The sequence below is a fragment of the Gymnogyps californianus genome, chromosome 3 (genome assembly GCF_018139145.2).
Source record: "Gymnogyps californianus isolate 813 chromosome 3, ASM1813914v2, whole genome shotgun sequence".
Lineage (NCBI taxonomy): Eukaryota > Metazoa > Chordata > Aves > Accipitriformes > Cathartidae > Gymnogyps > Gymnogyps californianus.
Window position 1 is genome coordinate 1,025,037 of NC_059473.1, and position 143,282 is coordinate 1,168,318.

The following is a 143,282-nucleotide window of genomic DNA, read 5'->3' on the forward strand; positions in this document are numbered from 1 at the left end:
CCGTAAGAGCTGTGCCTGCCCGCTCTTTCCCCCCCCCCCGCCGCCCCCGTACAGCCAAGGCAGGGCTACGTGGCTGCCTGCTATTGCCAAGCGCAGCACGCTGCGGCCGAGCCCTGCCTGCCTGCCTGCCTGCCTCCTTGGCGACGCTAATTTGGGTCAGCCTCAGCCACCCGGCAGCCACTTTTCGGGAGAGACGGAAAAAAGGAGACCTCTCTGAGACCGCTTGCTCGGGCCAGGAGGTATTTGCACGAAGAAGGGGAGGTGGGAGGGATTGATGGGCAGGGCTGGTTTTGTAAGCCTTGGGAAGTGGCCTTAAAATAGTCCCTGCTTATTTCTTAGGAGCTGTAATTGCCTCCGCTCTGACCCAGCGCTCTTTCTGTGCCCCTTCCCGCAGGGAAGACCTCCCTTTGCCAAAAAGGAGGTCTGGCCAGCTGATCCCAGCTGCGGTGGCCTCGGCTGGACCTGCCAAACCTCATGCATTTCCATCAAACCCCGGGGGCTGCTTCTGGGACGTGCAACCCCCAAGGGCCGGCCACGGCCCAGCGGGGCTGCGGGGCCACGCACGGGGTCCGATTGCATCCGTGCCCGGCGGGGTGGTACCTGCCCGGAGAGGACCACGGTTTGCCGTAGCCTTTTCCTGATCCCACTCGAGCCCCGGGGGGAAGACAGGAGGCTTGCGGAGATGCGCAGGGTTCGGATCCGCAGCTCCCTTGTGCAGCAAGCAGCAAGCCCAGCTCCTCACATTTCTTGGGCTGCAGTTCCTGCTGGCCCGCGGGAGAAAATAACTGGGCTCACAACAACCAGCGGGAATAAAACGGGGTGGGATCCAGGCAACGTTGGACAACCTCGGTCCCAGTAGTGTTGTGCCGTGAACCCTTTTCTGCAGAAACGCTCCGAAGGCGGCGGGGTTGTTTGTCCTTTTTTCTTCTTCGGGTTGCCAAAGAGTTGTATTTTAAAGTCAGAAATACTTGTCAGCATCCTAGCACGGCCACCAGAGCCGATGACGCAAATATGACTCGAAGCGAGGTCAGATTACAAATGAGGCCACTTCAAAACCTCTTCTGCAAAACCGGAGGTTTGAAGAAAGAGACGAAATGTGCTGAGGAAAAAAAAAAAAACCAAAACCAACAACCCCACACCCAACAAACTGCTTCATAATCTGCTTGAAAGTGAGACTAAAAGACCCTCTGTCAGGAACTCGATCTTCTCCTCGCTTTTGGCAGGGGAGCGGCACGTATCCCGCCTGCCTGCATCCTCACGCGCGCCTATCGCTTTCCGCGGTCACCAGCGGAGTCAACCAGCGACCTCCAAAGCCACAGAGCACAAGCCCCGTCTCTCAAAGCCAAGCTCTGCAGCCGGGACTCTGCAGCAAAGAGTCCGGCGGCGGCGGGGGCTTGCGAAGGCACTTCGGTTTTAGCAATACGTACCCGAGGGCTTCCCAACCTGGCTCCTGGGTGGATCTTACAGGATGGCCTAGAGCTGACCGGCAAGTCTGAACGTGAAGGTAGGACACGGCTGGGCTAACAGTAGCCGCCTGCGTGTCCCTGTAAGCGTGGGGTTACCGTAGGTTCGTTGAATCTCCTCTGCCATTTTGCCGCTGGCTTGTTCCCACGACCCTTCTGCGGCGCTTTGCCCAGGCATCCCTTTTTTTGCACCGCCAGCAACTTTCCCCCCTCATTAACGTCCCCTTCTCTGCTCCGAGCGGGAACGTGCCGCTGCAAGGAAGGAATGAGCCACCTTCGCCGGCCAAAGCCCGACCACCCGGCTCTACCGAGGGCTACCCACGGCGACTAGCCGAGCTGGAGGTTGCCCGCGGGATAAACGCAGTAGATGGAGGGGGTGAGGGTGGCCATTAGTCACTGCGTGTTCGCAGACCTTCGGTTCCTGCTGCTGAAGCTCCTCCGAGGGGACCGGCAGGCGCCCTCACCTGATGGCTTCACCCAGAGGCTGCACAACTGGCTGGAGCTCCTAGGATTCCTGTTTTCACCGTTGAAAGCGTGGCGTAGGTGCTGTGATCAATACTTAATGAGCCAACCGGCTGCTGCTGCTGCTCCCCGGCGAGGAAAGGGGCACCGCTCGCCTTTCCGCAGTGCCCGAGGCGTGCCTCCATCCCTGGGGAGAGCCACCGGCGCAAGTGAGGTAGCCCGCTCAGCCATCCCTTCCCCGCAGCAATAACAAAACCCCAAAGGTCCCCAAAATTGTCACATTTCGTCTGAGACACAGCCTGAATTTCACCTCGTCTCCAAAGCAATAACAAAACATCATCTTTATGAAAAGTTGTCAAGAATCTAATTGTTTTGCAAACACTACAGATACCTCTTCCATTTCAAGGAACAAGTGGGGTTGCTTTTGGTTTTGGAAGAATTGAGTAAGCATGAAGATTTCCAAACTTGCTCAGATACAAAACACTATTGTTATATAGTACAGTGAAACAGCTGTGGTTTATAAGTACCATTAATGTGAAACTTTAACTTAAAAAAAAACCCCAACCCTAAAAAAAGTTAAAGGAACAGAAAACATTTCATCCATACTAATGTGAGGTTTTAAACATATAGGCTTTTAAGTGAATTGGCCATAACCACAACAATATTCTGGGTCTGACCAGAGCATATATTGTACGCAGATGTTAATTTGGCATTTGCATGCATACGCAAAGGAAAAAAAAAGAAATATCTTTTCTACATGTTTTTTTCTTGAGTGCATTGTGATCTGGAGTCACTTTAGCTTTACAAACTGATTATAAACACTAATTACCTGAAAACATGCTGGTTGGCTTAATACGTGGCCTGCAGACTTAGGTTCTGCTTTATAAAAACGCAAAATTCAGCCAGCGTGTTCACCCCTCTCTCTCTCTCTCTCTAGATACGTACATTTATAAAAGCAGAATGTGCTGATTTGTACAAACCCCAAATTCCTCTGTTAACCCCCTCGCTCCCGTCGTTTGCAAGCACCATGCGTCACGTGAGTCTGTAATATTTTTTGGGGGGAGCGGGGGGCTGTTTACGTGACTCTCTGTGCTTCCTCTGGCTGCAGAGGTGCCTGCTGTATCGGGGAAGGGGGGGGGACACCCCGCTGGACCCCAACTGGGCTGGGCCATGGGGCCAGGCAGGAGCTGTGCCCCACACATTCTCCTACCCATCCCAGGTCCGTGGGATGAGAGCGTCGGTGCTCTGCCCGCACGCCGGGCACCCCTGCTTTAAAGGCTCCTCCGGTAACCACACGGAGAAAACGCTGATCTCTATAAATACAGCCTTCCGTAGAGGCGGCGGTTTCTGAACGGAGCTACCAAAGTCAGGTGAAAATAGGGTTTCCCACCTGATTTTCCAGTAGCTGGTTTCAGAGGCGTTTTTAAGGTCAATTATTCCGAAAAGACAGATTACGCACGGGAGCAAACTCTGCGTGGGAAAAGGCAGAGCCCACAGATGGGACTCGGCTGTCCCGCTCTTCCGACCCTCAGGAGGCTGTGGAGAGGGTGTCCAGCACCGAGCACCTGCAGCTCTGGGGTGCTGCTTCAGCCGTATCGGTATCCCCTTGGCCCAAAACGAGGAGTACTGGGGCCAGACCTTCCCCAAAACGCTGTCACCCCCTCTTTCTCATTCTCTCTGCACCACGCACTGAGGTGGGATGGGGCTCGTGACGGCCGCCTTCTCCGGCAGCTCTCTGCTGTCCCACCGACATCGCTTCCGACCATCCCGAGGATGCGAGGGCAGCGGATGGGATAAAACGCTTATTGTTCTGCGCTCTGAAAGGAATAACATTTGTGGAGCACGCTGCTGCTCGGGATGGCGGTCTATCGACCTTGGGAAATGTGGAATGAATTAAACAGTGGTAGCCGGTTTCAGGGTGAAACGAAGAAAAATTAAAAGAAGCAACGTTAGGGAAAAAAAAGCCTTATTCTTCTAACCGAATCTTATCTTTGCACTGGCTTTAATACCGAATTAAGGCAAGCTTTACGTTCAGCTGGCCGTTTCAGGACTTGCCTCTGTTGTCTCTTTCCCAAAGGTGAGTCCTCATCCTAGCTTTAGCGTTCGCCCTCCAAAAATATCCGCCCTTCCCGGCAGCTGATAGCCGGTGAGCGAGCAAGCCTATTTGCAGCGCCTCTCAGTTTAAAAGACGGGTATTCCTACATTAAAAAAAACAAACAAACAAACAAAAAATCATAAAATTGCGTTGGCTTCGGAGGACAACTCGGGGAGCTCTGTCCCCACAGAGCGGGAAGTTTGCTCGGCCGCTGCCTGGGACCGACACGCGGAGACGGGAGCCGGCCGAAGGTTTTGTGGCCCTGCAGCCGCCGGTGCCGCTTTATTAATAAAGAGTTACGCTTTGGAGTTAGGGCTGCGGTCTCGATAGGGGAGGGCAAATAGCAGACGGGAGCAGGAGAGACCCGCCGCGCTGCTCCTGGCACCTACCATCGGGGCTCAGCCCCCACATACTCATGGCAGCCCCGACCCCAGCCCTCCCGAGCGGGCAGGTCCCCAGGTGAGCTCAGAGGGCCGCGGAACAAGCACCGCTTAACTCTTCATTTCATCTTCTCCCCATTTATTTTCGGCGGTTGAATTGAGGGGGGGGGGCTCAGGCTATTTACGCTTGCAAGCAAAGGCGAGCTGAGGTGCTCTCTTGCTGCGGAGAGGGAGGGTTTGGAGGTACCACGAGCGCCCGTCGGGCTCGCTTCCCGTCACCTTGAAAGCATGAAAGGCATTTTCGGTTGTTTCGAATTTTCATCTTCCGAGTCTTTTTCTTGTTAGTTCATGCTCGGCTTTCATTCATCTGCAGGGAATAGCGCCGCAGTAACATGATACACAGCAAATATCACCATTTAAACAGAACCAATCCATTGTGAATGAAGACTTCTGCGAAGAATGGGAAAATAGAGCTAAAGGGCTGCTAAGTAAACTCTTTTATGTGTGACATTATGCAGGCAATGGTTTTGGAGTGTAAAAGATATTTTTCATTATATCAGTGTTATTAATTCCATCAGCTCGAACCGGATTGGTACATGAAATGGCTGTGTGTTTCCCAGGTTAATAAATCTGCATAGGTTTATTGTTCGGAATAAAACCTATTTTCCTCAGCAAATAACCATGATCATTTGGGGTTACAACCATTCCTCAGGAAATGCTTTATAACTAACATTTTTATTGGTATCATAGGAAATTCATATGCCAAATAACATGGGACTATAACTTTTATCTGACTTTAAAACAAAATCTGTTATCTTTTATGGCCAGTTTCATATAGTCCCACTATCAGTTTCCATAAAATTCAACAAGCATTCCTTATTCAGCCTGGAAAATCAATAACAGAGTTGGTTGAAAAGTGAAAATGTCTTTTTTTTTGCAAAGATTTTTGAAATTTCTGAGTTGTTTCCATTTGAAAGCGTTTGCAACCGGCTGGTTCCTGGCAGAGGAAAAAAAAACCCCCTAATGCTCTCGATAACGTTTTCTGTTCTACTTCTTGAAAACGTAAAGGGCGTACACGCCTGAGGACGGGATGAACGTTTTTCACACTATCATCAACTTCAACGGGCGATTCTGGTTTTGTGAAAGGTTTATTTTCCACGTTAAAACCTCGAATTAAAACCGTTTTCGCCAGTGGTCACGTTCCAGACTGAATCCATAAAACCCCACTTCGTTATCACATCGGTTCGTTAAATGGATCCCTATCGATTCGACGCTGATGGATCAATAACACTGCTGCCCATAAAAAGGAGCTGCAATCACCAAGTAGAGGGGTTTTGGGGGGGGGGCTTCAGCCTTTGCTCTCTTCTGGCGCAGGTTTCCTGCGTGACTCTCGTTGCTTTTTGGGGCTATTTTTGCAAAGTTATAATTCCCTTTTGCCTGCCGGTGCCGTGGGCTCGAGCCGGAGGAGCGGCACCGCAAAATGGCAAAATTTACCGCCCGGCTTCGAATTCACAGGCGAGTTGTTGTATTTTCTCCCTAGCTTTTCTCCTAACCCCCCCCCCCCCCCCCCCCGCCCCCGGTCTTTGGGACAGAGACAGCCTAATATCACATTTCCACGCAGCACCAACCACCGCAGGGATCTCGGTCTCGTTTGGAGTCATTTTCGCATCTGCATTAGACAATCATTCATTAAACCACGCCATAAATCAAGTCGTAACAGACATGGGGAGAGCGCGTGAGCTCATTAAGCCCGTGGAAGTTTCTGCCGTTGACCTCCACGAAGCCAGGATTTTACCCAGCGGTCTGGTCTTTTAAAGTCTTCGGGAGGTGGTCGGGATCGGATACAATGGACGATTAAAAGAGAAGAATTACAAAATTTTAATTTTAATTTGGCAGTGCCGTTGCAAGGCCTATTGCAATTATATCGCCGTGCCTTTGCACAGCCGGAGCCTGGGCCAGCGCCCGCCGGAGTGAATGGAGATGTCCCCTCGGGATGCGGGCGAGGGATTCAAGCTTCATGTTTGTTTTTTCAGGCAGCGTTTCAGTAAGCGCTTTACAAAATAAGGCTCTGGGGGGAGACACCCACAAACCTCCCATCGTCAATGAAAAGCCATCTCGGGCGTTTGAATGGGAGGGCAGCGCCTCTCAAACCATCCGAGGTGCCAGCGATGCTACGGGGAGAGGCTTGCGCCAAAAGGGGTGGCATGCTGAGCAGGGGGGGAAAAAAAAAAGAACAGAACCACCTATCGATGGAAATCAGGTTTATTTGTAGGAAAGATTAATACTTAATACAGTTTATCCTCAAAAGGTCACTATAACCTCGCGAACATCCTGCAAATCTTCTGACTCATCGCCGAATGGCGTCTCTTGTAAATGATGTTTTAAATATTTCGCAGAAAGTATTATGCCTCTTATATGGAGAGACGAGTTGGGATTTTTTTTTTTCAACTGTAAAAAAGAAAAACCCCATTTCTTCAGCCAGGAATATGATTTACAGAGTGAAAAAGTTAAACCCATGATGTATGTGAAATAGGTAATTGATAAATCATAAAACGGGTTGAGTAGAAGATGGAAAAATACTTAAGCTGGATGAATTCTACCGAATTAAACCAGGCTATTAAATTGCCTAGCATCCTGCTTAATAAAACTGATATGCTGGTTTACGCTGGAAATTTGCAATGTAGATGGCTTCCCAGAGCAGAATGCGTTTCATCTGCTGGAGAAGCTGACGGGAGGCGAAATTAAAATCTTGATCGAAGGTCTGCAGCCATTCGTGAAGACAGATACCGAAACGCTGAATCCTCTGCCTGCAGACAAATGAAGTATCGCAAAGCTCAGTGCCTGCTACCAGGTGTCTCGGCCGGGCACGGAGCCCGGGATACAGGGGATGCTGCTCTTTAGGATAAGGGGCCCTATAGAGCAGTCACAGCCCGCGCTTTTCACCCCACCAGTCGCAACCCGGACTCTATTGGACACGCGCGAACATGACCCAGCGATGAAGGCAGGGAAGGAGAGGCTGATATCATACAGCAGTCTGAGACCCAACGCCCACTGCTACTGGTGAACCCATCCATCCCATCTATCCATGACTGGTTCTTCTCCGCTCTGGAGCGGCGGCAATCAAGGCGGATCGGGTGGGTGCAGCAATAAATGAGCAGAGAGCGAGGATGTGATGCTGATGACCACATTTTGTGTGAGGAGCAAATAACTTTGCAGCGAAGTTAACCAGCCAAGGAGTTCCAGCTCACCTCTGACCATCAGCTGGGAAATTCGCTGGCATATAACAGGCAGGCCGGATTAACGTGCCCAGCTGCTTGTGGAAGAAGTCCACCCATAAATGTTGGCAAACAACCCATTTCCAGTTGAAATAACTGGTATAACCTTAGGCTGATAGGTTTTTCATAATTTTTGGTATCGATTGGTACAAGCATTATCGGTATTACTCTGAACCGGTACAATTATTACCTATTTACCTCCCACTTCGAAGGAAAAATGTTGGCGCGTAACCTGAAAAGTGGCGAAATGCTTCCTAAAGCTCCCTGAAGCGCAGGGATTGTCCAAGGAGGAAAAATTCCTCCAGCGGGATGGACCGCGCGCGCGCTGGAGCGCAAGACGTGGTACCCACCACCCGCCAGCCCCCGCTTCAAATTCCTGCCGGGCGCGTAACGAGCGCTGGAGGTAATTAAAGCTTTTCTGCCTGTTCTTAGTTGACGCCCAGAGAGAAGGCGAGTCACGGAGACGCTCGGCACCTGGAAGGAGCCAGATATCCTGATAATTTGTTAAAAGGCCCTTTAAACCAACACCCGGCAGCTTCATGGGAAACGCTAATACCAAGTGTTGGTACAGACGCGGCGGTTCGTTATCTCCTCGGGGTTGAATTACCCCATTCATTCACGCTTCGGAGGACAATGAGCGCGGCGGGCAGCCCCCGAGTAATCCCCTGACCCAGGCGTACCTGCAGTGACACCGGCGCGAAGGAGGGACTTTTAGGAGGGTATCAGTTTCCACAGTAAACTTTCCCAGCGGCCGGGAGCTGAGGAATTGCACTTCTGCCCCGGGTGGAGGGCAAAGCGGCCTCACGCATGGCTTCAGCAAGCGGCGGAAAGAGCTGCCGAGCCCCCCCTCCCGCAGCGCCCGGGCTAACCCGGGGCCAGGGTTGGGACAGGGGGGGTGAGACGGAGCACCGGCACCCGCCTTTCGTGGTGCCAGAGTTAACTCGCAACGGTTTCGCCGCTCTTTCCTTCCAAATCCCAGCCGGGGCCATCGAATCAAAGCTCGCTGCGTTGCGCCGGGTGAGGAGACGTGCGGTCCCACGGGACTAGGGAGGCCGACGGCCACCCGTGCCAGCCCGGCTGGACTTTTCTTGTGCGTTTGTAGAGCAAAAGGGACCGGCCTGACCCTAAGAGGGGGGTTTTCTCACCCGCTCTCAGCCTGATCTGCCGTGGCAATGCCCGGAGAAAAGGTTAGTCGGGCCAGGCGCGGGAGATGTGGAAAACGCAAGCTCAGAGCCGTGTGGGACGGCTGCTGGCAGCGTTGTGTTTGCTTTCCTCAAAGCAGGCATGACTTTTACTCTTTTTTATCTCGGCTATTGTCTCTCCCCATTGTCCAAACACATTTCTTACCAGCTGGTAATTTATTAAGTGTGTGCTGTAACACCCAGCTGTATCCCATGCCACTGGAAACCGACTTTAAAATAAACTCTGCTCGCTCAGGATGGAGCAACCGGCCAACTTGTAATAAGCGCGGGCATTGAAGAGGAGAAAACAGCCGAGAGAGGACCACATTCAGAAACGCATTTCAGCAGCAACCACCACCAAAATCAGCACCGACCTTAGGAGACCTTGCCCGTTCCCCGGACCAAACCACCGGCCATCTGAGGAGAGCAGGGTTTAACAGGGGCACACGGGAGGAGGAAGAAGGGAGTTAAAGCGATTTGCAAATGATGTATTGGCCAAGGTCCTGACTCGCAAAAGAAGAGCCATCTCCCACGTGGTTATTAACAAATGTATTTTTATTATGTCCGAATAGCTGTTGGTTGGAAAAGGAAGATCCTTAAGCACCCCGGTTTTGCGGGAAGCATGAGGCTGGCTCAGGTACCCGAGCAGGAGAGCACAGGGTTTCTGGAGGCTTCCCTTGCAACAGGAGAAAAGAACTACATTTGGGCATAGGTTTGGGTTTTTTTTTTGCCACTGAAAGTAATTTCATTTTAAAATGGAGTTTTAGAAGAAAAGAGAAACTCTTCAGACTTTCAGGTCAAATTCAGCTATTGATTTCAGCTAGAAAAAAGCACGGATTTTTCTTTTTCTCTTTTTGGAAAATGTCAAAACATTTCACTTTAGACTCGCTAAAACATTTGACATTTCCCAAGCAAAACCTTTAAGCCCTTTGTTTCCAAACAGCATTTGTTTATTTCTAAATTGACCTAAATTAAAAGACAAAAGTCAGAACAAAAGAGTTAAATAACTCAGCAAAGCAAAACAAAGTACTTCGGATTTGAATCAAAGATGATGTTTCAGGTTGACCCAACATGACACGTTTTGGGTTTTATATTTTTTCCCCCAAAAGCTGAGATTCAACATATGCTGGGCTGGTTTGGGTTTGGTTTGGGGTTTGTTTTTTTTTTTTTTCTGGTTTGGCCAGGGAGCCAAAAAATCCATTATCGGCCCAGCTTGACGAGGAGCTCTTCCGCAGACTCCCTGGCGGGGAGAGATCCCTGCCGCTCCTTCCCTCGGGACGGGCACGCCGAAGGGCGAGAGGAGCCCTCTTGGCCGGCGGGACGACGCGGTTGTCCTCATGCAGGGTGGAGACCAAGACGTGTGGCCACCGGACCCAGCCGCTGGGAACATCTGCCAGCACCTCTGGGCTGATTTCTGCAGCTTCGACCGGTTTACAGAGCTTCAAGCGAGGCTCGTGGCCCTGCGCCATCCCAGCACGGCTACTTTTGAAGGCGAGTTCAAGTATAACGTCACGTCCGCTCGCAGCCCCTGACGCGGCAGGCACGCGTGTGCATCCACCAGCGGCATTACACCCTCATTAGCAGAGATTTGGGTAAATAAGCTACCCACCTATTTGATTACCGGCTCGCTTTCACGCTTCGCTTTCGGTCGTTATAATGTCAAACTTCAAATACTTGCTTTTTTTTTTTTTCCCCTGCCTGGGCAGGCAGCTCATTTAATGCCATAAAACAAAAAAGGCCACATTGATGACATCTTTCAATTTTTTTTTCCCGCTGCTGATTTTGTTTTTTCCTTTAGCTGCGCTTGACAAATGAACAGAAATATGGGGATGAAAGAGAAGAACAGAGTGAGGGAGAGATAGAAGAGAAAACAATAATAGTTTTAAGTACAACAAATTGAATAAATATCATAAGGAAATAATCAAAACTAACGTCCCTTGTTCCAGATGCTGAAATGTTTTGTAAATCTCATTCGAAGAGAAAGGTATCCTGGCTTTATTTTCCTTCTTTTTGATGCTGTGACTTCCTCAGCTGGGGTTATCGTTTGCAGAGATGGGTTTCGGGGATGGAAAAATCCCGTCGGTTCAGAAAGGCAGGATGCAGGTCCTGGTGCTGTAGTTCTGCTTCGGGAGGTTATCGCGTGTCCTGACCCCGGTTTGCCGGGCACGGCCACGCCAGGTGAGCTTCCTGGCTTCACCCCGTAAAAGCCCCCGGAGAGAGGGGGACGCGGCAGCTGCCGATGGGTGGTTTTACTCAAGAAAAAGGGAAGATTTAGCAGTCCTCAGTGAAAGGCCCCCTTGGAAACACAGGTCTGCTCAGGTGGTTTCTCACCCGTTTGCCCCCCCGCCCCGACCCACCAGGAAACCTTGGGTAGAGCATCCTAGGCTGGCGGTCTCGAAGAGCATTTTTCGGGGGGGTGGGCATCATGAACGGAGCCGTGAGCGATAACCTGCAGGCTGCCGGGAGCTGCTTGGGCACCCTCCGGAGGAAAGGCATCCGTCCCCGCTGCGGCGGGGGACATCCCTGCTTCCCCGCGGCCGGTTGCCCCCAGCAAACCTGCCGCAAGCCTGCTAGAGAGCAACCGAGAGTGCTAATTGGATTGTATCAAAACTGCATATTTCATAAACATTACATCATTTCCTTGCCGCTTTCAGCAGACTGATTCAACAAATGTTTTCTATTTTACTCCAGGATTCAAACATGAGATGGGCTCAGAACTTGGCAGTAATTTACTTGCAGCTTAAATTTATGACATATACGAACATTTATATTCATTTAAAATGAAAGGCAGAGCTGCACAAACATTTTTCATCCATTTTTTACTATATGTGCTGGTTTTACCTTCTGTAGAAATTATTATATGTCTAGTTATATAGCCAAGGGAAAAAGAGAAAAAAATAAGTTCTTATACTTCAGGGGAAAATGTGTACAATTAATATCAGTTTACACATCTGTAATAACATAAAATATATACACCCGAGGTTATGTGTCATGACATAAATCATAAAAGGGTCATAAAGAGTTATTTAAGAACCTTGTAACAGATTTTATTAAATAACATTATCAAATATTAAAGCTTTGTGTGAATAAGTGCTGTAGAAGGGCTGCACAAGCTTCCTTTGCCCAGTATACAGCTGTAAACAAATTTTCCCAATAAAGACTAGAAAGCCGGACCAGATTCCTTGCCCAGTTGCAATCAAGAGCGATCATCTGGCTCTAGCAGGGCTACCCTGGTTTATCCAAGCTGCGGATTAGCCTTTTTTGTGCAAAAAAACCCCGCAGTCTGGTAGAGGGACGGTTTGTCCTAAGCAGTGTTAAAAGCTCTGGGATTAAAAAGCAGGAGGAAAACGCCTCTGCTTCTTGCACGGGTACTTGGGAAAGTCCCGTCACCTTCCAAGGGGTGCCACCCTTCCCAGCGTGGTCTTCCCAGCCCCTCCAAGCCGGGGCAGATGCCGGGGCTGCTCTCCTCTAAATCCCTCTCAGTTCCTAAGGCACCAGACCTTAAAATCAGGGTATTACTTTCACAGTAAAAATTATTAGAAGTGCTCTCAGAGATCCCCACGTTTGCCTAAAGGTTTATTTCCCTCTTTCCTCCCTTTCAGGACTGTACGCTTGGTGTACAATACTTGAGAAAGTTGGCTTTCTGAAGTAGAGGGGTAGGAAATATAGCGCCAATAAAGTTTTATATCCTTTCTCTAATATATATTTTTCAAAAAATAATTTCTCTGCATAATGTATTTTTCTTTGCAAACGTGGAGTACCTGAGACTGTGGTAGGGTATAAAGATTTTATTGGCACCCATTTGGGATGGTGCAAGAAACCCCTCTCTCCCTCCTTGTAAAAGTTTTAATAAAATAAAATTATAGAGCATTTAGGAGAAAATTAATATCTAATTTTGCTGAAATACCAGAATACTGCCAAGCCTGCTCAACCCCTCAATAAATAAAGGAGCAAGCAGAGGAGTAAATGAATTTAGCCAGGCCAGCTTCCCAGCCTCCTCGCTGCCTGGCAGGGACCGAAACGCCAGCCCCGTCTCAACCCTCTCATCAGCTCCCGGGAAAAACCGGGATGGAGACCAGGACAAGCCGGTGCTGCAAAGCATGCCTGCCCCTCTCCTCCTTCCCAGGCATCGCGTCGATGGGACCATCCGTGTGCCAGCTAGCCGGGGACCGGCACGCTCCCAGGTGCTGTGGTCCACGGTTGTCCACCCAGCTGCAGGTTATCTCTTGCTGCCTGCTCCCTCTCGCAGTCCTGGAGGAAGACCAGCATCTCCCAAGGGTGACCCAAGCTACGGCAAGATCAGAGGACCTGCCGGTGGAGGCACCTTTCTTTCCCGTGCTAGGTCAGACCAAATATTTCACTTTGGGACGGCTGCCGAAGCGAGGCGAGATCAGTGTGACTGTGGGATCTAACAGCTGGAATTTCAGCCATAGGCAGGAAAAGGCAGACAGCTGAGGGGACATATCATGTGGTGTAAATCTACCCAGGACGGGAAAACTTTATTGCCGCTTTATAAGACTCTGTTGAGACCTTCTTTAATAGAGAAGTCAGGAATTTGGTCATCCACGTGCAAGGAAGCTCAGCTGGAGCTAGAGCCAGCACAGAGAAGAGCCCCAAGATACCCCGGAGAAAGGAGAGCCTGCCTTTTAGCCAAGAGAAGTGAAAGCCGAGAGTGGATCCACGTCTCGCGGACGGAGAAGATCCAGTGAGGCCAGTGCCGGCTCCAGGCAGGTGGACCTCCACTGGCCTGCAGTTGGAAGAAGGTTCCCAACCATCCATGGAGACGGTCCTCAAGAAGGTTTCCCATACAAGCTGCGGCCATAAAACCCCCCACATTTGTAGGTTTTTTTGGAGGTTACGGAAGGTGTAATACCACGTGGGAGTCTCCAACGCAAAGACGCTGACCTGCGCTCTTGTGTGCTACTTGAGACAGGAGAAGTCCAGCGGGTGGGAATGCTCTCCCCTGAGCCCTGCCCTTTGGTCCTCCACCCTTCCACCCCGTGCGAGGCCAAGGAAAAAGCTAGTCCTCGCCGGGTATCCCTCCTGTTTTCAATAAAAATATGTTTTGGTTTGGTGAATATCAGCAATATAGCCATTCGTTATATATATACACTGAAAATAACTTGCTTGTGTTATTATATCAGTCATTAGGCATCGCATTCAATACGCGTACTATATTAATTCCATATAAACCAGGGGGTTAGTAAAAGTGGTCTGACTTAAACAAAATAAAATGGGCTGACTTCGAAGATATTGGTTGCAGATAATACAAGATTTTTTTGATTAAAATGTATAAGAATTTGAATAAGAATGCATTGTTTGGAATACATTTCCATTGGTCTCCAAAAGAATTCCTACTTGCAGATATATGTGGTTTGAGTTAACAGGCGAAGGATTAAAAAAATACGTTGGTTTGGGCTAATTCTTGTAATTATATATTTTTGGTAAATGTAAATTGATTTGGTATAATAGGTCTGATTGGAAAATTACCTGTTTGAGATGGGAAAATAAAAGAGACTGTTGGACAAGAGTTTGAAAAAATGTTGGGTTTCAGTAGGACGCTTTGCTCTGAATGAAAGTCTGTTTCAATAAAAATGTTGATTCGAAAATTGTGGTTTTTAGTAGGATGGTATTTGATCCATTAAAACTGTATTGGTTTCATTCTTTATGTTTGCCTTTCGTTGAAATATATCGGTATGAAGCATGAAATAAGCATGTGTCAGGCATTACTCAGAATAAATAAGGGGGCGGGGGGGGAAATAGCAAAGCAGCAGCAGCTATAATTGTGAAAGCAAGCCTAAATAACCCAAAGTGATTTCACGTCATGCGGCCCTCGCGCTGGAAAAAGGCAGAGCTGCATGCAGAAGGCAAAGCCCCGGCGTGACGGGCAGAGGGAACCCAGCCTCTCCCCCGGAGAGCCGGGAGAGCGTGGCCACTGGTGTCACTGGGAGGAGGATCAGGCCCCAGGAATGCAAAGATGGAAAATATCTGCTTTATTAGATCAGCCCATCCAAGGGATTGTTCCGCAGAGGACGGGCAGAATTGCTTTGTCTGGCCCAAATTTGCATTATACCAGTGACAGGGATCCTACCGCTTCCCTTGGAGGACTTTTCCACATTCTAATTGATCTGATTGTTAGGAAATTGTTCATAAAATTAAGAATCTTGGAAGTAAATGAGGGAACCCAGGCAGAACTGCTCCACGCAAAGAGCAATAGCCATATGGAACGAGTTAGGCTGGGGAAGGCAACCGAGCAGTATAAATGAGTTCAAGAGACATTCAGATTTATTTCTGGAGAAGGAAAGGGACTGGGAGTATGATGAAGAAAAGCAGGGAGGTGGGTTTAGCAGGCATTTAAAAAAGGAAGGCATGCTTGACGGGAGGACATCTACAGAGAGAGAACTCGGAGGATGTTTTTCCTAGGACTTCTCGTTTTTATTGATGTTTGGCATGTGAGAAAATCACGCTCCCTGTTGCACAGAAGGTGAGAGAGGTTCCGTTTTTTCTTGAAGAAGGTTTTATTTCAGGGAAAATACAGCTGGAGAAATGGGCTGTGCACTCGAGGCATTGCTTCTGTCGTGCTCCTCTCTCAGCCTTAACCCAGGCTCTGCTGGGGGCGCGCACTTAAATCCCTGTAACTTCAAGTTAAAGACGAGAACCGTGCGCTGAGCCTTTACACTTGAGGAGCGTGACACCTCTGGCCATTCCTGGTGGCCAGGAGAGCCAGTTTGGTAGACCACACCAAAGCCAATGCCTGCAGAAGTCCTCCACGTCTGCTCAGCAAACCCAACCCACCGGGCCCGCCAGCAAAGACCGTGCTGGTAGAAGAAGTAAGGCTTATAGCCAGGGTTTTAGATGTTTGCAGACCCCGGATTCGATGCAGGGGTTCCCGGGAGAGGCAAGCCCAGCGGACAGGACTGATGGCACGCAGGGTGACACAGCCGGCGGACGCCGGGGCTTGTGGTAGCCGCAGCTTTTGCAGGACGCAGGCTGCAGGACTGCAGGAGTTGCAGTCTGAACTAACCAGCCTGCTCCGTTTCAGGGAGCAGGGAAGAAAGAAGAGTGCGGTCCCAGTTGCTCTTGCTGCAGGACGTTGTTGCAGCGAAGTCTGTCCACCTTGCAGGCTTCTGCACAGGCAGAGAGCACGGGTACTTAGTGCAACAGGATACACACACACACACACAGAGAATGGGAGTTATGCAATTCAAATAACAAGAGAAAGAGCAACAACATTGCACTTACACTGTTAAAATTTCAGCCAAATTAAAAAAAAAAAAAAATCCAACAACTGTTGCTGCAACCTTTTCCAAGCCTAATGACATAGGTAGGCTATATACAGCTAGGGGCTAACTTAAGGTTATAAACTCAGGTTATAAATAGACCTGCCTGGTGGAAGTAGAGGCATGTCCATAAGGAGTTACCAAACAAATCACTGCCATTTTCACCCTCGCTGGCAGGCCTGGAAGAAAGGTGTCACCAAAAAAGAGTGGCAGCTCCATGCTGACAAAGGCTTCCTTTCTCTGCTGTCCATCACCAAAGAAAAGCATTTCTGTCACTTGACCCTGCCAGTCACGTTAAAAAATGAAAACCTGCCCAGGGGACACACCAAAAATGAGTCGTCCCCCTCCCCGCCTCTGCCTAGAAAATAAATCAGTGTTTGGAAAGAATGGCTTCAGATGGACGAGGCCGGGGCAGAGCTGGCAGGAGCCGCTGGCCTCGCTGGAGCTCTGCCCTTTCGCACGGGGCTGCACTCGGCCTGTCAGGCGTGATTAATTCTGCGACTAATGCAAGGCCACAAATGCACTTTGTCAGACGCTGGGGAAAAGCCCAGGCGGACCAAGCCCGGCTTTCCCGTGCTCCAGCCACCGCCGAAGAAACCCTTTTTCTGAAATTCCGAGTTAGTCCTCGGCAAGCAGGCAGTGAGCCTGGGCAGAAGGAACAAAGGTCTAAGGGGCGCAGAGAACTAACTCCTTGGCTGGAGCGACAGCCGCGCGCTCATGATGATTTTGCTATTTTTACAGCGCGCCTTCTTTCCACGCGGACAGGCGGACCCTCCGCGGAAGCCGGCGTTTTACAGGGTGTTTATATCACGCAGGATCACCAAGCGTCCTCTAAGCGGGACAAGAAGGAGCTGCGGGAGCGAAGAAGCGCACCGCTCGAGCTCCGGCTTTGTGCCGGTGTTGACCAGGGCAGGGGCATCTACCGGCGAAACGCCAGAAGGCGGCAGCCACCGAGCGAGGGGTGGCTGGGCTTCCAGAAACCGGGGGCGGGGGGATTCATCCCCTCAGCTGCAAACCAGGGCTGGCCTCTACCCTCCGGCATTCCCGACGGGGCTTAATAACCCTTAAGGACTAAGCAAATGTTTAGGTGGAAATGTCACTGCTTCCTTTACGTACTCCCCTCCGCTGCTGTTGGCAAGCTGTTACCCGTTTCCAGTAGGAACGGTTCTTGCTGTAATTTAAGATGGTTTCTCCTCTTTCTGTCCACCGTGGAAAAACTATTCCCGTACCTGCCGGGCAGCCCCGTCCCCGCAGGCAGGATGGGTGCCGTCAGGCTTCTCAGCCGTACATCGGCACCTCCTGCCTGCTACCGCCCAGCTGCCGGGCAAGCTGCAGCCCCAGCCCGACTTCATTTGGAAGCAGCAAGAAAGAGCGCTGGACCTCGCTCCATCGTATGGACTTTTCCGTATGTTGAGGATACCGCTGGCCCCATAGCCCACCAGGCACAAACCAGCCCGCGCCCCTTCTCCTTGCCTGCAACGTCACCTCTCGCTCGTGGTTGTCGCTAGCCACCCGTTTACACTCACCGAAAAACCATCTCTGCAGACGAGAGGCACGGTTTTTTGCCTTGCACGTTAATTATGCTACCGCAAAAAGAGGGTAAGCGTGACAGAAACCTGCATATCCGTGCCCCAGGCAGATAAGAAATGCGCCTGCCTGCTTTGCCTGCAGTGTTCATTGCGATGCTGGGAAAGCCGTGCCTAGAAAGAACCCCTGTGTTTGGAGCGATGGCATTAAAGCCCAACTCCAAGACAAAAGCGGGCCTGCTTTCTGCAGTGATTCCCACGGAGGGGACCTTGTCCCATCCTGAGCCACATGAACTCGCTTAGGGATGGGCACAGGACGAGTTTCATGATCTCATCATTTTTTTGCTGTGAGGCTGGGAAGGATAAATACTCAGGACCATGGTTTGTAATGGGGAGAAAGAAAAAATCAGCCAAAAATAGCATGCTGAACGCTCTTTCAGGAGCCTGTGTTTTGGGACTGTTAGGTTGTTCCAGGGTGTTTTACTTTCCTACATAAAAACGAGGATGCTCTTCAATGTGAACTTATCATCTAAAACGTTTCATGTTCATTCAGACCATCACCAAATTTTAAAGTCTTATGAAGACTCGTGTTTCTTTTCTTCTGATAAAGGGAGCTGAGACCAGAATCCCCGCTTGCTCTGTCGCTGGCACCGTCTGGAGGCAGCGCCTTTTGCTTTACAGGAGAGGTGGTGAGGAAAGGCACTTGTTTCACAGGGCAGGATCGTGTCTTAAAAAAGCATCAGCAGTCCCTCTTAAAAAAATCTGGACGGGTTCCACAATACCACACACCCTGTAATTGCTCTTATTTGATTCCAAAACCAAAATGAAACCTGGCACACGCTGCTAACTGTGCTTGCTTACATGTGAATATTCCATATTTGCACATTTTAAAAGTGCGTTGCTGCTCTGCTCTGCTCTGGTTTTAGGCCCAGATAAGGGCGTGAATAACGGCTTCACTCCTTGCCTTGTAAGAAATCCCTTACCAACACCAGTGTGACTTTGGGGTCTGCATTTAAAAAAAATACAAGGAGGATCATTTCAGCCTCTCTGAGGAGGCTGCAAAACTTCGTAAATAATATGCTGATGCTGCAGATTGGTTTAATAGGGTTGAGCTCTAGTTAAGCATTTTAATGCGCATGTTGTAAATAAATAATGGAGGACACTGCTTCTTTAACATAGCAATAATTATTTTAAATTAAGCCCTCGTTACAAAGAAATTAGTTTTCACCTTGCTGACTCCATCACTTATTCTGGAAGAGCTAGATCATGCTTCAGCAGGGGAATTCTTCACAGTCGGAAAGTGAGGACTGCACTCGTTGGAGATGGGCATGAATTATTGAAATTTCCATCAAAAAGGAAAGCTGAAATTGAGGGCTTTTTGCAACATGCTACCATCAAAACCTCACAAGTTTGCTCCACGTACCGTTTGAATTTCCCAGGTTTGTATGGTGAAAAATCTTCCCTGTTACATTCCAGCCAGATTTTTCAGATGTTGCTCCATTGGTCACCTAATCCTGTTGTTTCTACTTAATGAAATGAAAATTTCGCGCTTAAAAATACCGTGCTTCCTTGCCTTGTTTGTAAAAGCTGAGAGAGAGTTACGTAGGGGGAAGCTGGAGCAGGTACACGGGTGAAGTATCCGCAGAGCTGCTGGATCTGGCACACCTCTGCTCTACCTGCTCAGCCCAAATTACCTCCTCAGCCCAGACCAGGGGGAAAGCATTTCAAAAGGCTTTTATAATTTCAGCGCTATTGATAGCAATATCTTGACTCTCACACTTGCGGAACTCATTTCAAGCTTTGTCAGAGTTTGATTCATTTTTTATGTTGGGCGTTGCTACCTCTGGTTGGCCACTTTCGGGGTGGGAATAGATAAAACTGTCCGACCCCCTACCAAGAACTTACCGCCATTCCTCAGGGTTTCCCATTTCTGCGTGGTGCTGACTCTCGTTTCAAGTGTCCTGTAACCACAACAGGAATCAAATAATGAAAGCCACAGGATTACCGCATCCAAGGGTCACGGGAAAGTAAACACCCTGCGAGCCATCCTTAGGTGGGACTTATAGATCTAGAAATGCGGGCATCGAGAAGAAAGTCACGCGTACCTGAACGGAGGGAAGTCCACCTGATGGTCCCATCCTCTGCCGCGGTTACCCCTTGGTGGTGCTCGACGGCCTCTCTCTGCAGCGGAGGGAGAAGAAAAGTCTGTTCAGAGCAGAAATCGAACGGCATTTCACACTCCTAATAAAACAAAGCTGGTACTTCCCATGCCTATAAAAACTCGATCAAACAAACCAAAACATTCTTTATTGAATGTTTTATTCGGTATGTTTCCTGGTGCCCTCCCATGCCTGTCTTACCTCCCCTGGAGAAAAAAGGAAAGGAACTCACTTTTTTAAGGATGGAGATCAAATTGGGTTTGATTCCTTCTGCTTTCCAGAAAAGAATCTGTGAATTTTACCCCAGAAAAACACAGGTATTCATCCATTACAAAAGCCTGAAAACCAACACACAGGGTGAGTCCCTCTGACTTAACAGTGAACAACACATCTGCGTAACTGCGGATACCCTCCTCCTGAGGGCTCTTGGAGGAAGACTGCCCTTCGGATTTGCCGAGAGGAGCAAGCTGGGAGATTTCTGATATATCTGGGATGTGTGGGCACCGGCACTCCCTGTTCATTTTTATAACCACCAATTTTTTGACCTAAAGGAGGTGGGGGAAAAAACCCCCCGTGATTTCCTCTTTAAAGCTCTTTGAGATCTGTTGTGGGACAAGGCACTTCTGTGAAGCAAGGAGAGCAGGGAGCTACCCGAGAGACAGGAGAGCACTGCTTGCCCGTCAAGGACTACAAATTGAGGGATAAATTCAGAGGTGACGTAAAGGGACATGACTGCTTCCGCTGAAGGTACGTCCATGAGATGATAGCATGGCTGCTTCTGCTGAGATCCCGTTAAAAACTTGGCTCTGCCGAGGCTCCTGGCAGTTTTGCTGTTGACTTCAACAGGGTTAAGAAGCGTGGGGATGTCTGAACTGCATGAGAAAAGGGTCAGGAACAAAAGGTTGGGGAACCTCAGTGGACAGGCCCTCATCCACAACTGCCGTGTCTCCCACGGTGAGCAGGGTTAAAGGGAATTGCTCAGATGCAATACTTTAGATTAGTGTACGCGACACTGGTCAATACAGGAGACAACTCATGTTACGCTAGCCTCTAAACTCTTTGTCATGGGTAGTTTAATCATGATCCTTGCCACTTGGTGCTACACCGCTTTCTTGTGGGAGATGGTGACGTTCCCACTGCTGATGTTTCACGTTACCGAGGTGGTGTTTTGGAGGAGAGGAGCGGGGTTTATGTTTTTAGTCCCGCAGAGCTACTAAGCCTTCTCACTGCAAAACTTCAGACACCATCCTGGGTAGTGAAAAGCCCCTTCATATGCAGAGGGTGGCCTTTACCACCCAGCCCAAGCCCTGCTGCCTCAGGGAGAACATCCCTTAAGCCTGAAAGGATCATTTCTGGAGGACCTTCCAGTAGAAGTTAAAATTCCCTTTGGTGGGGACGGAAAGGAGAAAGCACCAAGCTGGACTTTGAGAACCTGAGCCGGGCTCGGCGAGGATTCGGTCTTGCAGAGGTGGTGGCCTTGCACGCCCTTGGCCGTAGGCACATGAGCGGACCCACCGAAGTCAAACGCTGAGCTCGTGCTCAAGCACTCCAGCAGCTCGAGGGCAGGAGGTGCCAGCACATCCGAGCCCCGTCTGAGTGCTGGGGGTAAATTGCTGGAGCTGGCCACTTATTCCCTCTGCCTCCTTGAAGGAGGCTGGGCAGCAAAGCTGCTCCGTTAAGCCCAGGTCCTTCGCACCCAGCCAGCGCTGCAGCTCTGTTTGACCCCATCCCGCTCCCCTGCCAAGCTGCTGGGCGGTCAGTGTCCACCTTTGCTTTGAAAAATAGATTTTACCCAGTTTTCACCAGGGTAAGCAGATTTACAGTAAAAGGCAGTCGATTTGCTCTGTCCTCAGGAGGAGGTGTCGCGTGGAAATCGATGCACAGCGCGAGGAAGGGCTGTCTGGCAGGACGGATGGCTTTAATCAGAAGTATATTTAAATAAAGACTCGAAAGAAAACCAAGCGTTCAAGCGCTAAGCCCTTTCAAAAGTATCGCTAATGTTTGCTGCAGAACGTACTAACGACTAAAGTGCAGGAGTAAAAATGGAACATAGCATCGTAATCATGCCGTCTCCTGAAAATTAGGCTGTGTTGGAGCCACCCATAAAGCTTAATTAAACGGCTGGAACCGTGCACGCGTTTGCAGAACGGAAAACCCACCCGACGCGGGGCCACACACTTTACAGCCTCCGCTACAGTCATTCCGAAATAGGCAGAAAACTGGCCCATCTCGTATTTAGGTTTACTGCGACGAGGTCAAATAATGGAGCATTTTAAACACTTTCAGGCTAATTTTAACGAATACAGCTTCCTCTGAAGGTTGCCTGCGATCTCCTTTGAAGGGAAAAAAAAAAAAAAAGCTGATAACCTTAATCTTTAAAGTAGTTTGAATTATTTCCTCCCAAGCCTTTCTCTAAACAGATTAAACTCCTATTTGAAATGGAAGTAGATGTTTACTCTTGTAAATAAGCATTTTCTCTTGTATCTAACGGTAAACAGACTAAAGGATTACGCTAAAGACCTTTCAAAATTTTAGTATTGGGGTCCTGAAATCTTAGCGTTTGATATCCAACCCTCGCTGTAGCTACATGCAGGGCGGAAGGTTATTTTCTCCCACCAAGTACATCCTAAATAAGGAGATTTAAAGTCTTCAGCTTTGAAAGACTTCGTTCTTATCTGCCCTGTTGCCACTTCACACGAGCCGGGGAGTATACAGAGCTTGGAGCATAAATGAGAATCAGACACGAAGACTTTATTTTAAAAAGTCACAGTATGGGAAGAATTTACTTGATTTCTAATAATATATATAACATACAATAAAGCAGGCCAACATATTTCATCCCCTGTCAAGAAAGTTTTGTCACTTGGTAATTTGTTTTAATATATTAGTTTCTAAATATAAGAGCAGTCAATCGATGCATTATTAATGTGATGTGTACGTGTATAAATATTCTTTTAACTTCCAGGATGGTGGATATTAATGTTGTGGCATTTGAAAGCACGAGGCATTTGAAGTGCTCCGTCCCAAGGCAGGAGCCGTACCGATTGCACCGAGCCCCATTTATAACTCCTCCGGCCGGGGAATGAAAGGGCTTTGATGTAAAGTGTTGTTTAAATGCTCTTGTGAATGGAAAGCCAGAATTTTTTTCCCCAATATTTCTGGCAGCAAAACGCCTCCATCGAGTGCAAGGGTTGTTTAGTTGTTGGAATAGCAATGTTTACAGAGGGAAATACTGGTTTCTGAAATGGTCAGAAGTTGCACTGAAGAGGGGGTCGGGGCTTCAGCTGGTCGTTTTACCCCATGATTTTAAGATTTTCATTATTCCCGCTAACTTCTGCCTCCTTCCGAGTAAAGGGAGACTCCAAACAGCCTGATTTGGCTCTTGGTTTATGGATGTGCTGCGGCCACAAATATTTCAAAAGGCCTGGGGACACGCCGCTGTGAAGGGAGGGAGGTGTCACCGTAACCCGGTCCTGCTCCTGCCCCGACCGATGGCTGCTCTGAGAGGCTTAGATTGGCATAGCCCAATATTTTTGTGTTAACAACACTGGGGATGTTAAGATGCCTTCAGATTTCTCAGCTGAATGTATGATGCTCACTGGTATTACAGATCCGATACTATATTTTCCATATAAACCACACTGGGATCACATATTTGGTGGAAGTCAAATGCAGCTTGGTGCATTGCACTGTTGCTGTCCCTCATTACGTTCTGATTTTAGCTGCTACAAAAAAAAAAAAGGAGAAGCAATATATGTCAGCAAGGTACATCAGCAATCTCGGAACCATACAAAATCAATCCGGAAAGCAGACGGACACAAGGAAAATTCCCTGTCCGGCGAGGCTAAAAGGCCATTATAAAAAGCCTTTTTTTAAGTAGGTGGGGAATGAATCTCATTCCAGCAGTTGGGCTGGTCTGTTCAGTAGAAAATTGTCGATAATAATGCAGAACCGGGAGAGGCTGAGAAGAGACATTTCTTTTTGCCTTTTGGCAATAGCCAGAATATACGGTCAGAGCAGGGGATGGCGATGGAAGGCCTTCCATTCCAGCACGGGATGCTGAACAGGAGCTGCTCCAATGAAGCGCTGCACAACCAGTAGGCTAAAACTGGGGTGCAATGGTTTGAAAGGAGCCGGCTGAAGAGCCACTCCAACTCCTAATGATGATTTCCACCTAGTGCCAGAGCACCGCTTCTAGCCGAGGGGAAGAAAGGACAAGGTCAAAAGTGGTAAGTGGATCCATCGGAGACGCCGGCCGGGGTGCGTGCGTGCGTGGGTTTTGCTGGCACGGAGAGCTGGATTAATTTTCTCCCCCATCCAGCAGCATTAAGGTCTTTTTACCCCACCAAATTCCCACCCTGGCAGGCTCAAGCGCAGCGCTCCCGAGGGATGCTGCTCCCTCCCTCCCTCCCTCCTCGTCTCTGCTCCCTCCTGCCCGCGCTGGGCAAAGCCACAGGAATAATCGCATTTTCAGTTGCGTGGGCAAACCAGGAGAACAATAACAAATGAAACCTCAGGCATATCTCAAATTATTTTGGCTCAACCAGAAGTGAAAAAAAGCAGTGGTTTTTTTTTTTTTTGGGGGGGGAGGAGAAAAGCACTGTTCAAATTTGGATTGAATTAAATGCCTTGTTTCACCCCAAATGAAACAAGGTCATTTTGTCTTGGGGGTTGTTTTTCCCCATTTTGCGTGCTAAAAGCAAACAAGCAAGCAAGCAAAAACATTCGCTTTAACTACATTTTCACTCAAAACATCATTTCGGGATTACAATTCAAGATACCAAGATGCATTTCAAAATGTATTCCAAAAAAAAAAGGCAAAAAAACCCCACCCCAAACTGACAATTCGAATCTGCCTTCCTCATGCTACCTGCCTTGCCAGCAGGCTCTGCTGAATCCAGACCAAATTAATGAATAGCTGTGGTCACCTGAAACTTTCAGTTTGTTCGACAAATAGTCTACTCAGTCAGCAAGCTGTGCCCATCAGCTTTGCCAGGATCTGCAGTGAATTCCCCTAAAACCTTCAGAATTTTCCCTTTATTGGAGAACGTGTGTGCTTTGCTTCGGCTCTGGAGACTTTTCCAGCCGGTGAAATCAACAACTCAGCATCAGCCCTGGGGACGCTTCTACCTGAGGATGAAGTCAAGCTGCCTCGACCCTTTCCATACTTTATTAATTTTAGAAGATTTGAAAAAAAAGAAAAAAGATATTTTTCTCAGCTAATACATTAAAATATGGTATATTTGTAATACCGTACAAAGGAAGGTAAGTAAATGTGCAATGGATTTGATTTGCCATTAAAATTCTCTCCTCTATCAGTTAAAACTCGATGTCGCTTCATTTTAAACACGAAGCTTTTCCTGGGTGAAATTGTGAGAGGCGAGAATATTTAACAAAGTTTTTTTTTCATAGTAAGAGCAAACCTTAAATTAATGGCTTAAAATATAAAAAAAAAGAATACAAAAAGTTTTGCAGTGCACACTACCTGACCTGAAAATAATAAGCTTTTAAGTGTAGTTGGAAGCAGTCACTAAAACCATGGGAGACATGATTTTTATTAGAATTTAGATAAAAAGATTTAATGTTTTTTAATCTGCGAGACCATTGGAGGTTAAACTCGCCATCTGAAGTTAGTTTGTGTTTTTCATATACTTTTTTTTTTCCTTAAACAGATCTGCTCATTTAAAAAAAAAAAAAAAAAAGCGAAGGTCATCAGAGCCCACTCAATAAAGTATTTGGTTCGCCTTCATTTGGCTTCGAGAAGAGGCCTGTGAAGGAACAGGAGCTGCACTATGTTATAAACATCTTCTGGAGGTTTAAAGGTGGTTTTCCCCCCGTGGATGCAGGCTGGACGGGCTCCGACGACCCTTTTTCAGGGTTTTTTTGGCAAGCTGGCAGTATTTTACAGGGCTGTCAGCCGCAGCCCGCCTTATTACAGCGGAGATGAAATGATGGTAACTGGAATTCCTTCATCCATAAATTCCACTTGCCATGGATATTTCCACATTCATTAGGAGGAGAATAAGTAGCAGCCAGGCGGTATCCGCAGAGGCTTTTACTGGCTTTTTGATGAACTGAGGCTGAAGGGGTAAAATACCGGCGAGGCCGTATTTTGATGGTTTGATTTCAGATATTCTACCTCTTCAACTGGGAAACCTTTGCCGTGCTATCAAAGAGCGCCCGGTAATTTATTGGCTATATACTTCACTTGCTTCAGACCTGATTAAAACCCTCGGGCAGGTCAGCGCGCCGGGCAATAACGGGGTAAATCAGCAGGGCTCCGTGAGCTTCGGCAACACAGCTCTGATTTACGCTGCCTGGGGCTAATATTTCAGTACTGTAGGCTAATATATCAGTACCATAGGATTTAGTATAAAACTTTAGCATCGCACAGATGCTCTTTGGGCCACGGTCTCAGAGAAAATGATGGTGTTTTATCCTACCTCATTTAACTTCTGGGTTTGACTGTGCGGTTCGGCTCCAAGTTACATTTTTTTTTTAGCCAGGGCAGGCAAAGGTTTTGAGGTTTGCACAGTGGATGGTGCCGGTCCTGCCGAGCTCTGAGGCTGCCGGTGGCACCGGGGACTTTGGGGCAGGCCAGTAGGTTTCCTCCATGGAGCATCACGCCGCTCGTGTGTTTGATAAACACGTTCCTTCAAACGAGGTCTGGTGGAGCAACCCCAGGGGTGAAGGAGCCCCAGATCAGCAGGTTGGATGATCTGCAGGTGACAGGGCAGATGGAAGGCCCACGCACGTGTGTGTATACGAAGTAACTAGAGAGGAGTGATTTATTGGCGGTAAAACGCCAAAAGAAAACACACAGCTTGCAGAGACAGAGGAGGTGACGGCTTACGTAGGGGGGCATCTCTGCATCCTACAGCCGTGGCTGAGGTCCCAGTTACAGTCCACACGGCGGGGGGAAACTGTTGGGCTAACTTCACCCTATTTTTCCATTCACAATGACTGCACACATCTGGTCATCTTAACTTCTTCCAAGAGGAGAGAGAGAATTATTGAGTTCCCCCATGAATTACGATTTTTCACTGGAGTCCGGGCTTTGCAAGAACCCGTAAGTACAGAAACGCTGGAGAGGGGATTAAAAAATAAAAAGTGACTATTCTCCTGGGTTTTAACCCAATTCCTAACCCAAAGAGTCTCAGATATGTTTGGATGAGTTTCAGAAAAGCATCCCAACTTTTGGAAACAGATCCGAACCACGCTTCAAAAAGGTTTTGAGGTTTGCCCGTCGGTCTGCAATGCAGCTCTTTGCTGCCCTTGTGCTGCTTCCCCGGGTGCGATAGAGGAGGGCTCTGTCCTTAGCGGAATCCCAAATCAAAAAACGGTAAAGCAAACAAACAGACCCCCCGACGGATACGGAGTGCAACCGTAAAAGAAACAGGTACTCCGTTCCAAAACCAGATGGCAAATTTGAAGCATGTCTGAACATGCCAAGATACAGCATGCTACAAAGAGTTCAAACGGAGCATTGCAGATAAAACAAGTACCGATTAAATCACATACTGTCCGTATTTCAATCAAAAGTTTGAAATGCATCCATGACTAGGCAACCAGACAGGCTGAAATGAAATTGAAGAAGTGGAATGCAGAAAATCTGGGTATTTCTTTTCACTCTCGCAGAATCAAGCTACTTGTCGTTAATGAAACAACCGCGTCTCCACCACTCGCTTTAAAAGCTCAGCTCAATGCATGCTGCAACACGTATATAGAAAAACCACACTTCCTTTGCAGTTATTTGCCCTCTGCATCGCAAAGATGCTGATTCATGGAGGCTTGGGAGGCTACAGAAAAATAAGCTGCGGTATTCATGGCGAACGGCTATGCTAAAAAACCTCTACTCCTTTACAGCTGCCTCTGAGCTGAGGAGTTTGAGCTAAATTAGCTCCTTCTGCAGAGGTAAGGGCCTTCCCAGTAACAGGGACCGACAGCAATAAAGGTCAGAAAGCACGAATAGAAGAGGCGAGTGCTTCCCACTGAACTGAATGTGTTTGGTTTAAGTCTGGAAGGAGTCCGGGCAAGGACTGGGTAAGCATTTCAAATGCTCGCAGCTGGTACTGCTGCCAGAAGGGGCAGATGTGATGGAAATTCCTTGCGTAGAGTGACATTTAGGACATTTGGGGAGTACTTGCTGGAGATGGGGTGTCCCTACAAGGGCAAAGTTAGGTCGACTTACATCACGGGGGTTGCGGTGGTTTTGTCAAAACTAATCCACGGCTAACCTAGCTGCTGCCTCCTGAGATCCACCACCACAGCTCCTTCTGGTTATTCCAAGCAGATCTCGTTGGCCAAGGCGTAACTCATGGAGGTCTTACGGCAACCTGCGGCTGTTGAGCTAATCCAGCCTCCGAATAGTCAGAAAAAGCAGTTGTGGTGCCGAGCGGAGCAGCAGACATCCTCCCTGGCCAGTGGCGGGGGCCATGGCACTGGTGACCTCTTCCCATGGTGGTTGCCACCACAGCCGGGCGTGCAAACGCTGCCTCTTCAGTGGATTTATCGCTAGACAGCATACCTTGCCATTTCTCAGCCTCTGCGGTCTTGTCTGATGCATGGTTTGAGCTTTTAGCAAACATAACTACTCTGTAATTAAATATTAGATACATTGACACGGGTATAAACTATTTCTGTGTGGTATTTAACCTTTTGGACTCAGCAGACCAAATTCCCAGCTCGAAAGCCGCACTGTAAGTGAAATGAGAATCTACACAGCTAGGTCTTTGTTTCCTTTTTTCCCCCTCTCCTTAAATAACATAAAAAGCAATAAAGGAGCATCTGAGAGCAGCTCTAATTGCATTTTTAAAAGGTACAGGCTAAGTCTTCTGCAGGTATCGTGGTGTGTTTTAAGGAGGGTCTCAAAAGGTCATAGCCGGATAGCTTGGTACACTTTTCTAGGGACCAACCCCTCCAAGGGTGAGGAGAAAGCGCAAAAGGTAATTGGGAAGCGATGGTGCATGCATCGGCCTGACACGGAACGGGAGATGTGGGAGCGGGTGGGGAAAGGGCAGGAAGAGAGTCTCACTGCTCCCGAGACCTTGGATGCGAGGGAGAAGGGAGCCGCAGGAACACAGAGCGATGGGGCTGGGAAAGGGATGCAGGCAGGGAAGCCTGTACTCATCAGAGATGGAAAGATGCTGCAATCGCCGGGGTGCACGGTGGGGATAGGCGGGATGGGAGGGTTAATTCCCTGGATGAGCAAGAAGGGCTGGCTTCAGCGCAGGCAGGGCAGGCAGGGCTTGCAAGGTTCCGCCACAGATGAGGAGACCTAGACAGAAGTGGGCATTGCCTGAAGCTGCTGGAGCTCTGGCAGATGTGGTGGCTGACACCCCTGAGCCTTCTATGTCAGAAGAGCAGGGAAGGACGATGACTTCGACACCCCCCCTGCAAGGCAGGGAAAGTCCTGGGCTGTGGCTCTCGCCCCTTCACGGCCGGTGATGCTGCGGGCTACGCGCTGCAGCTGCCTCGGCCCCCGGCTCTGCTGCTCTCCAGGCAGGGATGCGAAGCGGGGCAACCGGCTGTTGTGCTCGCAGCATTGCCTGCGTTACCCGCTGCAGCCCGGCAGCGGGGTGAGCTCTCTCTCCTCGGGGTCTGGCTACTGGGGAAGGAACTCTACCCCATGGAAAAGGTGGCTGAGGGGAAGAGGTATCCCGCCTTCTGCTGGGGGCACTGCTCGCGCGGGCTGGTTCCCGCACCGAATCGCATTTTTGAGATACGATCTAAACGGTCGTACGCGTACATGTATGCACGCTGTATCACATGCATATAATTAGTGTGCAATAATTTGTATTATGAATTGATAAGGTGTTAACGCGGTTGCATTTGTTTCCTTCTGGAAATTAAACTAAAATTGATTTTAAGAGCTGGGATAAGGTACAAATTTTAAAGACTATATAGACCGTATACGATGCATGGGTGTAAATTTAAAAATATGTACAGAATTGGTAGTTCAGAATTCCTCTTCAAGTTAATAGAAAAGTTAAAGAAAAGCTAAACTCCACACATTCAAAAAAAGCTAATTATTAAAGAAGCTAATTATTTTTATCAGCACAAAATTGTTCCAAATAACTAACGTACAGCAAAACTAAGTAAGCTAGCATTCGGATTATACCAGAATCGGCGAGACTGTGGCAAACGAAAAGGCCGGGAAGTTGTACAGATTTTTTTTTTTTTTTAAAAATTCCCTGTACAGCAAGCGGCTGCAGGGTTTGTGTCGCTGCAGCACCCTGGCGCAGGCGGGGAGCCTCGGGGTCCCGCAATGTGCTTCCACTTAGCGGCTGCACAGAACATGATGGATGAAACTGGACTCCACATGCTGCTGGGAGAACCGCTCGGCTCCATCCTGCCCCATCTCTCTTCCTGCCGCAGACGTGCGGGATAGCGAAGGGGCCGCGGAATCAGTGCTATTAACAACACAGGATTAATTAATACGTCTCTTCGCCCAGCCCAGGATGGGTGGAGGCAGAGAAGATCTCAGGTAAGGGGAACTGTACCTTTAATCGGCACATTCATTCTTCAGGCGCATTTTCTGTTAAATGCAAGTAGTTATACACTGCTAATTAAAGTTTTTTCCTGAATACCATTCAATGTGAAAGAGGCAAGACAAATGACGCATTCACAATAAACTCTTCGACTATCAACAACAGGTTACTACTCCTCATTCTAGGCTGCAAAAGGCACCCATCGGTTTTGATATTCCTTTAGATATTCTGCTAGTACTTGTCAGTAACCAAGACAGTACTCAGCTGACGGCAGCAGGAAATCTTCAAGGATCATTTAAATTAAAAAAAAGGGGGGGGGGGGGAGAAGTTCAACCAACAAAATCCCAAAACTAAGCAAAACACCAGCAAAATCTAGACCGGCTCTGAAAGAATTGGATCCCACAAAGCCTTTACTAGACGCGGACTGCCAAGTCTAAACACGTTCAAAATGGTGAGTCAGGACCCAAACATTCATGGAATCAGCTGCAGAGTGAAGGCACTTGAAAGGCTCCTCTTTTCACTCTCCAATGCTTTTTGAGCCTCACCAACCCACAGAGATCATATTGTCGAGTTTTTCTCAGCAGTCACATGGGCTAGAAACACGGTGTTTTTAAAAATGAAAACCAAAAGTCTCATAAGGTCCCATGCTTCCAGGAAATTGAGCTTTCATAAACACGCCGTGACCTGGCGGGCCCTTTCACTCCTGTTGCTCTTGCCTTGAAAATAGAGAGAGGCTATCTCGACTCACGCGAAATAAGCATTTTTAACCTGTCCTTCGGCAGTCGCAACAACATTTTCTCGTCTCACCTTCACGACTGCGCCCCACCAGCTGTCACGATGAATCCCCACCTACAGCAATACGGTGCAAAACTGCCAGAGCCGGCAGGCAGAGCTCATCACATCAGTGACATCCAAGTGAGCAAATGAATTCTCGAGCTAAGCAGATTGTGCTAGATTTGCCTGTAAGAGTACATGTCATCGTGGAATCATAGAATGGTTTGGGTTGGAAGGGACCTTAAAGATCGTCTAGTTCCAACTCCCCTGCCGTGGGCAGGGACACCTTCCACTAGACCAGGTTGCTTCGGTGCCCTTGCGTTACGTACATATTTGAGTCTTCCAGATTCACAGCCCTGTTTCAGGTATTACTGCTGCGCTGGACGTGCATAAACTCATAATCACATCCATAAAGCCTCCAACCTAATTCCCAGGCCAAAAAATTGGATAAAGCTGGGGATATTTCGACCTGCAGTGGTTCTACTGGTCACGCGGTGCCATCTTGGTCACGCCTCAACTCTGCAAACACAGTCCAGCCCCAGGGACCGACCCCGGAGCTACGCTTCAGGGGAGCAAAAGCGGTAGAGCTAAGCTCACATGAAATTTTCCAAGACCTTAACTAGCCCACGTCAGACAAGACCTCCCGTCTTCTGGCTCAAGCTCGGCATTAAGGGCAAGAGGATGCTCCAGGCAAGGTGACCAAAGGAGAAAGGTGAATGCTGGGGCTGCGCTGCGTGCAGCCCTTCCATACGGACCCAGTCTTCTCCTCTTCCCGATGCGATGATCAAACCCCGGGCAAGCCCACCATCCTACTGCTGGGCTTCACAGCACAACTAGGGCAGCCAGAACGGGGGAAATTAAAAATATCCCTTAAGATGCTCTTTCTCCTCCAATCGAAGCAGCTTTTAAAGAAACCAATGCTTTTTTTTTCTTTTTTTTGAGAGAGGCGTTAAGTCTTTTTCCTTCCCCTTAAAAATGCACAAAATCTTTCATTTTCCTTCTTTCCTTTCTTTTTCCTATTCTTTCAATGGGAATAAAGGAAAAAAAGGCAGAGGGAAACCCCATGAACCAAAAAATCCAAGCAAAACATGTGGTGTATAATGAAATACAAAACCCCATAAAAATGAAACTAAGAAAATGCTTCTACTTCAGCTGCTTTAAAAAAATCAAGGACAAATTCCAAACGTGTTGAAAAATATTTTGCTTATTTTAATTTTTCAAGGAAATTGAATTACTTTCCATGTGCATCCAGTTACCCATGTCTGAAACTGGCACATACATGCAATATTATCTTGTCTGCAGGCAGGCAGATACCTTCCTTTTTCTCAGGGAAGTGCCCTTTTCGTTTAATATTATTCCTCATGGCACGTTTTGAAAGGAAATCATACCCGGGGCTTCAGATCACGCTTGAATGGCGTCGTTCAGGGGACAGCCAGAAGAACTATTCAAGGGCTTGAGTTAAAAGCAGAGAGGGATTCATGGAACACAAGCTGTTTCACTTATCAAAAAGAAGATCAAGAGGAGATTTGATTATGGTGCATAAATACCTTTGTGAAATAAAAAATACCACGTACTTAAAGGGGTTTGTTGTTTGGTTTTTTTTTTTTATCATGAAGAAAAAGGGATAAAAAGAAGGAATGGCCGAAGGCTAAAGCCAGGCAAACCCAAACGTGAAATGAAGCACATGGGGACTGACCATCTGAACGACTGGCTGGAGTGGGGGACCTTCCAGCTTTTGAAGTTGTGATACCAAGTCTGACTAAAGCAGGTCTGACAAAATGTCATCCAAATGCAAGATATTGGGGTTTTTCTTTCCCTTCCTCCCCCCCCCATCTATTTTTATTCAGGAGTAGCTGAGGGGGACATTCAATGGGCTAGGTTATACTGGAGAAAAGCCTAGAAAATTTAATGATCCCTTCTGGCCTGAAAAATCTATGAATCTATTTAAAATGTGATTCCCCATTTGATTTAAACAAATCCCATTTACAGTACAGTTCGAAAATATGCTGGCCTTTGGTAACTCGTCATGCTGCCAACTCCTAAACTCACCTGCCCTAACGTGTCTTTACTATTTGGCAAAATGTTTTTCTTCGCTGGGCTTGCCTATATATTTGTTTCCAAAAAAGCTTGACAAAGCTTTCTCATTGTATTTCAAAAAGAAAAATGTTCTCCCTACATCTGGAAATACTAAAAAAGTGCTTTCTTACAGTATTTTTTTTTACTACGTATGGACAAGGTCCTGACCTTTATTATTGGAGCTCGAATCCAGATGGGAGGCTGTACGGTTCTAATCATTGGAGGGGATTCCCTTTTGAAGCCACGTACATCTTTGGAGATGTTTGGGCTTTCAAGAAGTTATCATTTGTGGGAGGTCTGTTGGGAAGCTTTTAAATAGTTTGGGAGCTTCCTTCTTCCCAAGGGAGACCGAGCGCACATACGTGTGTGCCTGGAGCATTAAGGATTCCCCAAGTGACATATCCACATGCCTGTATTTTAACCCCTTTTTTTTTTTTAAAGCAAATAATTAATCTTATTTTAATATGCTCTTCTCCCAAACAGATATTTTCTTCCACTAGCTATTCAGAAACACAGCACCCTATTAAATAAATACCAGTTATGATACCAGCGGTAATCTAAAACCAGAAGCAGCAATTGGGGAGAATATAGCTGAAGTTTGTCAAGATGATTTTGATGGAGTGTTTTCCATTAGTGACTGCCGTTTCGTTAAAAAATGAAACTTGCTAGAACGGCCTGCCTTTGAAAAGTTTGTTATAAAACACCGAAACAAAGAGGACGTATCGGAGCAGGATGCCTTGATGGTCTCTTTGGAAACCATTTTGAAATATCTAAATAAAAATAAAGCTAACATCAAAAAGTAAAAGATTCACTTTTGGTCTAAACAACACTCTGGCTGATCCAAGATAATTTTTATAATGTTGTTTGGTGGGGGGAAAAAAAACTCAAACACCCCCCGCCCCCCCCAAAATCTGCTGGTTTATGGTTGAGCATGAAAACAACATGTGAAAGGCAAGAATTTCTTCTGGAGCGGAAATCCAAGTTCCGGCTGCTCCAGAGCGCAGCGGTGCTGTTAGGACGGAGATGCAGTTAGAAATACTCTTGCCATGTGCATCGCACATGGATCCGTTTTGCAGCTGATTATAGCCCATGCAGCGTTTAAGGCTCCGACAGTAAAAAGAATGAAAAAGGAAACTTTCAAATCCACATAATTATACTTAAAATACAGCACTGTCCACTTTTCACATGGACTGAAGACAAAGGAGTCTAAAATTTTAAGAGCTCACAAATAAAATACGATATAGCTGGGAGAACTATTAGAATGAAACGGACTATTTTAATTGCCCCTGCCAAAAATAAAATCGCTGAGACTCCTCTGCGCTGGCTGTGCTCCAGCTTGGCCAAACTCCTGCCGCTGGCCGGGCTCGCACGCTGCACCGTTACCCAGCAGCTGGGCCTGAAGGACCCAACTAAATGCCGGTTTTTTTCAGGCTAGTAGTCCAGTTTTTCGAGCTCATTTGCAGAAATTTGGGAGGGGGAGCACCTGGCAGAGCGGCAGGTCTGCAGAAGAACCAAAAGCAAGAGCTGGCGGAGCCTAGGTGGAATATAGCTTGCTATTGCTTAAAACCAAAGCAAAACAAACAACCAAAAAGTTGCTCCAGGACATTGGCTGATTTAATCTGAAGTCCTGAATCCAGGAATCGCTCATCCTGCGTGAGCATCCCAACCATCCCGGTTTGCAGGGGTGCTTTGATGACTCTCCCACAGCCTGGTTTTTAGCCAAAATTAAATTTCCAAAAGCTAAGACCAGGTCAGAGGTTGATACCACAACCTCTTACAGGTTACTTACTTACCAAGTGCTCTTATAGGGCACAAGCAACTAAAATTCAGTCCTTTGTCCCAAGGAATATGTAATCAGCCAGTAGTAACAAATAAAATGCCTTTGATCCATTAAGGAGAACTGTACAGCCTTGCCTGAATAAAGACAAAATAATACACCGAGATGCTTCAGCAACTGTACGGGCAGCAGGAGGATTTACTTTATGCCAAAGTCGCAGTGCAGAGAGATGGTGTGGATGCACCTTACCAGGCTCTTTTCTCAGGCTGAACCAGGGAATATTCAATGTTTCAATGGCTGAGAGCAAAATAAAAACAAACAAACAAACCAAAAGGGGTCTATGTGCAAGAGATTTCAAACATTTCAATACCCACATACATCCCCTCCACCAATTTCCTGAATTAAAACCAGCTGAACTTAATTTTTTTTCCCTTTCAAATTTGGTGGAAAAACGTTCTTAGCCGGCCAAGACCATATGTGCCAATTTTCAGCTCAGAAGGAATTTTTGGATGCTGGAGAAAGAGGACAGGAGTTGAAGATTTATAGTAGAAGTGCCATCTCAGAAGTATCTGAGCTGGTCTGGCAGGGCGCTGCAACTCAAGTGGGCTTCTTGCTGCGACCACAATTGAAACCGGCTTTGGGAGGTCTGCCACACGTCCGAGAAAAAGAAAGGGGGGCTCTCAGGGTTTTGGGACGGCCCCGTTCAGGGAGGTACGTAGGCTGGCGCAGAGCTGGAGGCACGTGTGCCATCCCACGGCCTTCAGCACGCCCTCTCAGCCCCCCCCTTCCCCGGGAACAACGTTAACATCGTGGTTCAGCTCTTGGCTGATGCGAGACCCTAGATGAATTAATCCCTTAGGGCTGGGGTTTTTTTTTTTTTTTTGAGCTGTGATACATACAGCCACTTGTTGCTAATTCCTTACATCGGTGATGGAGGTAATTTCCTCATTCGCCGTTTTCCTTGGAATTTGAAATATACAGCTGACTTCTCATTTTGGGATGGGTTTATCAGCTGTTTCCCTGAAGGGTTCTGGATATTCTCCAACAGTTCCCACCTGCGCCAGTGGGCAATGCTATTCAAGATGCCGACGGGAATACTCGACAAGTTTCCTATTGTCTGTCCCCAGTTAATGAGTCGCTGTCTGTCCCATGATCTTCGGCAGCAAGAAAGGAGTACAGTCTGCTAGGCTGAGCACTGACGTCCTCCGGCCAGGGACTCCGCTGTCGTCCATCTATCCAACACATCCGAGATGTGGGTGTCTAGTGTTGGACATGGATGCTTTGGAGGTAGAGAACTGTGAACCCGCTGAATCCGCACAGGAAGGAGTTTCTGGAGATAACGTGTTGTTTTCATACTTCACTAAAAATCCTAACGCTTCATTTTGCATTTGTATTTGTGGTGGTTTCGTCCTTACCCTTTGACTCAGTTTTCAAACCAACAAAGCGAGGCTAGTACTGCATGCTTCGCAAAGGTCCTGTGCTCCGAGAAAGATACCCATTGGAGAGAGCTGGTGAAGAGCACCAGGGATGATCAGAAGTCTCCAAAACACAACCCCCAAGGAAGGAAGGAGCAAATGGTATTGTTCAGCTTGGAGAAAACCGAGATAAACAGAATAACCGAGATAAACAGAATAAATCGAGAAAAACAGAATAAACCGAGAAAAACAGAATAACAGTTAAGCATTAAAGGCTACTGCAAAACAGAAAGGAAGAAGCTTTTGCATGTCACTGGACAAGAAAAGAAGTCATGGTTTTAAGTTGCAGCAAGGAAGACACGTATTTGATACTCAGTTACCTTCTGCAATGGTTAGAGAAACTCAGCAAGAGCTTGCCTAGGTAGGCAGCGTGATCTCCATCACTTGTGGCAGGAGAAGACGCTGGGTGCAACCGCCAGGCACAGGCTCGGTGTGGCCGAGCCCGCTCTGCGGTGGGGCTGGATGAGAAGACCTCTCCACACCGCGTCCAGTCCGATTTGTCAGGGATACCACGCCATGCGTCTCCCCGCGCGGGAAGCTAACCTTCTGGAATGTTTGGATAACTGCACACCGAAAAAACCACATTTCTCCGCCTTGGCAGCCATTCCCAGACCTGAACACAAACAGCTGGATCCCATTTCTCTGGCCTCAGAAGATGAGAGCGGCAAGGTAGAAAGATTGATTGACATTAAAGTTTAGATTAAATGAGTCATTTAAATCGATAAGGAATCAGCCTGAGTTGAATTAAGTCACTTAAAGCTGATTTAAGTGTGCCCCAGGAATATCCAGCTACCCTGATTTAAGAACTTGCCTTCAGACCAGCGAGCATCACTGTGTCTGGATGAGAAATTAGATTCATCAAAGCACGGCTGAGACCTTCAAGCCACAAAACTCTCAGATTTACAAAGCTAGAGCTCTGCACACAGACAGACAAATTTGTAACCACCCACCCCAAACCAGGTAATTTCAATGATCTTTAAGGTCACAAGGGACCATTAGAGCATTACAGTAGGACCTCCTGTCTAACGCAGCTGAGAAGGTACATATACACTAGCATATTAACTAGAGGCTGGAAAAACATGAGAGAAAAAAATCCTGTTTACTTGCTCCGTTTTCACACTCTTCCCTAAGCCTTCACACTGTTGGACCTTGCTCCTGTGGGTCCTTCCACTCCCACCTAAGCCAAGCAGCCGGCCTGGACGGGCTATCCCGGGAAGGCAGTAGGAAGCAACGGAGACTGGTTCACGCTCCAGACCAACTCCTCGGCTCTGCTTTGTTTCCCTGCAGCATCCGATCACCCAAACACCACTTGCTCCAGATGGAGAGAGAGGACTTTGCATTATAGCTCCACAAACCCTGGGAAAAGCCATCTCTTTTAATACAATGGATCCCCAAACCGCCAGGATTTTCCCCAAACCGCTGGCAAACGATGCGTATGCAGAAGGTGTAATGCACGGTGTCGGTACTGGGACTGCGATGTTTTGGTGACACCCAGAGGCAAGGCACTGGGATACCTTTGGACCTCTTGCATGTCCCAGCAAGCTGTCACTCGATCACTTTGCTCCAAAGGGAACTGACCCAGGGCTGAAGCATCAGGAGAGAAGGAGAAAATTCATCCTTTGCAAGGGGTTTAGTTTTTTGGGGAGGGGGTTTTGGTTTGGTTTTGTTTTTTGGGGGGGAAATACTCAAGCTTGCCACCGAATCCTCAAATTGCTGAACCATGATCTTAGCAGCAAGGTTCCCCCCGCCTCTCCGCCATCCAATATCCAGAGCCCCCCACGTGCCTCAGACTCCGGGAATCCATTTACATGTACCACTCATTCCCAAACACCTTCTCCCCGTTTCCAGGCATTGTCTATGTAGGGATTAGCTCTGGGACCATATGTCTGAAACATTTCATCGCACCGGCACAGCTGAAAGTAGTTGGTGTTTCGTATGATCTACCTCGGGCCGTGGAGTTGTATCATGCCAGGGAACATATGTCTGCTGTTTGCTGGAGCGCAGCGATAAAATGAAACATGCTGCCTGTTATTTACCCTTCAGCTCCGTTTCGGATTGCCTCCTGCCACTGTTTTTCACGCTAATTCATCACCACCGCGTGCGATTAGACGTAGATGAGGAGTATATTAGCCTGCGCGAGGGCTGGCTGGGGATGCAAGCATCCTCCCAGCATCGGATGCCTGATATTGCCGGCACTGTAATTTCAGCCCTGGGAACGTCGTCTTCCCGAGCTCGTAACCCGGGGAACGAGCTCAGAGCAAGGTTGGGATGCAGCAAAAAGACAATGAACTCGGATGTTGGTAGGAAGCAATTAATGTAGCAGTTCATGAATCAATCAGCGGAATGGTATGCATGCGCGGATTCTTTAATTATGATCTGATTTTGGGGGGCGGAAGCCTGTTAAAAAGGAAAAGCAGTGCCCTCCTGTTAAAAAGGGCTTAAGCAGAGAGGTCCACACAACTGCGGGATGCACGTTTAAGAGACGTTAATAATATTTCTTTAGGCTATCAGAGTAGTAACAGGGAAACCTACTGTGCCTGAAAATTAAGAGGGAAAAAAGCTCAGGTGAACCTGACGCCAGCCATGGCATGCAGCGGTTAGGATTTCCAGCAGGTTCCCTCAAAATGAGATAAAAGCCCAAGCTGGCTCCCAGAGCATGGCTTTGAGCGCAGAAGGAAGGGAATAAGGAAAACTAATGGCTAATGACTTCTTCTCTAAGTGTCCTCCTTAACTGAATTTGCCATGGGAATGGAGACATCAGTAGGTATCTGCCTTTCTTTTATTGCTTTGCCCCAGTCTCCCCTAGGAAACGTATCCGCTTACCCCAGCGTGGGATAATCTCCCCCCACTCAGCCTCATTTCCTTCTGCCGATGTCTCTGGCCTCCAGAAACAAAGTTCTCATCCTTCTCCAGCAGCAGATGTGCTGAACAACACCCAAGTTCAGATTATCACAGCTCACCCTTGGCCATCAACAGCTCGTTATTTCCAGAGAAGCCTGGAGTAATGAGTATTTGCAAACCAGAAGAACTACAGACACTTGCTCTTCGGTTTCTATTTTCCTAGGGAGATCCCGGGTAACACTAACAAGGAAAAAAAGGCAGCTGGCTGCCTTTTTCCCAAAAGCTGAGTCAGAGACACCAACCTGCAAAGCAGCAGGATGGTTATGAATTTGATTGAGGTGTCAGAGGTGTCACCTTGCAGAAGACCACGCAGAAACACCATCTCCATGCTGTGTCATCTTCCAACAGAGTCATCAAAAGCAAGTACTAGGGTTTGAGAGCCATCATGATTAGTGTGGCACTCTGGAAACGCTCGAGGCTTGTTTCAGGACAAGGTCCCAGGAACGCCAGGATCATATAAAAGACTTTGCAATGCCATCAGCAGGAAGGAGACGTAAGGAGAGGTCAAGGGGATGAAGACACTGACGTCTGGTGCAGCCTCCAGGACAGCTCCAGCCCGCAAGACCTTGCCCTCAGATGATCTTCTGACATCGTGAGAGGTACTCCAGCTTACTTGCTCGTTTTTGCTCTATTTTGACTCGTTGTCCAGCTACCAAGTAAACTGTCACTTTAATGTCAACTTGTCAAAAATATTGCCAGCTCTAGTCTTACTCCAGAAGCGAGAACCCCGTCCATCGTGATGCTCTTTTCCCGCCTCGAGATGCTCAGCACCCTGCAAATCACCCTCCTGGCCAGGCTGCAAGCGGAGGGTGAGCACAAAGGGAATTAACTCTCTCCTGACCAGAGACTTCTCCCCATCTATTTCAAAAATCAGAGCAGCAAATCTCTCCCTCTGTCGCCATTTACCGTCACACCACCCGGGAGACCCGAAATCTCATAAAACGCTGTCCCCAACCCTCCGCAAAGCAAACAGGTCTTCCTTGGCGGGATGGAAACACCGTTTGGGAAGCACCGCTCCGGTAACGTATGTCACCCAGCCAGCCCCCGATTCCCTGAATAACTTGGGAAGGTTAATTAAGCTATCTCTTCTTTCCCCTCATCACCCTGTCTGTCTCATGGAAGCGGGGGGCGAAATCTGTTAACTTTCTAGACCACACAAGTGAAAACGGTGCTGGCAAATAACTCTGCTTGCCCTCTGACTTCATTTTAACAGCCCTCCAAGGAAATAAGGTCAGAAGTTCACCAATGGCAGGAAAGACCTACTGGTGACTTGGGTTATCCCAAACATTTACTGTACCATTCCCAATTTATAAAAGAACCTACAACAGGTTGAGCTTTTTTTTCCCCCCTCGGAGCTGGATGAGTTTTCCATCTGGCTTATATTTTGAGTTGCTAGAACTGTCCTCTTCTTGCTGCAAACATGTGTTACAGGGCTGCCCCACGGTCCCATATTATGATAATTATTTTAACGGCTGTTTTGAAACATTGCGGTGGTACACCGAGAAACTTCCTCATCAGCACAGTTGGTTAAACAAAAATTGATCCCCAGTCAATCAAATGCATCTAATAAGTTGTAGATAAATACATGATTTCATCACCTCCAGTACACTGACCCCAAGGAAAAGGAGTGATCTCACTCAATGTGTTGATGTCTCCCAGTAATAAATGGCTTCGTCGTACCATCGTGCTAAGCAATAAATGATCTCACAAGACGTGCTGCTGTAATAAACTAAAACAATAAGAATGTGCAGGAAGGAAAATACTGCCCGTGGTGAGCTCTACTACCCAAAAACATGTCTTAGCTGTTACAGACATAAATTAACCGTAATAAATCTTATTGGTTGTTTCTTTAATGACATATATCTCCTGCCAAAATGGTAAATTCTTGAAAGGACTGTACAAGTAGATTAAATGGTTTCTGTCCTTGGGAATGTGGAAGCCTTTATTTGTTTTTCTTAAAAGACTTTTAAATATCCTCACGTTATACGTCAAACAGATGTCCAGGGTAAATTCTCCTGACCCATTTAAACATTTTTTTTTTTAAAAGCTGGAATTAAAGTCCAGTTTCTGCCGCTCATCTATAGTTAGATTTGCTGGCCAGCACCTGACAAAACTCTGCGACTGTAATGTTAAGGTTTAATGGCTATATGGTGTGACTTTTAATGGCAACGCTGAGGAAACTAAGATAAATTAAAACCTAATTGGGAACGTTAACAGCTTTACCAGTCTACACATATGGACCCCAGGAGAACACTTTGAAAGATGTTACAGTTAGCTCCCGTTGGAAGGTCTGCGGCATTGCATGATGACCTCAAAACTTGTTCCACTCTTTGTTACCACGATGCCTTTACACACGGATAAAAATACGTATTTCACTCTGCGCAAATACAACAGAAGTACGCAGAAAGAGCTTTATTTTCTCCTGCTAGCAGAAAAGCAGCTTATTCCATGTCTGCTCGGTAGGACGGACGCGTAATTTTCAGACGCTGTTGCAACTTCACTGACTTTGTTGAATCGCCCTAGCTGATCTTTCAAAAAAACCCAAGCAAACAAAACAGAAATCAACAAAAACCCCACAAACATCCAGCCTGCCCCATCAAGCAAGGAAGTTGCAAAGGCCAAATGAAGACACGCTTCCTGCTACAGAGGTACAACTGCAGTTGGAAATATTGGAAATAGATGGAAAGGTAGTTCCAATAAATATATGGAAGTGTTTAAAAATACTATTTGAGCCCTGCTTAGTGTTTCACACCATAAAATCCCTCTCCCTGGAGCACCAACGGACAAAACCTCACGTGTTATGTCCGGGAACAGAAACATCCCTCTTTGTTTTACGGGCAGAACTCAAGCACGTGCCTCTGCAAGCCAGTCACGGACCCATTCTGCAATTATCTGTGTCAGCTCATGGGTAAAATTGCTGTACGATTTCTAGATGCTGTGAAGCAACTTATCTCATCGTTCAGTGCAATGAAGACTCTCCTGACACCTGCCTCCACGTGAGAGTGCAGCTCCCCTGAATTTTTTCCAAACCTGCTCATGGGGCCATAATGTGGAGAGGACCAAGGTTAAAAAAGGCTCTTCCTTAAAGCTGATTTATTTTCAACCAGGATGGCAAACGGGTTTTTTTTTTAAACCCCTTAAGCATTTTATTCCACCTGGGAGTGCTGCTGCCTTTCAGAAATGGATGCCACAGGCTTTTCTCTGTCTCTGGAAGGGGATATTGGCCTCTCCCCAGTGCCCTTTCTAACAGCCTTGGGGCTGCAACCCCTGGAAAGCTCTGTAGAAGCCACTGTTACGTCCTCTAAAATTAGCAAATACCAACAGAATAAGCGTTGCTTATTCTGTTTTGCATTTTCCAGCACTTACACTGCAAAAACGTACCCACCTGCTTATCCATAACCTCAGAGCAAACCTCTTGGACTCACAAAGGCAAGCATACACTTACGCTTAGCACAGGTGTATTTCTGCAGGGCTAAGAGACCAGCCCACATCTTCAATATTGCAAAGAAAAAGCACGGCCTGTGGAGGACAGGAAATGCAAATAAAAGTCAGAGAAACCTGAGGAAGAAGCATCTCATCTGGCAAATGGGAAAAAGGGGAGGAAAAATGGAAAAAAGGAAGAGAAACACGCTATGTCACGCAGGAGAGCTAGTTGCCTTCTCCAACATGGTGCTGGATGGTGAGAAATAACTGAATGATAAAAAGAAGCAGGGGGAAAAAAAAGCTTTAGGAAGGGCTGTACTTTATTATTCCACTGCCCCAAGAGAGCCACAGCCTTTCATGGGTCACCTCAGCCTGAACCCAAAACAAACACAGCGACAGTAAATTACCCCAACAGGTACCAAATGTCTTCATCCAGCTTGCAAAACAGGGAGCAGCAAACATAACAGCGACTTACGAACCGGTTAAGCGACGGCTTGCCCACTTAAGCATCAAAAGGGCATTTTGATTTCACTTAACCATTTTTTTTAATCGCTAAACAAAATTTCCTCCAGGAGGGAGGCCCAAATCACAATAATTTTAATATTCCTGTAGTATTTCAGCAAATGCCTGCATCCCCGCAGGACGGTACCCAAAGTTACATCACTGGGGCTGTACAACATCACAAGAAGCTGCCACCCGGGTCGTTACCAGCAGCTCCAGCCTTACCGTCCCCGTGGGGCAGACGGAGAATTTGGGAGCCAGGTTACCCAAAGAGGCCGGCAGCAAACCCGTCCCTCCCGAGCCCCAGGGGAAACTGTAATTACACCCGATTAAATTGCCTTGCTGTACGCCTCAGTTTTCAACCCCAGCTCTCCTTGCTGGGGCTGTCTGTGTTTCTCTTGAGATTACTTTGTTTTTTCACAGTTCAATCAAGGGACAAACCATTTCCAAGAACAAAGCAATGAGGTACAAGTATCAAATTTGTTTAAAAAAACCCAACAACTAAATGAACCAGGTTCAGAAGGCTTCAGACATTCCCCGTTCGACGCCAAGGCACGCGAACGGTCTTAGCACAGGCGAGAATGCTGGGTGAGGTCTCCTCCAAAATTCCCCTGGTTACAGTCAAGTTGCAAGCCAAAAACGTCATCGCCGTTCATGATTTGCAAAAAATAATTGGACCAGCAACGCTTTTCAAAGCCTCCCCAGCAAAGCAGCTGAACATCTCCGCACCGCGTGTGTCGGCAAGGCACAGCGGCAGGGCAAGCGAGCGGCTTCGAGCTTGCAAAGGAGCCTGAGCCCCCGTTGTGTTTGGTACCTGGAGACTGGGGAGTGGACACAGTCCGGCTCCATGGGTAGTTTGGCCACAGAAATTGCAACGCCTCGATATTGCTATCACCAATGTATTAAATCAGCTTGGGCAGATTTCTAAATGAAGATGCTCTTATTGCAGGTCTTGACGTAATGCAGGTGTCCCAGGCAGCTCCATTGAGGTAATCAGGCCATTTTAAATTAAAAGCACTGCCAGTCTCCAAATTTCTTTCTTTTTTTTAAAGTTCTGTTTATTACCCTGCCAGAAAAGTGTGCTTCAGGAGCCGCGTAAAATAGATCTGCTGAAGTATCAGGTTATTGGAAAGCAAAAGAGGGCAGCAAAGGATAAACGTGAGCATCTCCAACACTGCCAAGACGACAGAGCAGGAAAACTCAGAGAGCTCTTACTAAGGCCAGAAAAGGGACTCGAGGGCAGAAATTTGGGATAAGCCTGGCCAGCCGGCTTGTGGCTTACACGGGGAGCAGGAAAGGGGGTGCCATGGATGGAGTACTACGCTTGGGTACCAACCCGCCTGTGAGATGGGCGGCAGCACGTCCCCCTCTCACAAGACTTTTGGGAGGGAAAAATGCGTGGAAGACAAAGGTGCCTGGGGCCATCAGCCATGAGGAGTGCACAGACTCGGAGCTGCCCTGTGTGAAATATACTTCAAACACACGGTGGATGCTGTCCAGTGGGTACTACAGCATCACGTACCACTCCGGCGTTACTGATTTGAATAAGACAGTGCGCTAAAACCTCAAAATTCAGAGAAGGGGAAGCAGGCAAGGATCAAACATAGTTACAAACATTCCCTCTCTCCTAATGAACGTCCTAGCTCTCCCATCTCTCCAGCAGACAGAACCATGGCCTTTCCCATCCATCCCTATTTGATTTGCCTTTCACTTTCCCATTCTGCTCATGCCAGTTGTGTTTATTGGCTCAAACTATGCACAAGCTCCTGAAAATTGTCTTTACAGCGACTTTTATTAGGAAATGAGGCATGAATGCAGAACGACAAACCCCAATCAAGCTTGAAAAAAATCTTTAAGTGATCTTGTTGAATTGATTTTCACAACAGGATGCAAACAGTTTTGACAGACGATGTTTTCTCATTAACTTAACATTAATACAGATCACTGCACTGTCATTGCCATCTCCCTTTTGAACTATGCAAGAGCGAGGAGAGGCTAAGGAGACTCGAATACATTGGGGGACCTGTATTTGCCGTAAAAAGTCAAAACGACGTATAAGAAACACCCCCAAATATTTCTATCCATCTTATAACCTACAAGTCCCACAAGGCGTTGTGGGCCCTCAGTCACAGAGGAAGGATGCTGTGCATCACAAGGATGGACGCTGTCGTGGTACCTCCAAGTCCACGTGGAGCGGGGCTGTTCACTCTAAACCCTCTGGCAGCATAGATGGCTTGCTATGGTGTTCGACTCTACTCAAAAGCTAAAAATGAGCCGCTTACATTATTCACGCTTCCATATGCCTCCTCTTCCTCAGCTGAGGGAAAGAGAAGATGAATTCACTCAAAACATCTCACCCCAGGGGACCATTCTCCTGACTGTAGGATCCCGATGCAGTCGCAGACCGCCCAATGCAGGGGCAATTGCTAAGAGGTTCTGCTCATCACAAGGTCAGGAGACCCTCACGAGTAAGCGGTGCCCTGAAGATGTTAGCAAGTACCTCTGATTCACAGCCAGGTTGGAGTCACCGCGAGGACTCCCACTATTCAAGTAGGTTTGGGACCACAAAAATGTACGTTCCTCTCCTTCCTTTATGCATTCTCTATTGTATTCTTACATTGTCTTATAAATCGGCTCTGGTCTTGATCGGCGCCTCAAAACGCCTACACTTCTGCAGCACATACCATCGCATGAGTAAATTCCCTCTGTAGTTTTCTTTTCTTCAGTGTGGGAATTACTACATATTAAATGCATTCAAAGGTTGATCTCAGCAGATGCCTTTAACCGTAACCATAACGCAAGTGATAAAATATAGATGGCAATGGTGGTGTGTTCAAAAACATTCAGACTTTGCCCACTTTGCCTATCCAGAGTTTTTGATAGGTTTTTTCCTCTCACTCTTAAGCTGCATTTTGCCTGCTTTCATGAGTAAAATATACGTGTAATTCATTAAAATAAAATTCCAGTGTGCAAGATCAACACGGAAATGACACGAAACTATGTTAAATGTTCATATACCCCACAGAGCTGGGTGGATTAGGGGAAGGCTAGCAAAAATAGAACGACACCAAAACACTCATGCAAACAGCTCCCAGGAGGAGCAAAGCAGGATAAGAAAGGCTAGGAAAATAAAACGAGGCATTCCTCGCACGGATTTCAACACTGGGGGTTAAGCTGAGTTGAGTTCTCCCTTCCACCCTCATTCCTGCGCTGAGTAGGGAACTATATCGATTAATCTTAAACGAGGAAGTGAAATGCAAACAAGAAATGTGCTGTTTTGGGGGCTGATCCAAACTCTGTTGAAATCAAGACTGCGTTTCTCATCTACTTCCACAGGCTACGGGGTGAGCCCTGGCTGGGCATTTTCAAGGTACAGGATAGCAACTCATACCTACAGAGAGCACCCAAATTTTGTCCTTAACTCACGACAGGTCACTCCGGAGCAATACCACCATATCCGAGCAGAATTTTCCCGTGTCTCCAAATAGTAGATAGCCAAGATTTTATCTAAAAATGCGAAAGAACACAAACATTTTGCAGAGGGGGAAAAAAAAAAAAATTATCTCTGAGTAGCTTTTAGATGAAGCTTGACTGTAATACGAATGGATGCATGACCACAGCGATGTTGTGCTCAGATCTGTGACGCAAGTTGTACATGCAGAAGCTCAGAGCGCTTCACAAATCCCTTCCAGGTACAAAAGAGCCGCAGTGCTTGACCGGGTGGTGAAAACAATATGGAAACGTGAGCACCGCTGGGGAAAGGCCAGGCCAACGGTGGTTTGTGCTGGCCCTCCGCACCCTGCGGTACCAGCTCCAACGCACAGCTTGCGGACATGCTATTCCTCCATTTCATCGCCCCTCGGTGCAGCCAGAGGCTTCCCTACCTCCCGGCCGCAAAGGAAAGTAAATATTTGAGATGCCAGAAGGGATAAAGGAACACCAGAACGTGCCTGGAGGTGTTGCTCAACCCAGTAACGCGCATTTTGGGACAACTGGGACGTGACATCAGCTCTCGAGGTTAGTGGATTAGATTTGCTCCACAACCCCCAAATAATTAGAATTTTTGCAGCTAGGGCAGCGGCAACAGGAGAACACGACAGCGTGATTTTGGGTGGAGGGGGGCTAAATGAGATTCTCAGCTGGTTTAAATCCAGCCCTGCTGATGGACTTTTCCGGATTTCCACCAAGGTACTTGGTCTTTTATCCAGTGATACAAGCCTAAACCTGATGCTTTTATCTGGAAATTCCCCATTTCAGCTAAGCCTAGAGAAAGCAGAGGCATGCATTCATGGGCTTCATTCCCTCCTGTTTACCACCCAACACATTTACTTGTGTACCAGGGGTAGGGTCGGATAGGGTTGCAACGACAAAGGTGAAGGGACGTTGCTGCCGAAGCGATCGGAGCAGAGCGCAGCGGGGTCTGACACTGGGAGCACGCAGGTATTTCCCAAAGCCTCGGCGTACTCCTTCACGTCCCTCGCCCGATGCAGACCCTATCACGGCAGATGGACCGACGCTCCAGAAGGAGAAACAGCACAGACGCCATGAAAAGTACGCGAGACGCTTCCTCCTGACCCATCCTCTTCAGCACGCTTTTGCTTGGAGGAATATTTTCCTAGTTCTTTGATCATTTTCAGTTCTCTTCTCTGAACCCTGTCCAGAAGGAGCTCAGATTTCACAGAATAGGCTCCAAATCATTATTTCAGATAAAGTTATGTGCTCAGAATATTTCTCCTTTTCATTTCTCCTGCATCTTAATGGGGATTTCCCCCCCCCCCCATTTTTTTTTTTGCTTGTCTTAATCAGATGCCAAGTAACATGAAATAACGGCTGCATTCACGAGAACACCGCCAGCTCTTGAAGAGCCCAGCATTTCAAGAGACAGTGTCCAGCAGGAGAAGCACCCGGGGTGCAAACAGCCCTGGAGAGACCAGCTCTGGACCTGCTGAGGGGCGGATGGAGCTGGGCGAGAGCAGCTCCAGAGGCACGTCAGCACAGTTAAACGGGACGGGGACCCTCAGCTCGACCTCTCCACGCACCAGATGCCACCTCTGCGTGACTGATAGAGCCGAAAGGCTCTCTGTGGCCCTCACAACACCCGCAGGCTTTTTTGCAAAGATAATTCGCCATGTTTTACTTCTCGCTGCTTTAAAGCATCCCGAGCTTCACCGTCTGGGACTGCAATGGAAAGAAAAGGAGGGGAGTTTGGCATTGCACTGCAAAGCTAAACACCTTCTCACCTCCCTGGTATGTTTTAAAACTACAGTTTGATCATGATTTGGTATTTCTATTTCTTCCATTGGTAGCAAATAAAGCAAAAACATAACTGATCTAGAGCAATAATACACAAAGCTCAGCCTCTAGCAATTTCCTCCAAATTCATTAATATGCCAGGGCAGCTGAAGGAGGCAGAAAGGGCTTTGAAACAGGCTGATTGAGATTCCTAAACCATTTGATCATGAAACAAAATGAAAACACAATCTTAGTGGGAAAAAAACCCCCAACTTATTACCAGACGATCTTTGCTGAAAGCATTCTTTTAAGAAAAATTTAAAAAGCTGTTTTTCCTTTTGAGAACAGTAGACTCTCCAATTTTACCTTAGTAAACAAAGCACATCTTCACATTGCTTCCGACAAATGAGTTGGGCTAGTAACGATTTTAATGAAGTCATTTTGTAGATGCGTATATACTTATTTACAAGATGACCAAAAAGGATGTGCTGGCAGAAACTCCAAAGGTGAAATGAAGCTGTGCCAGTTCACACCTGCTAAGGATCCCATCCCACCCCATCCCACAGAAAGCCCATGGAGAAGGGGAAGAGATGGGCATCGCTGCAAAAAACCCGGTGCTTCAGAAGAACTTTAAGGAAGCACGTCCCAATACGCACACGATAGGGATGCATGGAAAGCAGCAGGTAGCTACCACGGCTTCCCTCGGGCTGAGGTGTCCCCGTGGGGCTCAGGGACCTTGCTGCCCTCCTGGGGACAGCTCCTTCTCCAGGACTTCTCCAGGGGAGGGGGTCTCCAACCTCAGCCAGATGCTGCTCCTGGGGCCAGTCTTGCTTTTTTCCAAAGTCAGTTTTTTTCCTGTGGAACTGGATGGAAAATTCCACCCAACTCCATCAGGGAAAAATCCGAGAGAAAACCCCTCCTGCGGGGAAACGTCAGAGCGTTTTACAGTGATCAGAAACGCCGAAGCAAAACATTTCAGTCTTTCCGAAATTAATTCTGCTTTTAAGGAGGAATAGACTTTCCATTTGGCAAACGGGTAAGACGGTTTGACTTCTTGTCCCAAAAAAAGAAAAACAAAAAAAAACCCACAAAAAACCCCAAACGTAAAAAGAAAAAAAAAGACAGAAACTGGTATTTCCCATCAGCTGGAAACTCCATTTTTTGCTCCGCTCCTCCCCAAGCCCTCAACTCCCTTAGCTCGGATGGAGGCACCACTTTCAGCCTTGAAGCGCCGTGCTCCTGAGCAGCCCCTGCCCCGCAGCTAACAGGGCAGGGAGCAGCGTGGGGACCCACCATCATGCCTGGCCAGTGATGCTCTGTCTTCCCCCCCCCCCCCCCGATAATATTTCAGGTTGCTTTTTCATCCAGGCTGCCCCAAAACCCTCCCCTTTCCTCGGACGTTGCCTGCCCGGCAGCGAGGGCTCATAACGAACAGCGCTGGCACATCTCGCAGAATACTATTATTAAAAGGAGCTGCAGCACAGAGAGCCTGTTTAAAATTAATACAAAATTATAACCCTCTCAAGGGAGGATCGGATTTATTAAATTAGCCAGTTACTGCATGAAAAAGGGGCATGAGGCTTTTTTTGTTGTTGTTTCTTGTTTTGTTTTCAAATCCTTAAAAGAAACATTAGAAGTGGGAAGTCCAAGGAAACACACTTAAGATTTTTTTTTTTTTTTTAAAAAGAAACTTTCTGCCCTATTAGAAGAAATACATCTGGACTGCCAGGTTGCAGCCTGCTGCGAATTAAATGATGGGTAAAGATCTTGGTAATGGAAGCAAAAATAGATGTTGAAGGTAACTATTCACCTCAAGACTTGTCATAAGAATACAGCTCGTGATCTTAAAGAGAAGTCCACACTTAATACCGAAATAGGGGTAGATTAAGGTACCCATATGGTTAAAATAAACAAATATCTTATTTTTTCTGTAATTCTTTGTCCTTTGCCAGCTTGCCTCTACTCACTGCGAGCGGACCCACTCCTGCGCCACTGCCTGTGGATTTCCCTGGGGCTAATCACAACACGTACGGTCAACCAAAACCATCCTGGGATCAGGGTCTTCTACAATGGGCTTCGGGGTTTTTGGCAAAGCTCCTGGCATCGATAAAATAATCGATATTAAGTTACTATCACAATTATATCGCTTATTGTTACAGACCAATACCTTCACTGCAACACAATTGCTGAATGTTGCTTTCAGGCTAAATTTATGGGCCAAAGCAAAGTCACTTGAAATCAGCAGGAAACCCTGAGAAACGTATGCACTGTGAAACATTAACGCTATTTTATTAGTGGCTTATATTTTTACTGCTGTGATGCTTGGCATTTTTGCATCAGCTTAATATTTTAAGAAATCCCCACCACCAGTAGTACAGGAGTCATTTTTCTTCCTCCTCCTCCCTCGCTGTGACAATAAAAATGATTAGTGCAGACAAAGTCCACAGAAAAGATCCCCACGCCGAGCCCGGCTCAGAGCTGCAAAAACACCCAATAATTGATTTTTAGCATCTGCAATAACGGATTCCATATGTGCCACTGTCAACCCCGACGCCTCAATTAGCCCAATGCATCCGAGAGCCGGGCACTGGAGCGAGCGGGCTGCAAGCTTTGCAGTTCAGCGCCGGTTTTATACTCTTGCCAGTTTATCCACCGGGACCTAAATTGCTGTTCTCCGTTCTGCTTACATGCTCATTGCTTTTCTCCTGTTAGCGACTCGCATTTAAGTGAACTTCTTTTCTTCCTAATTTCCTAAGAGAAGGGCAATTTTAATTCCTCCTTCAACGCAGAAAGCCACCACTGCACGTGCTTAGGTTCACTCTTCCAAACCATATAATCCACAGGCACAGAATTGCCTCCTATAGACTCCACTAACACTTAAATGCATGCGTGTAGTATGAACTATCACAAAAAACCACGCTGCTATGTCTCCCTGTACATCTGTATTGGGCATGTCCTCTCCTGTCCTTCCAATGGCCTTTTGTAGAGGGACAACTCCTTTATTACACTTAATATGTCTTTTTCTGGGCCAAGCATGCATCTAGGTCTGGAGGTGGTAAAAAGACATTCAGGCACGATGCTCCTGTAGTTCCAGGCTTTTTCTTGGAGAATTTAAGCGAAAAATCAACAAAGTTCTCGTTTAGCCTTCACTTGGGTTCTTTTCCTCCATTTAAACGCCAGCTGTCATACCGACACACAAGGGAAATAACACAAAGTTGAACTAGAGATGGGTTTTGCTACTCCAAAAGCAGTTGCCATGAAAAGGGAAGATCCTTTCACCCGGGTCAGCCCCTCGCAGGTCCAGGAAGCCAGCTAAAATGGTTTCTTAAGTGGATCCAGGAGATCACATGGATCTAGAGGCTGCCAAACCAAATATTGCCCTAAAACCCACACTACTTCGCCGGACCTAAAGCGCAGGCATCCCTCTGCAGACCTGTTCTCACACCACGGTGTCTCCTGCATCGCATGCTAAATACATAAGTCGGGACACCGAAATGAACACATCCAACATTAAATAATTCTACAGAGCACCTCAGACTATTTGATGTCCTTGTAAAAGCGCCAGCTGCCCGAGCCCCGTAACTGCAAAAGAAATGTGTCTTCAGACCCAGCCAAGCCCCTGCATTTCCAGGTGCCATTATCCAGCCTCTGGAAAGTCAATGCATCCACTTCCCACGTTGCTGGGAGGTGACCTTTAAAAAGTCATTTTGGTAACAAACTGGGATTTTAATAATTTTGCCAATTCCGAGCTGAGCCCTCACTGCATTTCTCCATCACGTCTTATCTCCTACAGCTCCAGCGACAGCAACTGGTCTTCTCTCTGACCCTTCCACCCTCCCAAAAGGCACTGATGTTTGCCAAACCTACAAAGTGGCCAAAAAAAAAAAAAGAAAAGCCTGCAGCTTTCCAGTGAGCAGTCCTGTGATGAACATGATTCATAACAAAAATACCAGAGGAAAGTAGTCAATTTGCTTATTTCTCCCCCGCGTTACTGGCAGGTTCTGTAACGTTATGTACTTTTGGGCTTAGGTCCAGATTAACCATGTTTAAGTGTAGGAAAATATAGGTTCATCTCAAGACGTGTGGCTGGGCAGAGGAGCAAGCCAGATCCCTACTCGGGGAGGAACTGGGCCATGAGATTCCTCTACCAACTCATGCTGTGGGATCCTGCCCAGCCAACGCAAACCCGGGCACGTCACAGCTGCTGGGTGCTTGGGTGCCCCCAGGACGGGCTTCGGGCTAGGGCTCCCTCCAGCCCACAGCGATGGCCCAAGAAGATGCCTCGCTGGCTCGTTTTTGGGGTTAGGAGTTGTCGGTTTAATTCGCAGCTCTGCGAGCGTTACCCGTTTACGTTCAGCATCTTGCAGGGAGAAGGTTCAAAGCTTATAAAGGGATTTACTCACTTCAGTCACAGCGGGACGAGGAGTCTTGCATTTAACGTGGAGGAACAGGGATGGAAGTTGGGTGTTACAACCGGGAAAGAAAGCCCTGAGGAAACAAACTCACTCCCTTGTATAGCCTCTAGTAAAACAGAAATAATACAAATGTGTTTGTTTTGTCCTGCTTACAGGCTGTAAAAGCTGCTTGAGCAGAAATGCAGCAGTCAGGCACTTTTGCTGGAGCCCAGCTCTAGTACTGTCAGCCCCAGGAGTTCAAAAATCATGAGCTAGATCCAAAGAAAATAGAAGACAAGCTCAGAAACCAGGCAAATAATAATAAGAAAAATAATAAATCCTGAGTTCTTTTCATTTTCCTTCCCATTTTTGACTCAGGGTCTTTTCAAGCTTTCCTCTACAGCTACGAAGCCTAGAGGCTTTCATTTGCTAAAAACACAGTTGTGTGTAATGACACGACTCAAAAGCCAGGGCTTTAAAAAAAATACACCCAACTTTGTCAAGGCACTTGCTAAAGTCACAAAAGCTTAGACTGCAGCATTCCTGAGAGCGCTGGGGCACAGGAACGGTTGTGTGCACGTATTTAAGCGTGGGTTATTTTTCTAGGGTTAGTGCAATTGTTTGCACGGGTTCGGTTAAGCCCGCTCCCCTGACACAGCACCGCTGGCGTTAACGATGCTACTGCAGACACGGGGTAGGCATCTCCACGGGGCACGACGATATATCCTCGCGTCTCTGCACCACGGCGGTGACGGTGGGGTCTTGTGGATGGTGCATCAGGCAAGGACCTAGCAAACACGGGGTGAGTTCTCGCCTCCCGGCTTGCTCTGGGACAAGCCACTTTAAGCCCCTTCGGTGCTTTGGTTTCTACACCTGCAGCACCAAATGGAAACCTGAGCCTTTGAAACACGTGTTGTGTGGCACATCGTGCACTTCTTGGTCACCACGGTGCGAAAAAATAAGGTGGAAGGAATGTGAAAATGAGTTATTGCCCTGCAAGCGCCTGTTGTTACACAGCTCTTTGGCACCGCGTCCGTCCTCCGTCCCGACCCAGCAAAGCGCAGGGGGGTGAGGTGATGCTGGTGAGCTGTGCTGGGACACTGCCACGTCTGCCGCTGACACACTGGCACACATCGAGCAAGGACAGGCTCTTCTCTGCCTCCGCTGTTGCTCTTGGCTCTGAAGTTTCACCTTTCCTCTAAGCAACACCTGCTTCCCAGTAACGTGCAAATATCTTGGCACGTGCCTTCCCGACAGTGTTTTGGAGCAGATATTCATCAACGCCAAGAGCTGCTCTCCTGGTAGCCAGTGAAAACCTCCTGGACCATTTGGCACTTGTATTCCACAGCTGCGCTCTCAGTGGCAGCTTTCCACCCAGCTTTCGTCCGACTGCATTGCTGTTGGACCGCGTTACCTCTTTCCAGCTCAGGCTTAATGCCATTAAAAGAGCCTTAATGACTTGGAGAGGCAGCACAGTTGCAAACGATGACAGGACTTTGGGGAGCAAAACTCAGGGAGGTCAAAGCTTCAGCGGTTGCTCACCTCGTGTCCCCTGGTGCCCACGCCATCCAAGCTGTTGTGCTGAAAGGTTTCCAGAGCAGCGATGCTCCCAGAGCCCTTTGTCCTGCCATGGAGTTCAGGAGGCAGGATATAAACCATGCTGCATGCCTCTGAGATACCCAAATCCTCGGGGACAAGGCATAAATTACACCATCGCTGCAAGAGCATCAGTCTTATTTGTCACCATCTTCCTCGCCCCTGCTCCAGGTGTCTTTTCCAGGGCTGGATTAGGGAGCAGTTTGCCTCTAGCCCACGCTAGCCTATGCCTTTTTATCATGCCACCAAGCTCTGAAAAGTCCAGAGTGGAGATACAGAGGTTTCTCTCTTCTCTGCTTCCTGCAGAGTCCAGTGTACAGTGGTTCACTTACAAGCCCACGTGCTCCGAGATTAATTCTTAGCAGAAAAGGGGGACGTAGCTGCAGCCCCCTGCACTGGAAGATGCCTCATGCCTTGAGAGTCAGATGTCCCGGCAGAAAAGGCTGGGTTTGCTGCCTGCTGCTCCCACGTCTTAGCACTGGAGTGAGATACCCCTACGGGACAACCCCCCGTCCCCATACAGATCCAGAACGATAACAACATCCTGAAGTTTTTTTTGGGGGGGGGGATGCCAGGACAGGAACATCCCAGCCAAAGCTGACGCCTCGTGGGCATTGCTGTTTTCCCCATCACAGCAATGTGTACCAACTCCAGCCCTGGCATCAGCTGCAGTAAACTCCCTGCCTTATGGAAGCTCTTGAAAAACCTCATCTAAGGCAAACACGCAGCTTTGCTTTACTCAAACCTGGACGCGTTTAGCTTGGGCTAATTCAGCACCTCCGTGGACAGCCCTGCTTTGCATCTCACCAGCTCCTCCTGCTGAAGGCAGCGTGGCCGAACCGTGCACCCCGGGGGGCCCAGGGAAAGCGGTCCATGCAGCGGAGGAGCCCCTGGGCGCTGGGGAAAATAACTTATTAAGGTGCTCCAGGCAAATCTGAGAGACCTTGTGTCACAGCCAGGGCACAGAGACTTTTTCCTGCATTAAAACCATAAGCTGGGAACAGATCCTAGTGACACTGCGAAATTCAAGTCATAAACTGCTTAGTTTTCTTTTTTAATTCCCATGAACATTCTGCCCTTCTGGTTATGCAAATACTCAGCCCTCCCTCTCCTTCCGAGTCCGTGCATTTGTGCTATAATCTTTTTAACCCTGTGCAGGACAGCAGTCTGCCAAGCAATGGCATCTGTCTTGAATCTAGAGAAACCAAACGATACCCCTCCAACAAGTTAAAGATCAAAGGCTAGATTTATCCCCGGCCTCTCAGATATTCAGCAGGTACCGCGCCGCGTGCCGAACGCAGGAGGAGACGGGTTTACAAGGGCAAGAACAAAATCCGCCCAACAAATTAACGCATCACTCAACTCCAACGAAGTTTCGTGGCAGAAGCGGACATGTCAGAGACCAGGGACGGCACTTGCCGCCTAGCTAACATGTTCGAGATGGACTAGAGAAATTCTTACATCTGCCAGAGGAATGGCACAAGAAAACAACTGCACCATAAAAAACCTTTGTGAAGCGGATGACATTTGGGCCAAAATAAGTTTAAGATGAGGCGTTCCTTTGAGCTCTTCCTTGGTTTGTTTTTTTTTTTTTTTATCTGCTACTAAATATTTTGTCATTGGATAATTTTTGGCTCTGTTCTGCATTATTGTCTAGTTGCTGTGTTTTCAGTTAAGGGTATTCGCCTGCGAGCAGCCGCAGAAGAGGGAACCGTGCACCAGTACGACTGCGAGTGTCTCGTGACTTCAGCACAGTCCAAGGAGTCTTTAAGCTACAAAAAAAGTGGCTTTAAAGAAAAAAAAAAAAAATCTGTTTTCTTCTGGACACCAGCTACATCATTTTTATTTTGCGTTGCCTTCTGTCCCTCTTTCCCTTGAACGTTTCCCTTTTTGGTCATAAAAAGGCAGAGGAAACGATACTAAACCGAGAAGGTTTTGTTTTCAAATCCAAAGTTTTCCAGCAACCACTCAGATAAGTCTAACATATCAAGCTTGTTTAAGTCACTGATATAATTTTGTCTTTACACTTTTTAAATTCATTAAAAAAAAAAAAAAATCACGATTTTTTCAATCACATCCAGGCCAAGACCCCAAACTTTTTTCCAGAGCCACAACTATTTGGCTTTTGGAAGGACCTTTTTCAAGGTCAAGCCTGGTGAAAAGCAGATGCTAGCATGCAGAGCTAACCCACAGACCGGCAGCTTACCTGGCCAAAAAGCAGCAGGTAGTTCTTTCTAAGGAAGACAGAAGATGCTCATGGTTAGCAGCAGTGAGAGATGAAAAGAAAATACCAGGACACTCTGCCTCGATCAAAATCTTATCTCCTATTTTATCCTACGGTAACTCTTGTAGACCTCAAATAGAACAAAACGCAGCATCTTTGTGTACAGACGTTGTTGCCATCTCTGTTTTCGTTTGCAACGGAATGCAGAAACCCAACACCAAAAATCCAACCTAATTCTGTTGACTCCGGGTTAGGACAACTGACGCTTTGCTTTTAATCTCGGTCTGAAAACAAGTGTTTGCCTAACGACTGTGTGTTGCAACACCCGCTTTTTGCCGAAATAACTAGCCCAGCTTTCAGAATCACTAGCAAATTCAGGTCCCTACCTCGAACACCTTGCGTGAGGCAAGGAAGAACAAGTTCTCAGTATTTGGCGGAATTCCGAAAACATGCTGAAAAATACACTAGGAGTCTAGATCCTAAGCTATATGCTTTCCCCAATTTCTTTCTTATTACTGTTGTAAAATAACACGGCTTCCCAATCATGACCACCGGCAGCATCGGGGGGACACGCCACCCCAGAGGGGCTCGGCATCAGCACAGGACCTTCGCTCCCACCACGGGGCCACCGACTACTGCCCGTCACAGGAGAGCGCCGAGGTCCTCTCCTCCGCTCCAAACGGGTAACCCGCCGCCTACAATGTCTTTTCCCACGTCTTACAGAAATCTCCAAGGGCCGAATTTCAGCTGGCGGGAACTGGCCCACCCCCATCGACTCCAGTGGGGAATCGCTGATTTACACTGGCCAGGGAAGAGAGGCTACTGAGCAATCATCATTAAATCACTTCGTTCAGGACCAAACTCCAGTCGCCGAGGGCCAGGCTAAATGAAAACTGTCTGGCTTTTACACAAAACTGCACAAACCCCAGAAAATCAATTTTCTGGGTTTTGTGTAATTTTCCACTGGGCAGAAGAGAGAGTCTTTATTCCATCTGGCCTTTAGAGGAAGGTTAGGGACTCAACAAGAAAGAATTCAATTGACCTGAAAACAGAAAACAAGAAGTTTCAAACAGTGAGACAGAACTTGGATTTCTTGACCAGTTTTTAGCAGAAACGCTATAAAAAAAAATCCAAAACCCTGAATCGAGAAGACATCCACGCTCCTCCCTCCCGTTTAGTAACTTCTCATCCCAAAAATCCAACTTTTTTTCTTCCTTTGTGGCGTTGAGGAGTACTTTGCTCGTCAAGAGCTCACTCCCAAACATTTCTGGAGTCTCTGAACATTTTGGCTTCCCACCGGACTTTGCGTGTGAGCAGACGGAGCCAAAATAGGGAGAAGGAAGAGAGCCAAGGGCTCGGCGGAGACCCATTGCATGCAACACGGAGCATGCTGTGCCTTTGGAGCGAGGGACGCTGGCACGGGGCTGATTTACACTCACCCAGGACCCGAAGCAATGCGCTTAACCACAGAGCGAAGAAAAATGCTCCCTGCCCGTCTTCCCTGCCCCGCTGCCGAGTGCCAGCAAGCAGCCAGGAAAGCCAGCAAGGGCCAGGAGGAACGGTAAATCAGCAGCCTAGGGCGAGGCAAAGCGCGGCATGTTTACCCGCTTCGGTCTAGCACCTGAGATTTCCAAAGCCCAGAAAAAAACCGAAGCCGTCATTAAGAGTGCCAGAAGCATGGGGCTGGCCCTTCAGCTGATATAAATCAGTTTATTCTGACTTACACCCGTCAAGAATCCAGCCGCTGAGCTGTTTGGCTTTTTTTTTTCCTCCCCCCCCCCCCCCCCCCTCCTTATTTTTTCAGCAGAGCGTGCTTGCCCTCGCCAAGCTGCCTGGAATGAAAAACAAAGCCCAATGTGCCATGACGGACGCTTCTAGGCATTACCGCAATGCAAATAATAAATACTGGGAATAACCCCCCTGGGATGGGATCCCTCCCCTTGGATCCCCGTCGGAGGGCGGCAGCGCAGTCCCATATTTTGCATGCCAGACTGGTTAGCAAGGAAAAGCCCGAGACCATCTTCCCCACAGCGCCGTACACCTAAGCCCAGCTCACAGCTGCAGAAATATGGCAGGACTGGGCCCACGCAGCCTACAACAGCGGGAGAATTTATATTCCCTTCACGCGGGGAATAATCCCGAGGGGTTGAGCGTAAGGATGACGCAGTTGTAGGAAAGTGAGCAATTCCTGCCCGAACCAGAGGCTGGAAACAAACGGGCCCCTTCCAGTAAGGGAAGTAGCGGCAAGGAGAGCTCATTGTACGTTCCCGAGAGCGATTTGATGCGTGCCCGCCCACAAAAGCTTCAACAGCCATCAAAAAAAGAGAGTGATTGGCTTTTTTCTTTTTTTTTTAGTGTGTTGCTTCTATGGAACTAGCTGGAAATTGAGACTACGTCCTCGATGCTGGGATAGCACAAAGCAGCGAGGAAGTCGTATGTCTAACAGTACTTTCCCAAATGGAAGGATTTGCCCCCAAGACACTGGGAAGGCCGAGATGCAGGCAGGGATCCCCGTAGGCAGCGCTGCTGGAGCCTCGCTGCTCTCCGCATCCTTTCCCTGCCAGCACCGAACCAGCGGAGAAAAACTGCAACGGCATTCCCGAGAGCAGGGGAGTTACAAAAACGTGCCTCTGCGGACACAACCAGCCAAGTCCGATTTACGTGCATTTATCCCGGGAAAGAGCAAAGCCAGGGAAGCCCGGCTCCTGCACGGCATGGCGGATGACCAACACCCTCAGCAGAAGAGCTCTGGCTCCTGCCACCATCCAGCCAGCAGCCGAGGGATGAGGAGAGGTCCTTCCCCTTCGGGATGGATGGGTGCATGGGGTGTTCCCCAGGCTGCGAGCCCCCGCACCCCATTTCCAGTCTTAGTGTGGCTAAGTCTGAAATCCCAGAAATGCCATTTCACCAAATCAATATCAGTTTGCACTGAAATACTGAGAGAAACAGAATAAACCATGCTCCTATGACCACAATTTGATTTTTACTCTTCATATTTAATATACCTTAATGTTAAAACTCAGTAAAAGAGTATTTAGTATTCAGTTTTCCAATTTACATTCTTTTCCTGCTTACAGCCTTTCCTCAGCTAGTGGCACGTGTCAACGTGACACCCATTCCTTGTCAGATGCAACGCTTGTATATCCGATAATTTCCAGTCAGTAAAAAATAAATGTTTCTGAGCTCAGTTGTTTGGGAAAAGGGAGCGTAGAAATGCATGTATGTATATGCATACATGCATAAATACATAGTTATGTGGCTAATAAATTGCTTTGTCTGAAAACAGAAAAAAGTAGCTTTTTATGCTCTTAATTTTCTAAGGGAAATCTTTGGTGAGATCCAACAATTCAGGAAGAAAATCAAATGGTCTATCAGTGAGCCATAAAAAAAAAAAAAGTATTGACAGAAATAAGCCCGTAATACAGACCTGGTGTACTTGATGAGTAAATACATTGAAGCAGGAGACCACATCTCAACCTGAACACACAGTATAGGATGTGCCAATATTTTACTTGAAATAAGCCAGCAGCTTTGCCCCAGGCCGGCCCGAGGAGCGGCTGGTGGGGTTTAAGGGATGCTGCACTCTGCGACGGATGCCTGGCGGAGGGGAACCTCACCAAAACCCAGTCTGGAGTTATTCTAGCCCTCTGCAATTGGAAATGCTATGCAAAAAATAAGATATGTCAGCAGTCCCCCCTGCCTGCCTAGCATCTTGAAAGGCTGGAGGAGCTTTATATGCTGTGGCCCTCGCGATGTGAAAGAGTCACAAGGCCAGTGGATGTCAGGAGAGCGGCTGCTTCAAAAAGCTGCTCTGGGTAAACCTGTCAGAGCCGATGAGTAAACATAACGTGAGCACAGCCGCTGTACCCGGGGAGGAAAGCAATTGCTTTTTCTCCAGAATAAAAGGAAGAGTTTTGCTCAGGGCAACATGGAATATAAACGTGCAACTGTTCCGCATTAGCTGCGGCATTCTTCTTTTTACCACCCAATTTTCCCTTTTATTCTACGGCAAACAGTGGAGGTTCTCTATTGCACATTGGGGGCATCCAAACTGGAAATCATTAAAATATAGATTTCAGTTATAGTGGACCTTCTGTGAGTGGAAGGAAAGATTGCCACAGTTTCCTGAGTATATGATTTAATGATGTGTTCTGCATTTTCTTAATTTTCCACATTTTAAAGGCCTCTGTTCTCTATTTGGTGGAGGAGGGATCATTCAAGAGGCACGGCAGACACAGCTGCTGGAAATGTAAAATCCAGAATGCCCACAAACAGGACTTGGATAGTTGCAGGGGGAAAGAGAAGGCACTTCGTAGTTGGGTCATTTATGTTCTCATAAAGGCACAAATTCCACGAACAGTAAAGCATGATCTTTAAACAAAATCCAGGGCTAAAAGGTAGCCCTCAGTCAGGGTGCTTGGGGACTGAGTGCAGTGCTGCGCCTCCTCCCACAAGCCACCCATCAAGGTCCCCGGACATCCCCTGCATTGCAGGACACGAAGGAAATCCCGATATCAGGATTCACCTTACGGCTGGGAGGCTGTGACAGTGAGCAACAGCCAAACGGGCAGCTCGGATCCAGTATTTTGGGGCTCCCCATCACCTGCGAGACCTGACACCTCGGTGCAGACGCTCTGCACGTGAGATAACTCGAGGTTCACAAGCAGAGACAGCTTGAACATGTGCCGTTCCTCCCAGGATGCACTCTCCAAAAGAAACACTGATTGACGCTATACATTGCAGACCCATCGTTCAGATACGGGGCTAGAAATCTTGGACAGATTTTCATTTCAATGCGAGCTGAAGGTGCGGTGGTTGGCTTGGGTTTTGTTGGGTTTTGTTGTTTTTTTTTTTTTAAACAAATAGTTGAAAAATATGGAGAGAAAAAACACTATCATTCAAATAACATATATAATCCAGGAATGAGCTGTGCAGAGTGCATGTCTGTTATGTATAACTTAAATTTATACCCATGGCAGAATGAAATCATCACTTAAAATAAAGTCAAATGTCCATTTTTCAGATTTAATTAAGACATCATTTTGATGGAGGCTAAGCTAACATAAACAAGCCAAGAAAGGCAATATGAAGAATGAACTGCATATAAAACCTGGAGCTCGTTTGTATGCCTGAGCTGCATGACTGAAGCTGAACAGTATGAGTGTCTTACATTGAGTTACAAGTGTTTTCTGCTGTGGTTTAACGTAAGAAAGGTAAATATAAAGAATTATTTTTAAAAATAACTGTCAGAATGAACTCTGTGAGCCTTGCTCCCTTGTTTTTATCTCTCTTGACTTTGGAGGGCTTTACCCTGAATGTAAAGCATCCTTGATACTCTAAAGCATCTACATTGTCTATGTGGGCAGGGAAGGTCCAGGAGGCACAGGCACACATTGCGTCCCTTGGCAAGGGAGACCTTAAATATATGCATTTGAATTTATAGAAAAAGCGTGAAGGGAAGCCATGCAAACCTGCTTCTTTCTCCCAGCTGAGGATCTGCAAACCCTATGGGAGGCAGGCTCAGGAACCCATTTACACCCGTGGCTTCGTTAGCCTATGGGACAACTAGCAAGTGTTGTGGTAGCACGAGCGATACTAAAATCACATCATTACCAGAAAAAAAGACAAAATCGTCTCAAACAGGAAGGCAGAGACGCCCTGAGGTCTGTTGGATAAGAGGTTCACCAGTGCCCCTCTGGCTACGTGGTCTGTTCGGTAAAGAAATGAACTCTGCGAACGCTGAGGTTTCGCCGCTGGGTCTTGAGGTTTCTCCTGGAGGTTTTGTACCCCCCAGGAGGACCGGGGCACTCCAGGCACCCAGGAACCGAGCAAATGTTTGCGTCTTTTGCACTGTGAACGCACAAAGCAAGCGCAAAACAAAATCGCTAAAATACCGTAAGCTGTCATCCAGGGCAAAGATTCTCAAATCATGTTTTTCCCTCTCATTCGTTGGGAGATGAGGCACTGGATGGAGATAAACCAGGGTAGTTTGCTGAGCACTGCCTCTTCTAGATCTGTGCCAACGTGCTGCTAAAAACCTGCCTCAACGTATTCAAAGGCTGTGAACCTCTTTTTCCTTATTTCGTTCCTTCACCAAATCTTTAAAGGATTAATTTAAAGATCACAAACAAACTCGCACCTATTTAAAGAGGGCTTTTTGGTTCCCACCCATGGGCTGTTGTGAAGAATAAGAGGCATTTACACCAAATTCCTCTATGGAAATTGGGAATATGCCGCATTTTGCACAGTCCCAAATCTTTCTCTTCTACATTTCCCACCAGCTTGAACTTTAGTTGGGGGGGGGGGGGGGGCCGGGAAAAGAGGGGAGATACTCAAAGCATGCCAAATTTCGAGTTTGATCAAAACGAATTGGGTTTCACCCAAACCTTGAAGCCCCCGGGACTGCACCCAGCGTTGCTCGCGCCAGAGGCAGGTCCGGCAGGCAGTCACAGGCGGGACACCTTCGCTGGAGGTGTCGGCGCAGGTTGCTGCTCCGGGCGGCTGGAAATGATTTGTGGCAGCTTTGATTCCACGTGGCTACCATACACTTAAACTATTTCCGAAATACTGAAATTACTGCCAGGCGTGGGACCCTCGCCTTCGTTTTCAGAGATGGCTGTCGTAAATAACCGATGCCTTGTACAACGTAATTCACAGGTTAGCTGCCAGGTGCTCCCGTGTGCCACAGACCTGCGAGATACGCCGGCTTACGGGTAAATGAGAGAGACAAAGCAGGAATTGAAGCCATGCAGAGGCATATTTCCTTTCCTGATGGTGCTTGTAAGTATTTTCTGTATTAATACCTACTGTTTCATCAGGAGCATGGCTCTCCATCAGTTCCTCCCTCTCCTCACTGCCGCAAATAATTCGTCTTGCCATACAAATGAATTGCACCGGTCTTCTGCAGCAACCTCTCTCCTCAGCCACCTCTCAATACACTTTCCCACTGGCACTGGGAGCACCCCCGAGGCAAACACTCCTTCCCAGATAACCTAAACTATATAGGACTGTATTTCATCACTCCTGTTCGCTTGTGAAGCCCCGTCTCACTATAAGAAAAAAATCCCCCAGCTGCTTTCCTCTCCGGATGGGAGGCAGAGAACAAGGTGGGAGCGTGCACGTACCGAAACGACGGCTGTGAAGCTGTTGTGTGACGCTTTTCCCAACCGAGCCGCGAGCCGCGCAGGACGACGACTCGCAGCTCAGCCAGAAGCCCGGTGATGGAACGCAACCCCACTGGGAAGTGGTACCCGGGGGCTCAGTGGGGTGGGTCCGGGGAAGCTTTTCTGGAGTATATAAAGGCCCTGAAAGAAGCTGGTGGCATCTGCTCAGCATCACCTCAGCCTCGCCTCTCTCATCTTTCACTGGTCGGTTCAGTATCTAATTTGGGGCAAATTTTATGGACTGGAAGACATATGGACATATACTTAAGAGCATCTCAGCCAAGAGCTGATTGCCGCTTCCTGAGTCACCTACATCTCTTTAGCACGATTTTCTGTTCCCTTCCTAACAGTTTTTGTTGCACCTTCCTGAATGAGGAAAGTCAAAGAATAAGACATGATTTCAAAAGGAATCCACAAGTTGTTGAAACCCACGTTTTTCATGATAAAGGGTTAGTTTCAACACTTTTTTTTTCCCCTCTGCCGCGAACAACTTCTGAAAAAAAAAATGTTGATCTTATTTATTTCACTGCTTTCCAAAAACATCATTTGGTTTTCAAAGGATTTTCCTTTTTAGATGTAAGGTAATTACAGGCGCTAGAAATGGTAATGTGGGGCGGGCGAAGGGCAACATTTTAAACCGATCAAAATAGAGCAGTTTAAGTGACCCAGAACCATTACTCTCCAAAACTTTTGGGTGCGCAAGCTATTTTGAAATCAACTTTTTATCCCAATTTCGGACAAGGATAACTTTTTAATATTCAAATATTATTTCTACAGTGAAAAATGCATTTCCTGCCTTGCATAAATAAGATATAAATAAAGAGCCTATATTCCCAAAGGGCTGAGCCCCGGCAACTCAGCAGGAGCCGGCACACCCTCCGCGCTGCTCACAGTCTCACCCCGCGCTCCCACCTGCTTTAGGGCCGCATTGCATGATGCATCCAGCTTTTTTTCCTGCTGTTTCTTAAGTCCCAGGGCCCTGCCCGGCTCCCCTGTTGTGGTTTTGCCGAGGTGCAAGCACAGTAGCTTGTATAACCCCTGCCTTTGCAAAGCAGCAGCCTCGCAGAAATGGCAAAAGCAGCTTTCCCTGCTCCGAACATGTGTTCCTATTTAACAGAGCCTTGCAAGCAGCTGAGCAGACCTGCAGCGCAGAGCCTGTGCGCAGTTTGGACAGGTAATGGAGGCCGTCATGTAAAGAACTACCTTTTCCCCCATTAAACAGAAAAACCAAGTCTGCAATAAAACTAGCAGCGACTGATTTTATGAAGTGCGAACCAATAAACCAGTGCCTTTAGATTACACAGGTTACTTCTCCTACAGAGGCTAATGGAGTGCAATTAGGACAGAGATTTCCGCCCCCTCCAGTCCTCAAGTGTTATTTTAATGTGCCTGCAATATATGCAGATGCTGGACAAGCCCACTACCGAGGGGCTATTCCAGTGAATCCATTGATGGGGATGCTGGGTCACACAGAACCGGCAGAGCCTGTCTAAAGCCCATCGACCTCAAAGCGAAAACCCAGTGGGGCGTTTTTAACAGATTATGGGTCAGAGACCCCAGTCCAGGTACATGGCAACAGAGAGCAATAAATCTCTAACAAACAAACATCTTTCCAGAACCCTTTTAATGTTTTTTTTGTGATACGGACGTCCTTGCAGCCCATTTGAATACCAAATCCTCAATAAAACCTCATTTGGTTCACGCACACCTCGTGGCAGGCAGTTCCACCGGCTAAATAATTTCTTAAGGCAAATATATGAGTGTACATGCACGCACACGGGGCATTCCCCCAGTGCATCCCGGGTCCCTGCAGCACACGCCGTGCCCGGGCACTGCCCCGGGCTCCTTCTCCCCGCACTGTTTCCCCCGTAATTCATTCCTGCCGTGGTAGGAACCAGCAGATTTCCCCCTTCCAGCTGCCAGCGCACACACACACGCACACCACTGTTAAAACACGTATAAACAGCATCCCATCTGGCAGAGAAGCGGGGTTGCAGCACAGCAGCTATCACACCAGTTTATCATCCGGGAGCATCGCTGCCCTGCCCGTCCGAGGGGAAAGGAGGGGGGTTCAACATGGCAGGAACATCCCCGGGCAGTCGCAAAGGAGCCCCGGCACCGGGGTGGGTGCCAAGACACCCCAGCGGAGTGGGAGCCCGTGTGCCTTTCATCACACGCCCTCACTTATCTGTGTTTGTTTTTCAGCACATCTCTAACAGCAAACGGTATTTTTGGTAGGAAACGGGACAGCCGGTGCGTGTTTTGGATTAATTGGTCTCATTCAGGCAATTAAAAAAAAAAAAAGGGCTTGATCTAAAAAAAGAGTCTGTCCAAATATCAAATACTAACTGGCAGTATAAATCTCCGTAAGTGAAATAACGGCACCTTATCACCTTCTCCCCCCAGCTCTGGTTTTGTTGTCATCCACTTCTAACATATTTTATCTTTTTTTCCCCCATGTATTTTTCCAGTACTAAAAAACTCTGCTTTTTTAAGTCCTACCTAGAAAATTTTCGGTTACATCATTTGCACAAATATGTTGTTGTTAACATTGAAAAACCTCTTTGCTTGCAGTTGTATATTTTATTTGGCTAAAAATGTGCTCATGTCTAATACATCACATGTCCTCTGGTGATACTATTTAAGCTAGAAATTCCAAAACTCACAAATACCGAATAGCCAAATGTTCCAGAGCTGTACTCGTCTACTAAACATGTAATATATCTCCCCCTTCTCCAAACAGAAATAGATTTCTCTCTGATTTGTTTGATAAATTTGACCCAAGATTTCCATTTGGAGTTATTGGAGTTCCTACTGTTTTTCTGCGTGTTGGTGGGCCAAGCCCTAATCACCCAAATCTCCCCGGGAGGCCATAAATTACGGCAATGAGATGGGGCTTTGTATTCCTCCGGCCGCAGGAGAAGGCGAGCTCGCAGCGGCGTATTTTGACAGGCATGAATTTAATTCATTGTTTTATGACGGATGGGAAAAGCGGCCACGCTCGTCGCGGAGATTTACGATCCTTTGGGTCTGGAGGGTTCCATCATTCGCCAGTCATGTGAAAACAGATGGACGGACAGACACCCCAGCATATACAGGCTGACCTGGATATTCTCACCGCTGCTTACAAATGGGATCCATATGCCCGGAGAGATCTTCATTAGCGCACAGCCTTCCAGATTGCACGAAGCACAGCTCCCTTCTCGCTTGCCAGAGCCGAAGAGGCACGCTGCCGAAGCCTTGGCTCGTGGTGGTGTTGCAGGCGTGAAGACGAAGCCGTGGATGCAGCCCGTGCAACCAGCAGCAGCCGAGAAACCTCCACCCTCCCCTTGCCTGTATCCCAAGGAGCTGATTTAGCCATTCGATGCTTATCTCCACGAACACACGAAATACCCAAATGTATGCAGATAAATGTGTCATCTCCTCTGCTTTACCTGGGTTAATGGATGTCGAGCAGTGCCTTTTTCCAGGCGCAGCTCAACTGTAAAACACTCCTCGTGCCTTTGCCTGACAGATGAAATAAGGGTGACTGAAACGTGCGCACGCTTGAAACCTTCCAGATTGAATGCTTGCCGGTGGAAGAGGGGGAATATTTTTTGTTATTACTACCAATAACATAACACTTAATTTTTTTAACCAGTTAAAGACCGCAAGGTGCACAAAATGCCTGTCTAAGCTCGCCTAGCAAATCCCTTTGAACAAAGCACACAAGAAGCTCTCTAAGGCTAAACATACGACTGCTTTTTCCTATTACAAGTCAATTTATGTAGGAAGACACGTGTGGCAATGTCTGTAAATAACAGACTGTAAGCAAGTCACCCACATGTCGCAGGGCCGGGGGGTGCATTCAATACTGGATCTTCTGGCATACTGCTTTGACTTAAGCCTGCTCCTACAGAAGCCAGCTTCTCTCCAAAGCATCAGTTCAGATCTCATCGATATCCAGCAAATAACTGAATTTAAAAGAAAAATCAGAGCCCTCTACCTGTGCCGTAACGGAAAACTGAGGGTTGGAGCAGCCACATCCCAGGAGCAACGGGATTCAGGTCTAATAAACAGGGGTGGCTGAAGGCTCATCATCCCTTCTCGTTCCCCTGGGGAGGTTTCCCTGCCTGCGAGGAGGATTTAGCAGCAGGGCATCTTTTGGCAGCCCAGCGCTCGGTAGGACACGGGGAGGGTGGTGGTTCCATCACAGCTGTGGGCAGAGGCGATGTCCTGGAAGCTTCGGCTGCCCCAGCGCAGAGCCCAGCCTTCCAGGGTATTGATTCACATCCGTCAGTAGATTAAACTAGCTGCTTTGGTTTACAGCCTGGAGTTTTAAAAGAAACTGATATCAGAGCCAGTTTACGTTAATGCGCAAGCTATAAGCTACGACAGCTCAGAAACGGCTCCGCGTCGTGCCCAGTGGCTGCGGCAGCCCCAAGGAGATGTGCAGGGCAGGCTCCCGAAGGACTCGCAGTGGCTTTAAGGGAAGCTTTGCCCCGAGGACCAGACTTTATTTATTAACAGAGAAGTCACAGACGAGCAGTACAGACCAACCCATCGGGCAGCTGACCGGCACATGGAGGACCTGGGCAAAAATTCATGTTCCACCGAGGAAACCGCCCAGGTGATGCCCTGGGAACGGACCATCCTCTCTGCAACCCAAGGGGGAAAGCTGCTTTTCAGTGACTTCATTTTCTTTTCAACCTTTCCCCTTCCTACTCCTGAAGATTTTAAGCCGTGCAAAGCCAGGCGCAAGATTATCATAGGAAAATATCAACAGTAGTCCCTCCTAAAGTGGGTTAGCAGTCCCTCTTCATCCTCAGCATATAACAACATATCTTAAGAGTGAAAAAAAGCTCCCCGCTGCCTTAATCACTCTTAGAAACACAAACGTACACAGGGCTACAGCTGGGAATGAACTGGAAACACTAATTACAGTGTAACGTGACATTGGTCTTTTGGGTTGTATCCTGGGGGATAACATCACAGAGCATAAGGGATCACCGGGCTGATGGGTGCGCTGGTATCTGGGGAGTTATATTCCCTGGGGAACTATGGACTTATTTCGTCAGCGTCATCTGGAAGCCCACTGCCAAATTTCAGAGCCCATCTCCATTTCTGAGCGGACAGAGGCACCCAGGCTCCTAATACCAGCACTCAATAAATACCCGACGTTGGACAGCCTGAACTCCCTTGCTTACTGGAAGTGTACCAGTCCCAATACAAAGTAATTAAAAGTGACACCAGTCTTGAAAGCTGCACGGGACAAGCCTTCCTCCAAAAGAAATCCACTCTCCTGTCCCAGTGCAACTTCTCCACGCATTCACATTGCCCGTGGTGCTGGTACACCCGCTTCCAACTCCCTTCTTGCCCCCTTATTCAGACAAGCGCAGTTGCGTTACTCTCCCAGCCACAGCAGCACATCCATCATCCCCAAAAGGGCTCAGCTCAGCTTCAAACAGAAGAGGCTCAGCTTCTCCAAGCGCCCTGCTTTTCATATTTCTATTGACCAAAATTACTAGAAAGTCACTTTAAAGTGAAAGGAGAAAAATCTCAAATAACATGACTCCAAGACCTGGGGCTTCAGGAGAATACTATTACAACGCTCATGAGAAATACTACATCAGCAAGCAGGCACAGTGACCCGCAGGTGGGTGCTTTGGAAAATATTGCCCTGAGCAATTCTGAATTCAATCGGATGTGAAAGGTCTTTAAAAAACCTGAAACCAGTTGCCATGGGAAGCCTGCAGTTGGCAGAACAAGGGTGCACTGACAGCAATTAGCATCGCTTAATATAACGGGGTGTAAGAGGAGCTAATGGCTATGCTGTAAGTCCCAAAAATCTGATTTACCAGCCTTTTAAAGGCATTGCATTGCTTGATGCAAACCCCGTTCAGGCAAACGCAGCCTCCCATACATTTCCAGAGGCTTTTGGCAACCAGCGACTGTTTTTGTGTATCTGCGCGACTGAAAAAAATTCATACTCTACTATGTAGATCCACGATATTTATACACCGAATAAAACGGCTTAAACCAGCCACCGGCAGGAAATTCCCGGTTCTGGAAGAAATTCCAGGCTCCGCCAGCCTTGCTCGTGCCTTGGTGAGGCAGAGACTCCCCGCTCCAGAAAGAGGATGACTGCCTTATGCCATAAAAGGTGCCGTTTCCAGGCGTCATAAACATAAAAAAGTTATTTAAAAAAATCATAAAAATAATACACATTTATTAAGGATGGGGAGCTCTTAAGCTCCGATTGGAGGGGCTTATCCGAAGAGCCCAGAAAGGACGTTTTTAGATCATACCTGAAGGCAAATATTAATAGCGTGTGGTATTTATTTCACACTGCTGAGCTCCTTACGGCTTGTCAATTAGGTATGTAACGCTGCGCAAATACAAACTCAGTATGTGCAGGGAAATATCTTCGGGGAAAAAAAATACGAATAAACTGTATAGCTCTTTGTCCAAATTAAATTGTATTCTACTCACAGCGCTGTTTTTCTCAGTAATTAAATAATTGCAGTTTTGCTAAAAATGGCCCTTGTAAAAGAGCATTTTGTTCACCTGGAAAAAGAGGACCTGACTCACTGAAACAAAACTTTCTTCTGCCTTTTAAAAGCCCCAATTACCTCCATTGCAAAAAGAAAAGTACCACGCGCCGTTGTATTTCTATTATTGTAATACTTTGGATAAAATATATCCAGCTATCATTTAAAATAAGAGCTACTCTCGGCTGAATACTGGCAGGCAGCGCGCGCCATAAATCCTCCCACAGCACATTCCCGACCCACCGGCCATATCGGGAGAAAAACGGGGAATTTGGTACGATAGTCTTCCAGCATAAGGTACTAATATCAGACCTCGAGGAAGCTATCCTGCACAAATACATTTTGATCTTTTAAACCGTGGCTGATCAGGGAGCGCCTCCAAAAAAAAAAAACAACCCTAAAACATTTTACTGACACTTGCAAAATTTGCCCCGTCTAAAAGACAGAAAAAACCTGCAGCTTTTCTCCTCACTTGCAGTTTTCCAGATTTCATTTTAGTTAATTCTATTTCTATTTCCCCAAAATGTTGACAGTTCTTCAAAAATAGAAAGCGTGTTTAATATTTCATGAGAGATACATTTTCCAAACAGCCACGCTGTGAAGGTAAATAAATGCAAGGTTTCTGAAAAGGAGCCTATAGGAAACCATGCTTTATTTTTCTATGATAAATCATTTACTTTGCAAACGATCTATATTTTATGAATTATGAACATCAGATGAATAGCTGTCTAGCCTGTCCAGCATTCGCCTGCGCTGGTTCTTTTTTCTCATAGGAGAGCTCTTTGTTGCATTCATTTCGTTATTATTAACTATGAGCTGTCACTGCAAAAACAACAATCATCTAGCCATCCAGCAGCAGAGATGCAGCACATCCAGGAGAGTGTCTGCAAGGACAACGTATCTCTTGAAAGCAAAACGGATCCTATTTTTAACCAGGAAAAAAAAATAAAATAATCAGAGCTACGTCAGTTTTGTACCACAAAAGGGTCCGGGTCCAGGCAGGCTTCTACGAAACCTTACGGTCAGACGTCTCTCCTGGATGGGAGACTCCTGCAAGGTGAAGAGCACCGTGTTTGTGCTCGCTCGGATGCTTAGCTCCGCTCCGGCTCTGCGTATGAAGGCGGGTGGGCGCTGCCGCCCGTCGGCCCCTGCCCTGCCAGCCCTGATGCAGCTGCGATGCAACACAGGCTCAGGCTCACCCGACCCAGAAGAAGGGACGCCTAAAAGCAAGTCCCTTTAAAAAAATTTAAAAAAATTTTAAAAAAATCAGTATTTCCTTTTTTTATTCTGATTTTTTTAAAGCGCTTAGACATCCCTGAGCTTTTGTTGGTTCCTCTCGCCCCGTCTATAAGCAAAGCATTTAAAGACTCAAGAAGCTGCTCTTGCAGTGGCGAAGCTGGGACAAGGGCTTGCAGCAGCAACCTGTTGCTAGATGGAGAAAAACCCGGACTGGGGAAGGACAGGGCTCTGGGGCTGTCAAACTTGTGCTTCACCAAGGTTTTAAACTCCTGGCTTTCGTGGCTTTCAGGCTAGAAGTATTAGAGAGATTTCTTCACACAAACTCCTTCAATTCTAGCTATATTTTGAAGTCTTACAGATTGTGTTTTGTTGTTCCTTCAGGCTGTTTGTCAATATTCCCGGTTCGCTAGATTGCTGAGGTAATTCCCCTTCACCTTCTGAAAGATAACATTCCCACTACAAAAAGGTATACCATCTCAAAAATACTATCAAAGGCTTAAAAATAGTATCAAACCCTTAAAGCCATGAAGACATCTTTCTGTGTGCTGGCTGCTTTTTTTTCCCCTGCTCTTTGCAGATATTTATAACTCAGCCACATGTGGTTATAAAGATTTATTATGAGTCTGCGGAATAAGCCCTGTTAACGTGTACAGTAAACGTCCAAGCTTTTGACTTTGCAAGCATGGTAATAACATGCACCTACCATCCGGCTAGAGAGCCAGCCACAATTAATGCTCTGTGCTTATTTGTCCAGGGCATTGGAGTTACACTCGATACACCCAGTAAGTACATCGCACATTGTATGTGGAGTGGACTGGAAAGTATGGGTCAGAGCTTATTTTCAGGAAACAAGACAGTTTTCATGGAATTAAAGTGTCTCACGAAAGGGAGTAGATGCTCTAGTGGAAGTGATGTCCTGATATGTAATGGTTTGAAGAAAGCAAAAAAATCTAAGATGATGCTGTGGGTTTCAAGACACCGGAATGAGAACATAACTGGGATTTATTTGTTTTCATTCTCTTCCTTGGAAGTTTCCAAAGCATTTGTTTCACACTATTTCAGAACGAAAACAACGCCCGAGACGGTGCCATGTCCAAGAAAGTGCAAAGTCCAACCCGGAGATGGCGGGGCTGCCCCGGCACCGGGGATGGAGCGGGAAGGCAGGGCAGCAGCACCTCGCCCAGCTCCACAAGCAGACCCGGCCTCCCCATCCTCATCCTCATCCCCATCCCCATCCCCGAGTCGCCTCCGGCCCCGTGCGGCAGCAAGCCCTGCCCTGCAAGGAAAGCCCCGTATCTGCAGAGACGCCTTTTTCATATGGTGGGAGCCCAGGGGGAAATGAGGCTGATGGGTTATGTAAGCCCTAAAAACGTAAGGGACCTTCACAGGAAGTCGTTTCCTAACAAAAAAAATCGGGGGAGGCTCCGCGTGCTTTGAAATCCACATCGTTACATTGCCCAATGGCTAATTGCATACGGTTCCATTTAACCTCTCGACGTTAAATCACAGCCGGAACTATATGGTCTAAGAGAACTACCTGGAAAGAAAATAAATGACATCTGCAATCCCCTGAACTTGGAACCCATCTCAGTTTACAATATTAGTTTTTTTTAAAAGGATATTTAAAACAACATGCAGCAGTTAAAACCCATTTAGTTAGCTATTTACCTTCCAATCTTCCTCTTTGCCTTTCCCCTAAGCCATAGGTCTCATAAATGCAAAAAAAACCCAACTGACATATGGTGGTTTTTAATGCTATGGAAGGTGTGTGACTTAAAATCTCAAAAATTTTGAAAGTGGACCCCGTTCTCCTAAGCACAGCTAGATCTTGCAGCCCAGGCCAAGACATGAATTAGAGTTTATAATGCTGCAGAGAGAATACCAAAGAATTAAAAGAAAAACATTTCAGCTTGAGTAGGAAAATTTTCTGTATTCTCTTTTACAGCCAACCATAACTTTCACGAGATGAGTTATGCTTTCTGTTATTGGCATGTTTTTCAAGTTAAATAAAAACTGTTTTCCAGGAGAGGCACCGGTGAATCCTGCTTCCCAAATCACTCTTCATCCTCTCGACCGCACTTTCTCCCCAGATCTATGGTTTTCATTCAATTCTAAATAAAAAAAAAATCTCATCCCCTCCCTCCCAGAGGCTTAAGCATCTGCACTGGGACAATAATGTGGGGAGGGCTTGTTTTTACTGGTGTCTTTCTGAGGTCTTCCAGTCTATCAGTGTTAAGATTTGTCCTTGTTTTGAGAAAGGAATCACAGGTAGAGCAATGCAATCCCATACCTGCTGTTAGCTTCGAGCTTGCTCGCTCAGGGTCACCCAGCAGGGCTGGGATGTGATAAAAAGGCTGCAAGGATCACATCAACATACTGGTCCCCGATCGTTAAATGGGGACGGGAGGATACCACCCCGTTACCCACTGGTAAATCGGCTCCTTCTGGCAGGCATCTAGTCGAGTCGCATGCAGCTCAATACTGCAACATCTACTGCCCGAAAAAAAAACCCTGCCTGACGATGCCGAAACCCTCATTTCACCCATGCTCTGCTGTTTGCTGGCAAAACTTAGCCGGGAGGAAGCACCAGGCAGAGCACACCAAGAAACCAGGCTTGGGGAGCTCCAGATGGGGTGCAGTCAAGCCTCAGTTTTAATAAGGGTGAAGGTAAAGCAGCAATGAAACTCCCACCTCAAAAGCTACGCCCAGGAAGACCTGCTCGTGTGGCCTCGTGCCAGAGGGTGAAATCCGGTCCCTGTAAAAGTCCAGAGAAAACCCAAGGCAGAGTTTAGCGGAGCTGTTTTCCCACCTTCTTGCTTTGAAGCCCGTGAGTAGAGATATCTAAATCTGAGACCCTGACTGAAGATGGGATGACGCCTGTTTCAAAGCAAGGTGTACCAAAAAAAAAAAAAATAATCAAGGCAAAATTTTAACTCTTACTTGATCCCTGTCACCCTTGTGCAGCCTCACAATAATATTCGCTACCACATGGAAGGGCGTTTGTGTGACAGACACCAGCCACGGTTCAAGCCCTGACACATCTTGTTAAACTACAATTCAGTGCAATGCTCCCTTCCAGCTCGCTAAGACACAATGCGTACGCAGTGTTGCCTGTGTAAGAAGATGTCTGAACGCAGAATACAGTGCGCTTTAAAGCTGAAACAGTGTGTGTCCACGGAAGTGCAGAGGGGTATTTCCTAACAGTCCTGTTGGCGAAACATTTTCTGCCGAGAAACTTTTTCATCAGAATCGACAGTTCAGTCAAAATCAACATCTCTGCGGGAAAAACCTGACTTCAACAATGTTTTCCTTGATTTTACAAGAAGACATTTTAAAATGAAATATTTCACTTAGAAACATCGCTTGAGACCAAATGTTTCAGGCTTGAATAGTCTAAAATATTTTGTTTAGAAAACAGGGCGCCTTTCCTACAGCATACGCAATTCTGAACTTCTTGTGCCACCAAACAAGCACGTCTTGACTTTCCACTCTGATCTAGGGTGGAAACACCACCAAAAGGCAAAAATTTCCACCGGGTGGAAATGACACTGCTAGCTGCACGGTAAAAGCCCAGCTTTTCTGTTATTTCTTTACGCTGTTGTACATCTCGGGCTCCGCGCAGGGTCGGAGCGCCCGATGCTGGCGGCACCTGCCTCGTGTTGTGCTGCTTTCCCCAAAGCAAGGCAGACCCAGCTCAGACACCAACGCCTCTTTGCTGTTCTACCATCTGCCGATCCCTCCTGCCTGCAAACCCCCGCGGACGTTAGGCTTTGCAGCAGAAGCGGTGAGGAGCACGCGTGCTCGGAGGCTGGAGGTCAGACGTACACCCGTGGTAACTCACTACCACTCCTGGACCACAGCAGGCTGATGTGGGCGGCTCAACGTAGAGGAGAGCAGCAGCTCCTGCCTGTACCCCGCGGTGCGGAGCTGGAGAGGAAGATCCTCTGGACCTGATGTCTTTTATGCATAGCCCCTAATTTTTTATTAGGGACCAGTACCAGCCACAGGATGCTGGGCTGAACCAATCGTTGCTCTGAGCCAGAGCTGTTTTTTTTTAACGCAGTACGAAGACAACAGCAGCAAAGAAAGACAAGAGAGAGAAAACCTTACCTGATCTCCATAATGACTATACCTCCAGCAGTGATCCTCTCCTACCCCTTTGTCGAGCACAAAGCCTCAGTCGTTCAGAAACGTCGCTTGGCTGGTCCTGGAAAAGGACAGATAGCAAAAGAGTGAGAAACACAGAAGAAACTGGAACGAAATGGTCAGTTAGAGGGATAAACTCATCTGTTTGGGATACGACTACTCCAGTGGCTTAGACTCTTTTTCCAAAACCCAGTGCTGGGATGAGCAGTTAATACCAGATGTTCAGCTGCTCCAGACACTTGAATGGGTTTTGGACACGAGGAAAAAAAATAGTCTATTGGAGAGCGCGGGTTTGTGGTTAAAGCACTAGGCTAGGATGCAGCTCTTGTTTCATAACCCAGCTCTGACACAGATTTCCTGCAGGCACACTCACGCCGCATGCCTCAAACCCCAGCCTGCTCCTCCGAGCGCTCAGATCGAGATCAAAACGAAGGGCACATCCCTGAGGCAGGGACCAGCTTTGCAAACCGTACCGCTTATCTGCTCCATCCTGGACAATGGAGAAATGTGTATTTTTTTCTACTCAGATATATGAGGTTCTAAAGGTAAATATGAGTAATATCTCTTGGGTTGAGCAGAAACCTAGCTGGATGATGAAGCGGAAACCAGATCAGATCATCTTTTTTCCCCCAGTGGAAGTCACTACCCAACTCTGAACATGCAGAAACACTCCAGCCCTCAGACTGTGTAACGACAGCCCTATTTATTCCACTCGAGCAGAAGCTGAGCTACTCTCACTGTGGCACCCATCAGGCTCGGTGATGGAGAGCCGACTCGGAGCACGTAAGCCTAACCAGCAGAAGAGGCTTGGAGCAACCGCACGCGTGCATTTCTGTACCTCATTCGCGTCCTGAAAGGCCTCAAAAATACAGATTAAGCTTCAATACACCAATGCCAGCTAGTAAGCTTTACAGATATATACATACACTTATGTATATATATGAGTTCCTGCTTGCAAAATCCAGAGACTAGAGAATGCTGTTTTGGGTGAAATCCCAGCTTTATTGAGATCAATGGCAAGTTCGCCACTGACGTCAGTGGGCCATGGTCTCACCCTTAACACAAAAGGAGCTCCACACAGGGAAAATTCAGGTTTTAGTGCTGCAGTGGGGGTATCGAGCCTACAAACGCACCAAATGGGGGGGGCAAAAGAAAAGACTGAGACGGTTTTGTCCATTAGCCCTAATGAAGGACTAAAGTTGGTAAATTGAAATTTTAATAGACAGCTTTACCAAGAGTAGCACTTCTTTTTATGTGCCTTGTTTTCAAATCTCTTGCCAGACTTGCACTTTCTTAGACAACTCCCCCTTTTTCCCCCCCCCCCACCCCTCTTAAAATACCGGAGCCTCTTGGGTCTCTTCAGCAGCCTGTACAGCAACTACCCTCCAAGCTCAGCGGTATAAATAATAGAAGCAACTTTTACGAATGCAGCCGAGCGGGGTGGTGGAAGCTGCCAGGAAGGAGGTTTCCTACCAGGCAGGACTACAGCGAGCCCTAATCCCACCTCCAGAGCTGGAGACATTCCTCCTCCGACAGCGGGGAGAGTCTGATTTCACACTGCCATTAACCAGCTGCCCCCGGGCTAATGAATAGCTGCGGTTAAATTGGGCAAATGAGACTAGGTATAAAACGCAGCTCAGGAGCAGGAGGCCAGGCAAAGCTTCAGCCTCTGCATGGACAAACCCAGGGAGCTTGGATTTTGGGGTGCCTATGTATTTTTTTTGAACAGCATGGCTTTTATTTTTAGAACACAGGCACCATTTAGCTTTTATTTACTCTTCTGCTAATAATATTAACTGCCTGCAAGTTGTAAACCAAATACAAAATACGATGAATTAAGTCATCAGGGACCAGAAAGCAACCTAGAATATTACAAGCACATAAAGTCAGAGGAGCGTGTGCGTGGGAGCCCATTTAACCTTCCTGATCTGGGGCGAGATCCAATACATTTCTCGGGTGCACAAGAGTTCAAGCACCTCAATTTGGGGGGGCCTGACCCCTAGAATAGAACCAAAGACAAATTTTCGTGGTCTTTGTGGAGCTTAGCAGGACCCTCTCCACAGGTCTTGCTCCCATCGGCATCTGCAGGCACGGCTCTTGCCCGGGCTGGGGGACACGGGCAGTGACTGGGGGTCAGCGGCACAGGGGACAGAGCTGGTGAGCAATAAGCCAAAGCCAATTGCCACTGGGTTGCGCAGAGGACAGGGCTAAACCTGCGCAAACGGGGTCAGAAATTGCCGATGGACATCAGACCTCGAAGCAAGGCTGTGGGTCAAGTTCATCAGCCAGGAGATGGCAGAGCTGAGTTCGGCTCCTCTCTGAACCTGGCAGGTCTGAAACCCTTTTTTCCCCTCCAAGGCAAGGTTCCCCTTTGTGCTGGGCCTTAGAGCAATGCAGAACTGACCCAAAACCTAACAAAACCACCATTTCTTTTCTAGAGAGCAATCAGAAATACGAGCTTCAAGTGAAGTGCCAGAACTTGTTGTCCCCAGTTGCATTAAAACCAGTAACAAATACCATTGGAGGTTTTTTTAAAGACACCTTGCATCATCTTCCTAACGTTTACTGCAACAAGTATTTTAATGGGAAACCAGAAGTCTGTGCAGGTATGTCCATGCTCAGTGGCAAGTTAAACTAATTCTCACACAAGCTAAATTAATTCTCACACAAGTTAAACTAATTCTCACACAAGTTAAACTAATTCTCACACAGAGGATCAGCAACAAGGCTTCGGTGAGTCCTGACAATCGATTTCTCCTGACCTGGACCACCCCGTTCTCCCGCAACAATAAAATCTGAGCAGCTCATGGTCTGCACATGGCAGGGAAGAGCCTCCGTGACAGTCACCAGAGCTGTCAGCAGCACAGCCACATCCCCCGGCGCCGCTTCCGTGCGAATAAATCCCACGGGAACCGAACGCTTGTGCTGTATCTGCACGTTAACTGCACCTCGGGTGCGAACCCCGAGGACAGGGAGCTGCCGTACCCCCGCGGCCCCCATGCAGGCAGCTAAGTCCCTAGACGGGAAGATTTCAGAGTTCACACTAAACACATCTGGAATAAAAATCCCGCTTGCCCAATTTCCCCAAACTCAGAGCTCTTTGACACAGAAGCACTCAGCAGTAATGTAATAAACAGCATCTGCATGCGCTGAGCTTTTTTGGTAGCTGCATTTTACAGGGCTGCTTGAGGTCCAAGCCTAGAAGAGTCATTCTGGAAAGACAGAAAAGGGAAAATTATAGTTATTTTGCTAAACAGTGATCGTCCTGCCTCTGCGCAGACAGTTGATGTATTGGAGCGGTTTATTTTCTAAGAAAATAAGTATTGTGGGTTTTCAGCCTGGCTTCCCAAAGAAATGAGGTTTGTGTAATCTCTCAAGTGTACATCTCTCCACCAAAACCAAAGTCTCCCCCCGTAGCTTTTCAGTCTGCTGCTCAGCTCTAGCCAGACAGAAAAGAGAATTAGAGCTCAACAAATTAGGGGGGAATAAAACGAAACTCAGCAATTGTCCAGAGAAGAGAGACTACATTAGTGCTCCTGCTAAAAGGGAAGGGACGCTCCATCCCTGCACCAGCTGGATGCTCAGGACACGGTCCCGGAAAGCCGACAGCATCCACACCATTCCCGTTAGCCCCAGGACACCCCGTCCCTCGCTCACTGAGCTTTCACATGGATTTGCTGGAGGGAGAGGAAAAGCGGCCTGCGATTCCTCCCCCTCGTCCCTCCAAAGCCACGAATCTCCACGAAACGGGGCTTCCTTAGTCCTGCCGCCCCGAGGCCAGCGTTTTCCCTGCGCCTGCCTGCGGCAGGCAGTGGCCAAGCCCTCGCATCCGTCAGGCAGGAAGGGGGGATCTCAGCAGCTGGAGCAGAAAGGTTACGCTTTGTGGCATGGTTTTTACCCCCACAAGGGCAAAAATCCCAGAGCCGGGAGGAAATGCGATGCGGCGGTAACAGCTGAGCTACAGGAACCGGTACCCTTACACACGTGTGTGCAAGTGCACAGGGCTCCAGGCTTCTCAGAGAATAGGGTCTGCTAAAATCAACTCCGTTATATGGTACAACAGTGCATTTGAGAGCCAGGCCCTCTGGAGACCCTGGGCCAGCTTCCAAAAACTCAGCGCAAGTCACTGCTCCTTATTTCCAGAAAAAAAACCCCATCGATCAGGTCCACAGCACCGTTGCTCGCTAACAAAAATAAGCCTAAACCCAGGAGCCCCGTGCGCGATGCAGCAGGATTTCCAGAGGCTCACGGTGGCCTTGCCCCTCCAGGTTATCCCCTGCACCGGTGACAGCGAGGGGAGGAAGGCCTCACTCAGCACCATCACCCCTCAGCACAGCTCAGTGCTCGACTCAGACCCGGCACCCTTTGCAGAGCCGCACTGACACCCGCCGGGTGCTCCCAGTGTCCCCACCTGCGGTGGTTTAAGCCCAGCCGGCAACAAAGCACCCGGCGGGATGGGGAGGAGAAAATACAGCAAAAAAAGCTCGTGGGTCGAGACAAGGACAGGGAGGGATCACTCACCGCTTATGGTCACAGGCAAAACAGACTCCATTTTGGGGGGGGGGGGGGGGGGGGGGCGGGAAGTAAACCAAGTTAACAACCAAAATCAGAGTAGGATGATGAGAAATACAACCATATCTTAAGAACACACCTTCCCTCCACCCCTCCCTGCTTCCCAGGCTCAGCTTTGCTCCCGATTGCTCTACCTCCTCCCCCCCACTGGCGCAGGGAATGGGAATGGGGGCTGCAGTCAGTTCGTCCCACATTGTCTCTGCCGCTCCTTCCCCCTCAGAGGGAGGGCTCCTCACACTCTTCCCCCTGCTCCAGCGCGGGGTCCCTCCCACGGGGGTCAGCCCCCCACGAGTTTCTCCAACCCAAGTCCTTTTCCACACACTGCAGTCCTCCACAAACCACTCCAGCGTGGGCTTTACCACACAGTCATGGCCTTTTCCAGGCTCAGCCACCTGCTCCGGCGTGGGGTCCTCCACGGGCTGCAGGGGAATCCCTGCTCCCCCACACCTCCTCCCTCTCCTTCCTCACTGACCTCGGGGTCCGCACGGTTGTTTCTCTCACACCCCACTCCTCACTGGAGCTCCTCTTCTTCTTCTCCCATCTTCTTCTTCCTCTCCTGCTCTCTTTACTGTAGCTGCTGCTGCACCTCCTCCTCCTCTTCTTCTTCCTCCTCCTCCTCCATCTTACTCTCACACCTCAGGAGTTCATTTTCCCCCTCCCAGAGGCACAGCCACCGTGGCTGATGGGCTCGGCCTTGCCCAGAGGCGGGTCCGGGTCTGGGGTCAGGGAAGCTTCTAGCAGCTTCTGACAGGAGCCAGCCCTGTAGCCCCTCCCTCGCCGCCCCGGCCCAGCACACCACCACTATGTCCCCAGTTTGTGTCCTCCCAACGCCAGCTTGCCAGCGAGCCAGCGCCCCAGCGCTTTTTGAAGGGGGCTGCGTGGGCAAGGAGAGATAGCTTAAGCTCTGCCCTCCGCAAGCCTGAAGCGTCGGGGCTGCCTGCTGAGAACGCTGCCTGTTTGTTGTAGGGAGTGCAGGACGGGAGGCTCCAGCTAAAGCCAGCTCCGTGCCTTTAGTCCCACCTGGACTAACACGTGAAGCACTGTGGTTTTATTATACATTTCCCCTCCCTGCCAGCCATAGGAACAAGCTGTCCGGGTCCTCCCAGCACGCAGCAACACCGGCACTGATGCTCACTACACGCATCTACACAGAGGAGCTGCAGCCCCCCCCAGCTATCAAGCTGGCAGCTCTTAAATGCTGTTTTAGGGGGCAAGACCAGCCCCCATGGAGGCAGCACCGTGACTTCGCTCCTCTCATCCAGCACCAGTTACTGCTTCACCAGAAAGCCATGCTCAGGCTTTCTTAGCCAGCCTGACTACATGCAGCAGCCTAGCCACTGGCTCTTTTGCAGCCTCCCTGCACCTACAGTTCTCCCTTTTCCTCTGTCTTCATGTCTTACCTTTGCTCAGGCTCTGCTTCGGCATCAAAAAAAATTCTTCAAAACCTGCTCCTTCCTCCTGCTAAGCCGCCGCCACCACCTTCAGCAGCCTCCACTCACGGCTTTGGAGCTCTATGCCCTTAGCATGCCTCGTTTAAGGAAAGCTGCAGCATTTTCCACGAGCAGCGAGGCAGCGCGGCATGGCATGGCATGGCATGGCATGGCATGGCATGGCATGGCATGAGCACGGCCAGCCTACAGGAAAGACAAGCAGCAGCATAAGACTAACAACAAGCAGCCAGCACCCTGGGGAGGGCTTAAGTAGGCTCCAAGGCCGCCTGGCACAAGGCGTCCCTTAGGCACACAGCGTGGTGAGTGCGAGGATTAACCCCGTCCCTGACACTTAGGCTGGGTTGTTCCCAGGAGAGTGCGATGAGTCTGAGCCTTTCCCTAAACCCAGGCTAACTCCAGGCGGCTGGGAGTTTAGGGGCTGATGAAGTTAGTCCCAGTCCGGAGGTGTGAACACGCTCGATGCAGCCTGTAACTCCGGGTGCTAAGTTGCTCCAAGCTCTGTTCAACGCAATTGCGGGCAGTTCTGCACTTTCCGCTGACTCTAGACCATCTATGTCCAAAGCGCTGGTGTATTTGGGGGTTAAAAGGAAATCACTCTGCTGTACGCATTTAAAGTTCGACATTTTGGGAAACACAGTGGATTTTGTTCTCCTTTTTAACTTTCTCAGTTTCCTCAAGGTTGTTGACTTCATTTCTTAGATCCTAAGAGGATCCGCCTGCAGCAGGGGTAGGGATACATGGAGTAAATACCTGGGACAATATTTATATGGGGTAAATACATGGAGCAAAGGCTGTTGCGGGAGGTGTTGCCCTGGGTGGTACAGCCACGCCGGAGTACAGGGACACAGGCAGGTGACTGCCAGTCCTTCCCCATCACCATTCAACCACTTTGGGTGGCCCTGGAGATGCAGCTGATGAAGGTGCCACCACCCTGCTTTACAGGGACAAGGTCAAAGCCTCCCGGACACACCGAGCCTGCTGCAGCCGAGCTCCGCGTGGCCTGGGGACACATCCAGGACCTGCAGGCTGCTCCATCCCACCCCTGCTCAAAGCCGACCCTCCTACGGCTCCTCCTTACATCGCTACAATTTCATCTTTCAACAGGAGGGCGGCAGTTACGCCGTGTAGTAAAACAGATACCCGTCACCTCGTGGAAAATCATCTGCTTGTAGACGTTTTCCTTTCTCTTTCCCTGCTTTGTGTTGGTGACCACCCATCGCCAAGGTTTAGCTCTGGCAGACCGCCCACTGATGAGTTTTCCAAACCCCAGCAGCTTGCTGGCAGCTAGGAAGATCTGCCTCCAGCACCCGCGCTGTTCAGGCGCTCTATTTTTTTTATTTTCCTGGTCTGGGCGGGTGTTTGTTCTTCTTCACCTTGATTCCTGAGAAGTCAAACGTCTGATGCTGGGGTCACGCTGGAAGGAAATGACAATCCCAGCTGAAGACGCCGCGTCGCCCCTTCGCTGTTAAAGACTCCGGTTGCAGCTTGTGTTTCCTCTGCAGCGTTAAAAAGCCTGATATTAAAAAACAAAACAAAACAAGGAGGAAAACCAAGGGTGACAAAGCAATGACGAGCAGCCTAGTGCTGCTGGATAGCTTCCCACTGAACTGGATGACACACATGCAAACCCATCAATAAATACTAAGGCACGAGAAATGCGGCGTCCCATCACTCTCACTTCGCCATCTTCCCCGAATTATCGGGGCTGCAAACCAGGCAAGAGCTCCAGACAAGCAGATTACGATGCCGCTGGTGCCCTTCCTTATGTTTTCCCCCTTTTTTCCACCTCTTCAAATACCTGGCAAGGACTTTTCGCGGGGAAGCTTTTCCCACAGTTAATGAAAGGTTCCTGTTTGCCCCTCGCCGCCTTTGAAGCCCAAACCTTCCCCCCGACACCCCTCCCCAGCAGACCCAGGAATTTGCTGATGATTTACGACTATTTGGACAAGTGGCGAGCAGAGAGGGGCTGGGGGGAAGAGCCCCGCTCCTCCCTGCCAAAGAGGGGGGGCCCGGGTCCCCCCGCTTGCTGACACGTCTCTACGGGGGCCCTAATTGAATGATTTGGGTGGGCCGGTTGTGTTTGCTGCTGGTGGGACAACGCAGGTGCCTGGGCAGGTTGCAAAGGGTAAGAAGGCGCACGCAGTTCGTTACCATCACCGCTGGAGCGGCAGCCTTCATCCCCGCCGGTGCCTTCGGGGCAGCGAAACGCGTCAGAAGGGAGGGCTGAAGATCGGGAGGCTTTAGAAAAAGGTATAGGCGTAAATCACACTGGCGAAATTCATGCTCGTCGTCCCCAGTTATTTCCAGGATTTCCCGCGCGACCCACAGGGTGGAAAACATCACTCGGGGAGCGGCGGGAAATTCGGGAAAAAGCTGGACATCACGAGAACAGCCCTGAAACCACCGGCAGCGAATTGCCGAGGAATTTGACCAAACCGCGAGGACTTAACTAACTGTTCCTCAGCCCATCCATCCTCAGCAGGTTTCCGACCAGCCCCTTCCCGACGCGCGGCCGCTGCAGAGCTTGTTCCTCTTGCCTCCACCCCGTAGCATCCACCGGCTCCCGTCCTCCCCTGCTAATCAAGCTTCAAAGACCGGGTGCTGGTTTATGAGTGCCCCGAGCGCAGGTCTGAAGGCAGGGGTGGCACGAGCGAGAGGCGAGGACCGGGAGGTCTCCCGGGCAGGGGCTGTGCTGCAGAGGTCGAGCTGTGCACGCTTTCACGCTGCGCTGCTCCTCTCTGCAGCCCTACGGAGATGCTTGGGAACAGCGAGCTCTCAAAGAGCCCGTCGGGCTGCTGCCGCCGCCGTGATTTTACACGTCTCTAAACCATCGCTTGTTCGGCCTCGGAGCCCCCGGAGGAGATGAAACGGGCTGCTCCGGCACGACTGCCAGCTCACCCCAGCAGAGAGAGCTGAGCAAGTCTCTGCCCGAAGATGCTTTCAGCGTGACTCCCGGCAGAGGAATTTTTGTGTGAGTGCTTCTTTCGCCAAAATGGAAACAGGAAATCAGAGCTGGTAAACCAATTTTGGACAGAGAAAAAAACATTAGAGAACTGGGGAATGAAACAGAAAGAAACCCTCTGCCGCCACTGGCAAAAACACGTTTTACTGGTCAGCCTTGCATTTTTCCTCCGAGCCCAGATCTGCTGACATTCAGGCTCACGTTTCTGCCGGAATTTCTGCCCCAGTTAAACCCCTTAGTCTCATTTTTCCCTTTATGCACCGTGCCGAAGGTGGCAAAAGCCCCTCTGCCCGGCATCTCCCACACCTCCCGTGGTCCCTCACGCCGGGTACAGCCAGGGTGAGGATGCCGCTCACTCCCGGCTCCGGTCCCTCCCGCCCAGCTTTCCCAAAGCTTCTCTTCTGTTTGCTAATATATTTTAAATCCTCGGATTTCCAGCAGTTTTGAAATGCACTCTTCCACCGCCCTCCTAATCCTCACCAGCTTTAATTCCCCAGTCTGAAATACATCTGAAAGGAGATTAAAGTTTACTTTATCGCTTCTCGTACGTTTTAAAATTCTGATGTTAGAGCGAGGCCGGCTGCCCTACCAGCAAACCGGCTCCCCGCAGCCCCCGGGCAGGGATCCGCGGAGGATGCCGCAGCCCCTCGTCGGCAGCCCTGCTCCTCTTCACAGGGCTTTGGCCCAGGGGGAGCTTCTGCTCTGTGCCCTTGGCAGAGCCTGTCCCCATCTCCGACCGTCTGTCGGCATCGCAGGTGGGTTGCGGGGTCTGAGCATCCCCCGTGCACAATACTCCCCGAGAAATTTTAGGATGTTTCTGGCACTTTTCTCTGGGAGGAAAAGTTCAGATTAGGGTAAGGCTGTTTTCTCTCAGTGTTATGAATTTATTTTCTTCTTTTTTTTTTTTTTAAGAAGCAATAGTACTGCGCTTTTATGGGGAGCTGGGTTGTGTTTTGGGTTGGTTTGAGTTTAGGGAGGAATTTCAAGCAGCTAAGCTTTCTAGCCTGCCCTGCTTGGGGGAGGGAGGTGAGCCACTGCGACCCCCTGAAATCTCTCTCTCTGCCCATCTCCCCCAGCGACTTCGAGCCCCTTTTCCCCGTTTGCTGAACCTGAGCGTCTCGAAACACCGATTCCCTCCAGACTTGTGAGAGCACGGAGGTGGGCAGGCCAGGGAGACGCTATTTCTGCCTTTGCTGAGGGCAAGGCTGATGAAGGAGCACGGCCCTTATCAGACACCGACACGGTCACAGGGAAGCCGAGGATGCGGTTCCTAATTTCGGAGAGGGAGAGGATGCTGCCGGTGCGAGGCGGGCAGCGTGCCTCTGCTCCCAGGGCACCTCCCGCTCAGCATCTGCCCGCGTCCCCGGCTTCCCGGTCCTCCTTCTCCTCCTCCTCTCTTTTCCCTTCTCATAAGTAAATAGATTATCTGAAACTGCTGCATCCTGAGAAAGAAAAAAACAGAAATCCTCTGTACGTTCCCCTTTTTCTTTCAAATAAAAGAAAATATGATATTGGAGTTTTGCACTAAAATTATTGTAATATTCTTTCTTTTACAAGCGCCTTTAAAGTTCATCTTTACGGTTCCGATATTGAAACCATTGCAAAGGAATTGTTTGTGGGGATTATTTGACTTTTTATTAAAAAAATCAAAAACAGGTGGGTTCCTCGTCATCTGCACTTAAGTTTTTAATAAAAAGTAAAAGTTCTGGCACATCACTGACTTTTTTCTTTTTTTTTTTTCATTTTCATTCTCTCTTTGGCCAAAGATAGGACACATCTTTTTCGCTTTTGTGCTGAGGAATACGATTCAGAGGGCACACACCTATAGACGTGGAAGTACGGAGAAACCCTGAGTTCATCACCCCAAGATTTGTTAGCTGGGTCTCCAAAGGAAGCACGGCTTTTGCAATCATGCTGCCTGCCTGCCTGCCTGCCTGCCTGCAATTCCCCTTCCCCTGCCCCAAATAACTCCTGGACCTTTTGGTGCAAGGGAATTAGAAGAGCTGATGTCTGAGATGTACGATGTGCCCGGGGGCTTCGGAGGAGCTGAAGAGGGGTAGTCCAACCGCTCGACGTGAGCTCAGCCTGAGCATCAGACACCAGAGAAGCTACAAAAGAGGTGGCCCGACTTCACGCAGACGGGGCTCTCCGGGGGCAGAAAGCTGGGGATCTGGGCCTCGGAAGGAGGTGCACGCCACGCCACCACCCCGTGCAGCTCCTGGCCGTGGGGCATCGCGGCTCCTGAAGCTTCACGTGGCTTCAAGGAGAGGCTGGGACAGAGGGACAGAGTTCTGCTGAAAACATCAAAAAATACGTCTAACCCAAGAAACAGCTGGAGAGCGTCGGGTTGGGGGGGGTGTTTCACACGCACCCGCCTTGCTCTTGCACCCTTCTCCAGGCAAGGGCACGGTGATGGAGGTACCGCCCCGCTGTCCCCATCCCTCGGGCTTTCAGGGCAGCCCGGGATCTCGGGACGTTGGCACAGGAAAGCAGGCTCCCCCTAAACTCCCAACCCCACCGAGCATCCCCGAATGCTTTCCGCAGGTGGGAGCGATCTGGAGAGCAGCCGCTCTGGAAAGCCTCCGCAGGCTCGTGGCCCTGGGGAAGGGGCTGGTTTTGGTTTGGGGCTGGTGCTAACACCCGCTAGCTGTTTCATTACCCTGAACTCCGCTTCTTCCCAGCGTTTTTCCTCCCGCCGCAAGAGTTTCCTGTATTCTGCTTATCACGTTTTATTCCGTCTCCTAAATTCGAAAGGAAATAAAACTTGGCTGAAGCTAATAAAGCTCATATGAAACCCCGAGCCCTGAAATGCCTGGTGGGGCCAGGCTGCTGCACAGGCGCCCGGGAGAAGCCAGCCCGGGGTGGGGGGGGGCATTCAGCGGGCAGCAGCCCCCAGGCACTGCACCGGGGCTCCAGCCCACGCTCTTCACTCCCCGATGGGTTATTTTAGCTCTGGATAAAAATTTCCCTGCCTCAAAACCGTGGTCTGCCTGTCAGCTGCGGGTTGCCATCCTCATAGGAGCAATGGGAGAAGGGGCGATGCTCCTGAACCCACCAGACGTATTAATTTCTTACGTCTTTATCGTGTCTTTTTTCAGCCTGCTGAGGAAACGGCACCAATGGATTGGAGCTTTCCTTGCGGGTTATGCTTTCTGGGTCTCGCCTGCTCTCTGTGGTTCCTCCTGGATGCCCTCTCAGTCTTCCCACCAGCCAAACGGGCTGGAATAAAATCACCCAAAATACAAATAAGGCGGATGTGAGGCTGCCGCCTTCGTTGCGCGTATTTCAGGGCTTCCCCTGCTTCCCTGCGCTGAAGAGCTGTATTTCTCAAAACTCAACCTGCAGCTGCTGGCGTCAAAATCTGACACGAGTTTTAGCCATGGGAAAGCCTCAGCGAAGGGTTCCGTCTGCGTCGCAAGCAGCTGGCCGGCTTTCTGAAGGACGTAAAAGAATACGATGCTGTTTCGCAAAGAAGATCAGGATGGTTGGTACGTGCCTTTGTTCGAAGCCAGTCGTGTCTAAATCCAAGTGGAAGCAGCACATCAGGAGAAAGGAGAAGCGGGGCCCCAGAGTTATGCGGTTCTGTAAACACAACTATTTGACAATTATCAATGCAAGACACACACGTGCCAGTATTTTGAGGTCAGATAAATACGAGTACATAAAGCGAAACTGAATCATTTTAAGGTCTTGGCCAGCTCTTTATGAACCCAGCTACAAATTACTTTAACTCTTCCCAAAGCTAAAGAGGGTTATGAGAAGTCTTTGCTCAGCAAGCCTGCTCCGTGATGTGTTTCTAATAAAAAATAGCATCTTCAGAAGATGACAAATCTTTCTATTTGCATCCTGACAGCCGAAACCGCCCTGTTAATGTAGCTGTTGAAAGAAGCGAGGACAGCCTTCCAAGCACAGAGCCCATACGAACTGGATTTTCACTTGTAGATGGTGGGCTTCCTCCACTGAACTCAATAAACCTGCTCCGGTCCAGCCCAGGGACCCGGACCTCACATCATCCTAAGGACGGCATGTCCTGGGCTTTGTTTAACGTGCTTGGACTCTGGCACATCATTTATACTGTCCCACAGCTGCCGTCTGTGCTTCTGCCTAGGATTGGTGATCGAAACCTGGCACAACTGCTCGGCAATATTTTTCAGTGATCTGCCTGGAAAAAAAAACCTATAAAATAAATAGTTCTTTGAGGTACGGAGTCAGGTCTGTACAGGGAAGGGAAACAGAAACAGTCATGCCGTAGCAGCGGGGGAAAGATCGGGTGATACTGAACGAGCAAGCGTACAGTATCACCAAAACCAAGCTCCAACTTGTTAATGAGCGAACTGGTCCAAAACCAGGCAAATTCAACTCAGTTTCCACAAACTGGGATCCTGTTTGCTGCCAGCTTTCGTCTCCTAGAGCTGACGGTCCTCGTGTGTGCTGGAGCGATGGTGCCTCTCGTGAAGCATTTGTGGTCTAAACAAAACAGGGAAGCACCGGGGAGGAGCAGAGACCTTGGTCCACAACTGCAGGTGTCTGAGAGCTGGGAGAAGCTGCTGGGTGAGGATGCAAATCTGCAGGTCATAGCATCAATGTGTTCCCGCAGGGCGCTGAGCTCCCACCGAAGAGCTGCCAGCAGCAAGGTTGTCTCCATCGGACCGGGGGACTCCGTTCTCTCTTGGCAGATGAAGACCTGGCCATGGTCATTCATGCCTTTTCCTAACCTGGGCTGCATGGAAGGAGTCAAAACCCAGGTGTGAAGCCTGCAAGACTTCGAAACTCCAGCTAGACATGACCGAAGGCTAAGGCAGAAAGAATAGGGGGGCATCTTACCTATTATGTTCTTCCTCAGCTCGTGTAGGAGGGAACCGTAATTAAACAACCAAGGAACGAAGCATAAGAGGCATCTGGCTGATAATAGACCAAAACCTCTTCACTCTCGCCACTTAATTACTGTGAGAAACTGGACAGCGGTCGGCACGTGGAGGTGGCCATCCTGGAGCAAGAGCCACGCTAAGAAAGCAGCCCTTTGTAACGGGGGAGGAATCAAAGCCAAAGCGATGATGTGTGGGGCTCTTTGTCCGAAAGCCAAACGCCCAGTCTGAGGGATCCAGTCTTTTCGGGCTATTTCCACATTATAAACCCAGTAAAAGATCATGTTTCTGTAGCCTGAAACCCATAAATGGCCATTCTCTCTCCGTGCTCCAGCAAAGGCTGTTTTCTCTGGCCGGAGCGCTCGGCTCCGGTTGTGCCTCGTCTTGTCTACACCGGGGCTCGGGTTTGGCCAGGAGCACTGGCCACTGAGGCATGAACCGGGGGGCACGAGTGAGAGACCGGCTTTAACCGAGCCGGTGGGACAAACGAGTGCCTGTATGGCTTAGACAGCACGCTCCAGCGGAAAGCCGGAGCGATGCTGGGTGTTGTTCCTAGCTCCGCCGTCAAGCCATCGCGCGTCCTGGGGGCAAACCACCTCATCTCACCTGCGTGGAGCATCGGCTCCTCCGGGCAATGAAGCCTGATTAAAAAAAAAAGAAGCGGACCATGCCAGGGCAAAAGTATTGAGTTGTCGTTTTCCTTAAGATGGTTATTCTTCCATAGGATAACTGACCTGACCATCCCCTGAACTCAGGCGATACCCGATAGCCGGCCGTGCTTCCGTAAACACAGGTATGGCGAGGGTGCTGGAAACCAAGCGGCCCAAGCTGTTTTCTTCTAAAATCTGAATTATTGTGAACATCCTAAATATATTTGCAAGGGGTTGAATTCCAAATGAAACTTTTCAAAACAAGCCTTTTGTTGGTTGAATCTGAAAACCTTTTCAAGCTGCCGGTCCCCTCCAACTTCTTCCTTTGAGGTTTTGACTTTTCAGCGCAGTTCAGAGGACAGGGGAAGTGTTTGAGGGCTCGTAAAACTTTGTGCCCAGCTTTTGCACTGAATCACGACTCCCTTTCATTTGCGATCAGCGTTTATACCCAGGAGCAAGCTGTCTTACCTAATCACACCCCGTGAAGAGGGAGGACGCTGTCTAACGTTCACACCAGAACGGGGTTACGAAAGACAGTCGGAACATCTGGAGAGAATAAAACCTCTGAAAAATCCCTGTTCCCAGAGTAGACAGTCCTATAAAACAGATCTGCTGGGAGCCAAATTGAATAAGAGGAAGGTGTAAATGGATTCCTTTCTCTGCGTTGAGAAATGGTAAAGCCAGTGGACGTTTTCCCAGCCCGGTTCGCAGGGAAGGAGCAGCTCAGCTCCCACTGGCAGGCGATGCCCAGGGAAGATGCGCTGCCGAGGGACTGTGATTTCATCCCCTGGCCGGGCAGGTACCGGGATGGGCAGCGGTTCTCCTGCCTCCCACGGCCAAAGAGAGATGTTTCCCTTCTGCTCGGGGTTATCAAGGCTGGTGGGTCCGGGAGCCGCAAAGAGGCTCCGTGTTTCAGGGAGAAGGACACGACGTTCAGCCAGGAGTTAATAAAAGGGCACCGGGAGGGAATTAAAGGGAGGATCCGGCGATGCAGGAGCACGTGCCTTTCGCAGCACCGAGGATTAGCTCTGTGTGTTTTCCTCACACGAGGTGATGGCCGGACAAATTTGAAGCTTCAAATAAAGCAACGGGGTGGGGAAGAAAAAAAAAAAAGTCGTGAGGGCAGACGGATTAAGCAGTGACAGGTCATGGGATAAACAAAGGGTTATTGAGCGATAGAGCGGCAAGTCTCCCCCTTTGGGGGACACCGCTGGTGGCAAGGGGGGACGGAGAGAGCTGGGTGCTCTTTGAGCTGGAAGGGACTTCTCCGTTCTCCTCCAAGTTTAGCTAAAAGGACGTCCCTTTCAGGGATAAAAGAGATAATTAAGTCAATGCCGATGGGAAATTTAGGGGGAAAAACATCCTCCTTTCTAATCCTGGCTGCGTTCTATAGGCTGCAAATGCGTGATGAACTCTCTGTTCCTGGGCAGAACATCCTCTTTTAGGGAAAAAAAAAAATCCATCCTCTTTTAGGGGAAAAAAAAAATAAAAATTAAAAACCCCATTATTTTCAGATATTTCTATGAAAAGGCCCAGAAAAAGAACCCACAAAATGTGGGCAAGGAATAAAGGCAAAAACCACACTGAAAATCTGCACCCAACCAGCAATTCCTATTAAGCTGGCCACAGACTTCCCCAACACAACCCAAATCCGGGATTTCCAGTGTTTGTTACCTCACCAGCCCGTCTGCCAGCGAGACCGGCCGAGGACTCTTCTCCCCCTTTTTCTACCCTCAATCGCTTTTTTCCTCTCGGAAACCTTATCGTTTCTGGGCTGTGCACAGCATGTGGTCACCTGCTTGCCTTTGCCTCGTTACTGGGCGCAATCTTGGGATAAAGCAGATCCAGAACCGTCCTCCAACCTCGGCCGCTGGAGAACGCGGGGGAAGAGATGGTTTTATGGTGTCTGTCAGTAATTGAGCATTTAAAAAAAAAAAAAAAAAGAAAAAAAAGAGAGAAAAGGAGGGGAGCAGGTCGGAGGCAGAAGCAGAGGCATTTCCATCTTCCACAAGACTTCTCCAAGCACAAAGGATGCCTTAGGTTGCCACCTAGTGACTCTGAAGACGAAGGACCAGCACTTTTAGAAGGTCCACTTTGCACACACGTTGCGTGTCCCGGATTTCACCCAAATCCCCCTGTGCTCCCAAAGCCACCGAGGCAGCAGACCCCGGTCCGTGGAGCTGCAGCTGCCCGGGGCTCTGCCGCAGCACTGCTTCGGCTGCGCCCTCCTGCTTGCTCCCTCTTAAATCTCAGCCGCCCACCAAGTCTGGGCTCAAGAGCGAGCTCGGGAAGCCGAGGCCACCACGGATGGTCTCCTGGTCTCCCTCGAGACCTTGCCCTTGGCACGCAAGGATGCTCGCCTTGAGTGCCGCAGTCCGAGAGGCGATGCCCTTCGTGCCGGCGCCCAGGGCCACCCAGCCCCTGCGAGGGCTGCCAGCACTGACCTGCAGCCCGGTGGCACCGGGTGACCCGGGGACAGCTCAGCCTCACGCTCCCTGCCCCAGCCGTGCAGGGGAACCCAGGCTGGGCAGCTCTGCCTCCAGCCACCCTGGTTTGAGCTCCCAGGCTCCCGGGCCGCAGGAGCAGACAGCTGGAGAAAATGTCTTTTGGCAAAAAAATGATAATAAAGGTTTGGCAAAGAGTTTTCATTTAGAAAGCTCTCTTCCCTTTGTTTTTTTTAAGAGCCTGGAAATATGCGGTGCCGAGCACTGCACCTCCAGCCGCACGCAACGGCCGGCTAGGTACGAAAGCGATCGTTTCGATTTCGGGTTACGATTTCTTTTACGAGGCTTCGGATGAACGTAACCTGGAGAGGAAAAAAAAAGAAGCGTCAGAGGGGGGAGCTCTGGGATTTTCTCATGGCCTCTCGGCTTGCGTGAGATGCCCGCTGTGTCCCCAAGTCGATGGCCCTGCAGAGACGTGTCCCTGCCGGCTGCGCGCTCGGCTCCGTCCTCGATGCAGTTAATCAAACGCGCTGATGGATGCTGCCATTTCATAAAGCGGTCTTTATGCCCCAGGAACGGCCAGGAGGTTTTGGATTTTTTTTTTTTTTTTTTTAATTTATTTTTTCAGGGCAGGGGCACGTGTCCCCATCAGTGAATGAGGGGTGTGTGTGACCCGCTACCACCCAGCACCCCATAACTCCCGCGCCCTGACAGCACCCTCAGCTCCCCTACACCGCCAGCGACAACCCCGTGGGAAAGCTCATTCCTCGCCCGTGCTTTATGGGGCGAGGGGTGACGCCTGGGCTGGCCTCCCCCGGGCTGCCCGGCCGGGCGTGCGAGCTGTCAGCCGCACGGGCAGGCTGCGGCCGGGGGGAATACCTGCCGCGGGTAATTTAATCCCCGCTACATCGGAGTACCTGCTGTAATGAGGCTCATTATGAAGCTCTATTTAAAGCCCCATTTAAGCCAGACCCAAAAAAAAAAAAAAAAAAAGCAGCTCTTTCTGCGGCGGGGAGAGGGTCAGCAGCCCCAATTAGAGGCGTGCGGCTGACGGCAGGGCTCCCTCCGCCAAAAAACTGCAGAAACCCAAACGAGGTATCTCCAAAGTCGCGGGAAACGATGCCGTGCCGGTGAACGCAGCACCGACAGGAGAAAAACGAGACAAAGCTCCCGAACAGGGGGTCTCGGCGCGCCCGCCTGGGATGGATGGGGAATGAGAAGCGATGTGATGCTTTAAGACACGGAAGATGCTGGAGGAGGAGAGGAAGCCAAGAGCGCGTGTCCCTGGGGAGAGGTTTCGGAGCAAGCCAGCCCCCGGCACTGTCACCAAAGCACTGGGGAACGGGCTTCGCCTCCAAGCAGGGCCAGGAGCTGCGGGAGGAGGACAGGGAAAGGGCAGGTAGGGAGGGATCCATTCTCCCGGACCCTGTCTCAGGAGCGCTCCCAGCATGTAGGACATGGCACCGAAAAAGCCCTCCAGCAAGCAAGGCTGCCTGCTCCGAGCCCTGCTGCGACCCGGGGAGGGTCCCTCTGCCTTCGCCCGGCTCGCGACCGAGCATCTCTTCCGAAAAGCGATGCCCGCTGAGCGTGCCAGGAGAAGAGGAGCCGTCTCATTCCTTTGTCCCCAACAAATTTCACAGCAAATAAAAAGGCTGCATAAAGTATTTGGTTATTTGTACATTGTTCCTGGAGTGATGAAATTTCAGTTTCCTCTGAAATATTAGAATGTCCCTAAACTCTTGTTTACTATGCACGGATGCAGAAGGAGAATTACTCAAGTTTTTGCAATAAAAATAAGCTCGGTTTTGTGAACACCTGCTTTCCGCTGTTTAATAATGCTGAGCTCCTGTCTTGTATGCTCTTCCGTTTACTCTCCCACAAATTATTTTTGTTCTCAGTTGACAAAGATAAATGATGGGATTAATATATATTGGAGAAGTCCCGGTGAACAGTTTGCTAGCAAAGAGAAAGGATTGATATTATTTCCCTCAGGTAACATAACACAGACAAACTGGATTAAGAGTAATTTGCTGTGGGGCTTATATGCGATCATGAGCCATTAGTGGAACACCATTTATGAAAATTGCTTTTTCTAAAATAAAAATTAGACTGACTTTCATTACCTTGCTGGCATTGGGCAAAGAAGAACCGTTCCTTTTTGGTGAGAGAAGAAAAATTAGAGATCACTAACTGTGTCGTGACAGATAACTAGGAACTGCTAAATATTAGGGTGGAATAGGAGAAGAAAACCCAGCATGCCTGCCATTAAACCTGAGCCAGGAAGGTTAGCTGTGACCCATCTATAAGTAGACGTGATGTTTACCTATTTTCCTTTTAACAGCCCTGCGTGTCCTGGGCCTGCTATTCCCTCTCCATTGAGCCTCAAAGGGTAATATGTTGGGTTTGGGGGGTTTTTTTAGCTTGTTTGCTGGAGAAACACAGAAACACTTCTTAAAAACAGAGAAAATTCAGATCTGCTGAATTAAGAGGAAAGAAAAAAGCGGGAGGTCACAGGCAAAGCCCTTTCCCATCTCCCAAAGCATCACAGAGCGGCTGCTCCCTTCCTCGCCAGGGCTCCCGGGCTGCTGCGGACCTCAGGACAGATCTAACCCCCCCCGGTACTGCTCTGCTCCGGCCTTTCCTGAGCGAGGCTTAAGCCGTTCGGAAATTTCCAGCCATGCTCCACGCTGCCCCGGGGGTGAAGACCCGCTGGGTCCTCCCTCCGATCACCGCTGATGCTCGGGCGTTCACGCCGCTGGCATCCTCCGGGTCACGCACCCAGGAGAAGTTGTACCTCAGCAGTTAATAATGTTCTGTTTACTTCCAGAAGTTTAATAAAGACGGGACTAAACCTTGCCTCAAAAATGCTGAATTATATAGTATCCGCAGGAAGCTCCTAAAATAACTGTTTTCAAATGTGGTATCGCCCAAACCTTTAAAATGCAGGCTTGCTTTGTGCGGCCACGGGGAGTTTGTTCACGTTGCAAAGGAAGAACAAACGCTAAAAATAAAACTGGCCAAATAATAAGAGTTGAGCTGTCTCATTAGTCTGCTCGATACGAACACAAAAATCAGGAGTTTTCCCCGACTCACCCGGCCCAAAAGCCTGCCTTTTCTCCAACCGCCCGATAAAAAAAAAAAATATTCACCTCCCTGCGCAGAGCCTACGTGGCTTATATCTCTCGACCTCTGCAGACACCGCTGGTTTAACAATAACCCTCTGCACTTCGCCGCTTCAACACCTTTTCCTTCACGGAGCTGCCTCGCCGGGAGGCGGATTCGCTCACAGGTCGCCCTCCTGCCGCATCGCCCTGAACCGGCCTCACCTCCTGCTTCACGGGGCCGGGGGGGGGGAAAAAAGGGGGGATGAAATGTTATCCCGTGCCGGCCAGCGAGCCTGCAGCAGATCTATGGCTCCTGCTCCCGCAAGGACCTACCCCACTAAATCGTGCAGGAGAAGCGAGCGGCGTCAGCCGGGAGAGCTGCCGGGGGGCTTGCGAGGTGCCAGGGGTGCAGACCCCTCGCCCTCGAGGTCCCGCTGACCCCTCTGCATCTTACCTGAAATAATGCTTGCAGCCCCTTTAGCTTTAACATCTTCCCGGATCTTGCTTTTGGCATTATTTTGGCAACGCGATAACCAGTCACCGGGTAGGATTAAGGAGAACCGCGGATGTCCTAAAGTACCTTCAGGCTGCTGTGCTCTCTGAAGCCTTCCTTCACATTCGGCTGTCTTAATTAGGCTCCTGAGACACAGCAGGTCAAAACACTTGGCTTTTACGCGGTGTGCTTCAGTGGGTGTTCCCAAAGGGCTTTTCAGAGGTGATTGCCACAGCCCCTGACCCTTTCACAAGTGGGGAAACTGAGGCAATGAGTACGATGAGCCCAGCTGTTCGCCAGAAGAGCTGGCTGCAGCTCTGGGCTCCGCGGGGCAGGGGTTTCGTACCGTGGTGCTTGGACCGAGAGCGATACCCGCCCGCGGCGGGTACCCAAGCAACCCCGTCCCCTTCTGCATGCAGCACTGCATCGCATGCGGGGCGATGCCGCTGCCGTCACCCCCTCCGAGAGGAGCAGCGGGGTCTGCAAACCATCGTGCAAAGATGTCTGCAAAACTGCGATTCATCCTTCGCCGAAGCACACCAGGGAAGGGGACAGAAATCAGAGCGGAGCCTGCTGAGGTGCCCCGGATCACCCTCGCCGCTGTCCCGGGACACCCGAAACCCCTGCCATGGCGGGGTGCCGGATGGCTGGCATCCTCCGGCAGCCCGGCACGGGTGCTGTAGCTCGGCGTGCCGGCATCGGTGCGGTATCATAATTCTGCCAGCCCTGAGGGTTTTGAAAACAATACTGGAAGTAATCCCTTTTGATCTGATGCTAATCCCAGATAATTGCTTTCAGGCTTAATAGGAAAACTGCATTTTCTTGGGGGGAATTGGTCAGTTTGAAAGGGCTTTGATTTAACTGATGCTGTAGGTGCTTGTTTTAGCAGAGGGAGCTCTATTGTTCCTGGGAGCGGGGGATGCCAGGAGTAATGACACAGGCCGTGATCCCGCAATTAAACCCGTCTGTCTGCAGCCAGCCAGCCACATGGGCAGAGCAGCCGGGAGAAAGGAGCCTTTCTAAACCACGCCGAACTGGGGGGAAGCGCTGAAAAAATCCGCTTTCAATATCGCTGAGAAATGAGGAAAACCGCTGCCGCGGGATGCTGACGAGGTCAAAGACATCAGCGGTTTAGAAGGCGATGGGATAAAGTCATGGCTAAACAAACGTATGGGCGGCTCAGGGCGAGGTGCCCTTCCCCACCCCATCGCAGAAGCGCACCCCGTTTTTGGGCTACAACACGGATTGGGGAGATATCCAGCCTCCTTAAGCACCGTGACCTCTCCCCCCCCGCCCCGGCAAGCCAAATTTCAAGCCCTGAGTGCGCCATAAATCACAAACCTGAGCAGCCCGGAGGTGTAAAAGCACCGGTCCGAGCACACGTGTCGCTTTAACGGGAAAGCTGGTTTTGGATGGCAGCTTGTGGGTCACTGTGCTCTCACCCTGTTCCCCCTGAGACCCAGAGCCGCGCTGACAGTGTGCATTCTTTCTGCCTAGCCTCTAAAACTGCCAAACAATGGGTTTCCCATTGTTCATTAACCAAAGGTTCCCATTTTGCAGCTGTGGGTGTTGAAAAGTTAGTCATGGCCGAGGCAAGAGGAACAAGGTGATTCTGTAGCCGTATGAAGGTTGCACGTCAGGGTTGGTTTGGTTTTTTTTTTCTTTTATGAAATATTGGCTCTCCAAGGAAGAATTGGTTTGTGATGGTTTATTCAGGCAGCGAAGGTCCTGGCTAAGGCTTTGAAGGCGGTCATGGGGATGGGTGGGTGAGGGATCCTAAAAAGGCACCCGAAAACCAGCCAGGGAAATTAAATAGAGAAGAAACGGGTGGCCTGAGACCTCCTGAGCTTGGATAAGGCTGGATTGACCCACGCTAAACAAGCCCCGGCAAAACTTGACCTTCCTCGTGCAGTTAAAATAACATTTTCAGGCGGATTTTTACCAGGCCACGCACGGAAAAGCAGGCTGAGCCCTTGGGTGTCAAACCCAAACTGGTCCCAGCTCTTTTGGCCGGGTAAGGTTTGCCATAGGGTCGCGGAGCAGAAAGTCGGAGCGTTTCTGCTGCCTTTGCTTTGAGGTCCTTCGCCCACTGGAGGGAGCAGACGGCAAGCGATTCAATGCACGGGCCGCGGGTTTGAAATATAGGTTTGCATTTAAGCGAGGGCTAGGGAAGCGCGGTTCGATCTTGCTCAAGCAAAAGAAAAATATGAAATAAATTAAAAGCCGGAGAGAAGCGCGATTTGTTCCATTCTGGGCTCTGATTTCTTGCCTTTCGAAGAGCTTTTCCTGTGGGGAAGGCAGTCGGGAGGGAAACTCCAGGCACCCCGTGGAGCTTCCCCTTAATTTAGTTTATAACTCAACACAGTTACCTTGATTTTTTAATAAATGAAATACACATACATAGATATAATCAAATCAGCTGAAATCCCCGGGGGAGCTATAGAAGTCACCGAGTCCTGTGCTGGGGAACCTGCATCATTTCAATATTTTCCAAACAAATTTCGGTGAGCCACACATCAGCTTCAGTTTTACCTCGTGGGAAGGCAAAAATACGCGCTGGTCCTCACCCCGACTGCCGTGTCCCTGGGGGGCAGGCCTCAAAACCGCAGCGCCGGGAAGGAAAGGTAAGAGAAGACGAGAAGCACCCCTCCAATTCACACCTCGTCACTCACCCCCCAGTCTCGTTCTCATGCACCCCGAGCATCCCTGTCCTCCCCTCCTCAGAGCCAGACGCAGCCCTCGGCACCCTCCTGCGTGGAGGCATCGGTGCTGGGAAGCGCCGAGCGATGCCGGCACATCGTGAGGTGCCTGACCTTTTTTCGCAAAGCCTGCTGTTTCTCCAAATCTCTTCCAGCCTTTGCCCATCTCTCTGGGTACTTAAATGGCTTTTCACGGTCCGTCTTTTAGCGGTTGCGCCCAAAATGTGCTTTGGGGGTGTGAACTGGACGCTGGATGGAAGCCCCTCTCCTGGGTCCCAGCAAGGTCTTCCACCCTTGGAGCCTGCCTGCCTCACTGTGCTGGTTTATCTCTGTGAATACCTCTGCTGCTTCAGCTGCCTGAGGGGGCTCAAAAATTTGCGGACAGCATCCCCAAACGTCACTTCTTGGGCTGTGGCATCCTGTATAACCAGGAAAAGGGGAGAGGAAAGCGAAAGGTTTCAGACCATCTAACAGGGCCTTTCAGAGACAGTATGTGATCAGCCTTTCTCCTCTGAAAGGCCATCGATCTCTCCTTTTTTATCTGAGGTAGATTCCCCCACTTATTAGGCTAAATGCTCGCCGGGAGGAGCGCGATGGCGAGAAATGTTGAAGCGCAGGAGCCTAAGCAGGAGCTAGCTGAGACGTACCACCCATCCGGCGAGAACGCCGGCAGCCCCGTGCTCTCGAGGAGGACGTGATGGTGCTTCAACTGGTTTTGTCGGACCCTGCTTTACTTGGAAGGTGTGTTTTATGCCTGCTTTGACTGCGGACAGGCAAAGGGCAGAAAAACCCCAACCTGCTGTAGCACCCTCACAGTAACACCGCGTAGGGCACCACTCGCTGTTATTAGTACAGTAAACTGAGCAATATTGATTCAGAGGATTTGTGGTTTACCAGCATAGTTGAGTTGTTAGCCTTCACACCGTTGCCTGACTCATGAATACACATTAAGTCCCAAATAGTTCGTTTACAGTTTAAACAGTTGGGTTTGTGTGTGTGTGTGTGTGTGTGTGAGAGAGAGATTTATTTATTTGTATTAATTCAGGTCACATTTCCCTCGAGACATCGCTGCCTCCGCGGGGCCTGATCCGACGCCCGCTGATGCCCGGTGGAGCCCTTCCAGGGAATTCAATAGCGCCTGGATCGTGGCCACCGGGCCACCATTTTCAGAGGTGCTGAGTAAACACAGCTCCCGAGGCCTTTAATTCGCCTTTGTGAGCGCACTTGCCTTTGAAAATCAGGCCTGATACCCTCTCCTTTATCTACGCATGTGGTTTGAGGGGAACACGCAGCCTGGTTCTTGACAGGTTGTCTATTAAGTATAGATGATGCCTTCACATGCAATTGTCTGCTAGAGGTTTTTGGAGGAACAAAAGGCTCCTATTCACAAGCTCTGGCATGCCATGCGGGGATGATTAAAAAGGTTAAGGCTTAAAGATAGTTCCCATTTACTTCAAGGACTGCAGGACTACCCCTCTAATAGCTCCAATTAAAAATTGGCCTGCTATAATACAGTTATTATAATAGAGTCTGAATTTATTTCATTTTGGGGGGATACATGTGATGCTGCCACAATGCCCCTCATTCTCCAGTGGTGCCTCTCCCCCTACGATTCAGTATAGATGGAGCCAAGGGGGAATACGCTGTTGGATAACGTGCTCCCTTCGAGGGTCAACCCAAACCTCGGCGTCCATGGCTGCGTGTAAACTGAGAGACCAGGAGCAACCATGGTGCGCTGCAAAGTATCCCTTACAGCAGAGGAGCTGCCTCCCGGGACAGATCCAGGGCTCCCCAGTCCCCAGTTACCCACCCCGAGGTCTCAGTGACATGGTTTTAGGGAGACAAGCAAGCGGGGGATGCCTCTCCACTCCTTCTCTTTCCCTGCCCGTTTGCATCCCAGCTGAGCACCAAGCACCCTATTAAACCGGGCTGAAATGACAGGTTTCCCTTCCCGACCCGTCTCCCGCTCCAGCACCTCGCTGGGCTCCCGTACGTGCGGAACAGATCCCGCGGGACCAAGGCTGTGCCCTTTGCGGGACGGGCCCTGCCAACACGCCGGCGTCCCACGCCAGCTCCCCTCCCGCTCACCCGGGGCTCGGGCCGAGGAGGGTTCGTCGCCTTGCCAGGGGGATGACCCTGCCCTCATCCAGCGAGCGGCTGCCCCTAACTTAGGAACAAAAAACAATCCGGGGAATGCCTTATCGCGTTTTCCCCGTCTCGGGGGGGGGGGGGGGGGGGGGGGGGGGGGGAAATGCCTGAAATCCCCGCCGCGAGCCGTCGTCCCGCTCCCCCCGTTCCCCGCTGCCGCTCGGGGACCCGCAGGGCATCCCGGCTCGAGATGCTCTGCCATCGGCAGCTGGCGCCGGCCCAGCTCCCGTCAAGTGCCTGCAGCTCCTGCCCGCCTGACAGGCTCTGCTGCGGATTTCCTCCCTCCTCGCCGCAGCCTTTGCTGTTTGATACCGGCTTTTGACGGAGGGATTCTTGCAGCGGGGCCAATGCTTTTCAACTCCCATTACTTGCCTCAGAAACTCCCCATTGCTCTGGCGACGTATTTTCTTTTCCCGCAAGATGTTCCTGATGCGGAGAGCGCACGCTTTTTTTGAAGGAAGCAGCTGAGACTGTCGGCTGCCACGAAAGTCGTGCCTCCGCTGACTTCAGTGTTTCACTGTACGAGCCTTTAACAACCAGAATACACTAAAGCTGCCGATCAGGATTGCTCTCTCTGGAAATATGGCCGTTTTTCTTGGAATTTTAGCATCTATCTTCAAGTTTGTGAATGTGTGACACGCTCTCTAGCATCTTATGGAAAACACAGACAGGTAGAAGAAGGCAGTTTAATGCCTGGCATCCAAAAGTCCCTTCAATTCTGCCCGTAACGGAGGGTCTCGCAAAGGTCTTCTGACCCAGAGCAAAGCCTTGAAAGAGCCCGGCTCAGTCTGAGCTTGCAACATTGCTTTTTTATATACTAAGATATTGAGAAAGTGTCAAATTTTCCTAACCAGGTGTGGCTGGGAGAGTCGCCGGCTATGACCGGAGGAGCCGGCACACCGGCCACGGGGAGGGAAAGCTCCGCGGCCGGAACCTACCCACCGGGTAGGAGATCCATTTTGGGGAAAAAGCCTGTCCGTACCCGCAGGGTTTGCTTGCACGTGGTGGTGACGGCAGTATAACCCACCCCCATCTCACTGCTGGTCCCAGCGGGAGATTTCCTGCTGACTGGTCTAACGCATCTTGACTTGATGGGATGGCCAGGCTCTAAGCCGGTTACTGGAGACGCACGTCGTGAACGCGCAAAGCGAGGCCATATGTTGAGAAGACACAAGAGTGTCTGCATAGCATGTCTGGTACCTATCTGGCACGGAAAAAACTTCCAGATCTTGGTGCTCGTTGAATTCATTTAATAACGCCGTTGATAATCTTAATTGGAAACATACTCCTCCAGATTCCATTGCTCCAGACAGAAGGAGGCTGTGGAGAGAAATCTGGGAGCAGAGACGTGGATAGTTATTAAATGCAGGGCTGAGAGAGCAGTTTCTGCGGGCAGTGCGAGATGTTGGCGATAATCTAATAAAACTTCCTAATTAGTGCTGAGCGCTTCTGGGATACATGGTTCCCCTCTTCAGGAGAGAGAAGGGGAATGGATCTGGCCCCAGGAAAACACCTTCCGATAACTTCAGCTTGCTGTTGCCTCTGAAATAAAGCTTAAGAAAAACACGCTTTCTTTTTCTGGTGCTTAGGAGCGCCGCGGTTACGGCAGATCCTTGCACCCTGCCGGAGAGAAACACCTTCTTGCCCCGGCAACGCAAGCTCAGGTAAGGCAATGCCGGCAGAAGGCTGGGGAGGGTGCGGGCAGGTTCGGGGCACCCCTGGGAACCCCCTGGAAGCACCAGCGGCTGCTAAAGGGCTGCTCTCACAGCTGCTATCACCTTGGGTCGCTGCGCTTTCAGAGGGGCCAAAGCCCTTCCTGAACCAAGTGACCTGGGGTTTAGCCTTGTCCCTTCCCGCTGCCTCTCCTACAAACCAAGGCTGAGTTTCAGAGGCGCCCGGGGGACTTCCAAGGGGACCTTCTGGCATCCGATTTATCCTTGATGCGGTAAACTAGGAGGTTTTCTTGTTTGAAACCAGAAAGGTCCATCTCGTCAACTGATGATGGGCAAGGTACCATTTTAAAATGTTGTATTAGGAATTGTAGAATATCTCAAGTTGGAAGGGATCCATAAGGATCATTGAGTGCAACTCCAAGGAAGATGGTCTTTCATTTGATTTGCCTTTTCCATGACCAGGGCCGCTGGTTGGAGTGGGGAGAAGCGCAGGAGAATCGCCTCCTCCCGTCACCCACCCCTTCCAAGGGAGGAGAGGCTTTCCTTGCGAAGAACCCCAGCCAGAGCTGGCCGGAGTCCTCTGCCGTAGCCCGGTGCTCCCGATGTTTTAACAAGAGGCCCCACAAATATTTAACTCCAGCAAAGGGAGAAAACCTGGTGTAGTGGGGTGGGATGGATATGTTTGCCAAGAAGAGAGGGTGAAAGACTGTGGAATTTATTGATTGGATTCCCGTTGAAACACAAATGCCTTCTCATAACCCAGGAGTAGATAATGGCTTGGCAAACAAGTACGTACTGAGTGCACTTGGCTGGAGGTATTTATGTTTTGTCCCAGGGAACTGAAAGGAGAGGGAAAGGTGAGGACCTCCTTTTGCTCTCCAAGGATGCCCTCTCGTCTGAAGGGGGTGGGCGCATTCCTGGGGCGGGGGGGACGACGACACGACGAGCTGCTCCCCGGCGGGTCTCCCCGCGGCGCGGGACCTCCGTGGCAAACCCTGCCTTGCTCCCAAAACCCGGGCAGCGGCTTCGGTGAGGATGCTTGGGCTTGAGCTCAGCATCCCCATCAAGTGCAAGTCATGTGCATCTCCGCCGAATTACCGCTGGTCCTGCTCGTTGCGGGGGAGGTGGGAGAATGGCCGAGAGGAGGGAGCTGGGGAGAGGAGCTGCCCATTAACAGGACTGGTTTCACTTGTTTTCCTCCCGTCCTTCCAGCATGCAGTGCTATGGGGGGGATGGTCCTGAGCTTCCGGAGCGCGTGGTACCTTGCTCTCCTGTCAACCAGCATCTCTGCTCTTAGTCCTCTGTCGTGAGGGTGTAAAAGGAAAATTGGCAATTTTTTTCGAAAAGCCAACAATTCGTGAATCCCATATGGGGGAAAAAAAGCTATATCTATTGGATAAAATTTAGAACGACTTGTTAATTTTATTTCGCAAAATGAAAATGATTTCTAAACAGAGAGAGGGTTTTTCCCCCCTTTTCTGTCTTCTTTTCTGACCATCCCAGCAAAGTCCCTGGCTCTTGGGAATTTTGTGTAGTTTTCTGCCCGGATTTCCTTGATACAAAGAAAGCGTCCATCCGAGAGTGCGCTGAGGTTTCCTCATCCCCCTGGTGCATCTCTGCTGGCCCGCTGGTACTCCAGTTTAAACCAGTTAGCGACTGGAGGAGGCGCAGCCGGGAACAGCGCTTCCGCCGCTGGTCACCGAAGTTGAGGGCAAGGGCTTTGTTAGCGAGCGTACAGAGGCGCAACCCCAGGCTGGGTGAATTTTCAGGTAAGGCAGGCTTTACCTAAATGCACGCATCCAAAGGGGTTTCCCCAAAAATTTGCGAGAGGGCTGGCGGCTGGGTGTCGCCTTTCGGGTACGTTCACCCCTTCTCCCCCTCCCTATCTCCATAGAGACACCATTGTCTGCTCATGCCTGCCGCAAGCTTTTTTCCCTTTTTTTTTTTTCCCTTTTTTTTTTTCTTTTCTTTATTTTCATTTTTTTCCCCCCCTTCTCCAGTCCACGCCTTTGCATGCCAATCACCCCAATTTCCGTCTCGCCGATGCCGCCTCTCTAAAAGCGGGCAGACCCGGGGCTGCTCGAGAACATCCCGATGGAAATGCTGCACCCGACCGAAACGCATCGGCCGCTCCTCGCTGCTGCCAGCAAACCGAGCTCATCCACGGGCGCAGGTGGAGCCCGGCAGGGACCGGGCTCTGCCTCCCTGCTTCCTGGGAACAAACCTCATCCCGTGCTCACTCCTGGGATGATTCCCACCCTTCGCCAGGAGTTTTTGCAACCCCTTTTAGTACGGGCAGGGCTCTCAGGGCAGGTGCAGGCAGGAGAACGGAAGGGAGGGGGGAAAAAAAGAAAAAAAAAGAGAGACAAGACTGACCTTTAAAGTTTTGTTCCAGCTATGTCTTCCTGCTGAAAGCATACCGGCTTACACAAATAACTTTTGACCTCCGGCCCCCTCGCTTGTGTCGCAGCATTGTGCCGGGAGCATTTGTCTCGGGGCTGTGACACATGGCCTTTTTGTCTGGGGGTGCGAGCGAAGGCTGAGGCATTGCGACTGCCTAGGTAGTGAGTTATTAGCACGCCGGCTTCTCCTTTAGCAGCCCCTCTTTGTGGATGCGGGAGCAGACAACGGGAGAACGCAGCTGTAAGGGAAAGAATTAAAGGGTTATTAAAAAAAAAAAAAGAATGGGGGGGGGCGAAAAAAAAAAAGTTGCCTTGCAATTTTTTCAGTTCTGGTCGCAGGCGGAGGTCTTGGGGAGGCATCCCTGCGGCTGTCCGGCGGCAGAGTTAATGCCTTCATCCCGTGGAGCGGGTTTTCAGCGGGGGTGAATTAGTGGGGATGCGGTGACATCCATGGGGCTAGGCTGAGTTACACTGTTTTATGAGCTGACCCGGGGCCCCGGGGCCGGGGGGGGGGGGGGAACAGCACCAATTTACACCCGCTGAGGGTCTGCCCTTTCAGCACCGCCGCCGCGAGAGCCGCCACAAATCAACGTCTAGTGCCTCCACGTCGGGCTCGTCTTATCGAAACACTTGATTTGCCTTGGAAAACGTTCCCGGCGTTCGCCGGCATCCTCCGTGCAAGCGGCCCGCGCCAGGGCTGCCGCAGACGGGAGTTATAGGGCCAATCTCGGCCGGGCTGGTGTGATTCATGCCCACCCAGGAGGCGGCTGGAGGCATCCTTGCACAAGAGGAATGTGCCTGTTTTCAAGACAAATACGGTCTTCATAACTCAGAGGGCGTAAGAAGATGCTACAGGAGCAGCAGCGGTGTGACGCGCGGGCTGCATCCCCTCCTAAATCCCTAAGCGGGGCGGTAGCGTAGCTACGAAGGAGGAATAAAGGTGCTGGGGAAGCTGATGGGGGAAAGCTGCCTTGCAGAGCACGCGCCTTCGGGATGCAAAGGGCTGGGATAAGGCCAGTGTTTCGGAGGGCACATTTCAGCCCTTCAGAAGCGGCGGGAGACGCCGCCTCTCCTCTTGCCTTGCTGAAAGCCGCGGGCGTCTCCAAAGAGCCGGAGGAATAGGGGTTTACAGGATTATCCCTAAGCACCTGCAGACCTTTGTGAGCGCGGTCCGTGGCTCCAAACGATATGATTCATCCGTAACTTACACCCCAATTAGTCGCCGAGCGCTTCTGGTTTTAGCGACGGGGTGTTGGCTTGGCCTCCGGCTTGCACCGCCGGGGACCACGATGCCGCTGCGGCACACGGTCCGCTCGCCTTCGCCCTGCCCCACGGCAAGCTTGCTGCACGGCGGGTTCCCAGCTCTGCTGCCAGCTGCCCCCTCCGCTTGCCTCCTCCGACAGATCTTCCTCCCTGCCTTTTCCAGGCTGCGCGTTATTTGCTGTTCTTTTGCCACGTCGCCCCTTTCCCGTTTCTTTCCGAAACTAAACGACATCATCATTTCCAGCCTCTTTATATCAGGGCTCTAATAAGATAACATCGGCTTTAATTTTCCCCATTCTTCCTTCCGACTCAGTATATTCCTCAATAACCAAACCCACTCTTTCTGAGACCTCCGGGCACTCTGCTGTTGATATAATACTGCCTTTACGAGTCGCTGTAATACGTCCAGTTCCAACCTTACAACATAAGCACATAAGCCTCCTGTGCGTTCTTTTTATTTTATCCTTCTAAAAGGATTATTTCAAAGTCAATTTTTATAATTGCATCCCAGATAGAGAGCGTGTCCCCCAGGGGTTTTTAGTCAGGGGAGCAAGGAAAGCACGGCAAGCATTGCACGCTCGCTCACCGTGGCGTTCGGAGCATCCCGCAGCTCTCCCTGCCAGCTGAAGAGCCGGGACGATGCCCCGCTTTTCCAAAGGCAACCTCCAACTCCTGCTTCTTGGGATTGCATCTTCCTAGGTGGCACTTCTGGCCATCTGAAATCCGGAGGAACCCTGCTGCACAGCAGAAAGCCAACATTTCGTTGGAAGGTGTCCCCCGCAAAAACCCTGAGCCATCGCAGGCCACTGCTTGCATGGTGGAGGAAAATAAAGATTATTCCGTAAAAGTCAGGCCCGTTTAATTTTATAGCATTTAAGTCAGCGAAAATGCATCGGACGATTATATTGCACTTAATACTCGGATAATGGAACAATGAAAGATGTATGTTTGCATTTTGTAAAATTAAACTGTATGCAGTTATTTATCTTTTACCTTAATTGTTTGAGCTTGTTTCTAATGTAAACTGTTGTAATTTTAAATAAATATAATAGAAAAAACTTTCCTAGGTATCGGAAATCCAGAGTAAATTTACTTTGCAAATAGGCTTTGTTAGGTATGTTTTATGCTGAGGATCTTGAACTGACACTTTCATTCAAAAATATTTTGAATACTTCAGCGGAGGCTCTGTCGTTCCTGGTAGGCTGTGGAGAGCTTCAGCAGAGAAGAGGACCTGGCTGGGTGAAGGACTGCAGGTGAGACGGAGCCCACGGCGGGTCCGGCGGGCTCATTGACCGAGAAGAAGGCGCAAGGTGGTGCCGGATCCTGCAAACGGGGAGCCCCGTGCCCAAGGAGGCTGAAGCGAGCTCCTGCAGATGGCTGTAACCCTGATGGTCCCGGGCGCTCCAGCTCTTGACTTGTTGACCTCCGCATCGCTCTTCTACAAGAGACGCGTAAAAATAGGACCGAGGCATGGCAGGGCCTGTTTTACGGGTCCATGTCATACGTGGTTTGGGGGGTTGAAAGCGAAGGACTCCAGGTCTTTCATCTTCCGTTGCACCACAGCCAAATATTAATGGTTTGGAAAACATGCCCCAGCGCGTCTTCATGATGCCATCGGGTATCTGAATGCTCGCTTCGGTTTGGGCAATGACTTTAGGACTCCCAGCAGCGAGCAATGATGTTAGGATAACTTTTTCAATGAAGTCTATCATCATGCCATGTAAAATCCCAATTATCTGTACTGGGAAAGTACAGGTACTGCTTTGTAGCTCTTTGAGGAGTTTTAGAGATGATCTTGGTTAAGCCCAACATGTTGATTAAGGAGGTGAATGCAACTGTTGACTTAGCCCTAAGGAGTTGTTATAAATGTGTCTGTTTGTTTTTCCAGTACCTCGAGGGAAGGCTCCAACAAAGGAAACGCGCTGGGTTGAAAGGTAACTCAAGTGATTAATGACATATACATTCAGCGTGACGTCTTTATCACGGGGTGGTCTTATTGATTTCGAGTTGAGCAACCTGGGAAGTGGGAAAAGAGGTTGTAAAAGTGAAAGCCTGGTGAAAATTAATTAATTGCCGAAACAAAAGTGTCAGCCTTCCTCACGTACCTGGAATTCGGCGGGCAGTCCCATCTTGCAGGTTCTTGCGGCGGCTCTGTAAATCATGACTGATGTTTCTTTCATAGCGTGCAGTGAGTCAAAAAAGGTAAAATAGGAATGCTGGGGTTGGTTTGGGCTTGTTAGCTGCATATGCCAAGAGGATTTTTTGGATGACTACAGCCCTCTTGACAAAGGGAATCCATCGGGGAGAGTTTAAGCTGGGTCAGAGCGCCAGCAGATGTGCCCATGGGTTGACTTGAACTGGTTAGCTCAAAAGCTTTTCTGTGGAGGTCCTGCTTCCCAGTTCCTATACTGTAACCGTCCCTGATGCTCCAGCGAGGCTACCGGGGCAGCACTGAGATTGTACCCATCGGGTACGGGCACTTCCAAAACCTGATCCCAAAGACCTGCACTAAGTCCTCTCGGATCACGACAACTTGGCTTTGGGGTGGATGGCCCTGCTTTCCTTGGATCGAGGATCCCAGACAGTCAGACGTTACCCTTGATTTCCCTGGTATCAGCTATGTACCTGATGGAAACGAGGAGCTGCTGGGAGGAAAACACCCTTGAACGTCAGCTTTGTAGGGAATAGGCAAATCCTATGCAAATGAGGGCCCCCATTATCTCTAAGGTGGCATGAAACCATCAAACACCCATCGGAAACTTCCTCTGGAAGCCTCTGCTGAGCTGGGGCCCTGCTGCCGAGCCACCTCACAGCAGCTACCGCGATGCCGCCGGTCCCTCCGCAACCCCTCGGCGGCGGCTGCTGCTCTTCTTTGCCTTCGGTTCCTTTAGATGGCACCATCCTCCTGCGCTGGTGCCGCGCCGGAGCCCGTCTCAATTAGTATTCACACGGCAAAAAGAGGAAAATTCCTTCATTATGGGGCGGCGGGTAGCGCGGCGGTAATTGAGGTGGTGTCAGCAACTCCATTATAAGCCCAGGTTTCCACCGAGGGGGAAGGTTCACGCTTGCGATGCCGAAAGCCCGGAGCAGCCGCCTTCCTCCTTTCTATAGGTATCGCATAGGCAGGATGATGCTTCAGATACGACCTTCCCGTATGGCGTGAGCAGCCTACGGGACCGGTCCCGGTTTCAGGAGATCGGTGTGAGGTGTGAAAGCCGGTGGGATTACGCCGGCTACAGAGCTGGGCTTTCGGCTGGGAAGACATGGGAATGGGCAGTGAAGGGCATCCCGGACCGTGAGGCCCCATCTGGAGCCCACCGAGGTGGCAGGGGATGCGCTGAGCTAGGCAGTGGGTGCCGGGGGCTTGCGGTGAGGTATGCCCACCTGCAAGAGGGAAGCCCTCGGTCACGCCAAGCAGGTTTCGGCAGCGCTCGCCAGCCCCAGCCCTTAGATTAGCAAGAGGCTGGATGAGTACCGGGAGGAGAAGGAGAAGCAGGAGAGAAGTGGCTTTTTGGGCGGCTGGTAAATGCATGCATCCCTCTGCAGAGGCTGGGAACCCACGGTGGTCTGGCAGGGTGCTCCAGGGCAGCCTTGGTGTCCTCCCGGGCAGCCCCGAGGGCTGAGGAGCACCCGGTGCCACGTACAACCATGCTCTGGGTGCTCTCTACGGAGCTGAGGTTTGGCTGGTCCTCCCTCTAGCCGGCTGCTTTGGCAGCAGGCTTTGGGAAAGCCGCTTGGGAATGAGAGGATTAAAGCGGAAGATCTGGACCATCGTGGATGCGGTTGGTCTATAGGGACCATCCTCACCGGAATTAACGGGCCTTTCTTCGTCAGGCGTCCTCTTGATTCCTGCCCTGGATCCAAACGTCAGCGAAGTCCAAATCCCCCTTTAGCAAATCCCGTCTTGTGCTTTGCACTCCGGGAACCAGGCTCTTGCCTTTCTGGCTCGGAAAGTAGCTCATCTCCGAAGAGCACCTGTAACATCATCATCGCGAGGGCCCGTCTGGCAGAGCCCTCGCTCATCCCTCGTCAGATTAAAGCGCAGACGTAGCAGGTATGACCTTTTGCAAAGAGGACAGAGCCACGGCGAGTCGCCTTCGTGAGCAAAGGGGTTCGAAAGGAGGGGAAGCCGAACCCGGGCAGGTTTCGACCGGGTCACTCGAGCTCAGAGAGAGCAAGCGAGCGAGCATTGCGCCGAGGCAATTGCCCACCCGAGGAAACCCAGGGAAGGGCTGCGGGTGCTGGTACCTGCGTTACTGCAACCCCAGGAGAGCGCAGGACCAGCTCTGCCACGGGGCAGACGTCCCCTGGGCAGGGAAGAAGAGGAAAGTCATGGTTTTGTTTCTTTCAAAAACTCCTTTTATCTCTCCTGAAAACGAAAGACCATCATAACTCTGAAAACATGGAGAAATAATCTCATTTGCGATTCAAAATTTAGGAAGAATGTGGCCAGCACAGGAGCAGGGAACCCCGGGCCTTTCTCCCAGTAACTTTTTCCCCCTCCGGGGATTTTTTTTTATTTAAGTACAACATCAGAATCGACAACACGTGAATATTTCTACCCAGCAGAATATGATTTCCCCCAGCTAGGGAGGATACGTCCTCTCCCTCCCCCCGAAAGGCGAAGTGCCCCCTTTTTTGCTAATTCTTGGCTGCCCTGAAACAATGCAGCAGCGGGGAATTCCCGGGGTCAGCCCAAATCCCTTGTTCTCCCGGCCTGCTCCCGGCCCCCAGGAGCTGCAGCCTTGTTGAGGCTTTTAGAAGTGCAAATAATCTCTATAAATGGGGGGGGGGAACAGATCAAGCGCCGGGGCAGGAGCTCTCCCCACGCAGCCTGGGAGAGCACGGGGCTGTCCGGGGAAGAGCTGCCTCTCCCTGCTTTTTCATCTGCTTCGGTTTATTTTTCCTGCGGGTTTTGGGTTTGTTTTTTTTTTTTTGCTGTTTTCTATCGAGGGGTTAGGCCGGCAGCTCTGAAGCAAGCGGTGCGTCGGGGCTGTAGCTCCATACGGTCTCTCTCCCCTATACATCAGGGGTCAAACCCAGGCTGACGGGTCTCAGGGCTTTGCCTCCGCGCCCGTCCCTGCTCCGTGGCTCCCCGAGGGGGATTGAAACCGTCCCCGCACGGTATCGCAAAGCTTTTGGGCTTTGCAAGGTTCCCTCATGAAATCAATGCTCGTGAATTAAAAAAGGATCCTAAATGTGTTCTGGGCCCAGGCAAATGGTAATTGCAAAATGTTAGCCGTGGTTTGGGCTGTCATTAAAGCACGGATCAGCCCCAAATACGTGGTGTGGATGCCAGAGCCGGGGGGAACCGGTGCATCACCCGGACTTGGTGTGTTTTACCCGTGTTTATACCGTCTGAGAGCGAAGGGTCCACTTGTGGAGCAGCACCGACAGGAGAACAGTTCCTGCGATCCGGCCCCTGGAAATGCAATTTCTAGGCAGTCAAAATAAGCATTAAAATATAGATGTTTTCGCTAACAAATAACCAAACCCCAGTAACAACCCCATCCGCAGCAAGACCAGCGACCCCGCACGAGTCGCCTTTATTTCCCTCTGCCTTTTGTTCCCCTCCAAGCCTTTGTCTCTGCCGAGCCCACGCTGCTCCCCGGAGCCGGGGCTGGCCGGGGCTGCCACCGGAGCAGCCGGTGCCTGGGCTCTACCGGTACCGGCAGGGTACCGAGGACGCCCTGCCCTCCCTGCCTTCCCCAAACCGGGGGTCCCTCCAGCCTTTACCTTGCCTTTACCTTGCCCGGGGTGGGTACCGAGCCCAAGCAACCCCCCTGGTCGCCGCCTGCTCATTTCATCTCGGTCCCATGCCTTGCAAGGCAGCTCTGCGTTTCGGGGGAGAGCCCACGGCGTCACTGCAATAGCCGGTTTATTTAGTTACCTGGAAAAATAAATTATGCTTCCTCTTGCTTCTGTGTGTCAGTTCCGACTACTTTCTTATTTATTTGTTCAGTCGTTTTCGCTCGTCTCTCTGTTAAATACGCAAAGTCATTCATTAAGCGTCGCGCTCCGCGTTTGGACCCTTTATTAGGCATCGCTTAGCTGACAGCGGGAGAAAATCTCCGTTCCTTTCTACATTTATTTTCCTTTTGGGTGATTTGACGGAGCAGGGGAAAAAAATGCTCCGTGTAGTTTAAATACCCTGGGAGTATTTCTGTGCGGCGGAAGAATCCCATTAACCATTAAAGTTTCATATTTTTTCCCCGCAACTACACACCCCAGGGCAGCAGCAAAGAAAGAAAGGGCTGTCGAATTATGTGCGCAACCTGAAGCGCAGTTATTTGTAGGTGATGCTGAGTAAAGGACGAGCACAAACTTAAGGAGAGTGAAAGAATAACAGCCAGAAGGTTTAAAAAAAAATAAAGGTTGAAAAAAATCAAAATACCGAATGCAGGATTTTAACATAATTTTGTCCAACTAAATTTGCCCTCCCGCACTAATGCCCCCCGCCCGCTGCATCACGGAGTTTGCAGCTCCTCGGGTTTCCCTCGAGCTTGCGGCTGGAAGAAGGAGCCGTGATTTAGGGAACGGCCTCGGCGGGGGAAGCTCCTTCCCTTTCCCACCCGCTTGCCGGCTACAAAGCCGCCGGAGATTTTCATTTCGGAGTCGGTCGGAACAATTTTGTCCCGGCGACCCTGCTGTCTAACCCTGTTTGCTGAGTTACGCCGGGTTTGCTGACAACTTCTACTTGAGTAAATTGTATTTAGACAACAATATATTTCATTCAGGTCTTTTGCAATGTCTGGACCAAGGTCAGTTTTATATTCTACTGAAATCATAAAGTGACACTTGAGATAAACAGAATGTTTACTCTCTCCATGTGAGCCGAAGCTGATATGTAAATTTATCCTTATTCTGTCATCAAATTTGCATTTACCCTCTTAGTCAAACACTACAGGGTTCCAAATCAAACAGCTTTAATGGTGGTCAACCCTTTATGACCGATTGCCATATCAGAGAGAAAGAAACGGCAATTTAGATTAAAATGAAAAGAGTAACACAACATAACGAGCGTCATCCGGTTTGCCATAATTGGATAAACTTTTCATACGAGCACCCTGTGTTTGGATGCTCGGCTGCCCGGAAAGCAATTGCCGTATTCTCCCGGTGTTATTCTAGTCCCTTTATCTGCCCCACACAGACCGTACTCACCTGTCATTATTTTTTCCTTCTGATCAAACAAGCCAAGTGCCGCTAAACAGCTTTTTTTTCTTTTTTTTCCCTTCCCCCCCCCCCTTACATTTACATAAAAGAAGGGGACTTGATTCACCGCACCCAGCCATCGGGTTTCCTTCTATCTTTAAGGCTCAGGTCAGGGCGGAATAAAAGGGGCAGGCTTGGCAGGGCAAATAGGAAAGCCGAAGGTGGGCTTTCGGGTCCCGTCGTTTTTTAGCGAAGGATTACGTGCTGGTGGTAGGCAGCTCGTTTCCAGGAATCGCAAGGTGCGTGGGGCGACGGCGGCCCGACGCCACGGGGACGGGCTGGGGGTAAGGGCCTTGGGCAAGAACTTCTGCAAAGTCTGCCCGTGAAATAAGAGGCGGCAAAAAAACACGACCAAGGATGTAGGGTGACAGTAGAAATCCGCCAGACGGGGGGGGGGGGGGGGGGAAATAAAGACGATATTTAGCACCTGAGCTCAATATGCACATAAATATGGGGTTTATGAACCAAGGGGGATGGCTTCTGTGCCCCGAATGCCCCACGGCGCGAAGCTGAGACCCCACAACTCGTCTCACGTGTGCCTCAGACCCGCGCTTTCAGAGGAGGAGGATCACTACTTTATTAAGCCTGTACTCAAAGAAAAAAAGGTGTTGGTTTTGGGGTTGGTTGTTTTTTTTTTTTTTTTGTCGCAGCTACCATTTTGGGGGGTGCTAACATTTTGGCTGGTCCGAGGAATGAAAGAGCAAAAGGGTTTGAAGCCAAGGCCCGGGCGGCGGCAGCCCGGACAATGCCGCAAGAGTGTCGTCCCCGAAAAGGCGCTCCCGGGATCTGCCTCCCGCGCCGGGCAGGAAAAGAAAGAAAGGCAGAAAAGAAAACGGAGGCATGTTCGGCCCCGGCTTTCGCTAGGTAACGGCAGGTTTGGTGCCTGGAATGCCGGAGCCGCCTCAACGGCTTCATCCAGCACCGCTGCCGCACCGGCGCGGGCTGTGCCCAGCTGCAGCCCTCCCCTCCCTCCAACAAAACAACCCCCCCCCCCCAAAAAAACAAAAAACAAAGCAAAAAAACACACCCACCCCCCCCACAACTAAGGCGAAGAAAGAGGAGAGAGAGAGAAAAAAAGAGAAGGGCTTTTTTAAAAAAAAAAAAAGAGAGAGGACTAAAAAAATGTAAAGAAAAAAAGCAGGAGGAGAAGGGGGGGGCGGGGGGGGGGGGAAGAGGGGAGAATTTTCCTTTTCAGCGCGGCTGTCAAATGGATATCTTATAGTGGGAGGGCTGGGAGGGAACAGATATCTGCCTCTCTCTGGAGCCTGCAAGTATTTCTGCCATTCATGAAGCCAAGGGATGCCACACACATTCTGTTTGTTCAACATAAGCAAACAGATTGTAAACTGGCTGATAATTTTTGTACTGACAATGTCATTTACAGCTGTCAGCCTTTTGTCTGTCATGTTTGCTTTATTCAAATATGAACCAAGTGGACCTCCCTTCCACCGCTTTCTTCTGCATTAAAATCACATCAATTCCGTTCCATTCTGTCTTATCTAAAATTCATTGGAGGCCAATCACTTGGATGAATGCTTTGGGGTTTCCATGGAGGCAAGAAGTCTAGTGTGGACTTCAGGGGATTAGGAAGTTTCAGATTTAAAGCCTTGAAGTGCACGTTTCTTTCAGTTCTTTCTTTTGATTGCAGAGGAAGGGGAAGGGGAAAGAAAAAAGGAAAAGAAGGGGGGGAAAAAAAAAAAATCAGGAAATTTCAAGATAATTTTATTTTTCCGAAGCACCCCGGCACGAAGCAATCCCCCCTTTCAGCGCGCGCGCGTCCGGACGCGCTCGGCTGCTGAGCTTTCGCTTAAGCACGATATACGGCCGTGATCTTTCCAGCGGAGCTAAACCGGAGCATACTGTACCGGCATCTATTCCCGCTCCGCCTCAGCATCCGCAACAGGATGCTTGCCACCGGCTCCTATAATAAATTCAGGCCCGTCTTCAATTAGATTGATTTGGATCCAGCTGCTTCCCATGGTGCTGCCCGCAGGTCTGGAAGCATCTCCCTTTGTTAATAGAGGTCACGGCACTTTGTGTTAAATAATTCACGTCAGACTATCTGTCTGTCTGTCTGTCTGTCTGTCTGGGGGCAGCCGCAGATGTTGCCCGTTCGTGCGGAGGCTGCGAGCCCCACGCTCGCCCACGCGCGTGCCTGTGTAAGAGCTAGTGGCACGCAGGGGATATTTATTTTATATTTGTTGCGCAAGGGCCGAGCTGACGTAAATCAGGAGGGGTGAATTTACGTTGACTTGCCTTGTTTTCACCTTCGAGCCTTCCGGCGTTATTTTCGGTTTGCAGGTTTGATTTTTGGGGCTGGGCACCGTTTCGGAGCTGGTTTTCCCGGGCTGTTTGGGAGCCAGAGCCCTGCTGCCAATCTCGGGTTGAGATAGCCAACGGTGGAAGTAGCCAAATCACAAACTGTGCAGAAATATCTTGTTTTCCACGTGTTGGGGGCAGAGAGGGAAAGGAGCCGTTTGCCCAGGGAAAGCCGGGGCTGGGGAGCACCCTTCCTGGGTGCACCCCCCTGCTGCCGGCTGTCCCACCGGGGCGAGGAGGCAGGTGACAATTCAAGTCACCTTTTTCCCCTCTTGCCTCACCTTCCTTTCCCTACGCGTAGTGATTAAAAACCTCGAGTCAAACCTCAAAGGAAAAAAGCCCCAGACTGGTTCGGTGAGTACGAAATCTTAAAAAAAAAAAAAAAAAAAAAAAAGTGCCTTTTATTTACCTTCTGGGCCCTGAAACTCGATAAGTGTTCTTGAAGCACAGCTTGGAGCCCCCACCGACGTGGCAGGGGCGCGGGCAACTGGGCTGGGAGGCCGAGCCAAGCTTCCCGGCACAGCACTTGTCCCCCGGAGCGGAGGCGACGTGCCCGCTGAGCCGCCCCGGCTCTCCTGGCACTCCTACGGCGATGGCGATGGCAATGATGGCGATGGCGATGGCAATGATGGCACTAGCGATGGCGATGGCAGTGACAAGGATTGTCTCGGGCAGCCCCACGGCTGCTCCCAGCAGCAGAGGTTCCCCTACGAGCCCATCGCCCGCGGCTTTCCCCTTCTCCCTCCCACCAGCCCGCGGGATGAGACATGTCAGGTCAATCTGGTGGTGGTTCTGGCCGGGTTTAGGGGGAGGCTGAAGGGTTTCCCTCTGCCAGCCCCGTGCCTGTGGCTTCCTCGGAGCTCCACAAAGTACATCTCAGTCAAAACTAATATTGCAGTGACCCTCCTCGCTGATGCAGATTGAACGGAGAATGTAAATGCCATCTCTATCAATCCAGGCAGCTTGCTTCTCCTCCTCGGTGCCTCCCTATAACCCCACTTATGCATCGGCTTAGCGTTCCGTCAATAAAGCCTGCACACACCTACAAATACACCACACACATCAACAAACAAACAAGCCCAAGCAAACAGGCAAACAAAAACTAATCAAGACTTTTCTCCCAGCATCCGGGAAGGAAAGGAAGGACTAGTGTTGCATTTATGATTTCTGCTTGGAAGTACTGCCGAGCCGCTCGCATACCAGGCGGTGGGATGTGCCCTGGCCGATACAAAAGGTCCTTTCTGGGGTTTCTCCTGGCCCTTGCCTTCAGCGGCTCCGTGCACCACCATCCAGCCCCGTGCAGAGGTGATGCTTTAGCTGGCGGCGGGATCAGATGCTCTTCCCCATCGCATTTACAGTTCGCTCGTTAATAACCGTATTCAGCTAAGATTTATGAAATGACCCGGGTATCAAACCCACCCGCCCATGCAAACAGCTCTCCACGCTGAAAGTTCCAGGCAGTACGCGCTCAGAGGTGATGCACCACATCAAGGGTAGGTCATGCAAAAACAGGACGGGAGCTCTGGCACTCACGGCATCAGGGCTTGCTTCAAGAGGGCCAGCCTGCAGCAGCAGCAACTTTAGAAGAGGTTGGAATAAATCAGGACTGCAAGGGGAGGGAGAGTTACTAAATATTTACACACCGCTTCTGGCCTGAGAGGTCCTTTCTGAAGGCTGGAGGAATATTTGGGAAGGGAACCTCACGTGCTCACCCTCTTCTGACCGCTGTCCCCGGAGCATCTGCCTCGGGTCGCTGCCGCAGGTGGGGTGGGCTGGGAAGGACCTTAGGGGTGATGCTTGTGGCACCCACCGGGCCTCCCACCCCTGTGCTGCAGGGGTGGGAACTGGTATGGGGGGGGGGAGGATTTTAGGTGCCTGGGTGCTTTGACAACGTCAAGCTCTTTGGGGCTATCGATAGGGAAGTTAGGGGTAGCAATAAAGCTCCCGGTAAATTCATGCCCATCGTTGACCGGATCAAGGTTAGGGAGTCGTCAGGCTCCGTTCCAGGTCGAGACCATGAAGAACTGGGCTGAGGGGCTGGGGGACGCAGGGCCCCCGTGCCCTGGGAGAGGGGCTCAGCGTCGGCTCAGCCCCAGGGGAGCAGTTGCAGAGCCCAAGGCGGCACATGCCTTCCTCTGAATGAATTGTCCCAAAAATGAATCTGAACTTTGAGTCTAAATTCACTTTTCGCAGTTGGTGTTTCATATTTAGGAATTGTCATTATTTCCCCCCTTTTTTTCCCTTCGCCTCTTTTCCTTTCCGCAGCTCCTCCAGCTCAGGGAAACTTTGGAAATGACAGAGATTGTTCCCTCGTAACCCTGGTGCATTTAAACGTTTTAAAACCCCAGCGATGGAGTTGCTGATGGTTTTTGTTCCCTTGCTGCTCTGGCTCATCTTCCTTTCAAGTTGGGGTCTTTTTTCAAAATTACAAAGGGAAAAAAAGAAAAGGAAAAAGTGGGAAGGAGCTTTTCCCCATCATTTGTCTTACTGCATATAATAGCGGAAAAGAATGGGGGGAGAGGAGAGGAAACTTTTCCTTTGTTTCAGTAATGTCTCATTTCAATTTGAAACAAAACTCAATACGCATGTGTGCCGCTTTATAAACTCCAAACCTAAGAGAAAAAAACAGAATGGAAATGTCACCCTCCGTGGATGCTAGCTTGAGAAAAGGGCTTTAAACGGGTTCAATCGGAGCGTATAGGTTTGAAGATGATGACTGAGGCATTTCTCCCAGCACGGATTGCTCTGTTTTACCCCAGAATGGTGTCAGAAGTCCGGGAAATCATTAAATTCTGGTGCTCCGGTACATCTCAATGCTCAGACACTGTCTCTTTGGAAAACTGTGTTTTGTACCAATTGTGCCATTTTATTTATAATCTTTGTTGCCAGGTACCGCCAAGCTGTTCGGATGCCATGTAACTGGGCAGAGCAGCGCCAGGCACTGGTCTCTGTGCCTCCGGGACCTCCTCGTCTCCATCTTCCGCTCACGGTCTGCCGGGATGCGGCTGCTCCAGCGTGCTGGATGGGGTGGCCGTGGTGGGAGCCACCCCGCCGATGCTCCACGGTCACCGAGGCCAGAAACAGGCCAATAACGTCAACGGGATTCGGGATTGCCGGGGGATGCCGTGTGGTCCAACGTGCCCCAAAACTTGGTTCCAAAGGCTCTTGTAACCAGCAGGACCCTGCCCGGCGCTCGCTAAGACCCTGCCCTGGCTTTGACGGGCTTTAGGTCGAGACTTCACTCTGATAACGCTCCTTCTCACCATCCTGCCTGCTCAGATTTAAAAGCCTGTCCTCCACTTCAAGTCTTGAAAAGCCTTGGCTTTACTTCTGCAGCAGCTCAGCCTTGGGGAGGGGGAATAGATACCTCTGAGTCTTTAAGAAAACCACTGGTTGATTGACAGCTTTCAGCCAGCTGGGTCCTTGATGGCCATGAGTGATCCCACAACCACAGAGAGTTACAAAATCAACCAAAAATAAAGTCTACTCTTTTTAAATTTTTTTTTTTTTTAACCTTTCTTTCTTATTTCTTTCTTTTCCAAACAAAACCACAGCAAACCCCTGCTCGGCCGCCGGGACGGGCCGAGGGCTCAGCCACATGCCGTACGTACAATACCGCCCGTACAATCCCAGCCCCACAATTCCTGTCCACTCCTGGGATATTTACGACATATCCCGCAGTTGTCATGTCAACACGACAAGCGAAGGCGGCCTTAAATCAAGCTGTCAAGGGGCCAGAACAGTACCGCTATGCAAAATAACGCCGCTGACTGACACCCGGCATTGCATCTGTCATTTCGGGAGGTTTGCGGCTGCTCCCGCGCTACGTTTGGGTTGGTCCTTTGGAAGAGGAGTAAGGCAGGGGAAGAATATCAATGAGATGGCGAAGATGGCCTCTTTTTTTTTAAAAAAAAAAAAAGGGAAAGGAAAATTAGAGTTTGTTGGCATATCAGGTGGTTATTTTCCTTCGGGTAGGATTCGTTTTGTGTAAGCTATGTGCCACGTGTCTCCCAGAAACGGTGCGGCCACCTCAGTATCTCTGCTATTGAGCCTGGAAGACAGTTACCTATAGGTAACCACAACTTCTTCACTCCATCTACGCTCCTTGGGCGGCTGCGGTAGGAAGCTCGTCTTCGCCCTCACCCTGCCCAAAGAGACCTTCCTCCCTCGCGCCTGAATTTCGTCAAGCGCCCGGGGTGGCAGTTGTGAAAAGAGCGACGTTTTTACGGCGGCCAGCCGGCTTCCCCAAGGAAATGGAGGGAACGCGCTGATTCGCAGGGCGGCCGCCCATCATCAGTCCCCATAATAACTCCGGAGGCAGTAGGGCTCTCACGTCGATCGCGCTCCTTCAAGTTTTGTGCAAATATATTAGCGGGCCGGAGGAGGGGTTTGCCGGGGAGCGACGGAGAAGCCGCGCCGGGGAGAGCATCCCCATCGCGGGAGGAGGCAGGAGCTGGTTCCAGGGAGAAGCCGAATTTTCTATACTTTCGTACAATTTATTTTGAATTTTTTGATGAGAAGAAGAAAGACCACCTGCATTTCCAGCCCCCTGCCCCAAAAGAAAAGACTATTCGGGCAAAATATTTCATTACTGCTTCTGAAGCACAAAGATTAAGGAGGAGGTTGCAAGTTTGTTATGTTTAATGGCGTATAAAACCCTTCTGCATTCACCTAGCGTGAGACATGCTACATTTTTCAATGCTGGAAATCTATAGTCAGGCCTTCAATCAAGCTAAGCTTGAACGTTTGGAAACAGGTTTTCCAATACATATAGAAGTACCTGCGTAGGTGATGTTCACATTAATTGTGACTGTATTTATTTCCACTCTAGTCCTCGTAATGCAGCTTCACTCGGCGGGTACTCGTGCCCTTAAACACTTTATCATACGCTTGAGACCGGCGCACGCCTCCGTGCTGTGCCAGACCAGGGCACCAACCTACGCCTAACCCTCCGCGTTAGTACAAGACTTTCCCGAGAGCGACTGATTATTCCGCATCTGCCCACCGCATTTCCACGTATTTCCACATATTCTGCTCCGCAGCACCCCTAGGAAAGCGGACGGCGAAGGAGTTTTGCCTTCGCCGGTGCTACGACCTCTCGCAAGCTTGCCTCTGCTTCGCCGGCGACGCTCACCCCCTTCCCCACAGCTTTGCATTCGCTTTATTAAATGGCGGGCAAGCCGAGGAAATCAGCCCGGGTGTTAATTTGCACCATTAGCAGAGGTGATAAACTAAGCAGGGGGGCGAAGAGCGGGGGGTCACACGACAGGGACAGACGGAAAGGTGTAAAGCAATTAGCGATCTTGTCAGGAGCCCTCTTCCTTGTGTTTCTTCCAGGGGAAGGTTTCTCCGGCGGCTGCAGAGGGGAGCACAGGTCCCCTTGCAGCCCCAAGAGCGAGGAAGGACAGAAGTTGGTCCCCAGCACTTCGGTCAGTCTTCGCGTCGTGCCTGTTTTGGCTTTCGCCGCCGTACCGCCAATAAACAGATGGCTTCAGGGGCCATTACGGCTTCGGGTGGCTATTTTGCGAGCATGCAAATGATATTGCTGTGTTGCGTGGTGCGGTTATTTACTGCTAATTGCTAAGCTGTCGATCATTATTATATTCTGTGGTGACAGGGTTTGTATTTGCATAGTTTAAGCTATCCATCCTATCTAAAATTAGCATGTGGCTTTTTTTTTTTTTTTTTTTTTTTTTAAAAAAAGTTATCAGTGCTGAAAGAAACCGTCATGGAATTGGCTGGGGTAAAATATCTCGGGGCTTTTTTGTATGCATACACCGACACTTATCTGCGAGGAGGATGAAAACCAGCACGATCTGACTGTGAAGTTTGCAAACAACGTCCCACCCCAGGGTCTGCATCGCATTTCCCTTTGTGTCCTGGCTAAGGGCACGGAGAGGATCACAGACCCCATCCTCGCGCTGTTTACTTTGGGAACAATCAGTAATGTATGAATAATAATGCCACCCTCTGACCATGACTAATTGAATTGCAGCATGCTGCGGAGGCAGGCAGAAAGCTTTGCTCCCCGCTAGTCTATCAGCGTTGTTTTTCAAGTAGCAGCAGACAATGATTGATGCTGATGTGCTTTCAAACAAGTCGCCTTAAACACCTAATGCTAGCACGTATGGACCTGCAGCTCGAGCCCCTATTAAAAGCGAGCCTGGATTTATCCATTTAATTATTTATTCCATTAAAGGTCCTTCTGGAGGCTGACTTTTCCCCTCGGACAAGGTCCCCTTTGCAGCAGCCTCCCGGCACGGAGCAACCCTGGAGCAGTTGGGGTTTACCCCAGCGTTCCAAGGTAGACAGCCCCGTTAGCGTAACGAAGCCCGGGCAAATCAGGCCTGGCTTTCCACCGGGATATAAGGAAAGGCTGGATGGCATAGCTGCCCCTTCCCAACGGAGAGCTGCCTGCAGGCAGCAGCAGTCCGGGCAGGGCCAGCCCTGGGCATCCTTCAGCCGTGGCGGGAGCAGAGGGAGAGGGAAAGGGTATGAATTTTGCTTTAAGTTCTGTCTGTCTGTCTGTCTACCCGAGAGGCTGAGAAAACGGTTAGCTCGGAAATACAGAGGCGAAACCAGGACTGATGGAAAAAGCCAACCACGGCTGTGACAGCCACTTAGGACAAAAGGGGCACCCAGGACTCCAACCTTCTGGCTCAGCACCCAGGGGACCCCGAGAGCCATGCTACCTGGGGCCTTTCTGCTCCGGGAACCCGCAAAAAAGTGCCCCAGGAGAGCGCAGGAGAGCAGCCCTGCCTGGAGCATCGCTGTGCTGGAGGTGATGTTTTCCCCCTCAGCTCCAAAAAATCCTCTTTTCTCCATCCCAGCCTGGCTCCGTCACAACACGCAGATAACGCCAAGAGCAGCGAAGGCGAGCAATAGCGAACCCCGTCTCCCGAGGGCAGCGCGGCTCCCCGAGCAGCGTCAGCAGAGGCGGCGGGTGGGCCGAGCATCGCGGTGGCGGCTCCGGCGGCTGTGGTCCCCAACCTCTCGCTTCGGGGTCCTGCCCCAGGCCCACGGGGCCTGAAAAAGGAGGATTTGAGCCCAGGGCGGCCGGCCCCGGGGTTTTATCCGGCTCCCCCTCCGCCCCGGCACACACTCCAAGTTGGCTCCCTCGCCGCGCTGGCGAGGCAAATGTCCAGGCTCGGCCCCGTGCGGGCAGGGTATTTTATTTGATTAAAAGAAGGACGGGAAGTCCATTAAATCCTTTCTTTAGCAATACGATTAAGTGAAACGTTAGTGATTTATTTTCTCCTTCTGTACTTGGGTTTTCAGGGCCCGGGTGCCAGCCGCTGGGGTCGGCTCCAAATCTCGAGCGCTGGCCTTGTTTAGGAGTCAACAAAAGCCGTGTTTAGCAACCGAAAGCCAAACGGAAATCTGTGCTTTGGACCAAGTCTAATGATCGCTCCTCAGCGGGATAACAAGTCTTGTGTCAAAACCTTTCGCTAAGCTTCACCTCGGAGCTTTTTCCAGCTTTTTTTTTTTTATTTATTTTTTGGCCGTTGCTGTGCAGAAAGCATTGCACGGCAGCCGGCGGCGGCGCGGGCGCAGCCGCTCGCCCCCAGCCCCACCGCGGCATTACCAGCTCGGCGTCCTGCCGATGCCCCTTTGCCTTTACGCCTCGAGGCACCCCGCCAACGGACCAGCTCCGGGCAGGCTCCTGCACCCGCGCCCCCGGGGCAAAACCCTGGGAGAGGAGAGCTTTATTTCCCTCCTGGAGAAGGGGGACGTGGTAAAGTTGCTCTAACTGGGACGTGGAAGATAATTTCAGGCGGTTGCTGGAGCCCCGCGCGGGAACATCCCGGTGCGGGAGCATCCCGGATCCGCATCCCTGATGCCTCGGGGGAGCTGGGGATGCAGCAGAGCATCTCCATCCCAAGCGGGCTTAGCCAGGAGCCGCTGTTTGCGTTGGAATATATTCGGTTTTAACCCCCGTCCCCGGGAAGGCGTCGCGTTTCGGGCCGCGGTGAGCGGCGCCTGGGCGGGGGGCTCGGTCCCCGAAGCGGCATCCCTGCCGGCACGGCCCCGCGAAACTCGGCGCAGCGGGGCCCTCGCATCGCCCGCACCATATGTACACTTGGTCAGGCTGTGTAAACTTTGACATGTGGATGTCAATCTTTCTCATATTTGCAGATGGCTTTATCAGAGCGTGATTAGTTTCTAGAACAAATTTGAGCAAAAGAAAACATTACCTACAGTATGTAAGCCAACAGACCAGCTAGTTTTCAGATTTGTCTATTTACATGGGCACTGGGTGTTTTGCTAAGGCTCTCTAAAAGTGATGGTAATTGAACAGTGCCAGTGTGTTAGTAGAAGCTGATGAGTTGTAAAGGTTTTATAAACAACCACGGTGGATTTGGCTATAGCCTTTCGAGTAATGTTTGTTAATCTCGCTGAGCAAGTGTGCACCTAACACAATGTCAATACTCCCGAATTTGGAGGTGTCAATAGTGTAACTTTTACTGTTTGTAAAATCATTCTCTGATATCATCAGTAAGTTTACCAAACGTCCCATGGCCAAATATAATAAAAGCTTAAGTAAGCGCTTGCAGAGGAATAGGGGAAAACATGTTTGCTGTTTTTATTTCCTCTGCCTGTTTGTTAAAGGATCGCAAAGAAAACAGGACGCCGACTAATAAATAAAGTCATTATCCCAATATCTTTGGGGCTTCACTTAACAGAGAGGGCCGTGCGTTCGGATAGCTCAAGCTCCGGGGTGGATGACGTACCAGACCTGCTCCCGCTTTTCCCGGGGAATCCCTGGGCAAGGCGGGCTCCCGATGAAGCCGTCTCTGCCTTTTTCTTTCTATTCGCTTGCTCAGCAATCACATTATCCAAACACAGTCCCGGCTTTGCCAGGAGGAAGCCACAGCCGCCGCCCGCGCCGCCACGACCGCGGCACCAGGGAAATGCTGAAAATTCATCCAAAAATGGCATTAACCACTAGAGGGCCCAAAAATTGTACAGAGCAACGGCGGGGAGACGGCCGCGCTTTCGGGAGGGCTTTTCCTTCTCTGGGGAAGTAACTCTGGTTTTCCTTTTTTTTTTTTCTTTTGCTAATAAAAAAAAAGGGGTCTGGAAAGGAGAAGCGCGGTACGCGGTACGCGAGGAGCCGACACCGGCGCTGGGGGTTAATAAACAGCCCCCGTGGCTGGAAGTATTGATGGCAGAGGGAGATGAAATGGCTGTGACATTTAAAGGAGGAATTTGTGAACCACAAATATGAGCATGACTGACACAGCATGGCAGCACATAAAATCAATACAAATAACCTAAACCTTAATACCTTGATCCTGGGGAAGAGCATTGCATTACCGGGGACTCGGAGGAGCGGCAGCCGCCCTGGATGTGCCTGCATGGTGCTATCGACTGTCTCGCGTGGGGGCAATGACAATTAGGATGCTCTTTAGGAGGGAGGCTTTCCCTTCGCTTCCCCCCCCACCCCGATCTTCGGGGCGAAACACGGGAGAGGAGACGGCGGCAGCAGAGCCCAAGGGCTCCCTTTGCTCTTCCTTTTCCCCAAATGCAGGGCTCGTTATTCAGTTCAATATTTAAGGGCAGATTTTCAAAGGAGATCGACTCCCACTTCATTCCTTAAGCCGTGGGGCCTGGGCGAAGATGAGCGGTTCGTCTTCGGGAAGGAGAGGCTTGATCTCCCTCCAGGCGTTAGAAACACCCAGCCCCAAGGCCGGCTGCTAAGCCATGGAAAATCAGACCTCAAGCTGTGCCCGAGGCACTTCGTATCTGTTAGTAGCAATCGTGGCTTTCGCCGAAGCACAGTGATGCTGGAGGCAGGCATAGCCAGGGTTAGCTGTCTGTCCGTCTGCCTGCGGGTCCAGCCCTCCCGTCTCACCACGAACATCTACCTGCAACCCACCCAGCCGCTCTGCAACCAAGGGTGCAGCACGGGCCGGGGTTGGGGAAGCCTCTGCCCAGCCCCTCAGCTCTTACTCCTTGTCCTTAGCGCAGAGCAAACCCCAGCAGCAGCAGCAGCAGCAGCAGCAGCAGCACCCGGCCAACAGCAAGGTCCAAAATCTGCCGAGCAAGCGGAGAAGGGAGCCTGCACCGCTCCGGGCTCTGCCGCGGGGTTCGTGCGGATGCTCCCAGCTCTTCAGCTCGCCCTGCGCAAACTTTTCTTGACTTTTCCTGACCCGGAGGGACAAAAAACTTTCCGAGGACGTGCTGACCCCAGGGCTGTGCTCCCCGAGGAGGCTCAACAAGCAGGCGAGAGGTGGATGGGTGGAGGAGCACGAGCAGCAAGAGCCCTCCGCAACGCGGGCCTCCCCGGTGCCGGGAGCCACCGATAACCACCACAACGCCCGGGTAGAAGACGGAGGCAGTGAAAAGGTGAAAGCAGCCATCATCATCATCCGAGCTGTGTTTGTTAATGTGTGTACAGAGGAACTCTGTTTGTTTGTAGGTCCTTAGTAGAAGTGTGTCTAATGTTGACTTTTTGAGTCTAATATTGTTTGAATTTTCTATCATGAGCCTAAGCCACGCTACCCGAGTGCTCTTTCCCTCCCATGTTTGTACGTTTATTACCTTTTAAAAACGTCCTGGAGTAGCAAAGAGCCGAGCGGGTCTCCCGGCCACCCTCCCAGCACCGGTGGGCTCAGCAGCCCAGCACAGGTTTGGCTCGCGTTAGCCACACCGCTGCTGCAGCCTTTGCCATCCCACCCGGAAAGCGGGGTTCCTGCCGGGTTTAACCTGCACCCAGCTGCAGGCAGGGATCCTGCCTGCACGCTGCCGGCGTGGGGCTCGTCCCGCTGCCGGGTTCAGTCCGGGCCAGGGCCATGCTTGCTTTCGCAGTCAACAGAAAACACGCTGTTCTAGCCAATTCTTCGCTAATCTTAAAGTAAATACAAAGCTCGGGCACATCTCTTATCCATCCCCACAGCTCTTTTAAGGTAAAAGTTTGCTGTGCCCCCCCCCGATATCACTACGGCTGGGGGAATATTCCAGCCCTCAAACCTGGCGCGATGCAAACCCGTCGGCTCTTGCAGTACTTCTGCGAAATGAGAAATCGCAGCCCCGTAGGGAGGCGAAACTTCTAATCGCTGTGAAAAAGCTGCCAGGGTGCGGGGGGGACCTTCCTGCTGGGCACCCACCGCCCCGTCCCGCTCCCGAGAGTCGAATTCGCTTTGGAAATGCTTTGCCGCTAACAACCAACGTTCAGAAAGGACTCCACGGAACTAATACCCAGTGATGGAATGACCTTTAAGAGGACATAATTAAAAAAACCCTGGATGGGTGTAATTTTTACTGCCCTCCTGGGTTTTGAGGCTCTTAAAAAAAAAAAAAAATAAGGGAGGGGGATAAAGCCTACTTTTCCTCGGGTGAATGCGAGAGGCTCGTTGCAGAATGACACGACTCTGGAAAGTGGCATTTTAAAACAAGCAAAGCGTGCAAAAAACTGAGAGCTGCGATAATTTCTCTAGTCACGGGCGCTCCCGCAACTCTTGCGCCGCGCATCGCCGAGCTGAATGCCGCGGGGGCCCGACGAAAAACTGAAAACACTTATTGCAAATAAAAAGAAAAAAAAAAAAAGGGAGTGAGGAACCCCCCGGGGGAGGACACAGCAGGGTAAGGCGGCGAGGGCAGACCCGGTTACCGGCCGTACCATGGACTCGCCGGGGCCGGAGCCTTCTCCCACCCTTCCCGGGGCAGCCCCTTGTGCCCGGAGGCCACCGGCCCCAGGGCCATAAACGTGCCCGGCGTGGGTGGTGCCGCCGGCTGCGGTGCCAGATGAAGCCCGGCATCTCCTCCCTGTCACGTGCATGTAAACATCCATAGGGGGAAAAAAAAAACCAAACCAGGGATGTTGCCATTCCCAAATACGCAATTCTATATTCAAAAAAGAAAGCTCAGCTTTTTGTGTAAAAGCAGAAAACCAGCGCTTTTAGCTCACGGCACTTAACTCAAAGCTGTTTCCATCCCTCCACCTCACCCCTGCCATCCCGTATTTAGCCGGCCAAACGATGCCTAGGCAGGAATATTTCAAGCCAAGAGATAGCTGGTGTTGCAGGGTCCGTGTCCGTCCCCCCCCCAGGCTGGGGGGACCCGCAGCTCCTGCACCCCCCGAGCCACTGCCCCCAGCCCCACGCGCTTCTTGGCTCCGAAAAACCTGGCTGCCCGGAAAGCAAACACCAGCTGCTCCCGAGGAAGGGGGGGGGGGGGGTTATTTTTATGCGTCCCTTTAGCGGTCTGTGGTCCGGCATCGGGATCATAACAGCGTTAACGTGTCTCACCGGGTCGGGGACGAAGCGCCGTCCATAATACCTCCCGTGCCAGGCAATGGAAGGGGAAAAAAAGCCAAGACAATAGGAATATGGGGAAGTTTCTTTTTTCTTTTTTGTGCCACGCAACAAAAGCTGCTGCCTGTAAATTACCGTTGTGAGTAAGAGCCTAAAGCAGGTGCTTAGAGAGCAGCTGTCACATAAAGGCCAATATTTAAAGCCATTATGTTTACATTACAATTATATTTACCTTTAACGTCTTCTGGGCATTATTAATTTCCTCCATTATCACCCGGTTTAACGTTTTCTTTTACGTAACGAGGCTTTTACCCCTCAGCAAGGTCTCTAATTGCTCCCCACCACCCCCTTGGCGGGGAAAGGTGCAGGAGCAGGCACCCGGGAAGGCATTTTCCCGGCGGCTCCATCATTCCTGAGGCAGCGGGATGCGGGGTGGTGCCGGCATTGCAGACCCAGGCCGCCCATGCACATGGGTCACTGCAGCGAGATAGCAAGGGGACTTCCAGCCACGGCCAGGTTTTTGGCCAGGAACCCTTTGGAAGCCGCCGGGGTGCCGATGTTGAAGCCGATGGGAATGCACCGGGTCTCGCCCCCAGCCCCTGGACCTGCCCCCATGCACCCGCGGGCTGCCGGAGCCAAAAAAACCCCCAAACCTTGGTGAAGGGGAAAGTATCTTAGGAACAAGCCAAGTGGGTAGCTTTGAAGGGAGGGAAAAACACCTCTCCCAAGCCGATGCAGGTCAAAATCCCAGTCTGCCAGCCCGGCATGAAGCCGCCAGCAGGCCCAGGAGCAGGACTTGGTAGTGGCACTTTGCAGAGGGGCATTTTCCCTGTCCTTCCCGGGAGCACAGGGCCTTCGGGACCTCATCCAGCACTGCATTTACCCATGCACTCACCACTTAGCCGCTGGGTAATCCCATTAACCTCCTAAATAAGGGCCCGGAGGGGAAGGTGACCAGTGTCTGTCCGTTTAGTGGGATGGAGGGGACGGAGCAGGACCGGGCTCTGCAGGGATGCTTCCCCTCTGCCGGGATGGGACGGGGTGAGTGCTGGGGGTGCGAAAGAAGAGAAGGGCTCATAACCCCCCGCGATGCCTACGTGTCTGAGCCCAATCCCACAGCGGGGTCGGATGAGGGGACCCACAGCCTGGAGATGAGGTAGCAACGCCCGGCTCCCACGTTTCACCATGCTGCAGGGACAGGGTGGGGAAAAATCAGCATCCCAATGAAAAAAACCATGCCCTAAAACCCTGTGCTCAGGCGGCCCCAGCCAGAAACCCCAGGCGGGCGTTAAACAGCCTCAAAGCACCAAAATCCGCGGCTTTCGGATGGCAGGACAAGCCCGCCGCAGCCAGCTTCACGTGAAACGCCGGCTCGGCCGGGACCAGGGGCCCCGCGGGACCATCCAGCCGACTCTAAATGCACAGTGTAAGTACAGTATATCTCCGTTAAATTATGGCACTCAGATTAGCATGTCCTTGTCCTTGCTCTGATAAAGGAGCCCAGGGGCTGGGTTAAATTATAGGAGCAAATCAAGCCTTCTTTTGATTCTGACCCTATAGACACAAGAGTCCCAGAGGGTCCCAGTTTTCTTCTGCCCACTTGCCTTTATTTATTGCTAATTTCCCCTACTACAATAAACACGTCCAGGGTCATCTGATCCCCATACTGTTGGCGTTTTGTAGACGACATAAACCATGATCGGCCGGCGGCATTCCTGCTGCCCGGTTGCTGCGAACCGACAGAAAGTCCTTTATGAACTGGATGGGGAGACAGAGGGTGTCAGAAGGAGCAGGGGCTGCTGAATGGATGGCATTTCTTTCTCCCTTTTCAGAGGCCTCCCTGAATAGATTTGTTACGGGACAGCTCGGACTGGGAACGGGGCAGGACGGAGCCGGGAGCGGTATGGAAATACCCGGCAAGAGGCTGGCTAGCCTTATGATGTCTGGGGGGAAAAAAAAAAAAGGAAAAAAAAAAGATGTGTGTTTGGAAATCAGGGGCTTCCAGGCAGCTGGCGTGGTTGTATTTAACTGGGTGGGAGAAACTCCCCTGGGAAGGTTTTTTTTTTTATCACGGCAGGTGAGGGAGGCGGGGATGGGATACCTGCAGCCAGGGCGCACCAGCTCTCGGCACACAAAGCCTGCCGCAGGGTGAAGCAACGCGCCGGCAGCCTTGGGGCAGCCGGCCTCAGCACCAGCCACCACCCTCGGTACGCTTCGGACCCCGCCATCCCCTTGGTTTCAGGGGCTGGATTTATTTCAGCCGCAGAAGAGAAAAAAAAAAAAAAAAGGTTATTTGCATCCTTTTCCCCTTTTGCAGGCTAGAAAATGATTGCACGGGGCCACCTCCGAAACAGCCTTCTTGAGAAATAACCACCCGGTGACTCTCCCTCTCAAAATGCTCTTCAAAACAACACTAAACTAGTTTTCCTTTCCCCAAACAGCAAGTAAATCAACTTTCAATCAAAAAAAAAAAACCCAAAAACCAAACAAAACCCACCCCAAACAAATGGGGCTCTACTTTGAGCTCCGGGTTGACGTTTTCGGCTCGCCTAAATGACTTAGGAGCATAAGTCCTGGCGACTTTCAAGGCTCCTAGGGAACCAATTTTAAAAGATATTTACATGCCGAGATGGCCAGTCTCCAGGGAGCATTTCCAGAATACCCAGGCGCTGCCGCGGACCCCGCTAAAACTCGAGACGCCCTTTAAAAAATCCAGCCCCTCGCTCACTTTTTATAATAAAACCTGGGTGCCCAGAAGGGTCTGGGTACTTTTTGACATTTTCTCCCGTGATAACAAACTTAAGGGGCTTTTGGTTTCTTTGTTTGTTTGTTTTAACAAGAGGCCTCTTGGTTTGGGGAATAATACCTCCTGGCTGCAACACCTGGAGATTTGGAAAAACCAGGAGACTGGGAGGGAATTTAAAATAATAATAAAAAAAATTAAAAAATAGCAGCCTGTTGCCAGTGAAGGCGCTTCGGTACGGCTTCATCTGCTCGGTTTTGGGTTGCCTTTGCCTTTGAGACCGACAAACTCATTGCTAACGTGTTTCTGGCCCTCGCGTAGGTATCTGCAAGCAATATTGGGGTCACTCCTTGCTCCCCTCTCTGCAGCTCTCGGGTCCCGCTGGGATGCGATTGCCAAGCCTGGTTTGGAACCCCAGCACCACGGGCCACCCGGGAAGATGTTTGGGAAGCTGTTTGGGATCCCGGTGCCGGGGGGGGGGGGGTAGAGGCGCATTTATGCAACCACATCTCAAAAAAATCGCTCAAACGTCGCCTGGGAGGGTCAAAAGTTCATAGAACCGGCGCCAACACCATCGAGTTTTGTTGCCTGCTCAGGAGAGCGGGTGAAGGAAGGAACCGGGGAGAAACAAGAAAGAGGAGAGAAATCCAATAAACGCGGGGGTGAGAAGGGAGAGGGGCAGGCGGTGAGAAAAGCAAACAAGGGCTGCGACAAAAGGAGGAGAAAGGGAACAAGAACCACGGAAAGCAAGAGGACGACAGGTTAGGAGGAGCCGGAGGGGCGGACAAGGGGCCGCTCGCACAAGCATCTGAAAAGCGGGCAGCCCGTACGTGGCAACGCCGCCGCGGCGTTTAAAAGCGTTCGCCAGCGCTTTCGTTCGCCGTCAGCCTGTTTTTAGGCAGGTGCGACCGCACCACCGCCAGCTCTGCTGACCTCCCGGGGGTGGCCGGCACAGACCGGCGTCCCCAATCCCTGGCAGGGTACAGCCCCGTGCCCCCAGCCCCGGGATGCTGGGGACGGGCCCGTTTACCTTCCTTGGGACTCTTTATTTCTTCCCTGCAGCAGCTCTCGAGGAATGTGACGTGCAGACGGAAAGGGGTGATCTTTTGGGGCCAGCCTTGTAACTTTTCCCTGCACGAAACGCTTCACCCCGCCGCTTACCCACCACCCACGCCTTCCGAGCGCCCTGCTCCACCGACCCACGGCCACGCGGGCTGGACCTCTGCAAGCCACGGGACATCTACCCCTCCTCTCCACACCCGGGGAGGCTTTGTGGCAGCATCCCATGTTCCCAGCATCGCCGGGGGAAGCACCCCGCTTTCTCTCTGGTCCCCCCCCCCACCTCTTTTTGTGCCTCCTCCCAGCACAGGCACCAGCTGCTCCTCGGGTTTACGGGGACGGGGTGGGTTCGTACGGGGAGGAGAGCATGCCCCGGCATGCGCGCGGGCTTTAACGAAGCGCTCGTACGTGGGCACGTGCACCTCGGAGGCGGAACAAAGGCTTTATGGCTCTCTCGCATCGCACACGGCCGAGCCCTGCCGGCGGCCTTCCCCGCGCTCTCCGGCGACCTTGGATCTTTATGGTTTCTGAGAATGGACCCTTTATAGGCTCCAGATGGAAAGTGTAAAATTAATAACCCCTGGTTGGCAAACGCCCATATGTTTCCCGCCTTCTCCCGAGATACAAGTTGTTTATAGTGACATTTATTTAATGCAAATTAACATATAAATGAAGATACATGGCTCTTCCTAGAGACTTGCAGGAACTGCTTCGCGCTGTGTTGTTAAAGCCCATCATGTACAACGGTATAGCCGAGGGGAGGGGGCCATAGCATAAATCAAAACGTTTTGCTGGGCCGAGTCCCCGGGCTGCAACCCCCAAACCCCTCCTGCCACCCACCCCAACCCTGCCCGGGGCAGCAGCCGGCTGGCCAGGAGGGTGCACCAGGACCACGCCGCAGGGAAGCAAGTGAAAGACAGGAATTTTGGTGTTTTGGAGGGTTTTTTTTGAGCTTATTACTAACTTTTCTTCCATTCTCAAGAGACCACAACAACTTGTTTATCAAAACCTAACTCCTGGCCTAAAGCTGCAAGAAAAGATGGGTTTGTTGCCTGATTTTCAGAAAAAAAAAATACCCAGCATCTCCAACTCTGTAGGAGAGGTTTCCTTTGAAATAACCTCGGCTTTTTTTTTTTTTTTTGTTCTTTTTTTCCCCCTCCTTCCTTTCTTCTTTCCAGCCAGGAGGAATTTCGCCAGCCTCCTGCGAGGGCCCTTTTCTTTAACAATATATACCGCGCCAACCTGGGAGGTGCTAATTGCTTTTTATCTAAATGGACTGTTTCTCCTCATGCCACCAGGGCTTTTGGTGGTGGAAGGAATACAATACATTATCAGGGAGCGAGATACATGTGTACAAAGGGTATTTACTTGTAGGAGGTTAAAGATACCGCACAAAGCAAGCCAGCCTCGCGCGGGTACCCTGTTAACGAGTAATGGATGAACCACCAAGAGAAGAAAGGTCTGAAAGCGGTGAGCAGATAAGACCTTCCAAGCCCTTATCTGAGCCCGTGGGTTACCTCCTGGAGGTGCAACCACCAGGTCTCGCCCGCAGAGCGGTGGCGTGCCTGAGGTCTCAGCCCGGAGCAGAAGGCTCGGTGCACCTAGGGATGTCCGCCTGGGAACGGGGCGGCAGCAGGTCCGCCTCGCACCTCGTGCGGGCTGCCACGCGAACCAAAAAAACACCCGGATGGGTTTTGGGACCGCTTTGAGGAGGTGATGAACACGGCGTCTGCCAGTCATCGGGGTGGGGGGACCGTTTCAGCCCTCGGCTGCCTGCCCGTGGCGATGCCCTCCTCTCCAACCAGGGAGAAAAGGGCTGGGAGAAAGGCGGGGGGACCAGCCTGCATGGTGGGAGCTGAGGGGGGGGGGGGGTGAGCCTGGCACAGCAACTTCTTAATAAAAAAAAACCAAAAAACCACCCCCACGGTTCCATCCCACTTGTCCACCGATGACCTTAGTTAAACCAGTGCAAGTTTCTTAATTCAGAGCCAGCCTAAGCCTTTAAAAAACTGTTGACTTTCCAGAATAGCAGGAAGTGGGTAAACACGGCAATTGGCTGCTCTTTCTGCTGCCCACATGTCACCATAAGGCGGGAGGGGGGGAAAAAAAAAAAGAAATTCTATTAGGCTTTTATTTAACATGAATTTGAATGTATTCCAGGTCACTGATCACATAAGCAATCATGATACGGGTAATAAAGAAGTTCCTACCATACCTTTATTTGCTTTCTACCTGTAATAAATCTTTATCACACACCATGCTGATTGCAACAGTATCACTTCCTTCCCCCTCCCCGTCCTTTTTTTTTTTTTTTTATAGAGCAGCAAAAAAATAACTCGCTACATCTGCAACAACACCCCAAAACCCTCTGCTTTGCCGCGCTGCTGAACAGCTCAGGCGAGGAGAGCACTCTGGGTCACGGTTATTTCCCAAAAGGCTGCTGACGAGACCTTTGCAATATGTTGCAATACCCAGGGTGACTTTTCCCCGGAGGGGTCCTTCAGCCGGACCGCAACAACCCTGTGTGGGTTGCAGAGCTCGGCGTGCCTCCTCGCAGCTCGCCTTGCAAGCTGTGCCCATCCCTGCCTGCCTTTGGATTCTCCTCTCCAGTTTCTCCGTGCCTTCCCTGGGGCACGGATCCCGGGATGAGGCAGAACATCCCCCGCCGTGGTCGCGGGGATGCGCAGCATCGTCCCCCCACCCCACCCCACCCCACCCCGCAGCTCGGCGTCACCCTCTTCACCCTCCCGGGTCTCGAGCCCTGCAAGAGGTGGTGGGTGCTGCAGGAGCTGCACCCAGCTCGTGCAGGTACCGACACACACAGGCACGTCCTTTCACATGTGCTGGGAAGTGGAAGCCAGCCACACGCTCCCCCAGCTCCGCCTGTACCGGAGACGAAGCCCAGTTTTGCTGGAGGATGGTTTGCGTTACCTCTCCGTGCCCTCCTGAGGGCCAGCTTTGCAAAGTAGTCACCCTTGTCCCAAACGAGCCAGGTAGAGATGGGTTCAAACCCAGAAAGCCCCCGGGAATCTCGCCACGGACTCCGCCTGGGGACGGAGACCAAGCTCCCTGAGCGCCCACGAGCATATAAACTATCATGGGCCAAAGGCAAGAAACTCCCACTCACTCAGAGGATCCAAAGTCACAGGGAGCCCAAGAAGAAAGCGGTGATATTTAAAATCATATCGGCGACTGTTCTACAAGAAGGAGAATTGGGATCTGCTTTGTCTTTGCGTGACGCTGGGAAACACTAACCCGCAAACTTTCGTAGGAAGCGATCGCTAAAATGGTTTTATGAAAGATCCAAGCGATGACCCTATGCTAGAGCAGCCCCAGACCCAAGCTTTTCTCCATTACAAGACTTTTCCTCTCCTGTAAGCCAAAAGCGGCGGGTCAAAGGGAAATCTAGTCAACGAGCTTTCAGAATCCGTCTGATCAAGCCGAGGATTTACAGAGGGGAAGAGAACCTGGCACCCGGCGCCGTCAAAAGCGCACACGAGTGAGGTCGCGATAGGATTAGGACAGAGTCACGTCGCGGATTAGAAAGCGCTTGGCAGAAGAATGAAGAAAGCGAACGGATGGGCACATCTCAGCCTGCTGATGGGTGACCAGCGCGTTGCCGCGAAGTTCGGTACCGGCGGCACGCGTCGGCGGCGAGCTGCGGCGTGGGCAACGGGATAGATGAGGTCCGCGGCACGCAGGCTTCTGGCGTTACGCCGCGCAGGGAAAGGTGGAGGAGCACGTGTTCGATAGGTAGTCGCCAAAACCAGTTTAACTGCTGCCAGAATAAAGAGGAATTTAAAAAAAAAAATAATCTATAGGAAAAAATTCCTAACTAGGGGGAAAAGGAAAAAAAAACATCTGGGACTCCAACTGTTTAGCTTGGAGAGGGGGCAAAGGAAGGGTTAAACTCTACCTGTGCATCTGTTACAGATGGCAAGCCAGAGATTTATCTTTGGCCTCTCCAAACACAGAAACAGGGGGGCGTTCACTGACACTGGGTGGAAGCGAGTCTGTAGTGGATAAAAGGAAGTGTTTGGGTTGTTTGGGTTTTTTTGCCCCCCCCCCCCCGCTGTGATACTATTTGTAAACCTCATGTCTATGAATTCTATCATCAACCCAAAAACTTACTGCAATTCATAAAATGCCAGACATCATTGCTCTCATTAAGCAAGCATCCACGATCTCATTAGAAACAACAAAATTTCCCAAGCTAAGGAATATTTAGCTCTTCAAAAAAATGTGCAAAGAACTCAAAAGCCAGAAGTTGTGACAAACCACTCCTGTAGATTCTTTTAATTTTTTTTTTTTTTTTCCCCGCTGGAAAACAAAGCTCCAACACCAAAAGATTTTGGTTCGAGAAGCAAATTGCTTTTAAGCTTCTCCTTCATGTGAAGCCCTAGCTCGACTTCCAGGCTGGGACGGCTTGCAGGGGGAAGCTGTTGGCAGAAGACCCCATCACGGATGGCCCTGGGCTCGGGCTCTGGTCTCCCCCAAAGTTTCCAATGTCCAGAGGTGGGACACACCGCCGGCACCCCTGGCTTTCCTAGACCCTGAGATCCGGGGTGTCTCGAAGGGGCTGACACCCATGCACGGAGGACAGAGTTTTCCCGGTCACCATTTCTAACTCCTTCGGCAAACGCGACCCGAGCAGTTCCCCCGCTCTTCCCAGCATCGCGCTTTCCGATCCCGTTCTCCCTCGGCCCCTCATGCTTAATCTGTCTCATTTGGATGATCTGCATCCAAATCTCCACAATTTTGTCCTTTCGTTCTCGAGCACACGATGTTAGTTCCTGCTAATGCAAGGGCATCAATCGCCTTCATCTTTTCCTATTTAATGATATTTATCCACCATCACATGGGAGAGAAATTGGCTGCAGCTCAATTTGGCAAAATAAATTGGTACCAGTTCAAGCATAATCTCACTAAATACACAGATTTTAATTTCCCCCCTAAGTGAACTATGCTGCATCTGCAATCGTTGTCCTTGGTACAAACTCTGGACACCGGTTTCAAAATCCTGCGTTTTTCGCTGCTCGCAGAAATTCACTTTCTGACCGAACTGTCGTCTTGCTCGGTGCCGTCGGGCGTTTGACCCCGCCGCGCTATTGCAAGGGCAGGTTGGCAGACGCGCGGTGACTCTGCTGACGCCATCCAGTAGCTGAACCACGCGAACTTCTCACTTATACAACTTTAATCTGCTTTATCCTTAAGTCGCTTGATCTAAGGCAACGGATGCTACCAGCCTTGAGCTACCCCACGCTTGCCCCGGGCTGCGGCTGGTCTCACGGATGCTTGGCTGGCACGTGGGACCTTGCCAGGCTCACTGCGCGTTTGCAGCACGGCCTCGACGCCAGCCCAAAGGAAACTCTTGGACCTTGCCGCTTATGAATCCTCCTCCTCCTCCTCCCTTTGGGGGAGTCGTCCCATTTTTGGGGTGTTTTCTCCGCAACGATAAAATTGAGGGAGCTCCAGCTGCGCCACCGGCCCTGGCATCGCATCGGGGGTCCGCGGAGCCCGGGACGGCGTGAATTATTATAGCCCTTCTCCTGCCGTTAGCTGGCAGGAGTCAAGGGAGGCTGCCGTCGGGATTACCCGGCCCCTGAAAGGCTGCAAATCCCTCCTTTGGAAAGGCAGGACGCTTTACTCCTCCTTCAAGGGCCTGAAGAGGAGGCAGAGCATTTAAATTCAATAGCGCAGCTCGGGTACAATTTCACCCCTGTTGTTGTTAATTGCTTGAATATCAGGCAGGCTGATATCGTGATTATTTGTAGACATTTATACCATCCCAGGCCTTCTTTTTTATAACTTTATTTCATTTTCTGCTGTTTACTCAAAGTACCTTTATCATTGCACGCTGATAGTCTGTTCTTTATTGCCCCACTGTGATTGCAAGCAGTCTAAGCATAGTGCAATAACACACATATATAAATATTTGAACAGGAAAAGAAAGTCTGTCGGATTTGCGCTATGGAAGGAATAAATTAAAACAAATAATACCACTAGAGGGACCTTCACTCTGAACGGCGGCACGGGGAGGTCACACACACAGGCCGAGGGGTAACTCCCAGCAAGCGATGGCAAATACCCACACCCCCCCCAAAAAAACCCACCCCGGCGCCCGGCGGCTGCCCAGCCCGGACCCCTTCCCTTCTCCCCTTCTCCCCTCCCGGCGACGTGCTGCTCCAGGCTTATTAGAAACCACAACTGCAGCACCCCGCGCATGTTTGCAGGACTTGGTGTTTGCTGAGGATCACTAAAATAATTCCACTTGAGCACAATAAATGCGTTTTGTTTTTGCAGTTAAAGACCCGAGTAGTTTTAATTAGTTTACTCGGGTCTTTTGCCTTCGGTCCCCACGCAGCGTTGCGGGTTCAAAGAAGAGCCTTTCTGTGTGTTTTCCCTTTTCTTCTCTTTTCTTTTCTCTGTCTCGCTCTCTTTTAACGCTGCCTGTGAATAGTCGAAGACAGGAGCGAAAGACGCTGGACTTAGAAAGTAAAATCTCCAGGAAGGAAAAATGGAGGCAAACACAGGAGCTAATTTAGGCAGGCATAGCTGGTGTTGTTTGTGGTTGTCCCTGACAGCACTGCTGACTCGAAAGCACCTGTGTTTGCTCACTAGCTTTCCCCAATCTGCTAGAAAATGGCCCAAGCATGTCACATGGCAGCGAGATAGTCCAAGCGCCATGGGAATAAAAAAGCCTGAGCTTTTAGCGGAGTTAATCATTAATGCGCCTTTTCTTTGTCCCATTCAGGAGTGCTGACAAGCGCTTTGATATTTCATATTTGCCATCAGGTCAGCGGCAGCCATACCCAGGTACTAATGAACAGCCTGGCTCACGCCTCCCCGTTTCATTGCCCGCCCGCCGGCTGCAGATTTCCTTTCACCTGCCCTCGGCTCCCTCTGCCTACGCCTGTGTGTGTGTGTCCATACACCCCTGCACGTCTATATAACCCCTTTCCCAGCTGGGTCGGGCTCCCAGCAGGTCCAAGCCCCTGCAGAAGAGCTCCCCCTGATTTTACACCAGCAAGCCTGCAGCTTCCTCTGCTCCCACCTCGGACTCTTTCATCTTTCCTTTGGGATAACACACGGGGCTAGCACGTTTGAGATGTCAGCCAGCTCCGCCGCTCCATATTGGTCATCTGAATACAGCGCTTTGTATTTCTTAGCAGCTGTCAATTTTGTGTGTGTGTGTGTGTGCGTGCGCTTTGGGGCTGAGCAAATAATCCCTCGCGAATAATGTATGGATGGGGAGGAATGCAGACTGCCTCGCTCCGCTCCTCTCCTCCCTCCCTCCCCCCCCCCCCCCCCGGTGTCACCAAGGGCCTTGAATATTTTCTGCATTGCATTTCTTTTTCCAAATGGTTTGCCAAGGGCCTGATTCTTCCAGGTGTTGGGGCTGGGGGGGGGAAGGACGACACGGGTTTTAGGACCTCACCTCTTGAGGACACGGTTTAAGAGGAGAGCGAATGGTCTCCCTTCCCGGGTGCGCTGATAAAGGCACCGGTGGCCGGTTCTGCTTTCTCCGACTTAGCAAATAAAATGCATTTGTTTGTGCCAGTTTTGAACAGAAACCCCCATTCCGCAGCGTAAAGGACAGGTAGGTCCCCAGGCCCCCATAAAGCTGCTGGGGGAAAGTGATTTGTGCCAGCTTAAACGAGAATCACAGTCAAACTTCAAGGTGCTTGAACTTTTCCCTTGACTCCGTCAAACCCTGACAGAACGCTTTGCTCACCCGCCCCGAAAGCCGAGCCTGCCAAACCCACATGGTGACGGAGGCAGAACCACGCCAAGGGTCTTCTCAGTCCTTTGTCCCTCCATTTATACCCCCCAGATGTGGAAATCCAACTGAAACCCCCCATGCTCCCAGCCGGAAAGCTTTCGCCCCCGATGCCTTACTGATTCTGCAGCTGGCAACCACCGACGCAACGGCCACGCCGACGTTAAAGGAACAAATGCTTCTTATTAAGTGCAGCCGCATGTAAGAGAGCCCTGATATTGCATTTAGCCACCGGCAGGTAGGACAAGCCCTTGCTCAGCCAGAGCACGGATGAGTGCCCCTTTTCCCTCTGCAGCGACATCCAGGTTCGGACACTCAAGTACCTTTAAGGACTTCATGCAAGTGAGGTTTTCCCCTCGCACCCCTGCAGATGGAAAGCGTGTCAAATGCCAAATCTAACGAGCAATTAAATGGTTCCTTAGCTTTTTGGTCCCCTGTTGCTGAGACATGCTACCTGCATCCTTCTTGGGGCTGTCTATGGAGGCCAGATGGAGCACGTTGGGAAAATACAGTGGGTTTCTCCGTTTGCTCCATGGGTTTACGTGTTGCCCACCCTGGGATGCCCGTGGCTGAACTGTTGAAAAGGCAACCGGGGTTGCAAACCATCCTCCTGGCAAGAGGAGACGCAGGAGCTGCACTCGGGAGGTGCAAGGCAGCCGAGAAGTTTCTTCTCGAGCAGTTCTTGGCCCAGGGAGCCCTGCCACCACGTTCCTCGTGAACTTGGCGTGCCCCAAAGCCACCAGAGGAATGTGGGGCCGGGCCACCAGCTCCTTGTGCCAGTTGGTTTGGTTTTTTTTTTTTTTCAGATCAAAGAGGAAACTCCCTTAAATGTCATAGATTTGTAAAGGCCAGCTAATGGTGACTCACGGAGATAAAATTCCCAAGGGCGCTGAAGGAGCCTGGAAGCCTTGGTACCACAGGCTTCCTATGGGACTGAGCTGTGTCTGGAGAGGTGGCCAAGGTCACCAACATGCAGAGAGCAGCCCGCCGCTGGCTTAGGTCTCCAGTGCCTCATGGGACGAAACACCTCGTGTGATGAGGCACCCGCACCCTTAATTCTGTGGGTGATGGAGGTGTTGGATGTACCAGTGGGCTCCGAGGGGGACTGGTAGGCTTAGGTGAAGGAAGAACGCGTGTAAGAACGTAAGCATCACCCAGTCTGGTCAGACCAGAGGAACAAACAGTCCACACCTGGCCTTTCAGTAGTAAATAATAGACGTCTAGAGAAGATTAGAAGGACAGGATACACGCAGTGATATTTTTCCCCGAGTGCTCGTCCTCACGCCTAGAGACCCCAATGGCTGAGAGAGAGGAGACATTTTGTATGCAATAGCCCCTGCAAATTTAACCAATCCCTTTCTAAACACACGTACCTATAGTGTCCTACACATGTACCTATAGTGTCTTGCACACATACTTCAGATTGAAGTAACCCTGGTGTGAGAGCCTGTATGCCACAGTTTGTGTCAAACACGTGGGACCGCGTCCTGAGCTCAAAGCCAGCCCAGGGCAGCACCACGGTCCGCAGCCCGATTTCCTAAAAACCAGGTAAACATTGCAGCCCCAAGGCCACCGAAAGCTTTGATCTCCACCTTGCCTTTCGAAACATCCAAGTCGGTACAGCTGCTTTGCAACGAGGGTCTAGCAGCACAGCTATAACAAAGGACGCAACTTAAAAATACTCCTGCGTAGCTGAGAGCCAGCTTGCACCCCTCGGAGGCAATAAAACCAGCCGTGCACACACCCGTGAGGCCAGGTCTCAGAGGGCTCTTCTGTCCTTGAGAAATGCCTGCACGCTCACGTCACAGCCAAGGGCTCGTTGGCCACAACGACGAAGTTTAGCACACGCAAAGCCACGGTCCCTGCACCCCCAGCTTTAGCCCCTTGTGCTTGTTCACTCCTTTACTTTAACTTTTTAAAAACAGCCAAGCAAACGTGAGGGTTTTAAAGTCAGGCCATGGTGCTACACCTCACGGAGTAGGAGGGAGAGCCCTGCCACGGAGGACGAAACCAGAACCCGGTGCTTGCTGCTACTCACGGGTCCCATCTCCCCGCCTTGGAGCCACCACACAGGTACCACCTCCTCCTGCTCCTCCTCCTCCTCCTCCTCCTGCTGCTCCTGCTGCATCCCAGGTGGGTGAGGATGCCTGGGCCCTCTTTGTAGGGTGGGGCTCCCCAGGACTGGCCAAGGGGAGGGTGGGGAGGGCTGGCCGGTGTTTACACTCCCTTCCGCCAAATCCCAGCACCGTGGAGGTGGGAAGGGGCCTCTGGACCTCTGCCTGGCCAGCCCGTAGCTTCCCCACGTCCTCCTGCCCAAAGCTGGCAGCGGTGGTTGGTTTGACGCTCTTGCTTTGCTCGGTTAATGGAGCAAATTAACTGCAGCTTGCTCTGCTCTGAGTTAAAGCTTTCAAAGAGCTAGAGGAAAGATTTTGGTGGCTTTCCGTAGGCTTTAGCTTGGAGCTGGCTACGTCTTCCAGCTGAGGATGCAGAGCTGGGCTCTGCTGCAGGGGAGAGCCGGGAGGTTAATGCAAGGCTGGAACAAGAGGCCAATGTGCGTTGCAGGCAGGGACCAGGGCTCGCCGTCAAGCCGCTCGGGAACGTTGAGAAATGAGTTGGCTGTGGCGTAGGATCAGCCCCCCGGGGAGAAAATCCAGGGTGCTAAAAGGTTCTTTAATCTGGTGGGGAGAAGATAAATGGGAACCGGTCGGCAGGCCCTGCTCCCAGGCGTAGCCACGCTGGAAGCGGAGCACAGCTTTCTAGTAGCACAAGTGATTAATGAGCACAGCAGACTAATTATGGTCCTCTCCGGCCACAAAGCTCTAATCTAAGAGGCGTTCTTAATGAACTCCTGAGGCTGCGATTGGACTTCTAGGGTAAATCACTTACATTTTAACACAGACGTAGGAAACTGCTCTCCGAGTTAGCAACCAAAGCTCATTCATAATTGCTTGTTTAAATATTTTTCCTTCTTCGTCGCTGCAGTCAATTTGCCGTGTGCATCCTATGCAGAGGTGAAGCCAGCCAAAAAGGAAGCTTTCCTGGAAAAATAACAAAGGTACTTTCAGCCACAGAAATCCCCATCTCAAATCCAAACAGGGAAGCCTCTGTCCCTTGCCAGTGTAGGCAGGGTTTCCGCCTGCCTGCTATTTGACATAGCAGAAGAGTTAGCTTAGGCAGGGGAAGGGGAAGGGGCCGCTTCTCCTGCTGCGGGGTGGAAATCCTTGTCTTTCTAGGCGCTCTTTCCAAGCTCAAGTCTCGCGCTCGGTGCTGACGGGCTATTTATTAGTCCCTGCATTACCTTGCGAGGGCGGATAATAGCTGAAGGCAATGCAAACACCCGGGCAGAAGAGGCAGCCGCTGCCCGGCGATGGCATGTTGCATGGAAAAGCCGTGTCACCCCTATTAGCTGCTTCATTTTGACTGG

General features: G+C 50.1%; 1 long non-coding RNA gene across 1 annotated transcript; it reads right to left on the minus strand.

Moving 5' to 3' along the window:
* Nucleotides 1–19,567: 19,567 nt before the first annotated feature.
* LOC127015282 (uncharacterized) lies at nt 19,568–80,866 on the minus strand. The gene is made up of 4 exons (XR_007766315.1): nt 80,807–80,866; nt 75,727–75,823; nt 19,768–19,843; nt 19,568–19,623 (listed from the first exon to the last, which is right to left on the minus strand). It is a non-coding gene; the product is annotated as an uncharacterized LOC127015282 (long non-coding RNA).
* Nucleotides 80,867–143,282: the final 62,416 nt, after the last annotated feature.